The sequence below is a fragment of the Myxocyprinus asiaticus genome, chromosome 5, assembly GCF_019703515.2.
Source record: "Myxocyprinus asiaticus isolate MX2 ecotype Aquarium Trade chromosome 5, UBuf_Myxa_2, whole genome shotgun sequence".
Taxonomy (NCBI): domain Eukaryota; kingdom Metazoa; phylum Chordata; class Actinopteri; order Cypriniformes; family Catostomidae; genus Myxocyprinus; species Myxocyprinus asiaticus.
The window spans coordinates 326,657-445,098 of record NC_059348.1 but is presented as its reverse complement, the minus strand read 5'-3'; the positions used below and the strand labels follow the sequence as shown (position 1 = coordinate 445,098).

Genomic DNA, 118,442 nt, shown 5'->3' with positions numbered 1-118,442 from the left:
GGGGTGCAATGTCATCTGCTGGTGTTGGTCCATTGTGTTTTTTGAAAACCAAAGTCACTGCACCCGTTTACCAAGAAATTTTGGAGCACTTCATGCTTCCTTCTGCTGACCAGCTTTTTAAAGATGCCGATTTCATTTTCCAGCAGGATTTGGCACCTGCCCACACTGCCAAAAGCACCAAAAGTTGGTTAAATGACCATGGTGTTGGTGTGCTTGACTGGCCAGCAAACTCGCCAGACCTGAACCCCATAGAGAATCTATGGGGTATTGTCAAGAGGAAAATGAGAAACAAGAGACCAAAAAATGCAGATGAGCTAAAGGCCACTGTCAAAGAAACCTTGGCTTCCATATCACCTCAGCAGTGCCACAAACTGATCACCTCCATGCCACACCGAATTGAGGCAGTAATTAAAGCAAAAGGAGCCCCTACCAAGTATTGAGTACATATACAGTAAATGAACATACTTTCCAGAAGGTCAACAATTCACTAAAAATGTTTTTTTTTATTGGTCTTATGATGTATTCTAATTTTTTGAGATAGTGAATTGGTGGGTTTTTGTTAAATGTGAGCCAAAATCATCACAATTAAAAGAACCAAAGACTTAAACTACTTCAGTCTGTGTGCATTGAATTTATTTAATACACGAGTTTCACAATTTGGGTTGAATTACTGAAATAAATGAACTTTTCCAAGACATTCTAATTTATTGAGATGCACCTGTAGATTCATTCAAGCCAGACAACTTTTGCGCTGACAGTCATAATCTCCTCCCAACAGAAAGTTGGACATTTTGGATTGTTTGAAAAAATGCATGCTCTGGAATTTGAAATACTCCTCCTAGGGAATTCATGTTACATGTACCAAATGTGGGGGACATCATGCCAAAACATTGACGATGCTAAATTGCAAATGGATTTTTTATATATCAAATGGTGTTGCCATGGCAACACAATAAAGTAACGTAAAAACAGGAAGTTAGCCATTTTTGATTGAATGTGCATTTGTTTTTTAATTGCAGGCCCTGATTCACGTGACTGTCACCAAATGTAGGCAATATTATGCCAAGACATTGAGGATGCTAAATTGCGAACAGATTTTTAATATTTTGAATGGTAATAAATACATTTATGGTGAAAAATGGAAAATTGTTTGATTTAGATCCAAATGTATCTGTATGTTTGGTCTTGGGGGCTGATCACATGGATGTGGCTATTCTGGACACTGTCATAGCACCACCAACTGACAGCAGGAAGTATTTTTTACAGACATTGAAATAGCCCTCTTATGTTTACATGAATTGCTCCAAACAATTTTAGAATAATGTCAAGACACTGCTGATGTAAAATTGTCAAGGGATATTTGATATTTTAATTAGTGTTGCCATGGCAACACATTCATTTTTGTTATTCCTTTCTTCCTATATTTGGGTATAAACTTAAACGGTTGTAACTCATGAATGCTAGGGAGTACAGACCTAAGCCTAGTCTCTTTTTAAAGAAGACACTTGGCAATTTATTGTGCAAATGCAAGCAGTTTCTAAAGTGAACTAAAAAAGTTATAGAAGTTTAAGTTTATTGTGATGAAAATGTACTGCACAAACTTTTTTTTATTTTTTTATATATAAATAAAATATACTAAAAATATCAACTGAAATGTAAAAATATTAGAAAATCAAAGCCATATGTCTAAACCAGATCTGTTCCACATTTTAGGTCAATATATTAAAAAATGACCTTTTGGTGGCAATTTTTGTGCAGACGCAGTACCAGAAATGTCCAATAGAGGATAGCTAAGCTCCATTTGTGAATGATTCCCAAAAGAACACATCTGCACAATAAACTTTTTTCACAGACTGTGATGGCGCATTTCTGCCTTATTTATCAGTGTAAATCTCGAAAAAAAAATTATATTATACATTTTTTAAATATTGAGTGTAAATTTATAACATTATGCTTATTGTTATATTACCCTGGAATTAGTTTTAAAAAACAAATTACCACAGCTGAGAGGGGGTTTCGATGACAGCTGCTTAGAGAGTGACAGCTGCTTAGAGAGTGACAGTAAATTTGTCATCTTCTCCCTTACTTAATCGGTTAGCCAAAATTTTTGACAATATTTTTACATCTAGTTGGATCAGGGAGATTGGACGGTAACTTTTACACTCGCTTGGATCTTTGTCCTTTTTAAGAATCAGACTGATCCAGGCTTGTGTCATGGTTGGAGGAAGCTTTCCATTCTTTAATGATTCAGTATAAACTTCTAACAAAAGTGGAGCCAGTTCTGTAGCATAGGATCTAAAAAAATTCTGCAGCAAAACCATCTGGCCCCGGAGCCTTGCCAGTAGGTAGGGACTTAATTACCTCGTTAAGCTCCTCCAAGGTTATCTCAGAATCAAGAGAGTTTTTTTGCTCAGTCGTCAGTTTAGGAAGGTCTAACGGTTCCACAAAGTTTCTAATATCTTCATCAATAGATGAAGACGTGGAACTATAAAGATCAATATAGAATTCTTTAAAGGCATTATTAGTATCAATGGCTGAGGTAAAAATTTCACCACCAGCAGATTTCACTGAGGGAATGGTAGAAAAAAACTCTCTCTGCTTTATATATCTAGCCAAAAGCTTCCCTGCTTTGTCCCCTGTCTCAAAGTATGACTGTCTTGCCCTGAATAACCAAAACTCCACTTTCCGTGACAAAATAGTATTATATCTGTATTTCAATCGGGTCAATTCTCTGAGGCCATCAGCTGACATACGGCGCTTCAGCTCTGCCTCTGCACTTTTAATATTTCCTTCCAACTCCACAAGTTCTCGTGCTTTGGATTTTTTGATGAATGAGGCATACTGTATGATCCAGCCCCTAAGAACCACTTTAAGTGCCTCCCAAGCCACGCCCACAGAGGATACTGAGGACCAGTTGGTCTCCATATAAACGTTGATTTCAGTCTTTAACATTTGTTGGAAATCAGGATTTTGTAAAAGGGATACATTAAGGCACCAACTATATGATTTCTTTTTCTCTATATGTGGCATCACCTCTAAACTCACCAGGGCATGATCCGAGACTAAAACTTTTCCAATTGAGCAATCAACAACAGATGAAATTAGGGATTTGGATATAAAAAAAATCTATTCTAGAATAAATCTTATGGACTGATGAAAAAAATGTATAGTCCCTACTGGATAGGTTCAAAAGTCTCCAAATATCCGAAAGACCAAGATTTTTACACATCCTGTGAAGTGTCAGTGTTGCTCTAGGGGCCTTACACACTTTTGCTTCACTATGATCAAGGACTGAATCCATCAAAAGATTAAAGTCTCCTCCCAGTATTATATCATGAAGGGTGCCAGCGGCTTGCAACATCCCTTCAAGATCTATAAAAAAAACCTTGATCATCAGCGTTAGGTGCGTAAATATTAGCCAAAATCAGACTTTGCCCTTGAATTTCAGCTAAAACAATAATTACTCTTCCTAATTTATCTTTAGTCTGTTTGAGACATTTGAATTGTAGATGTTTATTAATCAATATAATGACTCCCCTGCTCTTACTTGAGCCAACACTAAAGAAAACATGTCCACCCCATATCTTCCTAAATTTTTCAGCTTCCTGCGGGGAAAGATGTGTTTCTTGAAGAAACACTATATCATATTTCTTACGTTTAATAAAAGTAATAACCTTCCTTCTTTTTATGGGGTGCCCCAACCCATTTACATTCCATGTGGAGAGAGATAGTACACTCATATTAACATTTGACATATTGATATAATAAAAAAAATAAATTGTGTGTGAAAAACAAAATTATGAAGACCACATTCCCCATTAATGCAACAATCAACCCCCGAACATCCCCCGGAACAAAACGAACAGAAAAAAGAAAAACGTGCGCATTAACCCCACGCACGACAGAGCCAACCGGCGACAGTCCCTCTAAACTCAAAAGGTCCATGAACGCCCTCGAGTCCCCACGACAACTTTGCCATCGGATTGCTCAATTTTGCCTCACAAATTTGTGAGGCAAAATTACATAACAGAAAATACTTTGTGAAATAAACCCAGTTAATAGGAAGAATGAACACAAAAAATTTGTAGATTCATTCACAGAACTGTCTCAAGAATGTGATCTTCCACAAAACAAATTCCAGCTGATATAAAACAGTTCAGAATCCTCGGACAGACAAACGAATTTTCAGTGAGCTGGCTGTTATAAGTTCAGCGGATGATCATTCCAATGTCCCGTAAAAAAAAAACTCAAAACAAACTACAGCCAGCATGAGAAATAAGCACGAAGAACGAACAGATGAATCAACAGCTGTTATTCAACGGAACAAGTTCCAGCCACTAGGCGGAACCAATACAAAAAGAAACAAAACCGGCATCCCGGTTCCCCAGATGATCGAGTCAATTCACTCAGAGGCTGCATAAAAGTATATACCATGACTTACACAATCCGTCAGCTTTATAAAAGACATCCTTTGTGTGAGCAGCATGTAGATATTTTGCGGTCATCCGTAGTGTCCACTCTCAAACTGGCCGGGAACTTCAATGCAAATGTAATCTTCCATCAGTGCAAAAGTTTCTTTAAGGAAAAGTGTTATTCACAAAACAAGCTCCAGCCGCACGGTGGAGCCAACGCAAAAAACCCAAAATTTCGCCCAGCTTCCTCAAGAGTTAGGTACAGCGAGTCAGGCCCACTCACATGAGAAACATCCAATGGTTTACTCAGTCACTGATTCTATAAAAGACATTGCCAGATTTGGACATGTGAATACTTTGCGACCGTTTTTCATTTCTATTATCAGTTTGGCAGGAAACATCAGAGCAAACGAGATGTTTTTCTGATGTAAGAGTTTCTTACATTCCTTGAACCGATCGCGTTTCTCTCGTCGAACTCGCAAAGTCCGGGAACAAGAAAACATTATGGTTCTTCCAAGAAAGCGTCCCTTTGCTCCTCACCTGGCGCAACACAAGATCTTTATTGGATGATCTCAGAAATCTGGCCAGAATCAATCTGGGCCTTTCTCAGCAAGAATCTTCGTCAACATCACCGACATGTTGGACAACTGATGCTGGATCTCCTCTCCCGCTGCGCCATCCAAATCGAGTCCCCGGTCTGTAGGCCTGTTGGGGGTTTCATCCTGAACACGTAAGTGTCTTTTAATATCTCCAAAGCCCGAGGATTTTGACTTCTTTGCCATGTTTTGCAACAAAGGACAAATGTGTAACTCGTCGCTTACACGTCTGCTCCCTGCATGGCGTCACCCCCTCGCCAGACTCAAATGTTAATTAAATACCTCTTGTAATGTAATAACATAATATTTTAATGTAAATAAATGCATAAAATTAACAGTTTTATTATTACCATCCACAATAATTTTATTGGTAATAAAATGTTTCTGACCTGTGTTGAATGAGAGCTCTGGATGTGAATCACAGATCAAGGTGTGGGTGTGCTCAAAATACTCGGAAGAGTCCACAGAATAGGTGAGACATCGATTTTGATAGCATAAAAATGAATTAGTATCAATATATGAACGGAATTGGACATTTTTGATTACACGATAACATAAAAATAGAGGATCACTCGGGGGTTTTTCCCATTTCCCCCCCTATTTCCAATGTTTTGGATAAAATGGTTGAGTCCATTTTCATCGGTGGACACAATGAAATGCATGCTGTTTTTTCTTCAATCATTGGACAGGATCATAAGCAGAGAACATGAAACATAAGTACTGTCGCTCACATGTCGCATGTTTTAAAAATGCACTCTTAACATTTTAAAAGATGTTTTTCAAAGTAATGTTCTAATTGCAAAATAGACTGCAAAAGATGAAAGCTGAGTTTTTAAGCTTTAATTTGATACCAAGTTTGAGAGTATTAATGAAGTGTTTGATATAAAACAAAACATTTGTTTTACAGCCACACTCAAACAGCCCACCTGTTGGCCACAAACAGTTAACAGGTTGTTGGGCCTCATGTGCTCAGATAGGAGACAAAGGCAGGCCTACACACAGTCATAAACCCTGACTGAGGCCTGTAGGAACACTAAAAGCCTGATAACACAAAAAAAGGCACCAAAATCAAACAAAGGGAGTCCAAACAGACTACAGATCCCATCAAGCCTTGCTCACTTTAAACATAGGTGTGAAATTCTGAAGGATCGAATGCTCAACTCCTATTGGATGAAACGCAGGACAGAACGCGTCCCTCAACCGTGATGTCATCGAGAGTGTAAAACCTCGGAGATTCCTCCTAAGCCTTGCTTCCAGCAACCGTGTCTAGTTGCAGCCCTGCTTCTCCCAGTAGTAGCTTCACTACCCAAGGAAGTAACATATGTACCTGAACTTTGGCCATACAATTTTCATCTCGCTGGACGAGCCGAGATTCTCCATGTTCCACCGAGCACACTAACGGATCCGAAGGAGACCGCTGAACAATCCGCGTCTCACCCTTTTGCCTGTAGAAGTGAAGAAAGAAGATTTCTCTTCCTTCTTCAACCGAGTCGACTTTGCTGATATCTCCGCAAACCTGGCGAGAATCAGCCACCGTACCGCCCACCGACAGAGCAAGGAAATGGCCTCCCATCATCACCCGAGCTTCATGGAACCGAGTCGGAGTCAAACAATGGACAAACATACATTCTAACCACGTCCTCACACAACTCAAATAAGAGGTTTACGTCTGGGCAGAGATAGATTATTATGGTGTGTTATTCTTGTGTATCAAAGTTGTTGCTTGTACAGTTTACAGACATCGCGGGTGAGATTGGCACACCGAGTTTATCCATTAAAGAATCAACGACTGCAGCGGACAGATTTTGAGCCATTCACCGCGTCTCTGAGTGTTAAAACTAACGGTCGCCATCTCTCCCACGATCACTAAACCGGCTTCGGTGCCATCACCGTTCTCTCTATCTTGTACTAAACACACAAACATACCCGCACACACATTTGGTGAACAGATAACTAGAGCCCAGCTTTGTCCCTAAGTTATCGTACCAGCGGAAACACATGTTAAACGGGCAGATGCCATTAACCAGTCTCTCCGCCCATATTCGCAGCCACATTCTCTGACCAGAAACCTTGTGTGACACATTCTCCACAAGAACCATACCTGCCATTTTGTGCACTCCTCTCCTTGCACACACACACACACCCAAATGGGCATGAAAGGGGGGCTCTGTAGCACCCCCATTTTCACTTATAGTCACCAAAATTGGTACATATGTAGTTCTCATCAAGCTGAACAACTTTCATACTCACAATCATTAGCTCCGCCCAACAAAAAGTTGGACATTTTGGATTTTCTGAAAATCGCAGGCTCTGAACTTTTAAATACTCCTCCTAGGGGGAGTTGTGTGGCACTATGCGAGGGAAGGAGTCGATGTTCTCTGAGTTGGTTACAAGAATAAGGGACATCCAGAAACGGATCAATTATCTGGAGTCATTGGTGAGGGAATTAGCTGCTAACCCACTAGCGACCAAGACAGATTTGGAACGCATTTTGGAAAAATTGGTAGATTTAGAGAATTGTAGCCGGCGAAACGTCTAAATTGATGGAATTCCTTAGGACGCAGTAGGCCGAGATATGATGAAATTCCTAGTCTGCTCGACATAACAGGCCATAAGCTGGAAAGTGAGCGAACTCACAGAGTTCCGGCTTGGAGATCCGTGGAGGGAGACAGGCCCCGATCAATTCTGGACAAATTTCTGAGATCCTCCAATAAAGATCTTGTGTTACGCGAGGCGAGAAGTAAAGGAAGGCTTTCTTGGAAGAACCACAACATTGTCTTTTCCCAGACTTTGCGAATTCGACAAGAGAGAAATGTGATCATTTCAAGGAATGCAAGAAACTCTTACATCAACGGAAGGTCGCTTTTGCACTGATGTTCCCGGCCAAATTGAGAACAGATGCTAAGGATGGCCGCAAATCATTCACATGCCCACAGCAAGCATTGTCCTTCATAAAGACAATGGACTGAGTAAGTCATTGTGTGATGCAGCCAAGTGGACCTGACTCACTGAACATTCACTTGATCGTCCGAGGAAACTGGGCGTCTTCATTGTTTCTTTTTGTGCTGGTTCCACCTAGTGGCTGGAGTTTGTTTTTTGGAGTAACACTCCTTTGGGACAGTTTGTGGATGAATCTGCATGTTCTTTGTTCTTACGCCTCCTACTGGTTGAAGTTTGTTTTATAGACTATTTTTTGCTGTGTAATTCTGTCTCATAAAATTTGTATAGAAGCACCGGACTTGAGCAATCCGAAGGCAAAGTTGTCACGGGGGCTCTCGTAGGTGTACATGGACTGTTTGAGTTTAGAGGGATGGACGCTGGTTGGCGCAGTTCGTTTGGATCGGGGGAAGTTCGGGGTTTGATTGTTGCACTAATGTTGGAATGTGGTCTTTATAATTTTATTTTTGACACACAATCTATTTTTTCTAATATGTCAAAATGTCAATGGGGCACCCCATCAAAAGACGGAAGGTTATTTATTTTCTTAAATGTAAGAAATATGTTATAGTGTTTCTTCAAGAAACACATCTTTCCCTGCAGGAAGCTGAAAATTTTGGGAAGATATGGGGTGGACATGATTTTTTTAGTGCTGGCTCAAGTCAGCAGGAGAGTCATTATTTTGAATAGTAAACAATTCCTAATTTATCATTAATCTGTTTGAGACATTTTAAGAGTCATTATTGTTTTAGCAGAAATTGATCAGGGCTTTTTTATAGATCTTGAAGGGATGTTGCAAGTCGTGGGCACCCCTCATGATATAATATTGGGAGGAGACTTTAATCTTTTGATGGACTCAGTCCTTGATCATAATGAAGCAAAAGTGTGAAAGCCCCCTAGAGCAACATTGGTGCTTCACAGGATGTGTAAAAATCTTGGTCTTACAGATATTTAGAGACTTTTGAACCCATCTGGTAGGGACTATAAATTTTTTTCATCAGTCCATAAGATTTATTCTAGGATAGTTTAGGAAGTCCATCATTCCATCTGTTGTTGATTGTTCAGTTGGAAACATCTTAGTCTTAGATCACGCCCTGGTGTGTTTAGAGGTGTTGCCACATATAGAGAAAAAGAAAAATAGTTGGTGCTTTTATGTATCCCTTTTGCAAAATCCTGAATTCCAACAAATGTTAAAGGCTGAAATCAATGTTTATATGGAGACTAACTGGTCCTCAGTATCCTCTGTGGCCGTGGCTTGGGAGGCACTTAAGGCAGTTCTTAGGATCATACAGTATGCCTCATTCATCAAAAAATCCAAAGCATGAGAACTCGTGGAGTTGGAAGGGAATATTAAAAATGCTGAGGCAGAGCTGAAGCGCCGAATGTCGTCTGATGGCCTTAGAGAATTGACCCGATTGAAATACAGATTGTAGAGCCGAGGAGGGCGGGGCCGGGCTGGAATGAGACACATCCGGTCCCCAATCAGCCTGATGGGGCGCGCGAGGGATAAAGGCAGCCGGGGACGACAGTTCGAGAGAGAGAGAATTACAGACAGCTGTACTGTGTGGTTTTGGTTGTGTGTTTAAGATGTTTATTAAATTATTATTTAAGTCGTCAAGCCGGTTCTCGCCGCCTCCTCTCCACTGAACCCCCTTACACAGATATAATACTATTTTGTTGCGGAAGGTGGAGTTTTGGCTGTTCAGGGCAAGACAGTCATAATTTGAGTCAGGGGATAAAGCAGTGAAGCTTTTGTCTAGATATATAAAGCAGAGAGAGCATTTTTCTACCATTCCCTCAGTGAAAAATGCTAGTGGTGAAATTTTTACCTCAGCCATTGATATTAATGATGCTTTTAAAGAATTCTATCTTGATCTTTATAGTTCCACATCTTCATCTACTGATTAAGGTATTAGAAACTTTGTGGAACCATTAGATCTCCCTAAACTGACAACTGAGCAAAATAATTATCTTGATTCTGAGACAACCTTGGAGGAGCTTGATGAGGTAATTAAGGCCTTACCTCCCAACAGGCAAGGCTCTGGGGCCAGATAGCTTTGCCGCAGAAATTTTTTAGATTTTATGCTACAGAACTGGGTCCAATTTTGTTAGAAGTTTATGCCAGATTCATTAAAGAATGGAAAGCTTCTGCCAGCCATGACACAAGCCCAGATCAGTCTGATTCTTAAAAAGGACAAAGATCCAAATGAGTGTAAGAGTTACCATCCAATTTCCCTGATCCAGCTAGACGTTAAAATGTTGTAAATGTACGGGTTCGGTAATACTTTTATTGAATGGATTAAATTACTTTTTAGACACCCGGCAGTGGTACAAACAAATGGATTAATTCCAGATTGTTTTACTCTGGATAGGGGCACCCGGTAGGGTTGCCCTCTTTCCTCATTATTGTTCTGTTTTGCCCTGGAACCATTAGCTGCCGTGATGAGGAGGATGATTTTCCAGGGGTGGTGGCGGAAGGTGTGCCGCATACGCTTTTGCTTTACGCAGATGATATTTTGTTATTCATCTCCGACCCCACTAGATCTATGTCTTGCCTCCACAGGATTATTGAATCCTTCTCTAAATTCTCAGGATACAGAGTCAACTGGTCTAAATCCAAAGCTTTGGCTCTGACAGCGTACTGCCAAGTAACGGCTTTTCAACCGGGCGCCTTCCAGTGGCCCAAACAGCGCATTATGTTTTTGGGCATTTAATTCCCAGCAAATGTGTGCGATTTAGAGTTAATTTTGACCCTTTAATAAAAAGGTTTGAGTGATTTGAGTAGGTGGGTCATTGATCTATGACTGGGAAGGTGAATGTTTTTAAATGAATTGTATTCCAAAATTCAACTACCTGCCTCAGTCTCTCCCTGTAGATGTTCCCCTCTCTTATTTCAAGCAATCTGATAGCATAGCGAAGTCCTTCATTTGGAATGGTAAATGTGCCAGATTTCAACAAGTTACATAGGCCGATTGACAAAGGTGGGCTAGGCCTACCCAAGATTTTGTTTTATTATTGTGCATTTGGTCTCAGACATTTGGCTCATTCCACCTAAGAGAGCCCCTCCCTGGTTTTGTATTGAACAGGAAGTCCTTGCCCCTATTTTGCCATTGCAAAGCCTATTAAACTAACCGGAGAAGTTAAGTCACACCCCGTTATCTTACATTTGCACACGGTTTGGACAAAAGTGTCCAATGTGTTTAATTCGGACATTTAAATGTAGCCTCAAGCATATGGCTGACACAAAATTACACATAAGTCCCCTTTCTGTTGGTCAGAGTGGATTGTGAGGGGGGTTACTACACTCAGTGACTTATATGAGAGTGGAGTATTGAAATCTTTTGAAAATTTGTTTCAACATTTTAAGACTCCCAGATCTCAGTTCTTTAGGTATTTACAGCTGCGCCACCTTTTTTGTACTATTTTTGGGAGTAGTATACACCCCCCTAAAGCGGCAGATACTCTGGAAGTGGTGATTACTGCTTTTGGAAAAGGTCATGAGGCATTAGTGTATTACTCTTATCTCAAGAGATTATGGGAGAAAGATTTCAATTTGGTACTGGAGGAGTGTGGGCTAGGATTCTAAAAAGCATCAAGTCTATATCTAGAGATGTAAGGGTCTGTCTGTGTCACGGAGAAACTCACAAAGGCAGAGATATGGACTCAACTGTGGGGTTTATTAAACAGGTGAATGAAGCAGCAATGTAAACAACAGGTGAGTAAATCCAGATACAGTAGTGATACAAACAGGAGGTGAGTAATATCCAGACAGGGAAATAACACAATGTAGAGATGAATGGTTAACTCACAACAGTCTTTTGATATTTGCAGGAAACTTCAACAACACAGGAGAGTCCAAACACTGGAGGATAAATGGAGGATGAACCAGGACAAAACTCAGACGAGGAGAACAATAGCAAGGTAAGTATTTAACAGGCAAGTTAGACAAAACTAGGAAGTCCATAGTCTCAGGGAAAACATAGATAAGAACAGACCAAGAAAACATGTAAGAGCGGGGTATAAATGCAGTCCTTGATTAGACACTGATGATGTGCAGGTGCGTGTGATCAAAACTCAGGGGAGAATAAGCGCTGTGTCGGCAGTGAAGGAGAGGGGGCGGAGTGTGGAGTGAGAGAGGGAGTCCGGTGGATCCGTGACAGTCTGATGCAATTTAAGATTTTGCATCGATTCTATTGGACCACCTCTATGTTTTAGGGGTTTAATATGAATAATTGATTCCGTATTTTATGTTGTGTTTGTATGTTTTATGATTGGAATCAATAAAAAATTGTTAATAACAAAAATACTCCTCCTTGGGGATTCATGTGACTGGTACCAAATTTGTGCAACATCAAATCAAATGCCTTTATTGTCACTCAACCATATACACAAGTGCAACAGTGGGTGAAAGTCTTGGGTGCGGTTCCAAGCAACATAGCAGTATGACAATTACCATAAACATCTGATTTACACATTTTACACATCTGTTACACAACACAATATACAATATACACCTAATAATATACAATATACAGTATACACAAAATAAGAAGACTGTATACAAAAAAATACAAAATAATAATATACAATATACAGTATACACAAAATAAGAAGATATACTGTATACTATATACTGTATACAATAAAAATACACTGTATCCCCCCCCCCCCCACCCCCACCCCATGTAATCAGTGGAAATGAATATGAAGTGTTGTGTTGACATTCTGCTTCGGTTGATAGCCTCAGACTGGACTCACCCTGGCAACTGACTAATAATGTGCAGTGCTGATATATGTATCATGAGCGATCAAGAGTTCAAAAGTCTGAATGCTTGGGGGAGGAAGCTGTCATGAAGTTGGCTGGTGCAGGTCCTGATGCTGCGATACCGCCTGCCTGATGGTAGCAGTGAGAGCAGCCCATGGCTCGGGTGACTGGAGTCTCTGATGATCCTCTGAGCTTTTTTCACACACCGCCTGGTATAGATGTCCTGGAGGGAGGGAAGCTCACCTCCGATGATGTGTCTGGCAGTTTGCACGACCCTTTGCAGGGCTTTGTGGTTGAGGGTTGTGCTGTTGCGTACCAGGCGGTGATGCAGCCAGTCAGGATGCTCTCTACAGTGCTGGTGTAGAACCGTGTGAGGATGTGGCGGTTCATTCCAAACTTCCTCAGCTGTCTCAGGAAGAAGAGGTGCTGGTGAGCCTTCTTCACAACGGCCTCAGTGTGGACAGACCATGTGAGTTCCTCAGTGATGTGGACACCGAGGGACTTGAAGCTGCTGATTCTCTCCACCGGTGCTCCATTGATGGTGATGGGGCTGTGTTCTCTGTCTTTTCTCCTGAAGTCCACAACAAGCTCCTTGGTCTTACTGACGTTGAGGGAGAAGTTGTGCTCCTGACACCAGTGTGTCAGAGTCTGCATCTCCTCTCTGTAGGCTGTTTCATTATTGTCAGTGATCAGACCTACCACTGTCGTATCATCAGCAAACATAATGATGGCACTGATACAGTCATGTGTGTACAGGGAATACAGGAGTGGGCTGAGAACACAGCCCTGCGGGACTCCACTGTTGAGGGTCAGTGATGAGGAGATGTTGCTGCACATTCTAACCACCTGGCGTCTGCTTGACAGGAAGTTCAGGATCCAGCTGCACAGCGAGCTGTTTAAGCCCAGAGCGCGGAGTTTCTCATCAAGCTTGGAGGGCACTATGGTGTTGAATGCTGAGCTGTAGTCTACAAACAGCATTCTCACATATGTGTTCCTTTTTTCTAGGTGGGAAAGAGCAGTGTGTAGTGTAGATGCAATGGCATCATCAGTGGAAAGGTTGTTGCAGTAAGCAAACTGCAGTGAGTCCAGTGAGGCAAGTAGCACAGAGCAGATGTAATCTCTGATTAGTCTCTCAAAGCATTTGCTGATGATGGGGGTCAGAGCAACAGGACGCCAGTCATTTAAGCAAGTGATTTTGGATTGCTTTGGTACAAGCACAATGGTGGATGTTTTAAAGCATGTGGGGACCACAGACAAGGAGAGGGAAAGGTTGAAAATGTCCGTAAAAACACCAGCCAGTTGGTTCACGCACACTCTGATGACGCGGTCCGGAATGCCGTCTGGACCCGCGGCTTTATGGATATTCACCCGTCGGAAGGATCGGGTTACATCTGCTACAGAGACGGAGAGTGAACTAACCTCTGTAGCTTCAGCCGCAGGAGCTTTCTCCACGAGGGCGGTGTTATTTCCCTCGAAACAAGCATAAAATGTATTTAGCTCCTCCGGGAGAGAGGCAGCGGTGTTCACAGCGGAGTTTTTATTCACTTTGACATTCGTGATGATATTAATTCCCTGCCACATGCTTCTAGAGTCGGTGGTGTTGAACTGTCCTTCAATCTTGTCCCTGTACTGGCGTTTGGCTGTTCTGATAGTTTTGCTGAAGGCATAACTGGCTTGTTTATGTTTGTTCTTTGTCGGCTTGTGGCGGGATATACACAGCTGTGATAATGACCGCTGTGAATTCCCTCAGTAGCCAGAATGGTTGACACAGAAGCATGAGAAATTCCAGATCAGGAGAGCAGAAAGACTTGATAGAATGTATGTTCCTCTGATCACATCAGGATTTGTTGATCATAAAACATACACCACCTCCTCTGCTTTTACCTGAGAGGTCTTTTGCTCTGTCCGCTCAGTGCACGGAGAAACCCACGGGTTCGATGGCTGAGTCTGGAATCTCCGCAGACATCCAAGTTTCTGTAAGGCAGATAATGCAGCAGTCCCTCGTCTCTCATTGGAAAGAGATCCACGCTCTCAGTTTGCAGAGCTTGTTGTCCAGAGACTGAAGATTTGCCAGTAGAATGCAGGGTAGCAGTGGTCGATTTGCACGACATCTTATTCTGACGAGAACGCCGGCTCATCTTCCCCTTTTCCGGCTACGTTTCCACGGCCGGGCTGCCCAGCCAAAGGGCTCTGCTGTCATGTTTGAAAACAGCAGGTCGGCATTGAGGTATTTAAAGTCATTTCGGTTAACATCACACCAAGACATTGTAAATGCTAATTTTCTGATTAACAGTTTTTATTGATTCATACAATTAACAAAGAAAAGCAAAACATATATTCAAAGAATCAACATTTAACCCCCACTACTACCCCTCCCAATCCCCAACCCCACCCTGACCCTCAACAAACATCCCTGTGGTCACACATGAGAATACACACACACAAAAAAAATATAATAATCTCACACATTTAAAACTATACTTCTCTCTCCACTGCCCCTCCCCAAGAGCCCTCCAAGAATGCCAAATAGCTGCCCCATTTCCCATCAAACAAATCCAAGTTACCCAGCCTTCCACATGACATTTCCTCGAAAGCCGCCACCCTCCCCATCTCCGTGCACCACTCTTGAAATGAGGGCGCTCCAGCCGACTTCCATCCCCTAAAAACAGTTTGTCTGCCGATCATAACACTGGTTAGGACCCAATTTTTTAAGTGTTTATCCCCTACATTGATGACAGCCCCATCGCCTAAAATACAGAGTCTGGGGCAAAATGAAATTTGAGTGCCCAATACGTCACACATTAAACTCTGAAACTTCAACCAAAATTCTTGGATCTTAACACACCACCAAAAAACATGGGTTGTGTCTCCATCTTCTGATTGGCATCAGGTGGGTATGTCTTAAAGACCAAGCCTATACAGTCTAGAGGGGTTCCAATAGAATCTATGTAAAATCTTGAATTGCATAAGGCAAACCCTTGCATCTCTAGATGCAGACTTGACGTTTTTTAGAATCCTAGCCCACACTCCCTCCTCCAATACCAAGTTTAAATCTTTCTCCCATAATCTCTTGATTGAAGTTAAAGCTCCGTCCTCCAGACTATGAATTAGCAGGAAGTAATACACTAATGCCTCATGACCTTTTCCAAAAGCAGTAATCACCACTCCCAGAGTATCTGCTGCTTTAGGGGGGCGTATGCTACTCCCAAAAATAGTACAGAGCAGGTGGCGCAGCTGTAAATACCTAAAGAACTGAGATCTGGGAATTCCAAAATGTTGAGCCAAATTTTCAAAGGGTCTCAACACTCCACTCTCATATATGTCACCAAGTGTATTAACCTCCCTCACAATCCATTCTGACCAGCAGCCACACCTCCTGCCACCACCCCTGGAAAATCATCCTCCTTTCTTATTGTGGCTGCTAATGTTTCCAGGGCAAGACAGAACAATAATGGGGAAAGAGGGCAACCCTGCCGGGTGCCCCTATCCAGAGTAAAATAATCTGAAATTAATCCATTCGTTTGTACCGCCGCTACCGGGTGTCGAAAAAGTAACTTAATTTAACCAATAAAAGTATTCCCAAACCCGTACATTTCCAAAATATTAAAAAGATTATCCCATTCTACCATATCAAATGCCTTTTCGGCATCAAGTGAGATGGCAGCGACCGGAGTCTGATCATTCGCCACTGACCACATGATATTGATGAAATGCATAATGTTATCAGAAGAGCTACGGCCCTGAATAAATCCCACCTGATCTATCTGTATAAGAGATGTCAAAACTTTACTTAATCGGTTAGCCAGAATGTTTGACAATATTTTAACATCTAGCTGGATCAGGGAAATTGGACAGTAACTCTTACCCTCTTGGATCTTTGTCCTTTTTAAGAATCAGACTGATCCAGGCTTGTGTCACGGTTGGGGGAAGCTTTCCATTCTTTAATTATTCTGTATAAACTTCTATCAAAAGTGGAGCCAATTCTGTAGCATAGGATCTAAAAAACACAGCGGCAAAGCCATCTGGCCCCGGAGCCTTGCCTGTAGGCAAGGCCTTAATTACTTCGGCAAACTCCTCCCAGGTTATCTCAGAATCAAGAGAATTGTTTTGCTCCGCCATCAGTTTAGGAAGTTCTAATGGTTCCACAAAGTTTATAATATCCTCATCAGTAGACGAAGACGTGGAACTATAGAGATCATAATAGAATTCTTTAAAAGCATTATTAATATAATGGTAAATATTTCACCACCAGCAGATTTCACTGAGGGAATGGTAGAAAAAGACTCTCTCTGTTTTATATAAAGAATAGTTTTCCTGCCTTGTCCCTGACTCAAAGTATGACTGTCGTGCCCTGAATAGCCAAAACTCCACCTTACGTGACAAAAATAGTATTATATCTGTATTTCAATTGGGTCAATTCTCTGAGGCCATCAGACAACATTCGGTGCTTCAGCTCTGCCTCGACAATTTTAATATTACCTTCCGGCTCCACGAGATCTCGTGCTTTGGATTTTTTGGTGAATGAGGCATACTGTATGATCTGGCCCCTAAGAACCACCATAAGTGCCTCCCAAGCCACACCCACAGAGGATACTGAGGATGAGTTGGTCTCCATATAAACATTGATTTCAGCCTTTAACATTTGTTGGAATTCAGGATTTTGCAAAACGGATACATTAAAACACCAACTATATGATTTCTTTTTCTCCATATGTGGCAACACCTCTAAACACACCAGGGCGTGATCTGAAACTAAAATGTTTCCAACTGAGCAATCAACAACAGATAAAATGAGGGACTTAGATATAAAAAATCTATTCTAGAGTAAATCTTATGGACTGATGAAAAAAATGTACAGATGGGTTCAAAAGTCTCCAAATATCTGTAAGACCAAGATTTTTACACATCCTTTCTTGAAGAAACACTATATCATATTTCAAATGCTTAAGAAGAGAAATAACCTTCCTTCTTTTTATGGGGTACCCCAACCCACTCACATTCCACGTGGAGAGAGACAATCCACTCATATAAACATTTGACATTCTGACATATGAGAAAAAATAGATTGTGTGTCAAAAACAAAATTATAAAGACCACATTCCAACATTAGTGCAACAATCAAACCCCGAACTTCCCCCAGAACCAAACAAACAGAAAAAAGAAAAACGTGCGCATTAACCCCGTGCACGACAGCGCCAACTGGTGTGCATCCCTGTAAACTCAAACAGTCCAGTATGCCTACGAGGACTCCCGGGAAAACTTTGCCGTCGGATTGTTCAAGTCCGGTGTTTCTATACAAATTTTGTGAGACAGAATTATACAACAAAAGATAATCTATAAAACAAACTCCAGCCAGTAGGCAGAATAAACACAAAGAGCGTGTAGATTCATTCACAAAACTGTCCCGAGGGTGTGTTACTCTGCAAAACAAACTCCAGCTGCTAGGCGGAACCAGCACAAAAAGAAAAAAAAAGGCACTCAGTTTCCTCGAACAGTCAAACTAATGTTCAGTGAGCCAGACCACTCGGCTGCTACGTGAATGCAACAAATGACCTAATCATCCAATGTCTTGCAAGAAATACTCCACAAAACAAACTCCAGCCGCTAGGTGGAACCAGCATAAAAAGAAACAAAAAAGGCGCTCAGTTACCTCGAACAGTCAAGTGAATGTTCAGTGAGTCGGTCTACTAGGCTGCAACGTGAGTACCACAAAATAACTTACCCACTCCATTGACTTTATGATGGACATTGCTTGCTGTGAGCCACGAATATCTGTGCAAAAGCGACCTTCCGTTGATGTTTCCCATGTTTCGACACATTTTTTATGAATTAAAAATCCCACGGCACACCTCTATCCCACTATCCCACTTAACCATCATCAATAGTTTTCCTTTTCAAGAACTTGTCCATGTTTTCTGTCCGTCTTAGTAGTGTTTACTCATAAAGTTTGAAATTCGGCTATGCATAAAAATGCAAGTCACATAGTCATGCTGTATAATGAGGTCACAGGTGGCAAGAGCACTAACTGGGTAATGAAAAAACAAGCATATTATATTTTTATTAAAATACACTGGGGGGGCGGGGGGGGTCACATGACGCCATGCGAGAAGCAGACATGTGAGCGGCTAGTTTTTTGATTATTTTCATGTTAGAACCGGTAAGATTCGATACACCCAGTTACATATTTGCTCTTTGAGGTAAACATGGCAAGGAAGTCAAAATCCTCAGACTCTGGAGACATTAAAAGACACTTACGTGTTCAAGCTGAGGCCTCTGATGGGACTGCGAGCTGGGGACTCGATTAGGACGGCACATCGGGAGATGAAATCAAGCGTCAACTGTCCAACATCTCGGTGATGCTGACGAAGGTTGTTTGCTGACTTGGAGGATCTCGCTGTAATACGTCGATCGATTACGGCGATAGAAAAAAAATTCTCTGAGTTGGTCACAAGAGTGACAGATGTTGAGAAACGAATCGATTGTCTGGAATCACTGGAAAGGGAATTATCCACTAATTCGCCCACGTCCAAAACAGACTTGGAATTTATTTTGGAAAAACTGGAAGATCTCGAAAATAGGAATCGAAGGAACAATATTTGAATTGTTGGAATTCCTGAACATGAAGAGGGCAGAGATATGGTGAAATTCCTAGACGAGCTCTTCCCGAGTCTGCTCGACATAACAGGCCATAAGCTGGAAATCGAGCAAGCTCACAGAGTCCCGGCCCACAGATCTGCTGAGGGAGACAGGCCCTGATCAATTCTGGCCAAATTTCTGAGATCATCCGATAAAGATCTTGTGTTGCGCCAGGCGAGGAGCAAAGGAAAGATTTCTTGGAAGAATCACAATATTTTCTTGTTCCCGGATTTTGCGAATTCGACAAGAGAGAAACACGATTGGTTCAAGGAATGTAAGAAACTCTTACATCAATGGAAGATCGCATTTGCACTGATGTTTCCGGCCAAACTGAGTATAGACACCAAGGATGGCAGCAAAGTATTATTATGCCCCAAAAAGTCACTGGCCTTCATACAAACTATGGGTGAGTAAACCATTGGGCGTTTCTTATGTGAGTGGACTGACTCGCTGTTCAGTATCTCGACTGTCTGAGGAAGCTGGGCGCCATTTTTTGTTTCTTTCTGCGTTGGCTCTGCCTAGCAGCTGGAGTTTGTTTTGTGGCATGACACTCCAAGAAACTTTTGCATTGACGGAAAATTACTTTTACACTGAAGTTCCCGTCCAGATTGAGAATGGACACTATGGTTGACCACAAAATATCTACATGCTCACATAAAGGACATCTTTTATAAAGTTGATGGACTAATTAAGTCATGATGTATTTTTTTTATGTGGCCTCTGATTGAATTTGACTCTGGATCATCCGAGGAACCGGGATGCCTGTTTTGTTTCTTTATGTGCTGGCTCTGTCTAGCGGCTGGAGTTTGTTTTGTGGAATAACACTCCTTCGGGTCAGCTGTGGATGAATCTGATCTTTCTTTGTGCATACGCCTCCTGTTGGCTGGAGCTTGTTTTGTGAAGTAATTTTAAGGGACATTAGAATGATTATGTCATCTGCTGCACTCATAACAGCCGGCTCACTGAACAATTGTCTGTCTGTCTGAGGAAACTGAACGGCTTTATATCAGCTGGAATTTGTTTTGTGGAGGAACACACCTTCAAGACAGTTCTGTGAATGAATCTACATGTTCTTTGTGTTTATTCTGCCTGTTGGCTGATGTCTGTTTTACAGAGTATTTTCTGTTATGTAATTTTGCCTCACAAAATTTGTATAGAAGCACCGGACTTGAGCAGTCCAATGGCAAAGTTGTCGCGGGGGTTCTCGCATGTGTACATGGACTCTTTGAGTTTAGTGGGATTGACGCCGGTTGGCACTGTCATACGCGGGGTTAATGCACACATTTTTCTTTTTTCTGTTTGTTTTGTTCGGGGGGAAGTTCGGGGTTTGATTGTTGCATTAATGGGGAATGTGGTTTTTTACCTCAGCCATTAATATTAATAATGCTTTTAAAGAGTTCTATCTTGATCTCTATAGTTCCACATCTTCGTCTACTGATGAAGATATTAGAAAATATGTGGAACCATTAGAACTCCCTAAATTGACAACTGAGCAAAAAAATTCTCTTGATTCTGAAATAACCTTGGAGGAGCTTGACGAGGTAATTAAGGCCTTGCCTTCAGGCAAAGCTTTGGGGCCAGATGGTTTTGCCGCTGATTTTTTTAGATCTTTTGCTGCAGAACTGGCTCCACTTTTGTTAGAAGTTTATATGGAATCATTACATAATGGAAAGCTTCCGTCAACCATGAAGCAAGCCCAGATCAGTCTGATTCTTAAAAAAGACAAAGATCCAAGTGAGTGTAAGAGTTACTGTCCAATTTCCTTGATCCAGCTAGATGTAAAAATATTGCCAAAAATTTTGGCTAATCGATTAAGTAAAGTTATGACAACTCTTATACATATAGATCAGGTGGGGTTTATTAGGGTCCGCTGCTCTTCTGACAACATTAGGCGTTTCATCAATATCATGTGGTCGGGGGGGCCTGGGTAGCTCAGTGGTAAAATACACTGGCTACCACCCCTGGAGTTCGCTAGCTCGCTAGTTCGAATCCCAAGGCGTGTTGAGTAACTCCAGCCAGGTCTCCTAAGCAACCAAATTGGCCCAGTTGCTAGGGAGGGTAGAGTCACATGGGGTAAACTCCTCGTGGTCACTATAATGTGGTTCGTTCTCAGTGGGGCGTGTGGTGAGTTGAGCGCGGTTGCCACAGTGGATGGCGTGAAGCCTCCACACGTGCTATGTCTCCGTGGCAACACGCTCAACAAGCCACGTGATAAGACACGCGGGTTGACGGTCTCAGACGCGGAGGCAACTGGGATTCGTCCTCCGCCACCCAGACTGAGGACTGACCTTGTGGTCGCCACCCAGTTTTGGCGACCACAAGGACTTAAAAGCACATTGGGAATTATGCATTCCAAATTTGGAGAAAAACATATCATGTGGTCAGTGGCAAATGATCAGACTCCGGTCGCTGCCATCTCACTTGAAGCCGAAAAGGTGTTTGATATGGTAGAATGGGATTATCTTTTTAAGATTTTGGAAATGGGTTCAGGAGTACATTTATTGGTTGGATTAAGTTACTTTATAGACACCCAGTATCTGCGGTACAATCAAATGGATTAATTTCAGATTATTTTACTCTGAATAGGGGCACTCAGCAGGGTTGTCCTCTTTCCCCATTATTGTTCTGTCTTGCCCTGGAACCATTAGCAGCTGTGATAAGAAATGAGGATGATTTTTCAGGGGTGGTGGCGGGAGGTGTGGCGCATAAGCTTTTGCTTTACACAGATGATATTTTATTATTCGTCTCTGACCCTATTAGATCGATGCCTTGCCTCCGCAGAATTATTAATTCCTTTTCTAAGTTTTCAGGATACAAAGTCAATTGGTCTAAATCCGAAGCTTTGGCTTTGACAGCGTACTGCCCAGTAATGGCTTTCCAGCCGGGCGCCTTCCAGTGGCCCTAACAGGGCATTAAGTATTTTGGCATTTTATTGCCAGCAAAATTGTGTGATTTAGTTAGTTAATTTTGACCCCTTAATAAAACGGTTTTCGAGCGATGTGGACAGGTGGGCTTCATTGCATTTATCTATGATTGGGAAAGTTAATGTTATTAAAATGAATTGTATTCCAAAATTCAATTACTTGCTCCAGTCTCTCCCTATAGATTTCCCCCTCTCTTATTTCAAGCAATTTGATAGCATAGCAAAGTTCTTCATTTGGAATAGTAAACGTCCCAAATTACATTTCAAGAAGTTACATAGGCCGATTGACAAAGGTGAGCTAGGCCTACCCAAGATTTTATTTTATTATTATGCTTTTGGTCTCAGACATTTGGCTCATTGGTCGCTTCCATCTGAGAGAGCCCCTCCCTGGTTCCGTAAAGAACAGGAAGTTCTTGCCCCTATTTCACCATTGCAGAGCCTTTCTATCAAATTAATTGGAGAAGTTAATTTACATCCTGTTATCTCGCATTTGTACTCGGTATGGACAAAAGTGTCCAGAGTGTTTAATTCAGACATTTATTTAAATGTTGCCTCAAGCATATGGCTGAACCCCAAATTATGCATCAACAAGTCCTCTTTTTGCTGGTCAGAATGGATTGGGAGGGGGGTTACTACACTCGGTGACCTATATGAGAGTGGAGTGTTGAGATCCTTTCAAAATTTGATTCAACATTTTGGGATTCTCAGATCTCAGTTCTATATGTATTTACAGTTGCGCCACCTGCTCTGTACTGTTTTTGGGAGTGGTTTACACCCCCCTAATGCGGCAGATACTCTGGGATCATGAGGCATCGGTGTATTACTCCCTGTTAATTCAGAGTCTGGGGGACGGAACTTCAGCTTCTCTTCAGAGATTATGAGAGAAAGATCTAAACTTGGTATTGGAGGAGTGAGTGTGGGCTAGGATTCTAAAAAACATCAAATCTGCATCTAGAGATGCAAGGGTTCACCTTATGCAGTTTAAGATTTTACATAGAGTCTATTGGACCCCCTCTAGATTGCATAGGCTTGGTCTTAAAGACACACCCACCTGCTGGCGATGTCAATCAGAAGATGGAGATACAACCCATGTCTTTTGGGAATGTGTTAAGATTAAAGAGTTCTGGTTGAGGATTCAGAGTTTTATGTGCAAGGTTTTGGCCTCTCAGATTTTATTCTGCCCCAGACTCTATATTTTAGGAGATGGGGCAGTCATTAATTTGGAGAATAAACACGTGAAAAACTGGGTCCTAACTAGTATTATGATTGCCAGACAGATTATTTTAAGGCGTTGGAAGTCGGCTGGAGCGCCCCCATTTCAGGAGTGGTGTTCAGAGGTGGCCAGAGTGGCAGCTCTTGAGGAGGGGATATCCAGAAGACTGGGGAGTCTAGACCTGTTTGGGGAGAAATGGGGCAAATATCTGTCTTTTTTGGAGGGCTCTCGGGGAGGGACAGTGGAGAGAGGTGTAGGGGATGTGTGTGATTATTTTATTATTTATTTTATTTTTATTTATTTATTTATTTATATACTTTTTTGTTTGTTTGTTGTGTGTCTATAATTATGTGACCATTGGGGTGTTGATGGGGGTCGGGTGAGCGATTGGGGTTAAATATTGATTCTGTGTATATATACATATATATATATATATATATATATATATATATATATATATATATATATATATATATATATATATATATGTTGGGCCACATGTATTCAGATAGAAGACAAAGGCAGGCCTAACAGTCATAAAAACATTCCTCAAGCCCCCTCCTTCTAAGTCGTAAATTTTACTGATAAAAATCGCACCAAAATCAAACAAAGGGAGTCCAAAACAGACTACAAATCCATGAAGCCTTGCTCACTAAAGGATCGAGCGCTCAACTCCTATTGGATGAGGCACACAACAGAACGTCCCTCAAACATGACATCATCAGGACTTCAAATAATTCTGAAATGCTTCCAAAGTTACTTCCAGCGACTTAGTTCACCCAATACGGACGTAGCTTTTTGCTGCTCGTGGCATAAGGAAGTAATGTCCGACTTGAAACTGTAGCCATACAATCTCCATCTCGCTGGACGAGCTGAGATTACTCTGTGTTCAACCAAACACTCTAACGGATCCGAAGGAGACCGCCGAGCAATTCGCATCTTCATCCGTTGGCCTACAGAAGTGAAGAGATTAAAGATTTCTCTTCCATCTTCAATCAAGTCGACATTTCTGAGTTCTCCGCCAGCCCGCCGAGAATCAACAGCCGTACCGCCCGCCGACAGCGCGAGGAAACGGCCTCTCGTCATCACACGAGCCTCAAGGAACCGGGTCAAAGTTAAAGGACGGAGGAAAACACATTCTACCTGTGTCCTCATGCGATTCAAGTAAGAGGTTTACGTCTGGGCAGAGATAGAATATTATAGCGTGTTATTCTTGTGTTTCAAGGTTTTTGCTTGTACAGTTTACGGACCGCCATGTCCGCTAATTATTAATACTCAGGGTATTAATTATCACGAATTTGTTTTGCTGTATTGTGGTCCAACCAAATTGGATTGTTGTGCATTTTCGCCATCGCGGGTGAGACAGCAACTGAGTTCATCCATTAAAAAGTCAAATAACACAGGACTTTTGCGAGCCCCGCTCGTAAAACCGCGTCTCTGAGTGATGAACACAGCTGCTTTATCTCCAGCTATCGCGAAATCAGCTTTCAGGCTGTCACTTAATAATCTCTCTCTCTCACTAACCACACTGACACACACACACACACACACTGTCACACACACACCTTATGTGTTATAGGATTATTTTGATTTCCATATCTAATCATATCACTGTTTAGTTTGTAGTTGTAAGTCGGAAGTTTATTGACTGCATTGTATTAATTATTAATTGATATTACTGCATAAATAAACTTTGTTTATATTACAAAGAGAAGTGTTTTGGTTTGTTTTGCATACACCTGTGTCATGCTGACGGGATGTCAGTGCTCAGATTCAAGCCTTCATTCATTGTTTTTTTCCCGAAAATCGATATTCTTCGGATGTCGATTTTCCTAAGAAAACATTCTAATATTGAGACTGTTTTAATATTCGGTTATTAGTCCCTGATTTCAGGGTGGTGCCCCGTCAGTGTTAATCCTTATTAATATTCTATTGATTTTTGATAATTGATGATTATCTTTGATTGAATTAGAATGATCAATAAGCTAGTGTTAATTTTAATTGTTTCATCGACGTTAACAATTAACGATTATCTTTGATAAGTGTTGATTTTAAAGGATTAAAAAAAAGCTAACATTGATTCTCATCAATGTTCTATAGATTTTAATAATTAATAATTATCTTTGATTATTGCTAATAACCAAACTTGCTCCTAAACGTAGCACACTACATTTACTGGAGTCCCATATGAGGTTTTAATGAGTTAGATTAAATTAATTAATTTAAATATTGATTAATAACTACAGAAATAACTATTAATTATTTCTGATAGTAACACTGATCTAAACAACCAGTAAAGCCCTACATATATGTTTTGCTGTTCCTTTTTAATAGATTAATTAAAAAAATGGTAATCGCAAAATTAAAATACTCTGACAGTGGGATTGAGCTTTCTTTCTCGGTTTCTTTTTATCAGGATCTTATCTGATCTTATCTGATTAAAATACAGTCATCTGAAGACAAGCAAAGCCTTTTTTCTACAATCAGAGGGCATTAGAAAAGATTTTACACAGAAGGAAATTTCCATTGTATCCATAGTTTTAACTGTGCAATAAGATCATAGTAAACAAAGTTAAAGTAAAACCATGATTAGCAGTAACCATAAAACAAATTATGGAATTATTGAAATGTTTCGTAAAACAAAAAAAATGTTATTGTAGAAATTAAATTGTATTCCCTCACTACACCGATATTTTGATTTAAGTTCATGGTAAATATTTTTTAATATCTGTAATGTGTGGACTGAAACCTTACCATTTCTTTCTGCTCATTGTGCAGAATTCTCCTTTATTCCTTTTCAATGCTGTTTAGAATGTTGGGGCCATTTAATATGATTTTAAACTAGTTTAATCATCGACACATTATGGGTTCTCATAGAGGTTTTAAACAAATAATCAATGCTGACCCAGCCCGTGCTTCTCGCAGCTCTGTTTATGATGATCTGCGTGGCTGAGCGCTCGAGACCGGTCCACGTGTAAATGCACGTCTGCACTGGTCTGTCCATTGAGCCGCGCTGACTGACCCGGGTTCCTTTCGCGTTTGGAACGTTTGCCATTTGATATTTCTCGTACGTAACTGTAAAAGATGAAGCGAGAAGCAGTTTTCCTTCTTAAGGTGAGGCTTTATTTTTTCATCTTCGCGACACCACTTTACAGTTTACCATTAAGCACTAAACTAAACACTAACACACACTGCTTTCACAAATCAACTTTCACTACTAAAAAATCCTTGCTCTGGCTCGGCTTTGTCGTATCCAGTCTCTCTCTCGACTAAGTGCTGTGTCGCTCTATTTATGCCGCTCTCCCCGTGCTCACTGAAATTAGAGACAGGTGTTAGACATAATTTAGCTCAGGTGTAAGCGCCCTTACCGCTTTCTCTCTCTCCGGAGAGACGCTTGACCACGCCCCCGCTGCCACAGTAACAAAAAATAATAATGCACAATCAGAGAGTCAGCCAACTTTGTAGTTGCACCAGTGCGATCTCTTGCAATATTTAATCGCACTGTTAGGAAAAATGGTCGCAAAATTAGTCGCAGTCTGGAGCCCCGATTTATTTTGTGGAATCTGATCATTTTCCAAGGCACACCTGACAATCTTTCATGGCACACTAGTGTGCCACGGCACAGTGGTTGGGAAACACTGATGTAAGAGTTTCTAGCATTCCTTGAATTGTTCATGTTTCTCTCTTGTCGAATTCGCAAAGTCTGGGAAAAAGAAAATGCTGTGGTTCTTCCAAAAAAGCCTTCCTTTACTAACACAAGATCTTTATCGGATGATCTCAGAAATTTGGCCAGAATTGATCAGGGCCTGTCTCCCTCAGCGGATTGCCGAGCCAGAACCCTGTGAGCTCGCTCGATTTCCAGCTTATGGCCTGTTATGTCAAGCAGATTCGGAAAGAACCCGTCCAGGAATTTCACCATATCCTGACCCTCTTCGGCCTCCAACAATACGGATGTTATTCCACCAGCTATGGTTCTCCATGTCCTCCAACTTCTCCCAGACACAATCCAAATCCACCTTGGTCGCTAGTGGATTAGCAGATAATTCCCTCTCCGATGACTCCAGATAATTAATCCATTTCTCAACATTCCCCACTCTTGTAACCACCTCAGAGAATTTTGTCTCCATGGCAGTGATAGATCGACGTATTACAGTAAGATCCTCCAAGTCAGCAACGACCTTCGACAGCATTGCCGACATGTTCAGCATCTCTCGCCGCAATTCCCTCATTTCTCTGACCAAATCGACTCCCTGGCTCAAGGCCTGCTCAGGGGTGTCAACTTGAGCACATAAATGTCTTTTAATGTCTCCAGAGCCCGAGGATTGTGAATTCTCAAAAAAGAACACACATACTGTCTTCCTAGAACAGTTATGGAACAGAGTGTATCAAATCTCAACGGTTTATGTCATTAATAGTGTTAAACCTAGCAAAGTGCGCAGAGCTCGCCGTTCACACGTCCAAACCTCGCATGGCGTCACGCAACTCCGCAAACTGATTTTTGATATTTTGAACAGTGTCGCCATGGCGAAGCAATACATTTATGGTGAAAAATGGGAAACAGGAAGTGCCTTATATCTTCTGTGTGTATTGTGTTATTTTGATGAGAATTTAGCTGTATGTTTGGTAATAGGGCTGATCACATTGATGTGGCTATTATGGGTCACAGTCATAGCACCACCAGCAGGCAGCAGGAAGTATGGCACTTTTAACAGACTTTGAAATAGCCCTCTTTTTTTTAGAATAATGTCAAGACACTGCTGATGTAAAACTGTAAAGGAATATTTGACATCTTAAACACTGTTGTCATGGCAACACATTAATTGTTATTATTCCTTTCTTCCTATATTTGGGTCATTTGAGGCACTTGGAATGCTTAAAATTTCATGAAATTTTGCACACACATCAGAGTCGTTAGCCATTAGGACTGGGCAAATGTTCACACATGGGCGGTTGTGGGGATGATCTCTGTAGCACCCCAATTTTCACCTAAAGTCACCAAATTTGGAACATACTGTATATAGTTCTCATCAAGCCAGACAACTTTCATAATTATAGTTATTAGCTCCACCCAACAGGAAGTCAGCTATTTTTATATTTTTTTGAATATTGCAATCTCTGAACTTTTAAACACTCCTAGTGGATTCATGAGACTGTCACCACATTTAGACAATATTATGCCAAGACATTGAAGATGCTAAATTGTGAACAGATTTTTGATAAATCAAATGGTGTTGCCATGGCAAGGCATTACATTAATGGTGAAAAATGGGAAACAGGAAGTGTCACATATCTTCTGTTTTAATGTGTGATTTAGATAAAAATTTAGCTTTTTTTCAAGATGGCGCCGGTGTATGTGGCATGCCTTTGGTCTGGGGCTCTGTTTGTCCTTGTTTTGTCTATGTTTCTCTTAACTTTCTTAACTGGACACATTTCTACATTACTGGTTTATGATCGTACACAGCTTTTAAACATCCAAACCACCTTGGGAGTTCCACATAACAATTATCAGAGAGGATCCTGCTTTTGCCCTCCACCTCTTTTTGCAAACATCCCCACCTACCTCTACCGTTCCTCTCATGATGTCCCTCGTAGAAGACATCGCAGAAAGCGCAAGGTATTGCCATTAAGCTGAAGATTTATTTGCCGTCCTGCAAAACAAACTCAGTGTGTCTGCCATCCGCTGCTACTGCCTGGAGTTACAACCGATTTGTCTCTGCGTTCCTTGAAGAGGCCCTATAGTTGGATTCGCCCTGTTGTGACAAACTCCCTCGGAGACTCACTTAGGGTGACTTCACCGCAAATTCTTGGTTGTGGTGTAGTTCCTCGGAATCTCCGTCAGCTACACTAGGAGCTGCAGCCGACCTATGACACAGTGACGACTAGGATGGCACTATTAAATATCTAGAGTACCTCTACTTTGGGGGGTTCCCCAAGGTTCTATTCTCGCTCCTAGTCTTTTCTCCCTATACATGCTCCCTATTGGTTCTATTTTTAGGAAACATGGAGTGTCTTTCCACTGTTATGCTGACGACACACATATTTATTTGCCTCTGAGGTGCTCCAAGACAAATACTTTAGACTCACTAATGACTTGTTTAAAAGAATTAAAAATGTGGATGGCCTCAAATTTTTTAAAAGTAAATGAGGATAAAACAGAGGTCATCTTATTTGGACAAGTTAGTGATAGTGTCGCTCATCAACTTAACCCAAATTCATTGTCTGTCTACACTAAAACATGCAAAAAAAACTTGGATTTTTATTTGATAATGAACTTAAAATGGATAGACAAATAAACGCAGGGCAAGTTTTTATCATCTACGCCTTTTAGCTAAAATAAAACCTTTTTTATCTGCCTGTGACTTTGAGAGAGTAATACATGCATTTATCTCATCTAGACTCGACTACAGCAAAACCTTGTACTACGGAATTAACTCCACGGCTTTAGCACGTTTGCAAATGGTTCAAAACGCAGCTGCCATACTCATTAAACGAGTCAGGAAACATGAACCTATTACCCCGGTATTAGTCTCACTGCATTGGTTGCCTATTCACTTTAGGATTAACTTCAAAATGTTAATATTAGTTTACAAATCTCTGAATAACCTTGCACCATCATACCTCACAAAATGTAAATGTCAAACGCATAATTTGTATCTGTAAGACTTTATGCAGTCCTTTTTATCAAGTCATTTTTTGTGTAATTTCATCAAAAATTTGAGGCTTTTTATTTGTTGATTATAGTATCGATTTAGTATCAATACCGAGGTACCAGGTCTGGTATCATACCAAAGCCAAAATTTTGGTATCAGAGGAACCCTATTGTGTTTATGCGATCTTCACATTCTTGAACACTTTCTCACATGTGTCTGACCTTTTCCATTGTTTGAATTTATTCAACATTTGATGCAGAGTTCGTAGACTGCTCTCGAGGTTAGGCATAAACTTTGAGTAGTATGTCAGCAATCCTAAAACAGCTCTCAGTTCGCTCACATTCTTTGGAGATGGTGCATTCGTAATAGCTTTGACCTTTGTTGGTGCCTTGTGTAGACCAGCACAGTCAAGAGCACTGTGTAAAACAGCACTGTCACGTGACCAAGGTATTCAATGGCAGGGTGAAAGAACTCATATTTATCTTTCCTGACAATAAGGCCATATTCTTTCAGTCTCTGAAGAGTAGCAATCAGATTTCTGAGATGATCCTCATCATCTTTTCCAGTGATCAGTAGATATTCGAGATAACACTGCACTCTATTCAGTCCACTCAGGATCTGATCCATGGCTCGTTGGAACAGGGCTGGGCCAATGTAATGCCAAACAGAAGTCTCTGATATCTGTAAAGACCCTTATGAGTGACAATGCACCTGTAAGTAAGCCTGACGTAAGTCTATTTAGCTAAATTCTGGCCACCTTCTAATCCTATGGATAGATCTATCAAAGGCAGGGATTATTGTTCCACAGTTAAAACTGGGTTGACAGCAACCTTGAAGTCACCACAGATTCTGACTTATCCGTCTTTCTTTATAACAGGGACAACTGGTGTGGCCCATTCACTAACACTCACTTGTTTCAGCACTCCTGTTTCTACCAGACAGTTAAGTTCAACTTTCACGTTTGGTTTAATGGCATATGAAATAGGGCAAGCTTTCAGGCATTTTGGTCTACAGTCTGGCTTAATGGCGAGCTTCATGGTAATGTCTTTCAAGCTGCCAAGTTCCTCCTTGAATACCTCGGCATGCTTTTTTTAGAATGTTTGGAAGACTGGTTGTCTCTTTCATTCATTTTCATCAGATTCATATACATAATTGGAACAATGTACAGATTTTGCAGTTTCGGAAATAAATTGGTACTTTAATTCACCAAAGTGGCATTCAACTGATCACAAAATACAGTCAGGACATTACTGATGTTAAAAAGAGCACCATCACTATTTGAAAAAAGTCATTTTTGATCAAATCTAGACAGCAGCCATCACTCCAACACCTTATCCTTGAGTAATCATGTTAAATTGATCATTTGGTACTAGAAAATCACTTGCCATCATATCAAACACAGTTGAAAGCTATTTGGTTCATTAAATGAAGCTTAACATTGTCTTTGTGTTTGTTTTTGAGTTGCCACAGTATGCAATAGACTGGCATGTCTTAAGGTCAATATTAGTTCAAAAATGGCAAAAAAGAAACAGCTTTCTCTAGAAACTCATCAGTCAATCATTGTTTTGAGGAATGAAGGCAATACAATGCTAGAAATTGCCAAAAAACTGAAGATTTCATACAAAGGTGTACACTACATTCTTCAAAGACAAAGGACAACTGGCTCTAACAAGGACAGAAAGAGATGTGGAAGGCCAGATGTACAACTAAACAAGAGGATAAGTACATCAGAGACTCTAGTTTGAGAAATAGACTCCTCACATGTCCTCAGCTGACAGCTTCATTGAATTCTACCCGCTCAACACCAGTTTCATGTACAACAGTAAAGAGAAGACTCAGGGGTGCAGGCCTTAGGGGAAGAATTGCAAAGAAAAAGACACTCTTGAAACAGAAAATCAAAAAGAAAAGGTTCGAGTGGGCAAAGAAACACAGACATTGGACAACAGATAATTGGAAAAGAGTGTTATGGATCTTAACCCCATTGAGCTTTTGTGGGATCAGCTAGACTGTAAGGTGCGTGAGAAGTGCATTTTCTGATGAGAACTCTTTGAAGTAGTTTAAGAAGTTCTGAATTTTTCAAATTGTAATAGTAATTTTTCACGTTATTAATGTCCTGACTATACATTGTGATTAGTTAAATGCCACGTTGGTGAATAAAAGTACCAATTTCTTTCCCTAAGAGCAAAATCTGTACATTATATGTATATATGAAGGTCAGTTAAACAACACACTTGAATCCCTTAGCTGTGGCCTTACTGCTATTATTTCTAAATTATAAATTTTTCTTGTCACCTTTTTTTTGTTGTGTTCATATCTGCTTTGCCAAAATTGCATGTAAATTCAATAATGCCAATAAAATTGAAAAGAACGGAAAGGCATGAATGAACAGTCTAAAATGGGCGGGGCTTATTTACCTGGACCAGAGATCTTTTATATTCTGCATACCAACTCTGCGACTCTACAATATGAGAGAGCGTAACGGTCAACTAGCGTTTTACGACAGTAAGTCACCGTTTGCGGATACCATACAAATGAATGGGGAGAGCCGTAAAGTGACATCTAGCTGTCGCAAAATCGTCCGTGACTTCTCTTATAAAAGAGCAATTTATCGAAGTAAACTCCTAACACAGTTCATTCCAAAAGGATTGTTTAGTGTAAAACACGTTGAAGATTATCGGACAGGCGGTCAGTTCATTAAGTGATGACCTGTTTCCTCTCAAAAGCAGTTTATTCAGCACACTGAAGCATCACCTCCATAGACGTTCATTGAAAAAGAACGACATCTTGTCTCCTCGGCAGCACCGGCCATAGAATGTCTGTTGAAGCGCCGCTTATGCTAGTTTAGGCTAAGCTTTTAGGTTCCCCTATTGGAAGAAGGGTTCTGTCCGGACGTTGTCTCGAGTGGTTATGTGCGATCAGTGTAGGTTAATAATTCTCATATTTTAACTCTTTACTGTCTATTAAAGTTTGTCAGTGTCATTATTCCGGCGTACATTGATATCCAGATCGCTGTCACGTGATATCTGTTATTTTTCTCAGCAAAGGTCAGGATGGACCAATCACAGTCGCTTACCGATTACTGAAAAAAGGATTTTAAAACAATCATAAAAAAGTAATATAATATTTGCTAGATTTCTATTTTTCTCTCAGATATTAATATTTTGAAATGATAGATTCAATCGATTATTCTTTCTAGAGTGCTACAGTAACAAAAAAAAAAAAAAAAAAAAAAAAAAGTCGAGCGACCTCGAGCGACGATGATGTCCTTCTGTAGAAAGTCTCCCACAAACGCCACTGAACAACACACTCTTGGCATCGCGATAGTTTATTGTTCCTAACAGTTTATATGTGCCAAACCTTTTCAGATTAAGACTAAGGAGTAATGTTTCTTTCGGCTGCCGGTGGATGATGAAGCTCGAGTTACTGCTGCTCTGCTCATTGTTTGGACTCTGTTACTGGTGCGTCACTCGGATTTCACATTGAAACATTATGATTAAAAGATACTTTTCTCTGTGGCGGATTATATATTGATCGCTTCAGATGGTCATGTGAGCATCTGTATCAGACAGTAGCAGTAGATGTGTTTGTTTACGCTTGAGTTATTGTCAACAAACAGCATGTTGATTTGAAAGCGTCACACTTAAACAAACAGGAAGTGAATAACAACATGTCTATGTGCGATTGTGTTATAACGTCTATATGCTGTACTATTACACAACGAAGACCATGATATTTATGAATATAGTATCAGTCAGTGCCATTGTATTTATTAAAATACCATACTATCGGCTTCTAATGTCACTGTGACCTGTGTCAGTTTCAGACTTTGAGTCCCACACAAATAAATATCTTATCTCTGAAGTGACTCACGAACTGTGTTTGTGTGCTGATATCTTCACAGAAATCCAGCATGAGTGATGTACTGGTCCACATACAGACTTGTTTCATTCTTTGTGTTGATGTCAGTGTTTTTCTCTGAGCAGGTTCCCTGTTCATCCTTGTTCAGAGCAGACATCTGGAGTGCACACACAGGAACATCAAGAGGATCCCATGAAGACAAGAGCAAATCTAGAGGTTTCAAATTCACATCTAAACTGTTTCATTGAGCCACAGCTCTGTATTTAGACATGTTTCGTTGGATCAGTGCGAACATCTCACATCTCTCTGCAGTTATTGCATTTCTCTTTGTTGTTGTTGAGCAGAACATCTCCCTCAGTGATGTGGCTTCTTCGTCCTCCTCTCAGAAGCAGGACGCTTCCTCACAGCTCGCTGACGTCCAGGTGTCTGAAACACATCAGTCTGATTCCTGCAGGTCAGTCAGATTCATATACACATGACATCAGCGGAAGTGTTGCTCTGTGATCTTCAAATCTCACCATCAATAAAAATATCTCCTTTGTACTTCAAAACAAGAGTAAGATCATTCCCAGTCTTTCAGAAATGGTGTGTTTCGAGAGAGTTACACATCAGTCTATGGAAAGCAGCGGTTAATTGTGGGTAAGCAAAGAATACAATAGAGTGCAACAGTGCCCCACCCACTTATTCAGTGTCTGGGTTCCGGAAGTTTATTCCCATTCATTTCTTCCATAGACTTTTCAAAAAATCCTCCATTAAAAAGTTGTAAAGCATGAACTATACCAACCAGCGCAGAGGTAAATCACAACATTACAGACGCGTGCTTCAGGGTTTCATAGTCTGTATTGTTGACTGAGTGCCGGCAAAATTGACCACTCACACCATTGATTTAATGAACGCCATAGCTTGTTGTGGGCATGTAAATGTCTTGCGACCACCCTTGGCGTCAATTCTCAGCTTAGCAGGAAAAAGCAGTGCTAAGCTTACCTTCTGTTGGTGCAGTAATTTTTTTACACTCTTTGAATCCATCCCTCTTCGCTTGTGTCGCACTAGCAAAGTCGGGAAAAACCATGATGTTGTGATCCTCCCAGCACAACTTGCCTTTGTTCCTCGCCGCTTGTAGAACAAAGTCTTTGTCACCCGCTGCGGGAAGCTGCCCGAAAACTCTGTGGGCATGCTCAATTTCAAGCTGGCGATCAATCAAATGTCGATCAAATTTGAAATGAACCCGTCCAAAAATGTCACCATATCTTGACCTTCCTTACCCTCTGAGATTCCAATGAAACAAACTTTATTACGCCTGCTCCGATTTTCCTTATCCTCTAGTTTTTCCCATACACGTTCCACATCAGCCTTGGTAGCAGGCGGGTTAGCCTGTAGCACTCTTTCGGCCGACTCCAGAAACTCGACCCGTTTTTCAACATCGTCCATTCTTGTGATCAGGGTGGTAAGTTTCGCCTCCGTAGATGTGATCGCTCTACGTATTTCTCTCCCTCCAAGTCGGTCGAGATTTCGTCAGTGCTGCATAAATGTTTGAGATCTCTTGACATACTTCACGAAGCTTGCTGCCACCATCAACTGGACCTCCGCCATCCTGATCCTGCGAGGTATCCAATGCGTGGGAACGCAAGTGCTTTTTAATGTCCCCACAGGCCAACGATTTCAAATTTTCCAACATCCTGCCCTCCCAGCACAGTTAGCAAACAAAACTATTACAGTTGTCACCGGTTAATATTGCTTAAAAGGATAATTGTAGCAAAGTTTAAGCGGAGCTGGCCTAAGTGACCAACCTTCGCATAGCGTCATGTGACTCCCTGCAAGAAGTCTTATATTCATGCAGAATATTGTGAAGTAGAGCTGGATGGAAACTACCACTGAAATGCCCAATGAACGATAGTATCCTGTAATGCAAGATTTTCAGATATGTAAAGTACAACAAATGCATAAATGAGTGTTTAATACTAAGGTTCGCTTGAGGTAAATACAAAAGAGGCCCGGTTGTGATCATGTTTTGAACAAAGGCTTGGTTTTGATGTTTCTGAACATTCAATGAGTTGGTGTACGTGTTGTGTGATATTTGTCTCAGTGATTGTGCACCCATCGACTCCTGCTCGGCTGAAACCATCATCACTGATGCAGCTGAATGTGACACTGCAGAAAACCTGCAGTATGACCCTCATCTCAACAGGTGAAGTCAAGTATCAGATACCTGTGAATGTCTTTCAAATGATACAATAGTGATGCTTTACTTGATCAAGTAGGATCGCCAGTCTTCAATAAAATAAGATGAAAAGTAAGATGGACAGACTGTGATGGCTGATACAGTACAGTTCTGTGTCTCATATATGAAGATAAAGTATTAATGGTCTTTGTCTTTCTGTCCTGAAAGTTTTCCTGCAGTCCAAGAGAACATCAGTGTGCGTGAGGCAGGGAAAAGCACGAAGATGACCCATAAAGAGCCGACTGGGAAAGGGACAAACGTCTCCCACAGCCTGAAAGAACAGGTGAGAACACTCCCAATGTTTCCTGTACAAGCAAAGACTAATAGCTGTATGATAAAACACAGATATACTGCATGTATCGTCATAACTGCATTGGATTTTGGGGGCGAGATTCCCACAGGAAATATTACAATATTCCTCAAACAATTAACACACTTCAAAAGCCTGACAAATGTGCCATATAAAAAGGAAAACTGCCATCAGACATGCCATATGCATCTTTACTGCTGAAATTATTAACCCACATACAGTACAACATAATGTTCGACTTACCTCTGAACTTCTCCATAAGTGTGCTGGGGCCTTTATTAGAGCAGAGTCGTGAAATATCATCATGTCTGTTCAACCCTGAGTTTGTCCTGAACCACCGATCCTGATAAAAATCTAAAGATGCCCAAATCTCCAGTTAATGGAAGCTGGTTGTTTTAATCCCCACTAACAGCACTTTTGGGGCATTTTCACTTTGAACAAAGCACCTTTTCAAAATGACTTATTAACATGAGCGCCAATATGAACAGTATATGTGGAATTGACACTTTCTCAGTGAATTTGAAGGTTGATCTGTTTTGGAATTCTTTTGGTTATTTGACATCTTAATGTTTACTTGTAAAAGGGCGCTAACATCACCCCAGAAAGTGATCCCTCTGTTTACTGCAAAGACCAGGAAGAAATTCCCACATTTGATGAATGGACGAAAATCATGATGGAAGTGGAGAATGAAAAGAGTGAGTGGTTGCATCCAGCTATGAACACAGGTCCTGTTCTTCATGAGACTCTCAATAACACCTGTTTGTGTGCATCAGGTCACACCCATGTTTCTAATGGTCTTCATGCTGCTGGGAAGAAGCTTCAGCAGACGTTCACCAACTACGCCTCAGTGGAGTGTGGAGCAAAAATACTGTCCTCCAACCCTGAGGCAAAGGTGCTTCAACAACCAAGTCAAGAACATTTATTACCATCATTATCCAGTTCTCATAGTTCACAGTACAGCTGAATGAAACCAAAGTCTCATTTTCTTCATCTGTTTTTTGAACAACTGTGTGAACTGTCACATTGCACACAGCAAAAATCACAATGAATCCCACATTTTCAAATACAATCTAAGTAAATCGGATATGTGTCCGATTTTTGCAGTGTGCCTTCAGTGTGAACAGTCTGTTTGGAATTAATGAGATTTTTAGTCTTACTCAACATTTGTCATTTGTGTGCTTGATTTAACCCTCATTTGGGTGCTTCTTGTGAAACCTGTCAATATATATATATATATATATATATATATATATATATATATATATATATATATATATATATATATATATACCGATCAGCCACAACACTAAAACCACCTGCCTAATAGGCCCCCCTCGTGCCGCCAAAACAGCGCCAACCTGCATTCTGAGATGCTATTCTTCTCACCACAATTGTACAGAGCAGTTATCTGAGTTACCGTAGACTTTGTCAGTTTGAACCAGCCTGTCCATTCTGTTGATCTCTCTCATCAACAAGAACTGCTGCTCACTGGATGTTTTTTGTTTTTGGCACCATTCTGAGTAAATTCTAGAGACTGTTGTGTGTGAAAATCCCGGGAGATCAGCAGTTACAGAAACACTCAAACCAGCCCATCTGGCACCAACAATCATCCATGCAATTATCTAATCAGCCAATCATGTGGCAGCAGTGCAGTGCATATAATCATGCATATACGGGTCAGGAGCTTCAGTTAATGTTCACATCAACCATAAGAATGAGGAAAAAATGTGATCTCAGTGATTTGGACCATGGCATGACTGTTGGTGCCAGATGGGCTGGTTTGAGTATTTATGTGACTGCTGATCTCCTGGGATTTTCACACACAACAGTCTTTAGAATTTACTCAGAATGGTTCCAAAAACAAAAAACATCCAGCGAGGGTTAGTTTTGTGGACGGAAATGCCTTTTTGAGAGAGGTCACCAGAGAATGGCCAGACTGGTTCGAACTGACAAAGTCTACGGTAACTCAGATAACCGCTCTGTACAATTGTGGTGAGAACAACATCTCAGAATGCTATTCTGAAATGTGGGTTGGTGCTGTTTTGGCGGTATGAGGGGGACCTACACAATATTAGGCAGGTGGTTTTAATGTTGTGGCTGATCGGAGTATATATGCACTGGTGGCCAAAAGTTTGAAAAAATTTAAAACTGATCACAATGTATATTCAGGACATTAATAACGTGACAAATAACTATTACAATTTGAAAAAAAACTCAGAACTTCTTAAACTACTTCAAAGAGTTCTCATCAGAAAATCCTCCATGTGCAGCAATGATAGCTTTGCAGATCCTTGTTATTCTAGCTGTCAGTTTGTCCAGATACTCAGATGATATTTCACCCCACACTTCCTGCAGCACTTGCCATAGATGTGTCTGTCTTGTCGGGCACTTCTCATGCACCTTACAGTCTAGCTGATCCCACAAAAGCTCAATGGGGTTAAGATCCATAACACTCTTTTCCAATTATCTGTTGTCCAATGTCTGTTTCTTTGCCCACTCTCACCTTTTATTTTTGTTTTTCTGTTTCAAAAGTGGCTTTTTCTTTGCAATTCTTCCCATAAGGCCTGCACCCCTGAGTCTTCTCTTTACTGTTGTACATGAAACTGGTGTTGAGCGGGTAGAATTCAATGAAGCTGTCAGCTGAGGACATGTGAGGCGTCTATTTCTCAAACTAGAGACTCTGATGTACTTATCCTCTTGTTTAGTTGTACATCTGGCCTTCCACATCTCTTTCTGTCCTTGTTAGAGCCAGTTGTCCTTTGTCTTTGAAGACTGTAGTGTACACCTTTGTATGAAATCTTCAGTTTTGTTTGGCAATTTCAAGCATTGAAGGCTATACATTCCTCAAAACAATGATTGACTGATGAGTTTCTAGAGAAAGCTGTTTCTTTTTTGCCATTTTTGACCTAATATTGACCTTAAGACATGCCAGTCTATTGCATACTGTGGCAACTCAAAAACAAACACAAAAACAATGTTAAGCTTCATTTAACGAACCAAATAGCTTTCAACTGTGTTTGATATAATTGCAAGTGATTTTCTAGTACCAAATGATCAATTTAACATGATTACTCAAGGATAAGATGTTGGAGTGATGGCTGCTGTCTAGATTTGATCAAAAATGACTTTTTTCAAATAGTGATGGTGCTCTTTTTAACATCAGTAATGTCCTGACTATACTTTGTGATCAGTTTTCCTTCCAAAAAGCAAAATCTGTACATTATTCCAAACTTTTGGCTGCCAGTGTATGTACAGTATATATATATATACACAGTACTGTGCAAAAGTTTTAGGCACTTGAGAAAAACTTTCAAAGTTAGGATTTCTTAAAAAAATAATGACAAATAGTTTTCATTTATCACTTAATGTCATACAAAGTCCAGTAAACAGAAAAAGAGCTAAATCAATATTTGATTGATAAATCAAATATAATAAATCACCTTTGCCTTCAAAACAGCACCAGTTCTCCTACTTACACTTGGACACAATTTTTCTTGGTTGTTGGCAGATAGGATGTTCCACGCTTCTTGGAGAATTCACCACACCTCTATTTATGCTGTCTCAATTGCTTCTGTCTCTTCATGTAATCCCAGACTGACCCAATGTTTAGTTTGGCTTTGTGAGGGCCATGCCATCTGTTGCAGGGCTCCCTGTTCTTCTATTTGCAAAAGGAATGTTTAGGAGTATGAAATGTATATTTCCTATTGACACATTAAGTAGCAGATATAAATAACCATCTTAAGACAAATGTTTTTGTGAAACATCTTATGTACCTAAAACTTTTGCAGTACTATATATTTAAAACAATGACTCCTAAAACAATGATAATGAGAATCATCATTGAAAACAGTGGGAATAGTAAAAGACCGGACGTGGTATCGTAATGAGAATTGGGGGGTAAAATGTGCTCAAGTGTCCTAAAAAAAAAAAAAAAAACATTTGGGCCGATTTTTGCTGTGTTAAAATGTTACTGAATTACTGATCCTACACTGAAATTTTGTTCTCTGTGATATTTTCAAGTGAAATAATCATATGAAGTATTGTGAGTTTCAACAATTCAGACATGAAAGAACACGTCCTGGTTACTAGCGTAACCTCTGTTCCATGATGGAGGGAACAAGACTTTGTGTCGATGTAGTGACACTAGGGGTCACTCTTGGGAGCCCGAGACACCTCTGGTCTTTGATAAAAGGCCAATGAAAATTGGCGAGTGGTATTTGCATACCACTCCCCTGGACATACGGGTATAAAAGGAGCTGGTATGCAACCACTCATTCAGGTTTTGTGCTGAGGAGCCGAGACAAGGTCCCGGCCATTTCAGCGGGTAGTTCAGCGTTGTGGCAGGAGGGATACAACCTCTCATTCCCTCCATCAGGGAACGGAGGTTACGCAAGTAACCAGGACGTTCCCTATCTGTCACTCACTCGACGTTGTGTCGATGTAGTGACACTAGGAGTCCCTATACAAAACGCCGCAACTGGCTGAACTGTGTTACGTGAACTGGCGGTGTGTGACGGCCAGATCACTGTGTGCCTCGTAGCCAGCGCACCAGGCCGACACGTAACTGTTAAGAGTGTCGAAAGGCCCTTTGGGGACAATTCGACTACCCAAAAGATAGAGACGGTCTAGCCCAGTCGTGGCCTCTTATCCCCTTTTTTTCCCCTCTCCCCCCAAAAAAGGGAATTAACTGACTGGGGCCACAAGGTCTAGTCGGGGGGGGGGGTGTCCCTCCCAAGGGGAAGACACCCCGCCGACCACACCCCGCCCGGGGGGGGGGGGGGGGGTATTTAAGTGGAAATACATCACATGGTCTTGCCGAGCTTTGTCGGAAGCATGCCATGTGGAGAAGTCCCATGGTAGGTCCTACCCTACAGAGGAGGAGTTACTACAAGCATGGTGACTGGGGCAGAGAGGCCTCTGCCCAAGGAAGACACAGTTTACCAACAGGGAAACGAATTAGTGGAAGCTATACGTCGCATGGGGTTACCTACGGGGAACCACCACATGCGGAGCACCTACCCTAGTACAGGGCTTAGTTAGCACATGTACTGAGCTGGCAGCGAGTTTCTCCGCAAACTCGTCTGCCACAGGGCTTGGAGGAAATCAACCAGGGAACACAGTTTGTGAACACTACTGGGAGTCAACGGCGCACGTCTTCAGCTCAGGGGAGGTGAAAGGCGCTATGCGCAAGGGATACACCAGGCCGGCTCTCCCGGACTTACCTGCTTGTGTGTGCCACTACAAGGGATGAAACCGGTTCCACCCTAACCCTAACCCTTGGGTGTTGCCCAGCCCGCTGCTCTGCAAATGTTTGTTAGAGAGGCGCCACTGGTCAAGGCCCAGGAGGCCGCTACACCCCTGGTAGATTTGGCCCGTAGCCCTCCTGGGGGCGGCACGTCCTGGGCATGATATGCCATTGTTATGGCGTCAATGAGCCAGTGGGCGATCCTCTGCTTGGAGACAGCACTTCCTTTCCGCTGTCCACCAAAGCAGACAAAGAGCTGCTCAGAGACTCTAAAGCTCTGCGTGCGATCCAAATAGATGCGTAAAGCATGCACCGGACACAGCAACGTCAGGGCTGAGTCTGCCTCCTCCTGGGGCAGCGCTTGCAGGTTCACCAGCTGGTCCCTAAAAGGGGTCGTGGGAACCTTGGGCACACAGCCGGGGTCTCAGGATCACGTGAGAGTAGCCCGGACCGAACTTCAGACATGTTTCGCTGACAGAGAATGCTTGCAGGTCTCCTACCCTCTTGATGGAAGTGAGTGCAGTGAGGAGGGCAGTCTTCAAAGAGAGTGTCTTAAGCTCAGCTGACTGCAAGGGCTCAAAGGGGGCTCTCTTTAGACCCTGAAGAACTACAGAGAGGTCCCATGAGGGATTGAGGCGCGGTCTGAAGGGATTCAACCTCCTGGTGCCTCTCAGGAACCTGATGATCAGGTCGTGCTTCCCTAAGGACTTACCATCCACTGTGTCGTGGTGTGCCGCTATAGCGGCTACATACACCTTCAAGGTGGAGGGGGACAGCTGCCCTTCCAACCTCTCCTGCAGGAAGGAAAGCACCAATCCGACTGCACATCTCTGGGGGTCTTCGCGTCGGGAAGAACACCACTTGGTGAACAGATGCCACTTAAAGGCATACAGGCGCCTCGTAGAGGGGGCCCTAGCCTGAATTATAGTGTCTACCACTGAGGTTGGTAGACCACTTAAGTCTTCCGTGTCCTGTCCAGGGGCGAGACATGGAGATCCCAGAGGTGCCAGATGGTGCCCCGTCCCTGAGAAAGAACATCCTTCCTCAGGGGAATTTGCCAGGGGGGGGCTGTCGAGAGAAGCGTGAGGTCCGAGAACCACGTCTGGGTGGGCCAGTAGGGTGCTACCAGGACGACCTGCTCCTCATCCTCCCTGACCTTGCAGAGGGTCTGTGCAAGTAGGCTTACTGGGGGAAATGCGTATTTGCGAAGTCCAGGGGGCCAGCTGTGTGCCAGCGCGTCTATACCGCGAGGTGCTTTGGTCAGGGCGTACCAAAGCGGGCAGTGGGAGGATTCTTTGGAGGTGAGCAGGTCTACCTGTGCCTGCCTGCCCGAATCGACTCCAGGTCAGCTGGACCACCTGAGGGTGGAGTCTCAACTCTCCCTGAGGGTAATCTGCCTTGACAGCACGTCCGCTGCAGTGTGGTCGCCCAGGACATGAGTGGCTCGCAGCGACTTGAGGTGCTGCTGACTCCAGAGGAGGAGACGGCAGGTGAGTTGTGACATACAACGGGAGCGCAGACCGCCTTGATGGTTGACATATCCGTTGCCGTGTTGTCTGTCCGAACTAACACGTGCTTGCCCTAGATCAACGGCCGGAACCTCCGCAGGGCGGCAGAGTTGGCAGCAACTTGAGGCAGTTGATGTGCCAATGCAGCCGCGGGCCCATCCATAAGCTGGCGGCTGCATGCCCGTTGCATACAGCGCCCCAGCCCATATTGGAGGCGTCTGTCGTAACCACGACGCACCTGGAGACCTGCTTCAGGGGAACGGCTGCCCGTAGAAACGTGAGGTCGGTTCAAGGGCTGAAAAGGTGTTGACAGATCGGCATGATGGCCACGCGATGTGTCCCGCGGTGCCATGCCCATCTCGGGACTCGAGTCTGAAGCCAGTGCTGAAGCGGTCTCATATGCATCAACCCGAGCGGAGTGGCCCAGGAGCCTCTGAAAGAGTTTCAGTGGAACTGCTGTTTTCTGTCTCCTGCGGTGGGCTCCACGGAGCGGGCTGCAGCGGAGCCGGTGCAGTCACCGCAGGGGGGCGCCCTTGGCAATGAGCAGGCGGGGTGCGGGATCTTGATGTGCCGGATAGCCTCCGTCTGCTGCTTCACCTCTGAGAACTGCTGGGCAAAGTCCTCGACGGTGTCGCCGGACTGGCCAACCTGGGAAATGGGGGCAGCAAGGAACCGTGCCTTGTCGGCCTCTCCCATCTCGACCAGGTTGAGCCAAAGGTCGCGCTCCTGGACCACCAAGGTGGACATCTGCCCGGGAAAGCATGTCGTCATCTCCGCGACAGCCTGTGACCGGGCGACCGCACCCGAAGGGAGGAGACCAGCTGAGGCTTCCGCGTCCGACTTGACGAGCCCGCTCTCCGATGCTGCGCTCGAGAGCTCATCACCTTTGCGGGCTCCGAATAAGAGGTCGAACTTGCCGTGAGACAAGCCGGCGGACTCATCCGGAAGCCCGATCGGGGCAGACAAGCGTGCTGGGGAATGGGAGGTCCAGGGGGATACCCGGCAGAGGTGGTCCTATTGGGGTCCCCAAATCACCCCCAGTGCTAGCCGCGCTGGCCTCATACCTGTGGGTAGAAGGGCCGAGGCGGGGAGCCTCTGGGGTGGCTTGCTTTCTTAAGAAAGCGAGCCGCGACTGCATCGTTGCCATGGACATGTTCTCGCCATGAGTATGTGACCCATCCACGAATGCTGTCTCCGTGTGAGCAGCGCCCAGACATGAAAGACAGTGATCGTGGCGTCAGAGGGCGAAAGATAACGAGCGCAACCAGGAATAACACACAAACGGAAAGGCATCTTTAAAAAGGCACGTCTTTAAAAAGACGTTCCGTGTGTGCTGCTCTCTTAGAGAAATATACTCTTTTAGAGAAATATACTCTCTTTTTTTCTGCCGAAGCACCCAGGGGCGTTCTCTGCAGTGCACCAGTGCAGAGGGAGGAGAAGCCACTGAAATGCGCCGTCAGATCCAGCAGAGGTGAATGAACAGATGTGGGAATTCAGCTCAGTGAGCATCGACCGTTCGGCTCCGAAGAGAAAATCTGAATGAGTGGTTGCATACCAGCTCCTTTTATACCCGTATGTCTGGGGGAGTGGTATGCAAATACCACTCGCCAATTTTTATTGGCCTTTTATCCAAGACCAGAGGTGTCTCGGGCTCCCAAGAGTGACCCCTAGTGTCACTACATCGACACAACTTCGAGTGAGTGACAGATAGGGAACTGTAGTTCAGTAAAACAAGTGGAGCATCTGGTAAAGGCACTTCTGTAAAGATTTCCTCTATATCTTCCTTCAGAGTACTTCAGCTATCCTCATGGAGAACATGGACATGTACATGCTGAATCCTTGCAATAACAAGATATGGTGAGTGTGTATTTAAATGGTTTCTTACAGATCTTTAAAGCAACTGTAGTTTAGTATCTAAATTAACTCAAATTTTTTTTGATAAAGGCCAATGAATAAATGGCTGTAATTTTGAAGTTAATATTGGTTAACTGTGATAATTACCTCTGTTATGATGTTTTGTTGTTATTATGTTGTTAGGGGTCCAAGCACTTAAGATTGCCCCCAAATCAATTGGTCATGTGGATTTCCATCTCCGCCAGAAAATGTTTCTACCTTTTTATTTTTTATTTTTTTTTTAATTTTTTTTTTAAACCTTCCTTTCTGAACTTGTTCTAGGCTGTTTGTCTGATATGCATGACATTTGATATGTATCATCTTGCGATGCTACTAGAAAAAAGTTATCAAATGAGATTTTATTCATTTTATTGTTCAGAAGATATGAGCCAATATGTTGTTGGGTGTGGCCCATAACGACAAATGTGTCTGTATCTTGTGAGTGCACTATCAGAACATAACATAACTTGGTACACATGAACAACAGAACATTCTGGGGGCACATACCAAATTTCTCCCAATTCCGATGCTAGCTGGAGCTATAATTTAAGAAAATCCTAATTGGGCAAATGTGATTAAAGCAGTTAAAATTTTACACCAAAACAACTTTGTCCACAGCATCCACAGGATCTAGTCTGTCAAATGTTGCTGCATGTGCTTAGATTTTGATAATTGCTGCTTGTGGCTTTATGTACTTGTTGTTTCTGCCTTTTTTTTTTTGTACAACTGTGTACAATCTTAATTGAGCTATCTGTTAAACAGCAGTTGGTTGCATCCTCTGCCTGTAAGTGTCTATAATGAGTGACATAGTGAAACTAAAACTTTCACAGACTTTCACCCTTTCAAGGAGCCTCAAATATCCACATATACTGTATGTACTCAAGGAACCTTTTGTCGTTCTGTTCTCCCAGGTTCATCATTGAGTTGTGTCAGCCCATTCAGGTCAAGCAGCTGGACATCGCCAACTTCGAGATCTTCTCCTCCAACACAAAAGACTTCCTGGTGTCCATCAGTGACAGGTTAGCAGGTTTGGACTCTTTCAAAGTAGAAAGGGCCTTGCTAAAGTCATTATTGCAAAAAAAAAAAAAAAAAAAAAAAAAAAGCCTGACAGGATGATTGTAAACCCGAAGTGGGTGGAGGACTCTTTTATCACCCTGAAGGGGTTTATTTTGTGATTATGACCAGCTGAGTGCATATTATCTCGCTTATTACATGGCTGCTTAAAGGAATATTCCGGGTTCAATACATGTTAAGCTCGATCAACAGCATTTGTGTCATAATGTTGATTACCACAAAAATTAATTGCGACTCATCCCTCCTTTTCTTTAAAAAAAGCAAAAATTTAGGTTACAGTGAGACATTTACAATGGAAGTTGTTAACTTTTAATGAACCTGGAATATTTCTTTAACAAATAAATGAATAAATAAATAGACATGAATAAATAGTTGAAATTATTTTATAAGCTTACTTGTAGAGATCACAGTGTTTTTGTTAATTCTCAGATATCCAACCAATAAATGGGTAAAGCTCGGCACATTTCACGCACGTGACGAGCGGACCGTGCAGAGTTTTCCATTGGATGAACATTTGTTTGCTAAATTCATCAAGGTAAGTAAGAATCAACAATGTTAACTGTACAGTCAGTTGAATCTTTGCACCTGAAGGACAACAGTAAGTCATATAGTCATCTGTCGTTCTTTGATTTCTTTCTCTTTTCTCTCTCTTCTGCATCAGATGTTCACCAAATACGTTAAGGTTTGCTTTCTTTTCTTGATGCTGAGTTCGGATGAATGGCTCGAGTGGTTGGCTGGGTTAGTACGTAGCAGTACGATAAAGGGTTGTGGATGAAACAATAAAATTAAACGAACCATTTAAATATGTATATTTAGGATAGCAAAATAAATAGGCTTATTAACTTCTAAAAGGAAATGAAGTTGCCTCTTGAGCAAGTGTTCTGACAGAAGATGTTTAATTGCAGGTAGTGAATACAATGTGCATGGTGGGTAACTATAAGACATCTCGGATTCCGAACGACACAAGAAATGCTGTTAGACACACAGACATGTGCTTGAAGAAACACTTGTATATTTTTAAGAACAGATGACTGAAAAGCAGTCTATGCGCATGTCTGATGTGCTGTTTGTTCGGAGGCGTGCAGTCTCGTGGAACACGTGTATGTAAAGGGTTCTTACTCTTTCTTTGTTTCAGTCTTCTGAAAAAGAAATTGCTAGAATAGGATGATCTATGAGAATGCTGCAAATGACCTCAGACCATCTCAGCTCAGGAGGTGCTCTGAATTCAGTTCGCTTTATTTCCACAGAGCAGTTCATTGTGAGCGCAACTCTGCAGGGTCACTTTATAAATAGCCTATACATCTGTGATTAAATCATAAAATAATACAAAAACACGTTCACCTTGAACCATGATTTATATTTCAGTGATTATTAGGGCCCGAGCACCGATGGTACGAGGACCCTATTGTTCTTCTATGCTTGTATTTTTCGCATTTCTGAGGGCCTAAACATACTCGAAAACTCGAAACTTTGCTCACGCATCAAAAGTGGTGAAAATGTACATCTGATATGGGTTTCAGAATTAGGTGTGGCAAAATGGCTCGATAGCACCACCTACAAACTTTCAATGATGTGCGCTTTATGCTACGTTTCACCTACACGTACGAAAATCGGTATGATGTGGATGGAGTGGTGGTGGTGTAGTGGACTAAAGCACTGAACTGGTAAGCAAAAGGTTATTGGTTCAGTCCCCACAGCATTGTGTCCTTGAGCAAGACACTTAACTCCAGGTTGCTCCAGGGGGATTGTCCCTGTAATAAGGGCACTGTAAGTCGCTTTGGATAAAAGCGTCTGCCAAATGCATGAATGAAAATGTACAATGTCCAATCTGCCCCAAACTTCACGTTTGATAATAGTCCTGGCCTGAATACATCTACGTGCCAATATTCAGTTATAGTCATAGCGCCACCTACTGGCAATAGCCAATTCCAGGTCTTGTACTTTAACAAAGTCCTCCTAGAGATTTAATCAGATCAACATTATATTTAGTCAGTCTTAATCTAAAGGTCTTGGTGATGTTAAATTGGGAAGCTTTTGAGTTTTCATTGGAGGGTGTGTCCGTGGCGGCCTGACAAAGTTCGATATGAAATGAATCACATTTTTGAGGCCTAAACATGCTCAAACTCATGAAACTTTGCACACATCTCAAAAATGGGGAAAATTTACATCTGATACTGGTTTTAGAATTAATTGTGGCAAAATGGCTCAATAGCGCCACTTACAAAATTTCAACAAAGCAGCCCTCACGCCACATTTCACCTACACATAAGAAAATCGGTAGGCATATGTAACATGTCAACACATACAAAAAAGTATCTTAGAACCATATCCTAAACCCAACAGGAAGTCAGCCATTGTGATTTTTCTTTTACATTTTTGCTCAGTTTTTGCCATTTCCAGGCATCGTACTTTAATGAACTCCTCCTAGAGATTAAATCAGATCAACATCATATTCTGTCAGTCTAATCTAAAGGCCTTGGTGATGCTAAATTGCAAAGCTTTTGACTTCTCCATGAAAATGTCCAATCTGCTCCAAACTTTACATGTTTTATAAGAGTCCTGGCCTGAATACACCTACGTGCCAATATTCAGTTATAGTCATAGCGCCACCTACTGGCAACAGGAAATGACATGTTTTACACTGTGATACACTCTTAACAACATTTAAGTGCTAAAAAAAAATAAAAAAAATTGGAGTGACATTCCCCTGGCACAGCAGACCCAACGTGCACCAGGGTGCGAGGGCCCGTTCATTGCTGCTTGCAGCTTTAATTATCATTGTAATTGTTATGTTTACATTTATAATTGTTTTTAGATCTTAATTTGTATTATTTATTTCCACCTGTCATCATAGATGGATACTTGTGTGATGGTAAATGGAAAGGTGGTTATAGATGTTTGTTTTTGTTTTGTTTTTGACCACTTCAGTATTTTAATTGCTTTTTTGTTTCGTTTGAAGTGCAATTTGAATTTAGAAATGTGTTTGGTTTAAGTTTTTCATTTTTTAAATAAATGAATTTAATTTTCAATGCAAAATCACTGAAGCAAGAATATTCATCGATCCCTCAGCCAGGGGGTTGATGATATAATTGAATATTGTGATATTTTTGTTTTTCAATAAAAATATTGTGAACATATTTCTTTTTTTTATGATTAGCATTTTTTTATTGATTCAACCATTAAATATCAATAGCAGAATACACATATACAGAATCAATATATAACCCCCACTACCCTTGCGTCTCTGGATGCAGATTTGACATTTTTTAGAATCCTAGCCCACTCTCCCTCCTCCAATACCAAATTTAGATCTTTCTCCCATAATCTCTTAAGAGAAGATGAAGTTCTGTCTCCCAGACTCGGAATTAGTAAGGAGTAATACACCGATGCCTCATGACCTTTTCCAAAAGCAGTAATCACCACTCACAAATTTGTGAGGCAAAATTACATAACAGAAAATACTTTGTAAAATAAACCCAGCCAATAGGAAGAATGAACACAAAGAACGTGTAGATTCATTCACAGAACTGTCTCAAAGGTGTGATCTTCCACAAAACAAATTCCAGCTGATATAAAACGTTCAGATTCCTCAGACAGACAAACGAATGTTCAGTGAGCCAGATGTTATGAGTTCAGCGGATGACGTGATCATTCCAATGTCCCGTAAAAATACTCAACAAAACAAACTACAGCCAGCAGGAGGAATAAGCACGAAGAACGAACAGATTAATCCACAGCTGTTCCAAAGGAGTGTTATTCAATAGAACAATCTCCAGCCGCTAGGCGGAGCCAACACAAAAAGAAACAAAACCGGCATCCCGGTTCCCCGGATGGTCGAGTCAATTCACTCGGAGGCCGCATAAAAGTATATACCATGACTTACTCAATCCGTCAACTTTATAAAAGTTCCTTTTGTCCTTTTGTGTGAGCATGTAGATATTTTGCAGTCATCCGTAGTGTCCACTCTCAAACTGGCCGGGAACTTCAATGCAAAAGTAATCTTCCGTCAATGCAAAAGTTTTTTTAAGGAAAGTGTGATTCACAAAACAAACTCCAGCTGCACGGCGGAGCCAACGCAAAAAACCCAAAATGTCGCCCAGCTTCCTCAAGAGTAAGTACAGCGAGTCGACCCACTCATATGAGAAACATCCAATGGTTCACTCACCCATTGATTCTATAAAGACATTGCCTGATTGGAACATGTAAATACTTTGCGACCGACCTTCGTTTCTATTCTCAGTTTGGCCGGAAACATCAGAGCAAACGAGATCTTTTGCCGATGTAAGAGTTTCTTATATTCCTTGAACCGATCGCATTTCTCTCTTGTCGAACTCGCAAAGTCCGGGAACAAGAAAATATTATGGTTCTTCCAAGAAAGCTTCCCTGTGCTCCTCGCCTGGCACAACACAAGATCTTTATCGGATGATCTCAGAAATTTGGCCAGAATCGGTTGGGGCCTTTCTCCCTCAGCAGATCTGTGAGCTGGGTCTCTGTGAGCTCGCTCGATTTCCAGCTTGTGGCCTGTTATCAAATCAAATCACTTTATTGTCACACAGCCATATACACAAGTGCAATGGTGTGTGAAATTCTTGGGTGCAGTTCCGATCAACATAGCAGTCGTGACAGTGATGAGACACATACCAATTTACAATAACATCAAATTAACACAACACAATTAAAACATCTGTTATACACATAATTACACTCAACAATATACAAATAATAACATACACTGTACAGTATACAATACGCACTATATAGATACACATTATTCAATAAAAAGAAAAAAGAAAAATATATAAAAAAGTATATATATATAGAATGTACAGTATTGTACTGTATTGACATTCAGGCTGTCGGTTGATAGTCAGTTGTTAAGAGAGAACATAATATAATAATAATATAATTTATGACAGTCCGGTGTGAGATAAAAGAGTAAGGGTAATAAAGTGCAGTGCTGATGTATTTTGATCGTGGGAGATCAAGAGTTCAAAAGTCTGATTGCTTGGGGGAAGAAGCTATCATGGAGTCGGCTGTTGTGGGTCCTGATGCTGCGATACCGCCTGCCTGATGGTAGCAGTGAGAACAGCCCATGGCTCGGGTGGCTGGAGTCTCTGATGATCCTCCGAGCTTTTTTCACACACCGCCTTGTATATATTTCCTGGAGGGAGGGAAGCTCACCTCCGATGATGTGTTTGGCAGTTTGCACCACCCTTTGCAGTGCTTTGCAGTTGTGGACGGTGCTATTGCCGTACCAGGCGGAGATACAGCCAGTCAGGATGCTCTCCACAGTGCAGGTGTAGAACCGTGTGAGGATGTGGCGGTTCATTCCAAACTTCCTCAGCCATCTCAGGAAGAAGAGGCGCTGATGAGCCTTCTTCACAACGACTTCAGTGTGGATGGACCATGTGAGTTCCTCAGTGATGTGGACACCCAGGAACTTGAAGCTGCTGACTCTCTCCACTTTTTTCCAGGTGGGAGAGAGCAGTGTGTATTGTAGATGCAATGGCATCATCAGTGGAGCGGTTGTTGTTTTAAGCAAACTGCAGCGGGTCAAGAGAGAGTGGCAATACAGAGCAGATGTAATCTCTGATTAGTCTCTCAAAACATTTGCTGATGATGGGGGTCAGAGCAACAGGACGCCAGTCATTTAAACAAGTTATTTTTGATTGTTTTGGAACAGGCACAATGGTGGATGTTTTAAAGCATGTGGGGACTACAGACAAAGAGAGGGAAAGGTTGAAAATGTCCGTAAAAACACCAGCCGTCTGGTTCGCGCACACTCTGATGACGCGGCCCGGAATGCCGTCTGGGCCCGCGGCTTTGCGGATATTCACCCGTCGGAAGGATCGTGTTACATCCGCTACAGAGTTGGAGAGTGAACTAACCTCTGTAGCTTCGGCCGCGAGGGCGGTGTTATTTCCCTCGAAACGAGCATAAAAAGTATTTAGCTCATCCGGTAGAGATGCAGCGGTGTTCATGGCGGAGTTTTTATTCCCTTTAAAGTCCGTGATGATGTTAATTCCCTGCCACATGCTTCTAGAGTTGGTGGTGTTAAACTGTCCTTCAATCTTACTCCTGTACTGGCGTTTTGCGGTTCTGATAGTTTTTCGGAGGGTTTATGCTCCTCCACATTCCCGGAATTAAAAGCGGAGGTCCGCACATTAAGTGCCGCGCGAACATCGCTATTGATCCAAGGTTTCTGATTCGGATAGATTCGTACAGTTCTGGTCGGAACGACGTCTTCTACGCACGTTCTGATGAAACACATTACGCTATCATCGTAAAGCTCGATGTCGTCATCAGAGGCGGACCGGAACATCTCCCAGTCCGTGTGATCAAAACAGTCTTGTAGCGTAGAATCTGATTGGTCCGACCAGCACTGGATCGTTCTGATGGTGGGTGCTTCCTGTTTCAATTTCTGCCTGTAAGCGGGCAGAAGCAGAATGGAAGTGTGGTCCGATTTGCCAAATGGTGGGCGGGGAAGGGATTTGTAGCCATCCCGGAACGGAGAGTAGCAATGGTCCAAAACCCGGTCCCCTCGTGTGTTGAAACTAATGTGCTGGTGGTATTTTGGTGCGACTGATTTTAAACTGGCTTTATTAAAGTCCCCGGTCACAATGAACACGGCCTCAGGGTGTGCGGTTTCCTGCTCACTTATACTCCCATACAGTTTCTTGAGTGCCCGGTCTGTGTCGGCTTGTGGGGGGATGTATACAGCAGTGATAATGACCGCTGTGAATTCCCTCGGTAGCCAGAATGGTTGACACAGAAGCATAAGAAATTCCAGATCAGGAGAGCAGAAAGACTTGATAGAATGTACATTCCTCTGATCACACCAGGATTTGTTGATCATAAAACATACACCACCACCTCTGCTTTTACCTGAGAGGTCTTTCGCTCTGTCCGCTCGGTGCACGGAGAACCCCGCGGGTTCAATGGCTGAGTCTGGAATCTCCACAGACATCCAAGTTTCTGTAAGGCAGATAATGCAGCAGTCCCTTGTATCTCGTTGGAAAGAGATCCGCGCTTTCAGCTCGCAGAGCTTGTTATCCAGAGACTGAACATTTGCCAGTAGAATAGTGGGTAGCGGGGGTCGATTTGCGCTGCGTCTTACTCTGATGAGAACGCCGGCTCTGTTTCCCCTTTTCCTCCTGCGTTTCCGCGGCCGTGCTGCCCAGACAAAGGGCTCCGCTTGCGTGTTTGTAAACAGCGGGTTGGCATTGAGAAATTTGAAGTCCGGTTTACGGTGTGAGATTGCTGAACCAATGTCCAAAAGTGTTTGTCTGTCGTAGACAATAAGGCAGACGACATCCAAGACAAAAAACATAAGAATTGTTAACAAAACAAACAAAACATTACTATGTTGTGTCGGAGCTCGCAACGCAGCAGCCATACTCGGCGCCATCTTGAGTCCAAAAAAGCAGTGTGTCGAGCAGATTCGGGAAAAACTCGTCTAGGAATTTCAGCATATCTCTGCCCTACTCATGCTCAGGAATTCCAGCAATTCGACGTTATTCCTGCGGCTTCTATTCTCAAGATCTTCAAGCTTTTCAAGGAGATGTTCCAAATCAACTTTGGTTGCGGATGGATTAGCGGTTAATTCCCTGTCCGAAGATTCCAGAAAATCGATTCGTCTCTCAACATCAGTCACTCTTATAACTAGCTCAGAGAATTTTATTTCCATTGCCGTAATCGATCGATCGTATTACAGCGAGATCCTCCAAGTCAGCAAGAACCTTCGTGAACATCACCGACATGTTGGACAACTGACGCTGGATCACCTCTCCTGCCGCGGCATCCAAATCGAGTCCCCGGTCTGTAGGCCTGTTGGGGCTTTCATCCTGAACACTTAAGTGTCTTTTAATGTCTCCAGAGCCCGAGGATTTTGACTTCTTTGCCATGTTTTGCATCAAAGAGCAAATGTGTAACTGGGTGTATTAAAATTCACCAGATTATAACATGAGAATAATTAAAAATTTAGCAAAGTGCGCAGAGCTCGTCGCTCACACGTCTGCCCCTTGCATGGCGTCACGTGACCCTCTGTGACATATATCTTACAAATCGCTCCAAAGTGTCCAACCGGTGGTAATACCGGTGCCAATTTGAATGTGAACACTGTATCTTGTTGATATCCAAAGCCATATACGTCCTATCAAAATGTACAGTGATTAGGCACAGATTCATCTGTCACTTGGTAAAATGGTTACTAATACAATGTTTGGCCCAGTGTTTGGCAGGTTAATCACACTTCTACTAATTATGCATTTACAAAATGATTAATTTTCCTATTAATCCTGTGTCATGTTGTTTTTTCATGTTGTTGGGTCTGTGAAGCTCATTGTAATATTCATTAATGCCATTGTTTGGTGGCATTAAGACCTTTTTTGTAAAGGGATGCACTAACGTATTGGTCACTGATATTTAGCGGATAATTACTAACCAAATTAAAACCATTGGCAAATCAGTCATACACATGAAACCGCTAATATGAAAATAACAATGGTTTATTTATTAATTACATCAATTTAAAGTTTAAAGATAAAGTTTATCATAATTTTCTCTGTGTGTAATATAAAGAAATGCCTACCAAAATAAATGAAATCCGAAAAGTAAACCATGTTGAATGCATAATGTAAATTTGTTATAATCTATTATAAATATGTAAAGTGTGAGTTAAAAATAAAATAGCAAAATAACCTTTTTTTTTCCCACATCAATCATGTTATCATATTTTTTTTTAAATATATACTGTATATTTTTATTTTAAATTTATCTTTCAATGTGGCTGTATTATCAATTTGGCCCGTCGTGTTCAATGAATGCAGTCCGAGTTTGGATCAAAAATAAAAGTAATTACAAAATAAGGTAAGTGTAATGTTGGGTGTCTAGGAGTGGAAGAGGAAGAGAGGAGATGCAGGAGTGGAATCTTTAAATCCTTTAATTACAATTGTAGGAGTTGAACAAACGCTGGAGTGGAACAAACAAAAAGGCTCAACAGTAGTAATCACTGGAATGGAACAAACTATAAATCTAAACATCAAAACTTAGAACAACGGAACACTTCATTAACTCAACGGAACACTTCAAGGACTGACAAAGGAGTGGGTAAAACTAGAGGATATTTATACAAAAGGAACTAATGAGTGAATGGAATACAGGTGAGGCAGATGGGAAATGAAGGGGGAAAACTTAACTTAATAAGAGTCCTTGAAGAAGAATGAGGGAGACAGACTGTGACAGTAAGTGGCAAAATATTGGTATTGGGCTAACAGTCTTCAAGTGGGTGCACAGGTACTTTTGTGTGATATTCAGATCTGTGTTTTTCGCCACTTGATGTCCAATGCATAATCTTTGTCCTGAAGCAAAACCAGCCACATGTCGAACTGATGTTCTGCTGTGAGAAACATTAAGATCACTTCCCTCAGAAGATTGTGACCCTGTGGAAATGGCTGTTGCCTTTAAACTGCACTGGAGTCATCATGCTATGATCAAGGGCATTATGGTGTCAGGGTTCGAACCCCAGCAGATCATTAACCACTAGGCCACACCACCACCAAACATGATCTGTTGCAGGTTCATTGTGTTTGTATGTACACATTAGTGAATTAAAATAAAGGGATACTCCAAAATCTTTTAATGAAACATGAAATGTGTTTAAAAATGGTCTTAGTCCAGGTCATTCCAAAGGATTCATGGACACTTTATGACTATTGAAGTTCGCAGGTGTTTGTTTCCTCCCTTTTAGAAGTTTCTCTAATTTGTTCTTAATTTCAGGCATTTGTCCTTTTTTTTCCGCAGGTGGAGCTGTTGTCTCATTTTGGCTCTGAACATTTCTGTCCTCTCAGTCTGATCAGGTATTATATAAAACTTACACCACTGTTTTTCCCCACACCTAGAAATAATTCAACAAATACTGTAACAAGTCTGTCCAGACTTGTGTCTGATTCATTGGCAGTCGTTGAAATGGCTGTAAGACTCATTCAGTAACCCTCTCTCTCTGTCTCGTTGTGTTTCACAAGGGTTTTTGGCACCAGTATGATGGAGGAGTATGAGATGAACTTGGAGCCAGTGGACAGACAGCAAGATGACCATGACTATGGTAAATTCATCTGTGTGTGCGCAGAGTAAAAACCTTCCTGCAATGTTGCAGACTTTTTATATGTGTCTGATGTTGATTTCACACATATCGGGGATGTTATTTCTCAGAATACTGTTGGGCGTCTGAATACAGTAGGATAAATATAACTTTTTATAACCGCAATAGTAATAAAAACAGTGTTTTTTTGTTTTTTTGTCTTTGTAAATGTTTAGATCAGCCTCCTGATTTTGTGCCATTAGATGAGAAATCCTCCAAAAATCTGATTGGGTCTGCCAAAGGTAAGTGCACATTATAACGTGTGTTCTTTAGATATGAATGAGTGTGGACATTTAGAGAGAAATGTCATTTGTCAAAAGTAATAGTTCTGTTTGTATTTTTAGAGACATAACATATTCAATTGTGCAGTTTTGTGCAAATCTGTCGTGATTATAAGTTATGTAGTGAACAGTGACAAAGACTGTATTTGTAAGCAATAATGTACGAGAGATCGTGCTATATTGTAAATATATTCATAGTTAAAGGGTTAATACTATATTTGGTCTCTGTTAAATTTTATATGGGTTTATACTGTAGATATTTATGAAGCATTAAACATGAATATCTTCAATATACTCTTGATTTCAGTCAAGGGGAACAAATGGGAAGGCCTTTTACTATCCCATAATACTTGCCTACACACATATCCAAAGTTACGCATTGCCTGTGTTGTACTCATAATTTAAAGGTAACCAAAATAACCACCACATTTCAGCACGTAGACCTTCATCAGGGTTCAAAAACATCAACATGATGAAACAAACCTGATGAAGCCCACATGCTGAAACACTTTGGTTATTTTGGTTACTTTTAAATTCTAATAAAGTTTTTACCACATGTTGCTGGATCCCTCTGCTTCATCCCCATTATTTTAATCCATGCACACTTTGTCGACTCGACGATAAATGTTGTGTTGCAGATGCTCTTCTTACTATGGTGAACAACATTGCTGCCAATGTGCTTGGTGGAAATCCAGATAATGTTGCAGGAGGTCAGTTATAAAATCACTTTCAGGAGAAAACACATTTGAAATTTATATGAATGTCATGCAAAGAGTGGTGACTATTTGTGCAGTATAAATGAAAATGTTTCTGTTTTTCAGGAAACTCCACTGTAGATTTAAAGATGACAGAAACGACTTTTCTTCCTCCAGCGATCCACACCACCTCATCCACTGTGTATGTAACTGTGCTCTTGTTGTGTTGCTGTTGGGAAAGTATGTCGTGCGTAATGCAATCAAAGCCCTCTCTAAGAAATGACCTGCACTGCTGCTGTGTCCAGGGTCCAAAGGGTACTTTTTGAGGAAATAGTTCTTATCTTTAAGTGCTAGTAAGTATTCCAATAGTGACTAGTATCTCTTTCAATTTTGCAAGTACTTATTCATAAGATACTATTACTTATTCAGAAAGACACTATTTGTGTCTATTCAGTAGTCACTAGTACCTATTGATTAGACACTAGTAGTTATCCCGGTAATAGTCACTATTCCAGTAGTGACACGTGGGTCAATAACGTGACACTCATTTTTCTGTGGATCTATGAAATTATTCAAAAATATATTACAAATGCAATTCACACAGAACAGTTACTTAAACGCACCTCTTCTTTGATGACAAGGTTTTCAGTTACTCAGTTGAGCTGAGGTTTTTTTTCTGGGGCTAAAGCTAAAAAATGTCATGTGGTGTAGCTAGGGCTGCCCCCAACCAAAGATTTCCTAGTCGACTAGTAGTCGTTAGTTTAAGCCATTAGTTGACTAGTTGTCGCACGTTTATAATATAAATTTAATTACGTAAATATATATTTTTGGCGGGGCATCAGAAAATGGTTTGAGTTCCAGGGCTGAGAAAGAACGTCATAAGTAACATTGCTAACACTGTTCTACATTACAGAGAAATACTAAACCATAATAATGAGCCTTTAAAATATACATTTTACAAGCGCACGCACGAAGCGAGCCGCAGCGACACCGGCAAAAGCGGTAATGATTCTGAATGTGTCGGAAAACCAGCAAGGAGACTGTCTGAACATTTTGTTATTTTAAAGAGGGAAATGCACATTAGGATTGTGCCGACAGACGATGATCTCTGGGATCAACGATGGTCAGAGTGATCACCAATAGCTGATGCCTTTGACCATGTCAAGATGATATTTGTCTTGTTTTCCCATTAATGAATTAAATTATTATTATCATTATTATTATTAGGCTATTATTATTATCAAATTAATATTACAAATTATTTGCCCGTAGACACACAGACATGCGCTTGAAGAAGCACACTTTATAATATTATTAAAAACAGATGACAGCCGTCTATGCACATATATGACATGCTGTTTGACTCTTCTCATCGACTAATGTTTGGTCGACTGTTAGGGGGCAGCCCTAGGTGTAGCCATCCAGAGACATAAACTCATTCTAATTAAAAGCTGAAATAAAATATAATGTTGGCATACTGCAAGTAGTGCATAATTCACTTTTATTATTATTTCTTATTTCAAATATAAATATATATATATATATATATATATATATATATATATATATATATATATATATATATAACATGATTAATTCTTGCTTTGATTCCTCTGTCCACGTTTCCTTTCATTGCTTATTTTTTAATTGTGCGTCCTCATTTCCTTTCCTTGCTTCCTTTTCTCACTTCCTAACTCCACCCTCTTAGGAAACGAGGAAAGGATGCAATAAAAGGAAATGAGGACAGAGGAATCGAAGCAAGACGGATTTGTAAAATGAAATGTCCTTGATCACTCGCGTGTGACTTCTGAGCAGCTGTGCAGCTGCAGTACCTCGACACGCTTGCCTTTATGTTATTGAAACTTTATTTATTAATATATTCATAATAAATTCAAGTAATTCAAGATGCACTGTTGGAGTATGTGAGAATTATGGTTTAGTTTAAGTGCAAAAGTGAAACATGAATTTAAACTGTTGTGTGAGATGTGAAGTGGGAGGAGAATTTATGCGTCAGGTGTTTCGACCAAAAAGTCTTCTGTGTAGGATGCTACTGTGTTTCCTCGATAAGCTTCCTCTGTCCTCGATCCTCGCCTCTTCGCGGTGCATTTAGAGAATTGGTACGTCCTTAATGATGGCAGACTTCGATCGGTTTCCTGGTCACAGGCTCGAAGATGGAGGAGCGAGGAAACGAGGATGCACAATTTAGGAAATGAGAAGCACTCACAGTACACACACACAAGATACATCTTGGGATGGTATTTTTATCACCTCAGATAACCTTATTTGTCAATGATCCAAGCATTTACTCTAGTTCAATTTTACTTGTCTAAAAAATGTACAAATATTTAATTTTTAATAAGTAGTAAGTGTTTAGACCAAATATATTCCCAGCTATTTAGAGCTTGTCAGGTGTTCATTTTGGACCCTGGCTGTACCATATCTTATGAACCACAACAATAGACTGTCCCTCATTTCTCCATCACTGTAGTTTGTCTTACCCTGCACCTTCTTCCATTCAGGTCATTGACAGCTGTGCTTGATCCACCTCAAATGAAGGAGATCTCAGAAACATCCACCAGTACTCAAGAGACCACAGTTGACCGGGTAGTACTAACACCAACTGCCTCACTGCTAGAAGATCTCACCTCAAAACTTCCTGTTGAGGATGTTCCTGTCCAAACTGCTCCTGAAATAGAGCAGATCGTCACTTTGCTGCCCGACGAGGATGAGAATGAATCAGATCAGTTCTCTAAAGGAAAACTGTTTGAATCAAAAACAGATGAGCAGAATTGCTCCTGCTCACACGGTTTCTCACTTCAAGAATATCTTCTGCAGCGCTGCTCCTCTCGGCCGATGATCCCGAAGAGGAAGAAAAAGCCAAACTCACGTTCGCAAACTCTCACAGCATTACCACATGAGAAATGCTCTATTTCAACCTTGATAATCCCATCTCAAACTCATCACATTCACGCCCCGATCACAGAAGAGCCAGTCCCTTCAGAAAATCCAGCAATCCTGCTTGTTCCAAAAACCCAATCAAGGCTTGAATCTTCAGATCTTGATCCTAGTCTGACTTCAGATCTGCTCAAATCTGTTTCTGCTGACTCTCTTTCCTTCAAAGCAACACACACCATTGAACTGGCATGTCCGTCTGTCACTGAGAGCTGTAATGCAAAGTTCCCTCAACAGAGCCTTGAGAATCCAATGGAAGCCAATGAGAATCCTCTTCACACCAACCTCTCTGAATTAACATCCAGCCCTGCTGCTACAAATAGAAGCAATCAGGTAGGTGGTGGCCAAATATCAGTCACAACGGAGCAATCCAACCTTGACAATGACCTTTCAACTCTTAGGATTTCTAAAGATATAGTAGATCAGTCACAACATGCTTCCTCGTCTACTCTTGTGGATCCACCAATGCCCAAACCATCCAAAAGCAAGATGGTCACAGGTGGACAGCTGACACCTGCTCAGTCTGTTCATCCTGTAGATGAGTCAGCAGGGTCAACTGAACCTAAAAGCAAGGAAATCTTGGATGAAATTGACCCTAACTTCGAACAACCGTCCCCTGAGGTCTATGCGGAAATGCAAAACTCCTCAGATGTACCTGTCCATGGCTCCAGTCAGAAGGAGTCTGTTTTTATGAGGCTCAACAATCGCATTAAGGTCCTGGAGATGAACATGTCTCTCAGTGGACGATATCTAGAGCAGCTGAGTCAAAGGTGAGAATACCATTGAGTGTGTTTACATAGCATTCATTTACCAGTTAAACCGGTTAAAATAAACAATTCCCCTTTATTTAGCGTTGGGAAGTCAAATTCATTTTGTGAGTCGGTTCTTTTGGACGGTTTATGTAAATGAACTAGTTCACATAAATTATTCACTGATTCATTTGAGACCCGTACAGCCTTAAATGGAGTTTGCCTTCTTTTTTGAACTGACATATTTAGTCTATTGCTGCTGTCTATAACTATATTTTGATTCAGTTATCTAAAATAGTGTTTCTATAAGAACTAATTGCAAAATTAAATATCACCTGATTGTTATTTATCTAAAAATATTTTCTATCTACTTTTTGTTAGAAACTTGCAGCATAGCTAACTCTTTTTTTTTTTTTTTTTTTAAAGAATAGCTTGACTGTAGTTTAACTACTTTAAGTTATGAGCTTGTAATCCAGGCAGCTATAGTTTCAGAGTAGCTTCCCTAACACTGGGTCTGAATAACATGTAAAGTCATGAAAAGGTTTTGAACGGTGTTCTTTTATCAGGGAAGGGTCATGAACTGTTTAAGCAAAAAACGATCTGCACGTACAGATTTTTTTCCCATTACTTCAGTTTCGCTCTGCATGTAAACTCCTTTGTACACAGGTGTTCTGGCACCCTATTGTGCTCATGTCTATTTACATTTTGACGTCAAAATGGGGAAAAAAACACTTCAATTTCAAATCTTATGTAAACATATTTTCCCTGCATTGTTGAGTTTTGAGAATGAGCTGCCTTTTGATGGTTACCCACATATTGTTGTGCATGTAGATCTTATTGCTGCCTTCGACACCATAGGTCACGATATTCTCTTGGATAGGCTTGAGAATTATGTTTGCATTTGTGGAAAGGCATTAGCTTGGTTTGGGTCCTATTTATCTGACCGCTACCACTTTGTTTGTGTAAATGAGGAATTAAACACAAGTATAGAATGCCACAGAGCTCAGTATTAGGTCCTCTGCTTTTCTCCTTATATATGGTTCCCCTGGGAAACATTATCAGTAACCGTGGAATTATTTTTTAATGTTATGCCGATGATACTGAGCTTCCTCAAGACCTGATGAAATTTCCCCATTTTCCAATTTGTGTATAAATGATACTCAATACTCAATTTTTTTCAAATCAGAGGTACTAATTATTGGACCAAAAAACCAGAAGGGGAACTGACCCCCACAGTGAGCATGGTTTCTCCCAAGGTTATTTTTCTCCATAAACTAACATCTTTTGGAGTTTAGTGCTCCTTGCCACAGTCACCTATGGCTTGCTCACTGGAGGCCTGAAGACAGTAATTTTTAAGGCATGATTTTCAATCATTTAAACCGCACAATGAGGACTTTAAGACATCACAGCATAATTTTCTGTAAAGCTGCTTTGAAACGATGTGTGTTGTGAAAGCGCTATACAAATAAAAATGACTTGACATGTAAACACACTTGTAATTGATTTGCTTCATGAAAAACCAGTATCTATGGGATGTCCTAGAACGGTATGTGAGAACTGCTTGGACTTAGCCCTTTTGTGAAATTATTACTTTGATTTGTTCAGTTTTACTTCTGTTTCACCTGTCCAGGTACAGGAAACAGGTGGAGGAGATGCAGAAGGCCTTTAACAAAACAATCATCAAACTTCAGAACACTTCAAGAATTGCTGAGGAACAGGTCAGAATCAATGAAGTACCTCATGTGCTGTTAACAACTGCTTTATGATCTTACATTTCTTAATCCAAATTCTTGAATTTTTAAACCTTGAGTACATGGTGCAGTCCTTTATTTTAAAGGTGTTGTACATTATCCCTGATTAAACTCTTTTGGGGTTCAAATGGGAAGCTTCACTTATGATATGATTTTTTGACTGAAACCTGCTAAAACATACGTGAAACATCTTTACACAAACAGTCTTTGAATCTAAATTTTTAAGTAGCATTTTAGGTCATGCTGTTGATATTTCATGGTATCAAGATTACTTATTCCCCATTTGGTAATGTTAATTTTACTCATCCTCGTGGGTTCATCACAAGTGCTTAGGTTTGTCAGTATATACTGAATTGGCTGCTAATTGGTGCCTTTTGGCCTGGCCTCTCATTTTGTCCTGTCACCCTTGTTTATGTCATGTATATAATATATATTTTAGGACCAGAGACAGACGGACTCTATTCACATGCTGCAGACACAGCTGGACAATATCACTCAACTCGTTCTCAATCTGTCCATCAGTGTTAGTCAGCTACAGACAGAGGTACTGTATACACCACCAATTCACCAGGAGTTAAGATGTGCATGCACCTTCAGCAAATATCACACAAGCAATTACAGAATGCTTCAGTGAGCCACAACATTAGTGTTACATTCATGCTTTTTATCGTTTTAGCATATTTTATTTTTACATGATACAAATATGGTAAATACTCATAATGGGCCTCATTCATGAAACTTTCGTAAATATACGAGTAAATTCTGAGTAATTTGCGTGTAAAATGGACCTTCCCAAAAACTTTCCGCCAGATTCACAAACACTTCATACTCCCCAGATTTGTTAATTAAAACGTGTATGTTAGTGAATTCCAATAAATAGAGGACGTGTGTACATTCATTCACAATTATCATAATCCACGCCCATAGAAACACCATATAAGGAAGGCTCCAGACATGTATGTGGAGCAGTAATGAAATCGTTTTTATGAATGAAGTGCATTTACATTGATTTAGCAAACACAACAGCTTCTCAATGAAAGTTACTGTCATCGAATGTTTTTGCTGTCATCAGAAGCTCTTTTGTGAATCAAACAGTTCAAGAAGTCAATTAAAATGGTTTGACATGAGTGTAAAAAATGTTTGGTTCACACCGGGAGGAGGACGTCCACCACTATTAACCTTCTCTGGTTCAGTTTGCAGCACATTGCCAGCATCATTCGTGAAACTTCTCAGTTAAATCATGATGGTAACAGTGATATACGTGCAAGAATTTTCAGAGAAATTAATAGAATGCAAGACGATCTTTGACTGAAATGCTGTAAGGTATTAGGAGATTTGCAAGTTATATGACGGTGGGCTTTTTTCCCTGCTATATTGTGTACACCAGCCCGCGATGTGTTTATTTGTGGGTTTAACAGCATTAGCATTGACCATACCTTATCAACTGATCGCGATTTACCATTGCCTATGCTAAATTATGAAACCTAAATTATAGAGCTCATATCAAATAAAAAAAAAAAAACAACAAAAAAAAAACATTTCCAACCAGTTGCATTAGAGTGCATTAATTTTTTAGAGAAAAATCAAGCACTTCTGCTAGAAAAATGATAAGCAGAGTTGGGGGGGAAAAAATACTTGGTAAAATAATAAATGCATGCAGCAAAGAAACGATTCTAAATAAGTATAGGCTAGGTTTATAAAGAAAAAGCTTTTTTTCTAATTTATATTCACTTTTAAGGTTAATTTCACTCATTGAATTATTAGTTTCATTACTTGTTTAATTTCACTTCTTTCAAAATGTGGTCATGACAGTTTGCCTGAAAGAACACAACACCTCCGGAAATCTTACACACGATTTACACATAGTTGGGAGCAGGTGTACATTTTGATCATACCAACTAACGTTTTAAAAAAAGAAAACATACACAAAATAATTCTGCTCATGTTTCATAAAAAAAAAAAAAAAAAAGAGGCCCACTGTACATATTCAATTAACTAAAAATGATCAATTGTATTATTTGGTGTTTCTTCAACTTCAGGCGTTTTTAGCTCTTAACTTCTAGAAAGTAAAGTCTTATTAAATCATTTTTCACACTCTCACTCATTTTTTTTAATTTGTGTACTAACAATGTCCATCAGTGTGTGTTCATGCATCACAGGAGATTTATGTCATTCAAGTCATGAAAATTCATTTCCAGCACATCTCAAATTCTGTATTGTGTTAATAGAATTCTGTGCTGGAAATGACACTGACGAAGATGACATTTTTAACATTTTCAAATAAAATGACCGTCTCCTTTGTCTTGCTAAGACTAATTTCATAGCTAACATTTCATGTATCCTAAATACACACAATAAAAGAATATTTTTACACTATTTGCGTAATTTGTCAAAATGAAAGCTTGACTGGAAATGACACCCAATAATTTTCTTTGTTTAGTCTCATATTTCATCTCAAAGATGCTCTTCACTGATACTTTTGTCCACTTGGTTAACAAGTACACCAACTTTTGAACAAAACTTCATTCGAGGCAAAATTGTTTGGTGTGGTGGAAATGACGTCACAACTGTGGGACAGTCGAGATTTCTGGAACATTGATAGAAATCATTTTCACACAATAAAAATTGAAATGGTTTCTGTTTATTTCACTCTTTTTTTAGATGATCATAAAACTTGTAATAATTTGTATTTTCATAGTTTAATATTGAAAGTCAGGGTCTGGCACAAGACTAAACAGTCAAATAAAGAAATAAAATAATATATAATGAAGTGAAGTCCTGTGAAAAGTCCGTTTAAATGAGACCTTGATTTAACAACTAAAAAAGTTGAAATGGCTGAAGTTGAAGAAACACTGTAGTATAATAATGAATGGGGAAGATATTAGTTCAAAAATGTTCATGTATTGGTAATTGTAACAAATGTGGATGTAAGTTTAGCATGTACAAGATAATGATGCCTCATCCAGTGTATTATTAGGGGAAATTAATTGCTCATTTAGCACAAAATTGAAAACCCTCTTGCCTCTGATTATGAAAGAATATTTAGAATACATCTGATATCATTTGTATTTATTTAGTATAATGTATTTATATTATGTTAATTGTTAGTAGTTTTTTTTTTGTGCTGTGCAGGTTTTGGACAGACAGAGCTACATTGTGTTGTGTCTGCTCCTCTGTGTCATTCTGGGGCTGCTGGTTAGTTTGAATCACCATCAGATGTCTGAAAGTCCTGCAGTTGAGTCTGAGACATCCTGCTATGCCCAGAGGTGATGATACACACCCTACCATACATCATATATACAGTATATTACAGCTCCTCACATACAGACCAAATTACTCTCTATAACAACTTGCACTTGAAGCATTGTTCAATATTTACATTGATCACTTTCAAAACCATGAGAAAATGTGAAACAGGAGCCTGACAAGAGGCCAAAACAACTCTCAAAGGTGACAATAATCCAACAGAACAACAACCAGAATCTGTAGTGACCCTGACAGAGCCAGAAAAGACATTCTTAAGCATCTTCAACGCTTTCTGTTTTGGCAGGCTTTTAACATGTTAAAGGCATTTTAACCTAATCATTGATCTGTGGATCATCTTTGATTTACACCGCACAAGGTTGCAGCATACGTATTGTTTATTGCCAAATAAATATTGATGAATTGTTGTTTTCAGAGAAGTCTCTTATTATGAGGATGTTGTTTTGAGACGCAGAGCCTCTGAGCCGCTTTCACAATCACCATTCCAGATTCCAACAGAAGAAGGTGAGATTATGGGTTTGCAGTGCACAGTTTTTATTATTATTATTTGGTATTTTTACCATTGTGATATACACAACACTCTTTGAGGGGGGAAATATAATAATTTGACACACATCAAATCTTAATCTCTAGCTGTTGCTCATAGAGATGTTACCTATCCAGCTGCGGCACATGCTGCTCCAAACTGCTAAGTGCTGCTCCAGTCGTACTGTTTCAGTAGACATTAACTGAACGCTTCAAAGTTCTTCCTGTCAGGAAGCAAACTGTGCGTATTCTTGCTGCCTGTAGAAAAGGTGACTGAAAATAAAAGTTTGTTGGGTCAGAGTTGAGGAGCTGATGTATATGAGAAATGTCTAACAGGGTTCCCACGTTTCCTGGAAATGCAGTTTTCCAGTCATGGAAAAGTCATGGAAAATGTGAAAAATACCTGCATTCACAAAAACATGGTAACGAATGGGACTCTGTATAGGAGTCAACTACACAAATTTGTATCCTTTTGTCACTGCTGGCGGCTGCGCATTGTGAAACAGCATCAACGGTTAAGGGCGCTTACACCCTCATGATTGATTACAGCATCGGCCAATCGTGTGCTTGGCAATCATGGGCTTCGTGGTCCAGCTGAGGCAGATCGCTTGATTAGTTGCTACAGCCAATCGCTTAGTGCGTGCACAGTGAGAAGCGGCACTTGTGAAACTTCTCATTCATAAACAAACTGAATGACCTGGTGCATTTACCAACCGACTGAATGGGAGGGGCATGTTGTTTGTTTACTTCAGCATCGGCATGTGAGTCTACCTTGTTCATCATGGAGAGAAAATGGCAGAAGAGCTATTAATGTGTAAAAGAGACTGATGTTTGTACACGTTAAGGGGCTTTCACATGACTTGTGTCAGTGCTGCCGAATACATGATGTCTATGAAATGAAGCGTTAGCGCAAACTCTGCTCCAACTTCACACCAAAGTGTTTTTCACACACGTTTTTGCCTAACACAAATGATGTCTTTGAAAGTACAAAGCTACAATAAATATTTTAATACTGTCCAAATTTATGAAGAGATATTGAGTAATTATTACCTTATTTTTATGAGGATCCAGAGACCCCAGTTATTGAACAACAGTTATTACATTTACAAAGAAAACGCTAAGACCTTAAAACGAGTCCTCTTTTCATTTTCTGCAATCAAAGCCATTATTTTCTCTTGCCCATTTTCTTGTGTGGCAAGCTCGTAAATTCGCTCCTCCATGACGCTTTCCTCAACGCTTGTCATGTGAAGGGCAAAGTGCCGCTTGACGCTGGTGTTGAATGGAGCGTTGACGCCTCGACTCATCTCATGTGAAATGCGCTTTACAATGACCAAAGGATATTATTGAAACTCATTATTATTGTTAGGCTATTATTGTTGTCTTTTCTGAAAAAAGTCATGCTCAGCAGTTTAAATACTGTAGGAAAATGATACAGTACATCTGCTTTGTTCTTATAATGCTTAAACATTCTACTGAAGTCAGTTGATTTGACATACATGTTTGAATAAAGAGAAGATAAGGACGTTTTTGATACTTATTATGAAACTATTGTTGTCTTCTTGGATGAAAAGTCATTCTCAGCAGTTCACAAACTGAATGGAAATTTTAGATCTTCTTTGTTCTTATAATGCTTAAACACTATAAAGTCTCTTGGCAGATTTCAGTCGTGAACATCTCAAAATGATTCAATGACTCACTCGAAGCATATAAGACACTCATCCCCAGAAGCAGTCACTAAACAAATCAATTAATTAAACTGAACAAATCTGTGAAACAGAAGCAAGCCACACCAACATACCTTTATTTTTGCAGCTAATTCTGCACAATTTTGCAGATAATTTTCTATACTTGAATCATTAAAATAAAAGTTGGTGCTTTTAGCTTATTCTTTAAAAAAAATAACCCTGGAAATCATGTTCATGGATCAGTGATTTTTCAACCTTCATGATATAACTCACATCCCTGTAAGTTATAAACTTTAGACAACGATGACAGTCGGACCACTTATTTTTTTATTATTTCACACTGGGTTGGTAGCATGGTGATTCGGCCTTAATACCTCAGGATGTAAATTCATTTTCAATAATTCAATGATCGGAGTCATCTTATACCGCAGTTACCTCATGTAGTATGCGGAAAACACGGAATCTGGTCGTAAAAATGGCATTAGCAATAAAATGCAGAATGTCATGGAATATGACATATTTGGACGAAAATGAATGTTTGAATGCACAATTAATCAAATTAAATTTGTGATATGTTCTAGTGTGATAATTAAACTAAAAAAGTCTCTGATTTAATTGAATAAACAAATAATCTGCAGGTGATGCATGCTTCAAAATGAATGTGTAGAAACGGACACTCATACACTGAAATCACCTCATCATGATTATCACGTGCACTCTTGTGTGTGTGAGATGACCGAGACAGAGTGCACTCTGAAGTGCGCAGCACATACAGACTATATATTTATTGAATTAAATCACAGCTTTACAGGGATTACAGCTTTACAGCAAAATGCTCATCTGGAGGTGAGAAACTGTCAAAAGCACACAGAAACATCAAAATAAAAGCTCGATTTAAATGGACACATGTGTTTTTGCTTCAATATTATACTTGTTGGGAGCATAAAATGTCCTGGAAATGTCCTGGAAAATTGCGCCTTGAAAAGAGTGGGAACCCTGCTCTAAAGAGACTATTTGTACATTGTCTACTGCACACCTCCATCTGTAGCGCAGGCCCTGGCCACAACCCTAACTTTAAACATATGTCACCCACACTAACGACAACATAAATACAATTGTATTTTATTACCCTTGTGTGGGGGATTTCAACTGAACATGTCTGTTAGCGTACGATACCAACTCATCAGGTTGATTGTAACACGGCATAACGTCACCATTTATTTGCTGCATTGTTGTTGTTGTTGTTGTTTTACAGTTGGGCTAACACATCAATTATGAATGTTCACAATGTATTTTAGTTTTGATTTTCAAGAAGATGGTACAATTAACCACTACCTATGAAGCAACGGTTTCCATTTATTGAAATATCATTGAGAAAACTATCTTAGCAACCACATAGCAATGCCCTTGCTGAGTTTTGCATGGGCAAACACCACTCACATTGTCTTCCGAAAATGTAAATATCTTTTTTTTTTGCTCTTCCTCTTCAGCAGGTGCAGAAGAAACCAACAGCCTTAAACAGGAACATTCCACCGTTTCTAGAAAGGTACAGCAAATAGCCACAATCTCTATATCAGCTTTTACTTTAGGCCGTTTTCTTCCAATTGAGCCATTTTCTACTTGTCTGTGAGCTTGCGGGGGTAACAGGGTTTCCGTGGGTCTTAAAAAGGTATTAAAAAGTCTTAATTCGCCCTTCCGTAAATTAAGGCCTTAAAAAGGTCTTAAATCGGAGCAACAAGTCTTAAATTCATAAGGTCATGGCATTAAATGTTGCATTAGGGATTGTTTTTTTCATTGTGTTTAAGTAGGGTGACCAGACATCCCGGTTTACCCGGGACAGTCCCGTTTTTAAGAGGTGTGTCCAGGTCTCCTGACATTTCTCTAAAAAATTTAAAATGTCCAGGTTTCAGCTGGTAGGCTCACTGATTTTTTTCTTCATAAATTAAATATAATAATTTTCCTTCTCACTATTGTCTCTGGTAGTTACTTGTGTATGAAACCATCAATTGCCTAAGTGTCAAAAGCTGTGTATCAATTTCATATAGTCACATTTGGGAAGAACTCAAATGTGCAGAAAATGCTGGGGGATTTTCCTTAAGAAAAGTGGGCAGCTTCACGGCTCAGGACAAAGTAGGGACTCATGAACAATTATTATCATTTGTGTAAATTCATTTACTATTTTGTCTTGTGGAATATACAGTCTGTTATGTCAGATAGCTTTTATCAGGGCAGTACTAAATAAAAACAAAATGCAATTTTTATGATCCCTCTTATTTAAAAAAAAAAAAAAAAAAAACCCAAAGATTATGTATTTACATTTAGAGAATAAATTGATGTGTTCCCTTCAATTTATTCTTTAAATTTAAATTTTCTTTAGTTGGTCTTAAAAAAGTCTTAAATTTAGCCTCATAAAACCTGCAGAAACCCTGGGGCGATATGGCCAAAGATATTATCACTATATATTTTTTTTCATACACTATATATTTCATACCATTAATGGGAAAGGAATTGGATTCCACAAGTTTGTTAAACCTCAAGAATGAATTAAACATAATTTGTTTGTTTACAATTAAACTCCACAGGGTAAGCTGCATTTTCATTTAAAGTTCAGGATCCCACATAAGATATGTGACCTCTTTTCGATTACATTTTTCCAATTTCATTGTCTTCAGCGGACGTTTGACTCCACTGAATGACTTTCTTGTGATGCTCCACACTCCAGCGCAGCAGGTGCCGGTAATGCACCATAAACTGGATTCCCATCCAGCAATTAACAGCTCAAGAAGAAGAAACACTTTATTGCCTGTGACAGCAATATGGATATGAATTTTTTTTTAGTGCAATAAATCCAAAAATGTGAATCCAGGAAACGTGAACATAGCAAAACAATAATACAAAACACAAACATGAACTATGATTTGACTATGACTAGATGTAACAGACTAAGAAACCATAAACCGGAACAAACCATAAACCTACATTACAACAACAATACTCGACCCAGGAATAGAGAACACGAGGGTTATAAATTCACATACTAGTTAAACAAGTTAACAAGACAACCAATGAAAATACAAAACTGATAACAAGACAATGAAACTTGAACCAATAACAAGACTAAACCATTAACAATATAACAAGACTATAAACCAATGAGAACAAGGCACATGAATGAGGGAAACATGACTAGACAAGGAAGTGAACAAATTTCAAAATAAAAGACCTGAAAACATGAAGAAACACATTTAAACATGACAGTTGCATTGTCAGTACTGTCTTGTTCGGTACACAACGATAACATTATATTAGCCGGATAGCTTACTGCTAGCCAGCGGTTACCTAGCCTCATTACTGGTTTCCACTAGGGGTGTAACGGTTCAAATTTCTCATGGTTCGGTTTGTATCACGGTTTTAGGGTCACGGTTTCGGTACAGTTTGGTATTTGTTATGTTCAGGGGAAAAAAAAATATTACTGCCAAATCCAAAGTAAACATATTCTTTTGGTAACAAACACTTCAAGAGATTTGCACTCACTACCTTTACTACAGTAACTTTAGTTTAAACAATTTGTAGTAAAATCATAGTAACCACAAAATGAACATGGTTACTGTCATGGTTAAAATACAATAGTAAAATCATGGTTACTATATGGAAACTACAGTATTACTGTTGTAAAACAATGGTTAATTCTATCAAAACCATGATTTCTGCCAAGAAAACCATGTGACAACAGTCCTTGTTATTTCAGTCATGGCTACTACAATATTACTATAGTAAAACCATAGTTTAAACAATGAATTTGTAGTAAAATCATAGTAACCACAAAATTAACATCTGTCATGGTTAAAATACAATAGTAAAATCATGGTTACTATATGGAAACTACAGTATTACTGTTGTAAAACAATGGTTAATTCTATCAAAACCATGATTTCTGCTAAGAAAACCATGTGACAACAGTCCATGTTATTTCAGTCATGGCTACTACAATATTACTATAGTAAAACCATAGTTTAAACAATGAATTTGTAGTAAAATCATAGTAACCACAAAATTAACATCTGTCATGGTTACAATACTATAGTAAAATCATGGTTACTATATGGAAACTACAGTATTACTGTTGTAAAACAATGGCTAATTGTATCAAAACTATGATTTCTGCTAAGAAATCAATGGTGACAGCAGTAATTGTTACTTCAGTCGTGGCTACTGCAATATTACTATAGTAAAATCATGGTTACTATATGGTTACTACAGTATTACTGTTGTAAAACAATGGCTAATTCTATCAAAATCATAATTTCTGCGTAGAAAACCATGTGACAACAGTCCTTGTTATTTCAGTCATGGCTACTACAATATTACTATAGTAAACCATGGTTAATATTCATCAGGGTCCTTAACTAAAACCTTAACCTTTCTCTAATTACTAACTCAACATTTAACTTAATGCCTGCATTATTACGCTACATGCTTCAACATAAAGTGCATTTCAGACTCAATGTATATTCAACGTTCAGAATCTGTACATCACTATAGAAGAAATAAACTTGCTGTTAAAATGAATACGAGAATGGATGTCATAACGCGACTAGAGTATTTTAATCATATGCGGAAATCCCACATCTTCATCAACGGAGTAAGGGCAACATAACTTTGGCTATGAACACCCCAAGAGTTTTAGTTCTTGTTTCATGTCTGTCCGAACTAGCACCGAGTGCCTGTTTAAAGATGGAAGGGAGTGTGTCTGTGTGCAGTTTCGGGCTCACCTGCGGCTCTGTGCGCACTGCGCGCTATATATTCCCAGGTGATGTCAGCGTAAATAAATAATCAAATATCGATGTATTAACCAGTATACGGCACTCGCGTCAAGCAGTGTCTGCAAACGGTTTCTGTTTTGTACAGGTTTTTTGACCATCGCTGTTGTAATTGCAAAAGTTCCCAGACAGGAGACTTAAATGACGCAGGGGCTTCTCTCTTGCAGCTTGTTTTCTCCGCTTGCCATTTTGCCAACTAACACGTGCAGAACTGTGATGTCATCAACCGAGTTAACATACTAACAGTTAATTGGACAGCTTCTCTCTGTAGAAAGTTGACCCACGTAAAAACACAGGTGGAGTGTGTCCATCTATAGAGTCATACAGGTGCATTAGCGGAGATTACAACGGCGCATTTCTATTTGGTGCTTTCTTTTCTCCTCCAAACTGATGATCTAGATGGGTTATTAAACTAGAGATGAACCGTGGAGCAAATGCTTACTGAACCGTGGCTGGCAAACCGTATGGTTCGTTTTTTTACCGAGAACCGTGACACCCCTAGTTTCCACTACGTGGCTGATTTCATGACTGTGATTCAGTTAGCTAGTTGTGTGTATAATTTTGCTAAACTGCTTGTGTTTTTAGCTACACGTACCTGATCCGATCATTTAGATTGTGACGGAATGATCCGCCCCTCCATCTTGGTATCGTCGCCCTGCCTCTGGGGGCCGTCCTTCAGCCAGGCTCACAACGGGAGTGGGCAGGAGAGAGGAGAGGTGCAATTTAATAAGCCTCGTTTGGCAGTGGATGATGAGGCACCACTGATGTGAATATAACCTCATCACCACTACCATAAAAATGTAGAGCATGCCTCTCCTCAGGGAGCTGGCTTCTATCTACTTGTGTGCACACTGGCGCCTTTGTAGGTCCAGGAATGGGGTGGGGAGGGTCCGACGCAAGTTAGATTAGTCGCCGGGGATTGGAGTACACGTCGAGACTGATGGGCAAGGATGCCAGGCCACCATTCCCCTCTCACACCGCGGCCCCAGGGAAGCCAATTTTATTATTTAAAATAAATGCCTGTCCGAGGTCTGACGGCACACCCACTGTGTCTGTCCCTTACTTACCCCGCCACTTAATTTTCGGCAAAATATCAAAAATTACTCAAAAGTTTATCATTGGTATTAAGAATTTATTTTAATTTTTTTATAAATATTTATGTAATTTTATCACTCAGGGCTAGTCTAAAAAATCCAGAACAAAATATGCAGTACAGCAGAAAATGCATGATAAACAAATCATCTGCAAAATATGTTCTGACTACTGATGATGAAATATTATACATTGCAAAGTTGTGGATCTCAGCCTTCAAGTGAAACCTAGATTAAACATCTAGTTCACTCAGAGGCCGAGAAATTTGATGAAACGCATGGGATCACAAAATAGACTAGATGTCTATAGATGCGCACATGGCAAGTGTTCAGCTGCGTTAGAGTGCCACCTGCATTTCACATCTTTGTGATGGATGGTGATAGAGGAATATTTCTATTTCCGAGAATTTACTGCCATCTAGTGGAATGAACTCACACTTTCTGTAGGGACATGGAGCAAACAGAGCCTGAATCACAGGCTTGTAAATAAAGGATAAAAAATATATACTGTATATATGTTTCTTTATCACAACATTGTAAACATATACAATTTTATTAATGAATTATTGGAATCTTTTAATGTGGTTGGTTCTTAAATGAGACCAATATTTTGCAATTAGTCCAGTTTTTGTGTGTAAGGTGCAGTGGGGAAAAAACTCAATTTCATTTTATTTTTTGCAGAAAAAACACAAACTGAAGTTGAACAAGAGTGCTGAGAATCTAATGTCCACTGCATTCACCGGTCCATCATTAGCTAATGGGATTCCTCAGTGCACTATTGGCCCTCAAGGTTTGGACTTGAAACTCTTGAGCATTGAGTCAGGAGCTCATCTGGTCCCTAGAGACTTGATGTCAGACAGCAGCTCTGAGGGTTCCTCACAGTCCGATGAGACTCTGTTCTGTGGTATTGCTACCTGTGCACGTATCTGTGAGGCTCTGCCTGCACCTAAACACTGGACAGAGAAGAAAGGCCACAAGCAGCGCTACACGCCTCCTGGAGCCACAGCAGCACATCTGCATCAGCCTTCACACTGCAGTGGCCCACCAGCTGGGTTTGGACCCACATTAAACCCACAAAAGAACTGTCTTTGAGCTTTATTGACACCTTCTGGAATTCCTGTAATTGTAGGAGCTGCTGTCACTTTTTGGAGGCACTACAGCTAGACACTGGAAGCGAATCATGACTGAACTGCACTGCCTTTAAGTTGAATGAATTTAGCATAAAACTGTTCTGTCTTCTCTGGTGAAGACTTTCAGGCTTATAGTGCTTTGGACTTGAATTGTTGGCTTTGAATTGTCAACATGCCCCTGACCTTTGAGACAATCACAAATAAACCATCGATAATCAAATTATTGCAGTTCTGTCATCTTATTTAAAGCACACACAGTTACTTTGTTGTCACAGTACATAAATATTAATAGTTAAGTCATTCAGTTTAATCCATTCAAATCAGTTCAGTTACACACAAGACATGTGCCAAACAGATTTGTCTGTAAGGTTTGGCTCATGCTTTAATTTCTGCATTGTCAGAGAATAAACCACTTTCTTTTTCCTGGTTGTGTGTTTGAGCAAGTGAGAGTGCAGGTCTGGAGTCAGCCAATAGAGGCGCTCAAACGCTCTTGTCATTTCAGATTTCCATTTTATTCAGTTGAAATCTGCAAGCATGACCTCATAAGACATATTTATTAGTTCATGGATATGTGAGTATTGTATTGGCTTTAAAATTCGGGTTAGAATGATTTCTAATTAACATATAAATGGAAAGAGATTCACAAATATAGAGTTGGTCCACAAATAAATGTTAAGAGTTTCACAGAAATGATGTCAATTCACAAATAAATCAAATGAGATTTGCAAATAAAAAGAAAAATATAACTCTCAAACACAAATCTGTCCAGCATTCATTTGTAAATTGCTGGTATTTGTGGATCGCAGCACACATTTGTTGATTCTGAAACATTTCTAGCTGCAAGATGTTCACACAGATGCACAAATAGGTGGACTATTTGGTGTCCACATCACTGATACCCAGGAACTGACTCTCTCCACTGGTGCTCCATTAATGGTGATGGGACTGTGTTCTCTGTCTTTTCTTCTGAAGTCCACCACAAGCTCCTTTGTCTTACTGACGTTGAGGGAGAGGTTGTGCTCCTGACACCAGTGTGTCAGAGTGTGCACCTCCTCTCTGTAGGCTGTTTCATCATTGTCGGTGATCAGACCTACCACCATCGTGTCATCAGCAAACTTAATGATGGTACTGGAGCTATGTGTTGCCACACAGTCATGTGTGTACAATGAATACAAGAGTGGGCTGAAAACACAGCCCTGTGGGGCTCTAGTGTTGAGGGTCAGTGATGAGGAGATGTTGCTGCCTATTCTAACCACCTGGCGTCTGCTTGACAGGAAGTCCAGGATCCAGCTGCACAGCGAGCTGTTTAAGCTCAGAGCCCGGAGTTTCACATAAAGATTGGAGGGCACTATGGTGTTGAATGCTGAGCTGTAGACTACAAACAACATTCTCACATAAGTGTTCCTTTTTTCCAGGTGGGAGAGAGCAGTGTGTATTGTAGATGCAATGGCATCATCAGTGGAGCGGTTGTTGCGGTAAGCAAACTGCAGCGGGTCAAGAGAGAGTGGCAATACAGAGCAGATGTAATCTCTGATTAGTCTCTAAACATTTGCTGATGATGGGGGTCAGAGCAACAGGACGCCAGTCATTTAAACAAGTTATTTTTGATTGTTTTGGAACAGGCACAATGGTGGATGTTTTGAAGCATGTGGGGACTACAGACAAAGAGAGGGAAAGGTTGAAAATGTCCGTAAAAACACCAGCCAGCTGGTTCGCGCACGCTCTGATGACGTGGCCAGGAATGCCGTCTGGGCCCGCGGCTTTGCGGATATTCACCCGTCGGAAGGATCGGGTTACATCCGCTACAGAGACGGGAGAGTGAACTAACCTCTGTAGCTTCAGCCGCGAGAGCTCTCTCCGCGAGGGCGGTGTTATTTCCCTCGAAACGAGCATAAGTATTTAGCTCATCCGGGAGAGAGGCAGCGGTGTTCATGGCGGAGTTTTTATTCCCTTTAAAGTCCGTAATGATGTTAATTCCCTGCCACATGCTTCTAGAGTTGGTGGTGTTAAACTGTCCTTCAATCTTGCACCTGTACTGGCGTTTTGCGGTTCTGATATTTTTTCGGAGGGCATAACTGGCTTGTTTATCCTCCTCCGTGTTCCCGGAATTAAAAGCGGAGGTCCGCACATTAAGTGCTGCGCGAACATCGCTATTAATCCAAGGTTTCTGATTCGGATAGATCCGTACTGTTCTGGTCGGAACCACGTCCTCTAAGCACGTTCTGATGAAGCACATTACGCTATCATCGTAAAGCTCGATGTCGTCATCAGAGGCGGACCGGAACATCTCCCAGTCCGTGTGATCAAAACAGTCTTGTAGCGTAGAATCTGATTGGTCCGACCAGCACTGGATCGTTCTGAGGGTGGGTGCTTCCTGTTTCAATTTCTGCCTGTAAGCGGGCAGAAGCAGAATGGAAGTGTGGTCCGATTTGCCAAATGGTGGGCGGGGGAGGGATTTGTAGCCATCCCGGAATGGAGAGTAGCAATGGTCCAAAACCCGGTCCCCTCGTGTGTTGAAACTAATGTGCTGGTGGTATTTTGGTGCGACTGATTTTAAACTGGCTTTATTAAAGTCCCCGGTCACAATGAACGCGGCCTCAGGGTGCGCGGTTTCCTGCTCACTTATACTCCCATACAGTTCCTTGAGTCCCTGGTCTGTGTCGGCTTGTGGGGGGATGTACACAGCAGTGATAATGACCGCTGTGAATTCCCTCAGTAGCCAGAATGGTCGACACAGAAGCATGAGAAATTCCAGATCAGGAGAGCAGAAAGACTTGATAGAATGTACGTTCCTCTGATCACACCAGGATTTGTTGATCATAAAAAATACACCACCTCCTCTAGTTTTACCTGAGAGGTTTTTGTGGAGGAACTCACATGGTCCATCCACACTGAAGTCGTTGTGAAGAAGGCTCATCAACGCCTCTTCTTCCTGAGACGGCTGAGGAAGTTTGGAATGAACCGCCACATCCTCACACGGTTCTACACCTGCACTGTAGAGAGCATCCTGACTGGCTGCATCTCCGCCTGGTACGGCAATAGCACCGCCCACAACCGCAAAGCACTGCAAAGGGTGGTGCGAACTGCCAGACACATCATCGGAGGTGAGCTTCCCTCCCTCCAGGACATATATACCAGGCGGTGTGTGAAAAAAGCTCGGAGGATCATCAGAGACTCCAGCCACCCGAGCCATGGGCTGCTCTCACTGCTACCATCAGGTAGGCGGTATCGCAGCATCAGGACCCGCACCAGCCGACTTCATGATAGCTTCTTCCCCCAAGCAATCAGAATTTTGAACTCTTGATCTCCCACGATCAAAATACATCAGCACTGCACTTTATTACTCTCATTCTTATATCTCACACCGGACTGTCATAAATTATATTATTATTATTATATTATGTTCTCTCTTAACAACTGACTATCAACCGACAGCCTGAATGTCAATACAGTACAATACTGTACATTCTATATATACTATATATACTTTTTTATATATTTTTATTTTTTATTTTTATTGAATAATGTGTATCTATATTGTGCGTATTGTATACTGTACAGTGTATGTTATTATTTGTATATTGTTGAGTGTAATTATGTGTATAACAGATGTTTAAATTGTGTTGTGTTAATTTGATGTTATTGTAAATTGGTATATGTCTCATCACTGTCACGACTGCTATGTTGATTGGAACTGCACCCAAGAATTTCACACACCATTGCACTTGTGTATATGGCTGTGTGACAATAAAGTGATTTGATTTGATTTGGACTCCACCCACCGTCTGCTCAAGCCAATCAGATAACGGCCATATTACTCTGCACAATCCAAGCACGTTCTAGCTTCAACCAATCACGTTTTGTTTTAGAATCGGGCGAAATCAAGTGCTGAGTTCGGAATATAGACAGACATGGCAGAAGTAGTAAGAGTAGTATGGATAGTGTGCCAATCTGAACTCAGCCAAGCTCTCTGTTAAATATGGTCTCTTCACAAGTTAAGAACTTCAAAAGAAGCAGACACAATAAATCACATTTCTTTTTTTTACTTTTGATCCCCTTTTCTCCCAATTTGGAATGCCCAATTCCCACTACTTACTAGGTCCTCATGGTGGCACGGTTACCTCAATCCGGGTGGTGGGGGACAAGTCTCAGTTGCTTCCGCTTCTGAGACTGTCAGTCCACGCATCTTATGACGTGGCTCGTTGTCCATGACACCGCGGAGACTCAGCATGTGGAGGCTCATGCTACTCTCCACGATCCACGCACAACTTACCACATGCCCCATTGAGAGCGAGAACCACTAATCATGACCACGACGAGGTTGCCCCATGTGACTCTACCCTCCCTAGCAACCGGGCCAATTTGGCTGCATAGGAGACCTCACTGGAGTCACTCAGCATGCCCTGGATTCAAACTCGCGACTCCAGGGGTGGTAAAATATATCACATTTCTAAACATGAGTAGTGTCATCAGGGACTAAAAACTGATCAAGGAATCACAAACAAAAACAGGAACAAACTTTTTTGCAGAGCGTAACTGAAAACAGGAATGAAATCCCTTTCAATTGTTCCGTGGTGAAAACATTATTTTTAATTTCTGGTTCTGGTAAAAAAAAAACAAATTATTATAAAATGAAAGACCAAAGAGTTTATCACAGTAAATTTTCAGAATTACACCACTTCCTGTTGCCCGAAAAAAATGAGACTTCTCTCTTTTTAGTAGAACATGAGCATGCGCTTATCCGATTCTGAAGCACATCGCTTGATTAAAAACCAATGATAAAAACAAATAAATAAAATGAATTGAATAAAAATGCTGTCATTTAATCACTCCCATGTTGTTTAAAACCTGCATGATGTAGTGTTGATTATGAGGATACATTGAAACAGGAGAGTAAATGACAGTTTGACATTTAGATGATATAGTATATTGTTTTATTAAGGCATTCAATAAGATTTTTAGAGAACATGTTTGTTTTGAAATAATTACTCAAGCAGGTCTGCTGGCTAAATAGATATTTATGAATGTCATATATTTTTTCTCTTGTGTTTGTCCAAAGAAAGAGTTTCATGCTTTAAATTTTTGGGGATATAGTTTGATGAAAAACTCACATTTAAAATATACATTAGGAAGATTATTGATAAGTGTAAAAAAGTACTGAATTTAATGACATGTATAGTGGGAAAAGATTGGAGGGCTGAGAGGTCAGCTCTGGAAAGTATTTACATTGGACTAATACAATCAGTTTTGGATTATGGGTGTATAGTGTTTCAATCTGCAGCCAATAGTATGCTGAAAGAGTTAGACAAAAGTATATGTACAGGGGCTTTTAGATCAACATCAACCACAGCATTACAGAATAAAATGGGAGAAATGCCTTTAGAACTCAGAAGAATACAACTTTCATTAAATTATTGGGTCAATATATGTCACAATCAAGAACACCCATAAGGACTCTTATTTTGACATGATTATTGTCTTCTGTTGTTAGTTAGCCCCATACTACATTTCCCATGTTGCACTGCCCTCATCACAGCCATCTGTTCCCCATCTTCCTCACCTGTTCCCTATTCCCTCATTATTCAGCTGTTTGTATGTATACCCTCTAGTTTCACTCACTTATTGTCAGTTCTCATGTTTCCTGGTATGTTCCTGTGATCGTTGTTCTTTATTTATGAATGTTACTATTTGGTTCTTTGCATTACTCCACGTCGTTTGTATCATCTTCATCATCTCCATTAAAAAGCCTGCGTTTAGATCCATCGTCTCTCATCTCTGCTAAACGTTACTGATGAAGAGTTTCATTAAAAAACAAATGAAAAACAATGGGAGGAGGATAGAACAGGAAGATGGCTTTATAACATTCAAAGGAATGTAAAGATAAGCAGAGTATAGGAGAAACAGAAGAGGAGAAAATATAATTAGGTTCGGACATAAAGCACTTAATAGGACATTGTATAGAATAGGGAAACATGATTCAGGGAAATGTGAATTTTGTAATCAGGAAGAAACAGTAGAGCATGTAATGATGATCTGTCCAAGGTATAGTAATGAAAGAAAGATATTGATTTCTAACCTTAAGAAAATTAAGATGATTTTTGAGTTGACAGGCATTCTGGAAAGAAATTCATGGGATGAATGTTTTACATTTTTAATGCAATATCTGAAAGCGACAGAGTTAAATAAAAGAATATTGGTCAGTCAGGAGATACAGTGCATTTGTACTAAAGCCCCGTTCACACTGCCAGTGACATTGCGCTAGACAGCGACAACATTCCATTCATTTTCAATGAAAGCACAGCGACTTCTGGCACAACGAGCTGTCGCGATCTTTGGCGACAGAGATCGCCGTGGGAAGCAACAAGACAAGTTGAGAAAATGTCAACTTTATGCAAATGACTACCAATGAGAGTGAAGACAGAGGAGATTACATCATCCGTCTCAAGGCAGTGTGAGTGTGAGATACTGGAGTCAACTCAAGTGCAGGCAAGACGGTGAAGTACCGTGAGCGATTTCACTGTTCTGTATCATTTGTCTGTAACCACATACATAGATATGGCCTAATAAAATGATGCGTGGAAAACCGTGTCGGCATTCTGAGTGAGTTTGAATTTTTAGATGCAAAAGAACTGAGTCCTTGTCAAATTTGAACATTATCTTAGTTTATCAGCAGTATCATCTGTAAACAGCATTTCAAATGCTACTATGGCCAGTTGTGCAGTCCACCAATAACATTAGAGGAGCTGCAGCAGTAGCAGAAGTTTAGCGACATGCCGCCTGCAGTGTGAACGGGCTTAAAGGAATAGTTCACCCAAAAATGAAAATTTGCTGATAATTTACTCACCCTAAGGCCATCCAAGATCTTTCTTCATCGAAACAGAATTTAAGATATTTAGGATTTCATTTCAGGCCTCCTCCTTTAAACAATGCAAGTGAACAGTCCAAAATGCATATTTAGGGTGCATCAAAATAATCCACACGACTCCAGTCGACAAATAAAGTTCTTCTGAACTCAAACGATTGATTATTTTTAGAAACAAAACAATACTTGTATACTTTTTAACTACAAATGTTCACTTCCGTACATCTCTGTGATGCGCGCTCATGAGAGGGATGACGTGAGATCATTGGTAAGGTCACGCGTGGAGGAGGAGGCAGGAAGCGCATCATTGTTTACAAGAGGAGTGCTGTACAAAGGTTTAATTGTCTTGTAGCTGTAGATTTGTATTTGTATAAGTGTATTGTTCAAAATGGTCGTTTGGCGTGTGAATCCTGGATGCTTCAACCTTCAGAAACCCCAAAGAAAATATATTAACTTTTTATTGATTGCCGATACATGATCATGAGCGACTGAAGCTCTGGCTTATCGTGCTGAACCTGGATATCAGTACACCCCTACATTCTCTCAAATATTGGAGGTGTGCAGTGAACATTTTGCCCCTGAGGATTTCAGACCATCGAAAGTGACAAAGCGTTGATATCTGAATTCATCGGCTATGCCCGTGCAGTTTTTCCAGTGAACTCAGGTATGTGTGAAGACTTGGTCATTGTCACACCTCCCTCGGGCTCTGCACCTGCCTGCATAAATATTTCACCTTCACGCAAATTCACTGTCTCACTGTGTACATCCTGTGAATTTCAGTAAACGCTCTTGCACTTGGTTTCACTAACTACAGCTTGTGTGGCTTGAATTCCTGACAGTCATATAGTTTATATATTTCTGCTAAAGAAAAAGCACAAGTAGACAACGCAACGGCATTGCTCTGAAATAAAGGATGGTTATTTACTGCAGTAATGTTTTTTATTATTATTATTATTATTTGGAAATTATTATTATTATTTTTTTTACATTGTTTTGAAATTGTTTTGGACTGTTTTGGTTTGTGAACGGCACTTGGTCTGTAATTAGTGCAAGTTTCTCTTGTAAACAATGATGCGCTTCCTGCCTCCACATGACGCATGACCTTACCAACGACCTTACGTCATCCCTCTCATGAGTGCGCGTCACAGAGATGCACGGAAGCTAACATTTGTAGTTAAAAAGTATATAAGTATTGTTTTGTTTCTAAAAATAATCAATCGTTTGCGTTCAGAAGAACATTATTTGTCGACTGGAGTCGTGTGGATTATTTTGATGCACATTAAATATGCATTTTGGACTGTCAAAAAATGGAGTACATTCACTTGCATTGTTTAAAGGAGGAGGCCTGAAATGAAATCCTAAAAATCTTAAATTCTGTTTTGATGAAGAAAGAAACTCAGATACATCTTGGATGGCCTGAGGGTGAGTAAATTATCAGCAAATTTTCCTTTTTGGGTGAACTATTCCTTTAAGAGTAACGTAATTTAATCCAGACCCAACCAGCAGGTGGCGGTAATGCGCCTTTCGTTGTATGCAACTGCCATACAAAATGAAGAAGAAGACGCCCTCCAGCATTCATGATGGCTTGACTGGTCGTGCTCATGCCGCACAAAACACACTTTCAGGATTTATAGATCGATAATGTATATCAGTAGAGATTAGACATTATCTGTTTGATTACATTAGATTAAGGCGGGAGTGTGGGGTTAAGTGAAACTAGTAATAATAGCGTTATAAACGTGCATATCTCGTGATTAATCTTAGTATTACACATTCAAAGAGACAAGTTGTATGTTTTGTTACAGCTTAATCGGTTGAACGCGGCGTTTATGTGGATGTTTACTGTAACACTTTACAAAAACTGGATTGAACGCGTGTCTTTATTCCGTTCAGACGGCGACGCGTCCAGGAACAACGGGCTGTTGTATGTGACTCATGACAGTTTAAAGTGCTGATCGGTTCCGATCCAAAGAGATGAGCCCTCAGAAGAAGATGAAGAAAAGAAAGCAGCTGAACGCGCTCATCGGACTGACTGACAGCAGCAGGAAGAAAAGCAAACAGACGTGTGGACACCGATTACTGCGAACCGAGCCGTCCGAATCCGAGTCCAGTTCAGAGGAGCCGGACTTCAGCCGACACCGAGCCGGACTCTGCGGACTGTGAGTGTCACTGCTCATTTTCACATCATAATAATACAGTTGAACAGTGGGGTTGTAACTATAGGAGTTACATATTGCATATATTGCAGGTTGTGCTGTAGATGTGAGTTGTTGTTGTTGTTGTTGTTGTTGTTGTGAGGAGTTCAGTGCACTGTTACCCGCTGTGTGTGTTCATCATCCTGGCGGCGTGTGTCGTGTGCTGCGCCGGACTCATATGGATGCAGATCGCCCTCAAAGAGGACCTGGACTCCATGAAAGACAAGATCCGCATCAGTGAGTATACAACAATAACGACTGTCATATAGAGATTACTTCTCACCATCAGTTTCTAATAGATTCAGTCAAGTCCTGACCTTATGTCGGGTTGCGTGTGCCGTTTCGCAGTGATAATATGCTGTGCAGAAACAGTGAAGACTCAGATTTCATTATTCTTTTTACTGGAGAAAGAGAAACAGAAATGATGATGAGAGACACAATATTAAATGCCAAGGACCAGTTTTTACCGAGTAATCCGTTATTTTGTAGAAAGGGGCCAAAATGACCATTTTCACCAAGGATTTTGAAGCAGAACTACAGGTAAAAATGACATCAGAAAAGCGGCAGTATCATGATTTGATTTGTACACAGATATGTAGATCTGTTACTAAAATCAGTTGACTTCAGCACCTCTTGTTGCATTATTTGCCAATGACGTGAGTTCAAAAATGGGGAAAACACTTTTTGTGTGTTTTGTGTTTAGAACTCCAGAAGTATTAAAGGTATCTTAATATCCATATACATTCTGGTTCAAAACACACTAAACTTTTTCTGTCTTCTTTTAAGGGCCCTATATGGGGTCAAATCTCAAAGATGTGAGGAGTAAAGTGGTGGCTCAGTGGTTAAGGCTCTGGGTTACTGAACAGAAGATCAGGGGTTCAAGCCCCAGTACCACCAAGATGCCATTCTTGTGCCCTTGAGCAAGGCCCTTGACCCTCTCTGCTCCAGGAGCACCATATCATGTCTGACCCCCAGAAAATCATTTCACTGTATATGTGCAGAATGTATAATGTGTGACAAAAACATGGTATGAAACTAGTTTTTCTCATCCAGGTCTGAAGTACAAATTCTGTTGAAACTAGAAATACACTGTTATTATTATTATTATTTTTATTCTGTTAGTACTAAAAAAAAGCTCAATAAACATGACACGTGACTCTTCAGCTAGTACAATAATTATATCTGCAAAGCTCTGGAAAACATCACAGAATAATGGATTACTCCGTAAATATTCGTCCATTACATTTCATATTCTGCCTTTCATCTCAGAAAACATATTAACTTACGTTTCAGTCGGGGAAGTTTCTGAAATGTGGTAGATTTGATATTTTCTTTCTGTTTTTGGCATCATGATTTCTCACCTTGTTCACAGTTGTCATGTGGTTGTGTGATTTTCATTGATGTTGAACAGTGGAAACCAGTCAAAAACTGTCGTCGCACGAGATTGTGAAACTCAGTGAGGATCTGAAGGACAAACAGAGAAAACTGGATGACATTGAAAGTGGCGACAAAGGCCTGGCTAAATTATGGTCCAATCTAACGGAAATCAACCAAAAGGTGAGTTTACCACATCTGTCTTGAATCCCAGTGCCACATTAGATCATTATATTCAGAAACAAAGTTTCTTTTGATCCATATCTAAACGATAAAATCAGAAAATGAATCGTAGAAAATGCACGATTGTTAATGTCAGTATTAACAATGAAGAGTTTCCTCTTTTGCAATGAACTGTAGTGTTATGACTCTTGATTCTACTAAATCAAACACTTCTGTAGCTCTCAAAATCATTTTTAACTTAAAGGTGTTGCGTGAAATTCTTTAGATGTTGCAGTACTTCCTCCTAATATCCTAGCTCAACCGTGAGCATTCGTAGACTGATTCCCTTGAAAAGCATCCCAGCAAGCCTGACACGAAAAGCCGTTTTTCAACACAATTGTGGATCTAGTGCCTGAACTAAAATCAGTTCCTTGTGGAAATTTACCCTTTCTGATTCAGTTACACCAGGGTCATGAAAGCAGGAACTTTAAAATAATCTTTGACATAAGCATGTGACACTGTTGATGTGACAACAGCCGAGCCGACTCACTTCAAAACATTTTGCGAGGTAGGGGACTTGGCTAGTGACTTAGTAGCACCTCTAGCTCTGGCCGGTGAGTCAAACAGATGGTGTCAGGCCCTGTATGTTAGTAAAGTCTTGTTTCTCTCTTCACGCAGCTCAGTGCGCTCGACTCCGCTGTCAATCACTTGAAAGCGAACATAAAATCAGCATCCGATCTCATCGCACTTCCAAGAGCAGTCGAGGAGCTCCAGAAGGTTTGCTTTGATCCGCTGTCTCGCATATATGAATGAATCGTTCTGGTCTCGTGGTGTCCAGTGATGTGTGTGTGTGTGTGTGCCTCTGTAGAGTGTGGCCACTATCGGCAGCACCGTCACCAGCGTCCAGCACGACATCTCTATGATAAAGTCTGTCGTGGAAGAGAGAAGGAAAGGAGATCAACTAAAAGAAAGCACGGTTTGTTTCATATTTGTTTACCGTCTTCACTGTCCTAATGTGTGAAACATTTAAACAGTCTTTGATTTTAAACTTGCCTGCTGTTCTTCTACAGAGAATTAAGTAGAAGATTCGCTCTGTCTCTTGATTCTGAGAAAACAGAAGTGCTGTATGATGGATTTAGGCCACATCTGTACACATCCACTGAAGCTTGTTTTGAATTTTTCTTTTTGTTTCTTATGTGGGACCAAAGAATGGAGGGAAAGCCACAAACAGCACACCTGAAAACAACAACACGTGTTTTACGCTGAAGCAGGTAATACCTGAGAGCTGCCACACAATTCAGGAAGATCACACTCACAATGAGCCTCATTCAGGAAACACCAGCACAAACAATATTTGTATATTTATAACTGCTCCTCCTGACCACGTGTAAATCGTGCATAAGACATCAGAACGTTTTGTGTTCTTTGACTACATTTTGATAGAAGTGAAATTAAACTAATAATTAAATGAGTGAAATTAAGCTTCGCAAATAACATAAATGAATTAAAAAGAGGTTTGTTGTTTTCTTTTTAAACCATATACTTAACTGAAAGTGTGTCTTTGATGCTTGTGTTTATTTCTTCAAAGTATATTTTATTTCCAGCTGTGCTTCATACATTTAATATAGTGTTTTTTCCAGCAGAAGTGCTTGACATGGGGCAAAAAGTCTTGTGGGAAGACTTAGTTTGCCCTCTACCGTGACCTATTGGGCAGTTCATTTGATATGAGCTCTATAGTTTCGGTTTCATTATTCAGTGTAGGCATCAATAAATGGCGATCAGTTGATAACATGTGGTCAATGCTAATGCTGTTAAGCCTATAAATAAACACATCGCGGGCGGGTGAGTACACAATACAATGGGAAAAAGCCAGAAGAAGCCCGCACACTGTCGTAGCTCCCAAATCTGTATTAGTTTACAGCATTTTGGTCAAAGAATAGAACCAGAGAATGTTAATGGTGGTGGACAACCTACTGCCGACGTTAACTGAACATTTTTACACTAAAGCTTCATTTTAAACCCTTTTAAGTGACCTTGGGATGACCGTTAGTCCCTCACTTTCTTTGAGACGCTATTGCGTTTGCTACATCAACATTTCACGATGTGAATATGTAACTGGTCCAGCTCGACCTGCTCCGAGCGGGATTCGACTGCCGTCAGCAAGGAGCGTGCTAACGAGGATGCTAAAGGCTACAGCCTCTAGCATCAGTCACTAGTGCACCTCTTGAGGCCAAGGTAGTGAGGTTTACACATCTATCATGTACCAGCTGGCTCATGTTACAAATGCTCTTCATGCATAAAAATTATTTCATTACTGCTCCGCATAGATGTTAAAAGCATTTACTAGCAAGTCTTGAGCCTTCCTTGTATGACGTTTTCATGGGCGTGGATTATGATAATTATGAATTTACTAACATACACATATTTAACAACCAAATCTGGGGTGTACACAGCGTTTGTGAATCCAGAGGAACGTTTTCGGGAAGCTCCGCTTTACGCGTAAATTAATCCAAATTTAGTTTTATGTTTATGAAAGTTTCATGCATGAGGCCCAATGAGTGCAACAGTCTGGTTCTGGAAGTAAAAATCCCATCGTGTTTAACGGCACAATTTTTTGCTGAAGAACTACACAACCCATGATCCTGAAGAAAACGATCCACCAATCAGAGAACTGCGCTGAACAAAGTGCGCCAAAAGAGCTCTGCAGCAACCGACCGCTTAAGTGACGCAATCGAGCCGATCAGCAGTCTCAAACTACTTACACATTTGTATATATTTGAATGTTTAGCAATAAACTTAAATAATCAACAACTTAAATCAGTAGTTTTGTTTCCATTGTTTTTCATTCGATTAATAAGTATAATCATAATGGAAATAAGTAAAACATATGGATTGGATAGTCATTGTTGGAAAAGTCTGAACTTGTCAGATACAACAAGTACATTACGTTGACATCTTCGTTCTGTGAGGATTATTTCAACATCTATGCACCGTGTTACTTGTGGTCGAGCGATATGGGTTTATGGGTCCGAATACAATGAAGAAGGAAATTACAACAGTGCATACAACCACAGATGTGGAAGAAAAAGCTGGATTTGCTCAAGTTTTGTGAGGTTCATGAATTACATCTGTTTAAACCAGGTGTTCACATATTTTATTATTGATATTTGCCTTTTTATCATTAGACAAGACGGTTACAGGGAACAGAGAGAGCTAATGAAACATCATGAGCTCATACCCAGGACAGTCAGTGTTCGTATGGTCATGGAAATCCTGGAAAAGTCATGGAATTTAGAAATGTTGTTTTCCAGGCCTGGAAATGCCACAGAAAAACAAGTTAACACTGAAGTTTTGGTAAAGTCATGGAATTTTTTACCAAAATATTTCCAGCAATACACGTGTAAGTTTGTCGCGATCGCTGAGCAACGCAGATGAGCGCTACTCCGAGCGCGCACAGAGCAGCAGCATGCAAAATGAGTCGCCGAGTAGTTCTTCATTAATGCTTGAGGAGTTCGCTCACGATTGCTCAAGGTCATATGGATAGTGTATAAGTAAAGGAATGAGTAATTATTGTAAGTATATATTAAGGCTTTGAATGTTTGTATGTAACAACTCACCATGTTAATTAAGCTTATGGTGATGTTTGCTTGTGAGTCTGAGCAGTGTCAGTTGTCCACTTCTTGATGTGCAGTTATTAAAAGTCTCAAAACATGAGAGAAGTCGTGCGCTGATTGTCATTGATGTCCCTTGATCTTTCCCCCGGTCACTTCTGTCAAGTACTGGAGCAACAGCCGACACGAAAGGTGTCTGTTTCAGGTCTATTTATCTCAATTTGTTTTCCATTCTAATGTGTAATTATTAACATTGGCAATTGAATGTGAAACTGATGCAAATATATATACAGGATATATATAGCCTGGAGATTTCAAAACAGTCTCAGCTGTTTGGATGCAAGGCGCTAAAATATGGGACAAACTGCATCCTGTATTGATTCAATATTAAATGCAATTCTGTTCCCTTTAGTACTAAGCGATACTGCTTTATACGTGACGGTTTCTATTTTGCACGTGTCTGATTCAGTGTTTGTTGAGTGCTTCTCACAGAAATTCTTTCTCCGTGTCAGTGGTCTGAAAACAGTTTGCAAGAAAGTTGTCTTATTTGTGAGCATGTAATCTCAGACCATCTCAGGAGGTGCTCGGAGTTGAATTAACGTTAAATCCAGCGATTAACATTTTATAATGCATGCATAGCATGCCACTATTTGTTTGAATAGGAAAAAAGTGGCTTGAAAAAATTGAAGTGGGCATTAAAATGCTGACAGTGACACATCCGTAAGATGTGGTGAAAGGACAGGGCAAAAACAATGTGTTTACAGCAAAAAATAAAAAATAAATAAAACTTTCTTGAATTATTAAAGGTGCTGTAAGTGATTTTTATTTTTTTTCATAGAAAAGTATGCAAAAAATGTCCCTACTCCCTTGAAGATATTAATGAAATGAGTGTCCTGAGATATCTCACGGAAAGACTTTCTAAACAGCAAACATAATGTGTCTGCGGATCGCGGACATTGGCGCTTTTCACCTGTCAATCATTTTGCTCGTTCTCATAGTGTTGTATTTGAAGCGGATCGAGGCTGTGATTCATAGTGTTTGTCAGTTGAAGACGCTGTTGTGCCACTGTTGAATTTGACAGCCACAGGAACAAACAATGCCGCTCTTTTGCTCGGTTTTTGGTCTCAAAATGATCTTTGGAGGGCGGGGTTTTGGAATGAGGGGGCGTGGCTAATTCAACGGCTCAGTCACTTCAGAACACTAAAATCGCTTACAGCACCTTCAAAGCAAATGATGCGTGTCGTTGTGGTATTGTATAAGGTGTGTTTTGACTTCTATGCACAATGCTGTATTTCATTTTTCACAAATGAGTAGAATCTAGGGCTGTCAATCAATTTACATTTTTAATCTAATTAATTACATGATGTGGTGAGTAATTCATTGAATTAATCGCAATTGATCGCATATAAATATTTGCTGAGAAAGCCCCTCAAATAACAATAATTCAATGATAACAATATATAATGATCAAATAATTATAAATAGTTATATTTAAATACTTATAAAAATAATATATATTATAAAAATAATCATTCAGATAATAAAATGCATTACATTATTGTGGCAGACAGGTAAAGCATTGATGAGACAAAGTGGCTTTAAAAGGCAATATATTTATTTCCGTATTATTGATGATAATCCTGTCATTTGCATACAGATCACAGCAATCCTTTGCAATTGAATTAGTCAATCTGTCAGAGATATATTCATTATAAGGGCTTGTCTAAGGATGCGTAAATGTAAACGTGCGTCAGACTGAGGCTTTTAGAGCACTTTGGTTGCATCGCGCCTTAAACACTGCGTTTTAGGTCGCTTTATCAAGTTTAATGTGGTTTGTAACTTAAAAAAAAACACATCTCAAGATCCCTACATTTGGAATTGTACTCCTTCCAGCTTTGTTTGAACGCAAGAACGCATTCTCATCTTGTGCTGTCACAAGTGTCAAGCAGGCCTGTGGTTTGTACAGTTGCGCTTTGCCCACACAGCTGGAGTTTCGATTACTGCCCCCTGCTGAAAACAGGTGGTACTTCAAGCTTGAATTGCTCCGATGGTGGAAATATTCCTTATTATGGTCCGGGAACATGATTAATTGTGTAATTTGTTTAACACTTTATTTTCATATTTAATTTATCACATCAAATTAACACATTTAATCAACAGCCATAGTAAATTAGAAAAATACTGCAAAATAGTTTGGAAATTCATTGAAAAGTCATGGAAATTTACTAGTCAAAATGTGTACGAGCCCTGACAGTTGAAATGAGACGTTGTATGCCGGTCGATTATTGTAGTAACAATGGCACGTAACAACAGAACGAACTGTGATTGGTCGTTTACCTGCAAGCTGGTGTTTCTAGGTGCCCGCGCGGCTTGACATGCCGGTAATTAAGAAGTTTCCAAAATTATCGGCCTCTGTGATGTAATGGTCGACCACTACTTCCATTGTTTTTGGGCTTGTTTTAATCAGGATCATCTGCTGTCAGTAACGATATGCCGTTGCCCATGTTCTGTTTGTGTTTCATGAAGTAATGAGCAAAAACACGGCAATGACTGCCCCTAAGTGACATATGTTTTATGTTGCGTTTTCACTTCGTGAAACATAAACAGAATATGGGCATGGTATATCGTACGATCCTGATGAAGACAAGCCCCAAAAACATAGATGTTGAAATAATCCTCAACATAGTGACAGAGTGACGTGACCACTGATGAGATGAATCAGTGCTGGTGTCCTCCAGGATCCGGACTGACAACCGCTGAACTGTTGTATTTGTCCCATGCTGATGTGACAGGAAATCCAGTATATTCAGGAGGGCTTGAATGAATTGAACAGCACTCAAGTTCTTCATCAGTCCTGGTCTGGTGAGCAGATTCAGAGCATTCACTTCATGCTGTCCAACCTCAGCAGATGGGTATCTACTCTGGAACAGAGCTCTGCTGCTGCTGCTCCTCATCAAGTATATTTCACAACTCCATCGTTCAGAAGTTTAATAAGAATGATGGCGTCATTTCTCAGCTGACTGTCTTCTGTTCATCTCATGCAGGAACTGCAGACTACCGGAGAGCCTGTTAATACAGGTTGGTAACTAGAAGCTGGGTAATTAATTGCTTTCTTGTGTTTTGTCGATAACATATGTGCCTGAGATCTTATAAGCTGTTGATAAATGTTTCATGTAATCTTCAGGTTCTTCAGTGTCACGCCGGCCCAGATTTCTGTCTCAGAAACGTTATAAACGAGGGCAGTCGTCCACTCAGAAGACGGTGATGTTTCCTGGGGTCAACTCTATCGAAGGTGCTCTTTTACTTGATAACGCTTTTCGTCATACTCGATGAGTATTTAGACACTTGTGTCACAAATGAAAATGTCCAATATGAAATGTGACTGATCACTTCACATGTCCATTAGACGGTGCTTCATTTCTAAGTGGCCGGTTCTTTGACAGAAGTCCCCAGCCTTTTTGCTGCAGTTAAACGTGAATGTGATGTTTAGTGTTTGTGTCAGGGCTGTCGACCTCATCATCAAGTGGGCAGAATGGAAAAAATTCTTTGGGCATGTGGGCCAAGCTACAATATTGTGTCAACGAAAAGCTGCTCTCTACAAATCCATAAAAACAGTTCTACGGAACAGTGTAACATTTGTTCACAAAATAAGACATCAGTGCTTGTAGCTTTTTTTAAATTTTTTGGGTCATGAGAAAGAAATCTCCACCTAGCATGAAATTGTGACATAATGGTGCGTTCAAGTCATGTCAGAATGATCGTATTTACGAGTTTAATTCAAAATGCTCTCTGTCATTTTGTTCATTAAATCAGCTGACCAGATCACGAGGTTTTCGTAATAAAAAAGCTTCAACACAGGCGGATAATTATTTGTAGCACAAACTGTAAAAGGGGTCGCACCGATTTTAAAACTGAACAGACTGTAGAGACGCTGCTGTTAGTCTTTGAGCAGATCATCGTGCATATATTTCGTTTTCCACCACAAGGACACATAACCGACATCCTCCCGCGGGCAACTGAACAATAAATAATGAATAAACCTGACATATGAATGGTGGATGCCGATATGTAGACCACAGGGATGCAGCTCAGATGTGCTGACCTCTTTCAGTAGAGAAATATTCTCTTGTATGCTTTGCATTGTGATGGTTTTGCTCATGGTTTTTGTCTCAGATCTAGAGAAGGTCCTCCATCGAGCTCTGCAGCGTGGCGTGACGTATGAGGAGTTGCGTGAAGTGTTTGGATCAGATACTCCAGACTTCAGTCTTCTGCAGCTCTATGACAGAGATGAAGACCACATGTACACACTGGAAGAGCTTCAGGCTGCACTGAGGTCAGGCCAGAGCAGCGATTGAAGAGAGCGCACTGGATCACATCAGTGTTGATCTGATGGCACTATAAACTTGAATGTTCACCGTTTACACACTGTCATTCACCTCAGAGTCCATTGAAGCTCTTCTAGGAAGTGAGTGTTTTTGTTTGTGTTCCATTGAATTGGATGGAGAAGCTTGAAATGTACCGTTTTGTTTTTTTGCAACACACCAACAACTTGTTGCATTTAGATTTATTACTCAAAATGAAGCTTATTTTTAGAACCATTAAGATCATTTTTGTGACAATGTAAGCACATTTTCCTAGCCAATATTTATTACTGTGATGTGAAAAAAATTCTGTTATTTAAATCAGATTTATTATGCATCATGGTAGATTGTACAAAGAAATCCTTGTTGTGTGCAGTGTAATAGAGTAAAAAAATATCGTTTACCAATACAAATGTTGTTTTAGAATCTCAATTGAGAATGAAAAGAAACTCAAAGTAAAATGTCTTGACATTTATGAGGGAAAGTGTGCTTAACTGTCATGAAATTAGCATCACAATGTAAATGTTCCTAAAATAGGCCTCATTTTCTTAATGCAAAAAATAATTTCATATTTTGTTCCTTATGCCTTGATATTGACTTCAGGGTGTAATGTGACCTGGACATGTTTTTGTAGCATTCTCCCATATACATATATATATATATATATATTTATGTGACAGGAATCATTTTTAAGTTTGTGAGAAATGAGGGCAAATGAAGATTATTTACTCATTATCAGATCTAGCAATAATATAATCCAAAAATTGCTTTTAGTGGATATAAGCATCTGATATTTATATGATAACATAATGCAATGCGCTTGGCTACTTGTCAATTAGCAGATATTTTGATTTTAATCCAAAGTACATTTGAGTGGTAATTGCTCATGCAAAGGTTTAAAAAAAGATCAATATCTTGAATGTTCATGTGTGTATATATATTTATCTGTAATTTATCTGCGTTTCTCCTACACTTGGCTCTGTAAGGTGTGAAGATCACACACAGTAAAGCTGTTGTAGATTGAAAGTGTTTTTGTACAGCCGTTTTAAGCTCATGTCTTGCACACTTTGCTGTCACAATAAAGGTGTAAATATTGTAGAATTTGACATTTCTAATGATTAATTTCAATCTGTTGGAAGATGCTTGATAACATGAAACTAAGTGTTGCATTGCATGTTCCCTTTAATTTAACATGAATAAAAGCTCATTTTATTTAAAGCTGTTTACCATCTCAACTTTTCTTTTTCAGTCTTTATGCCGTATTTTCTTGTGATCTGAATTGTTAGAGGAAGGAAAACAAAATGATGCCTGAACAACAGGGAAAGCAAGCACATTAAAAGAATATTCCGGGTTCAACACAAGTTAATCTCAATCGACAGCATTTGTAGCATAATGTTGATTACCACAAAAATGAGTTTTGACTCATCCCTCCTGTTCTCTAAAAAAAAAGCACAAATCTGTGTTCCAGTGAGACACTTACAATGGAAGTCAATGGGGTCAATTTTTAAGAGGGTTTTAAGACAGAAATGTGAAGCTTATAATTTTATAAAAACACTTCCATTAATTCTTCTGTTAAAACTTGTGTATTATATTAAAAAAATCTATATAAATTCTGGTATTGATTTTTGAATTTTGTCATGAATGAGAGATGTTCTTACTACTATAATCCTTTTACAGTTACAGTGCTGTGAAATAATGTTTCAGAAAACTTTTCTAAACTCAAGCCATTTCAAGTACAGCTATTCAAAACCACCTTGAAATAATGTGTCTAAATGAATTCTACAGTAGTTCGGTAATATCACGTGTACTGTAGTATTATTCTAGAGAACAGCACTGATTATTGAAGAAAACCCCCCAAAAAATCAAGAATCGTGTCTCTGAAGAACAGAAGTGGCTGTCCAAAGACGTCCCAATCAGTGGACGTTTTTCAACCACTTTACACGATTTGCGTACAACACTGAGATTACTGAAAAACTGAATAATCACATAAAAGTTCACAAATCATTGTAAATGCACAAAATACAACAACATTTGATATGAACTATATTTAATAAACAATATTTTGAGAGTAACTGTTAGGGGTCAAAAGTGATAGGACACAAAGTCAAAGTGACAATCACATGCAACGGTGTCTTTAATGTTAAGCGAGAGCCCCTTTGGCCCTCCAGTCCTGCGTCAGCACGTGCATCAGCTCTTCCTCATCCTCCTCATCGCTGCCGGACTGCTGCGTCTCATCTCTCCGCCATTTCTCTTTTGTTATCGTACTCTTCACAACCTCCTGTTTGGCTCGTAACACCTCCACTCGCCGGAAACACTCGATCTGCTCGTCGATTTCATCGATCTGTCGCTCCAGACGGCCTTCCTCATCGTCTTCTGCGACAATGGCATCAGACGCACTGTTCACCTGCCGCATCTCCTTCTGAAACTCCTCCCACTCTTTGTCCAGCTGATCTTTCGGTGTGTCTACATTACGGACTTTGGCGTCTCGTACGGGATCATCAAAGAAGCCCTCAGGTAGAGCTTCGGCCGTGTTGTCCTTCTTCTCCGCCGCCACAGTCTCTCCATCATCGCCGGCTTTGGACACTGAACCTGAGTGAGACACGCCGTGGACGCTGCTGTCGAAGAAGTCTGCGGGAAGCGCGCCGGTGGCGGCAGCAGGGACGGAGTCTTCAGCTGGAGTTTTACTGCTTGTGTCCATGTCTTCGTCGTCGTCATCATCGTAGTGTCCAGCCAAGAGCCCCAGACCTGCAGAGCGATGTGAAGATGCAGCTTTTCCCTCCTGGAGTTTAGCTGTGACACCTGCGTAGTGGACACGACATGTTATTTACTGTGATATTTATATTTACACTATATATTAAAAGCAGCTCATGTGAATGTGTTTAATTTCTTCATAATGATCTTCAGCGGAGAAGTAAACGACCGTCTCATGTGCAAACGTCATTTGTGTGAACTAATCAAACTCTCCGTTGATAAGCAGCATCTTTAATATCACTTATCTATAATGAAGCCTAATGGGATTTGGTGGGTTTTATCAAACTAAAATCAAAACTGGAAACTTGAGTGTGCGATACATGTCACTGATCTATTGACTTCTTCAAAAATGCATTACAAATGCAATTCACACAAAACAGTAACTTGAATACACCTGTACTATGATTAACATCATTTTCATTTCTGAGTTCAATGTCAGTTTGATATTTTATCAAGGACTAAAAGTCAAAATGTTCATGTGATGAAACCATTCAGACACTTTAAAAAAGTCTCATTACAAGCTGAAATTCTTGAGAAACGTTGACATGAGTGGCCTTAAATAATCTTTTATTATTTCTTTAAAACATAAGCAGTTAAAAAATAAGGCTGGGCATAGAAATGCATCAATTCTTCGACTACAAACTCTTCAGACATGTTTATTAAGTTCTGTTCTCTGTTTTGTGTGCAGCTGTGTTGTGTTCTGTTGTCTCTATCGCTGTGGAGGACCTGTTTTTAGATAAACAAAATGAGTTTTCACTTGAACGCCCCAATGTCACGAGGGCGCTGTGTGAACTGTTGCTCTCGTGTCCTATCATGAACGCACACAGGAGATCAACGGTCAGTGAACATTTTCACTAAATGATACATTAGATTTCAGTTTGTTTCTCATCAAATCTTATGGTATGCTTTCATAACAATCATGAGTCTCATGAATAATTTATTAGACTTCTGAATTATACTTTTGTGTTCTTTTGAAGCTTGAAGAGGTGGTCACCATAAACAAACAACATTTATTCACAATTTCTCCCTTTGTGTTCAGAAAAGGAAAGAAAGTCATATGGTGTTATAACAACACAGGGGTAAGTAAACAATGACTGAATTTACATTTTTCAGTGAGCTATCCCTCCAAAACAAAATGTTTAAAAATCAATGTTTTTTAGTTTTTAACTCAGTGGCTTCCCATAAACACGGCCAAGGAGGGTCAAATGATATAATATATAAATATATCTCATAAAACGGCTTTCACCCCTCCTGAATGTTTAGTCTCATATATTTCCATTGTGTGGGCAATATTTGCATGAAAGTGAATGTTCTTCTTCAGTGTCTCACCTGCGGCGTCCTGCAGCTTTACTCTCTTCACCGATGATGATGATGATGATGATGAAGTGTCCGCAGGAGCTTCTCTCTTCAGCATTGATGATGATGATGATGATGATTTGGTCTTGAGTTCGTTCACTTTATCTCGGTGTTGTTTGCCCAGCACATGTGTTTGCCACAGCAGCTCAGACTTCACCTGCACGTTACACAGCACGCAGCTCAGGTGACCCACACTGTTGTACTTGGCGTACGGAGATTCAACGCGTTTCTGCCGCTCGCTCGACAGTTTCTTCTCTCTCATTAATCGCCGTAACTCATCCTGATTCACCACCTTCTTCCCCTTCTTCACCGAAGCCATCTTGACGCGAGAGAATGACGTCATGAGTGTTGAACACAGAGATGACATGAAGCGATGGTGAGTTAGGTTGATATTATTAACTATTTGAGTTGTTATGACAGCCAACAACCGCACAAGTTGAGGCAGAAATTCATTTAACTTCAATGGTGGTTGTTCTCGATGTGAATCGCTCGTTTTGGTAGTTTTTATGATGTGCAGGGCGCCCTCTGCTGGCTCAGTTCAAACACGGGACTGTTGTGATGCGTCTCAGTATGAAACTGCAACAAATGCCCTCACGAAAATAAACCATGATTTCACCATGACTGTTCGATATGACCACAATCTTATATCACGATAACGATCATGATATAGTCAAAGGTTTCTGGAAAATCAATACAAATGGGTTTATTTATTAAATAACCATGTAATGCCTATTTTTGGAATCCCAGTCAGTCAGTTAAAGCTAGGGTGTGCAATCTTTTCCAGAAACATTTTTTTTGTTATACTGGTTGAAAGTCTCTTCACATCCTGATAGCACTCAATAATTTAAGTGGTCTAAATGTAAAAAATAAATAAATAAATATATATATATATATATATATATATATATATATATATATATATATATATATATATATATATATATATATATATATATATATATGTATGTTCTGTGAAAGGGACAGGACTAAAAAAATAATCGACCAATCATTGCATTCGGTCTGAATGTAATGATAGGATGTCCTTCCTGTCTGTCAATCTATATTTGCATACCGCCGCGCAACTTGTTCGCGCAGACAATCACACGTCATCAGCGCGGGTTCTTTGATGCTGTGCAGAGCGAGCGCGAGAATGGAAGGCGAGCCGCAGCTACCGTATGTTCCTCCTGAACAACCAGTAAAAGGAAACAAGAAAAGAAAGACCGTGTTAGAAACTTCTACAACGAAAAAACGTCTGGATCAACAGCGTTCTAAAAGCAGAATTAACATTGGCGTTGCTTTTCCACGCTGGAGGCAACTGCGGGACTCAAAGGGTCTGAAAAATGACGCCATGGTTGCTGTTCTTCTTTTGGACGGGTAATTACATGGTTTGATTTGTTTTTGATATATTTTGTTAATGTAATGAAGTATTTAGCTCATGTAGTTTGTGTACCTTTACGAATTATCTCAACGCTAACAGCAGCTACGGTGTAAAATGAAACGTTTTTATGTTTTCAAAGTTACGAAAACACTGCAACATCCACACCTTTGGTGCATGGATTCATAAGGCCACCACCACCAACTGCTTCGACTATTTCATCAGTCTCTCCCAAAACAGTGAGTACAATGTCATGTTCAAACATCCTTCTGGGTATTGTGTATGGCATCTTTAGGAAGAAAGATACTTGTCTTTTTGCATTTCTTGATAATTTGACATTGTTGTCATTGTAGTTATGCAGAAATACTTTCACATATCAGGTTATAAAGACAATGTCATGCACTTTGTGCTCACTGCTGCTTTTTTCTTATCATCTGCGTAAAGTTAGAAATGTCAAAACTATAATGTGTGTTCAACAAGCTGAAAGAAACCTATTGTTTTTTTTACATGAGCCACGACAATGTAAAAACTTTTTTGCTGTCATTGTAAATGTTCACTTTCACATGCCACAAGATGAAAATCAGAGATGAATGAATGTAATTTTTTTTTCAATGGTTTTGTCAGAGAGAATGAATTCAATATACTTTATACATTCAAATGACTTCCTCTTTATTTGGAACAAGACAATGTCAAAGAAATAAATGAAAATCAACCTTACTAAAATTCTAAATATAAAAGTATGCCACATTTCAGTTTAAAATATTGTTGACCATTATTATTATAATAGGATATTCTTAAAGCAAAAGTAAACACTTCTTGAAGGAAATAAATATCAAATAAATATCACTTCTTGCTAAATAAATAAATGACAGAATGAATGAGGAGTTCATCTTTTGGCTTTCATAATATTCTTCTGCGTGCTTCATTTTGAGGTGGTGAAACAGATCGCTTGTAATACGAGTGATTATTGTCGTGTGAACCACAGATGTCGCACCTGTTTTTAATACAAGCTCTTCATTTTCTTGACCTGTTTGGGAGTCGTCCCGTTCTGTGGAGATTTCTTTCTCCATCCGGGGTTTTCCTGGGTCAATAATGACGAGTGATCCTGATCTCTTCGGTCTCTGCAGCACAAATATCGGACAGCCTGCTGGACTCGCACGCACTTCGGAGCTCCTGAGACAGTGTGCGCCACAGTCATTTGAAACGTTCACATGTCAGATAAGAAGAATATTTAGCCCTTTTAAAGCACCAAACGCACGGTGAAGGTCATTGAATTTGCTTTGGTGGCCGCAGAAAAATGTTCAATGCCAGAAAAACCCTACCCATGTTTCTTCAGTTCTCTCAGTCTCACGTGAAGGCCCACAGATAGAGAAGCCCACGCTGTGCACATGGATATTTACATATAGCGATATAATAGATATAGCAAAACCTCTATCGATTGACACTTTATATCATCGCCACAATATATATCGTCATATCACCCAGCCCTAGACTGTAGTAAACATTTTTCTACTTCTTCATTTGTGGCACATGTTCTTCTTCAGAATGAACCATGGTGACTGTGTTACTATAGTAAAACTATGATTTTCTCACTATAGCTTCAGTTTAATGTATTATTTATATGGTTACCACAAATATCATGGTTAAAATATGCTTAATGCAGTCAAACCATGATCAATCTTTGTAAGGGATGGATAAAGCTATTACAAGGGACCTAAAATCATTGAAAACATTGATAGCACTCATTGTGTTTATTATGAAGGGGGTATGGTTATTTCTTTATTAATTTTGAGCCATTTCATTCTTCTGCTTTAATAAAACAAAGTTGAAACAATGTCAGTGCGAAGTCTGAGATAGTTTTGACTATTGTTTTTGTTTTTTGTTGTGTCGGCCGATATTGGCCTTTCACCGATATAACGATATCGGTGTTATGAACTTTTTTCAGAGCATATAATGCAGAAAACAATGCTTTAGAATTGGTGTCATTACATAGTTTGTCCAGCAGAGCGCGCTCCGACTCCATTGTTTACAGAGCTGACTCTGAGCTGACGGTGGCTCTGCAGACAGGGCGGAGTTAAACGGTTTCTTCTCGTTAATTTGCTAACTAGTTTGTTAAATACATACTGGAAAGTTAATAATGACCCCATCATTTTATACAACTAATATAACATTAACCCTGTCCCTGACAACCATGTCACTCCTGTTTATCACATCTGTTTATGTTAGCCAGCTATAGTTTGTCAGTGCAGTCAGTAATGTAACAGATTGAAAGGTAAACATCAGAGCATCTTTTTGCAGCTCAGCAGACAACGGTGCGGTGGTGGATTGTGTCTGAGTGTTGATTTTCCGCTACATTGTTACCTAGTTGGTGAGAAACAATGCTGGACAGTAAATAAAATCCATCTTTTACTCTCTATAGCAACGAGCTTACAGCTAACTAGCTAACCACGTAGCTACTTTCATACCTTGTCAGCGTGTAAACATGTATTCACCAAACTGTTTTGTTAAGGATTCACAGTTTGGTACCCCCTTCAACCGAACAATTCCAGTCATTGCATTTATAAAATGTAATATTTAAAAGTCTGGTTTTCCAGACATTAAAATAAGATACGTAATAAAAGTAGATTTAATAAATAGTATATTGCCCTGTGTAAATAATAATATATAGGATCTGTATCTAAAATAAATGAGGGGTGATAAATACTAATACAACAGGCTGGAAAAATAGACATTCATTTTAATATCTTAATATATATATATATAATTGAATGTGTTGAAACTTGACACCGGGCAATGCATCTTAAAAACAGCACCGTTAGATCGGTTTCATGCTGAAGAGCCACTTAAAAGTAAGTTGTTTTTTTTTCTCTCTCGTAAATGTAAACAAGTGTAAATGCCAACACCATGATGTATGTCAAAAGGACTGATGCTTGTCAACCAAAACATGAGCTCATTGATGTCTTTAAATGAGTCTGCTTTTTTATTCCATCAGTTACTCCTGGTCAGAGGCTGCCTTATATATTTAGTTTATACTTAGGGTTACGTTCTACCTACACTACTGTTCAAAAGTTTAGGGTCACTTACACATTCTTTAATTTTATATATATATATATATATATATATATATATATAATTATTAAATTATTAATTCATTATTATTATTAATTTATATATATAATGTTTTTTTTTTTGTTTTTTTTTTCACATTTTAGAATAATAATAAAGTAATTAAAACTATGGAATAACATAAATGGAACTATGGGAATTATGTTGCGACTAAACAAAATCCAAAATAAATCAAAACTGTGTTATATTTTAGCATCTTCAAAGTAGTCACCCTTTGCCTAGAATTTGCAGACATGTACTCTTGACATTTTCTCAACCAACTTCTTGAGGTATCACCCTGGGATGATTTTTAAACAGTATTGAAGGAGTTCCCATCTATGTTGGGCACTTATTGGCTGCTTTTCTTAATTATTTGGTCCAAGTCATCCATTTAATTTTTTTTTTAAATAACTTTAGTTATATAATTAAATTAATATGTTGGTACAATTATATTTTTGTCTACAAAACTCATTTCAAACATTTAAGCATATGCCTTCAGATCAAAAGATTTTTAAAATCTTGAGAAACATTTCAGTCAAGTGACCCCAAACTTTTGAATGGTAGTGTAAATTTGATGGGGAAACAGTCAAATATTTAGTAGAGTGTAAATTGTGACTTAGTGCCCATTTACACCACAACTAGGCTAAGTTGTAACATACGTATAGCTGGTGCAACTGGCCCCTGATGTTTATTTAGCTATTTATTTTATTTTTATTTATTCTTTATTTTACTGGTCAGCAATTGACTGATACTAAACAGTACTGATGTTTATTTCGCTATTTTATTTTTTATTTATTCTTTATTTTAATGGTCAGCATTTGACTGATACTAAACAGTGCTGATGTTTATTTAGCTATTTTATTTTTATTCTTTATTTTAATGATCAGCAATTGACATTATACTAAACAGTACTGATGTTTTTTAAGCTATTTATTATATTTTAATTTATTCTTTATTTTCTCAGTGTTCATTTCTAGAATTTGTTGACAATGTATAATAATGTTAAATATACTTTGATAAAAATATTTGTTTAAGAAAGCAGCCTTCTGAGTACCTTTGCATAGTCATATCGGTGCATAATCGACATAGAAAAGGTCTGTTTTCATTCCAGCTATAAAATTAGCTATATCGGCCACCATATCGGTAATCTGTGAATTTTCCCCCTCTAAAATCGGTATCAGTCTCAAAAATCCCATAAAGTCACAAGCACTTTCATTATAAATAAACTCCCTTCCCGACTGGGTTTGTGAAGGGGTTAATTCATACTATATGACTATAGTTCATATATTCTTTCTGAGCGCTCCCTTCCTGGCCCAACATGAGGGTCACTCACTTGCAGCATACTCATGTCGGTTGCTGTCCCGCCGTCATGTTTCCTCTCTGGAAGGTTATGTCATGTAGTGCGGCGTGATGGGATTCTGTTCCCCATATGTGTTAGCACGCAATGTCAAGTGTACTGAGTCGTAAGGGAATGTCTCGATTACGTACGTAACCTCTGTTCCCTGAGACAAAGGGAACGAGACATTGCTGGCCGCACTACAAGACTGATTTCTTCTGAGGTGTGAGGGATGCGCTCCTTGTCCCTCAGTCAGAAAATTATGAGGTATGGTGTTTGTGCACCTGCTTTCATAGCGGACAGCTGCGCCCTTAAAAGGACGGGGCTCAAACACCATAGCCAATATTAGAATTTTGGCGTTATTGTAGAGAGTTTTCAACTAGGATATGTGGAAGGACATGCCCCATATGCATTAGCACGCAATGTCTCGTTCCCTTTGTCTCAGGGAACCGAGAAGTTATCCAGTAATATTTCTATGTAATAATTTGTATAATTGACTATTGTCTTAATAATATAAGATTAATCTGAAAATAAACAAAACACATCCAAAACAGTTTAATGTAGCCTGCACAGAGTTGGATAACCATCTAATGTCCATCTAACCATCTAAAAGTTTATTAATAAGGCATTTGCATAACGACTGTTACTTATTGTATTGCCATAGAAACGCATAATTCCGAGTTCCCAGGGCCTGAACGGCTCCGAATAGAATTTCCAAGTTTCCAACTGGTAATTTCCACATGGTGTGAATGCAGCTTTAACCCATGTTGCAAACAAAAGACAATCCTCCCCTTACAATAAACTTTATTCAAGTTCAGGCGCCTGTCTAGTGTGTTTACACTTTTACAGGATTGCCTGAAAAACGGTTTTAATGATCTTAAGAGTTTCTTCCAAGTATTTGTTATTTCTTCATTTTTGACTCCAGTAGAAGACATTCTGATGTCAGGTCATATGGGATCATAGGTGGAGGGTGAATGAACTGCATAAGGCGCTTCTATTGGGCTGTGGTCCGATCTCTAATTCATAGAAATCACGAAATACTGTATGAAATCAGCTGCTCACCCATTTCTGAGATCAGTATGCAGTAGCAATTTTGCTTAGTTTATTTCTTAAGCTGTATACCCTATTTAGCCTACTTTTAAATTGTAAAATAAGTGGATAGATTAGCATGTTCAAAGACAAGATGACGCCTTACCTCGGGCAAGAAGATAAACTTTCCTGCTGTCATATGATTTTTATGAAATGCGTTAAATACATCTGACATTATAAAAAAATAAAATAATAATGTGTGTGTGTGTGTGTGTGTGTGTATATATATATATATATATATCACACACACAATGACACACACACACTGGCGGCCAAAAGTTTGGAATAATGTACAGATTTTCAGTTTCAGAAGGAAATTGGTACTTTAATTCAACAAAGTTGCATTCAACTGGTCACAAAGTATAGTCAAGACATTACTGATGTTGAAAACAGCACCATCACTATTTGAAAAAAGTCATTTTTGATCAAATCTAGACAGCAGCCATCACTCCAACACCTTATCCTTGAGTAATCATGATAAATTGATCATTTGGTACTAGAAAATCACTTGCAATTATATCAAACACAGTTGAAAGCTATTTGGTTCATTAAATGAAGCTTAACATTGTCTTTGTGTTTGTTTTTGAGTTGCCACAGTATGCAATAGACTGGCATGTCTTAAGGTCAATATTAGGTCAAAAATGGCAAAAAAGAAACAGCTTTCTCTAGAAACACGTCAGTCAATCATTGTTTTGAGGAATGAAGGACATACAATGCTTGAAATTGCCAAAAAACTGAAGATTTCATACAAAGGTGTACACTACATTCTTCAAAGACAAAGGACAACTGACTCTAACAAGGCCAGAAAGAGATGTGGAAGACCAGATGTACAACTAAACAAGAGGATAAGTACATCAGAGTCTCTAGTTTGAGAAATAGACACCTCACATGTCCTCAGCTGACAGCTTCATTGAATTCTACCCGCTCAACACCAGTTTCATGTACAACAGTAAAGAGAAGACTCAGGGGTGCAGGCCTTATATTGGAAAAGTGTTATGGATCTTAACCCCATTGAGCTTTTGTGGGATCAGCTAGACTGTAAGGTGCGTGAGAAGTGCCCGACAAGACAGACACATCTATGGCAAGTGCTGCAGGAAGTGTGGGGTGAAATGTCACCTGAGTATCTGGACAAACTGACAGCTAGAATGCCAAGGATCTGCAAAGCTGTCATTGCTGCATGTGGAGGATTTTTTGATGAGAAGTCTTTGAAGTAGTTTTCAAATTGTAATAGTAATTTTTCACGTTATTAATGTCCTGACTATACATTGTGATCAGTTGAATGCCACTTTGGTGAATAAAAGTATCAATTTCTTTCCCTAAGAGCAAAATCTGTACATTATTCCAAACTTTTGGCCGCCAGTGTATATTCTATGAAATACCATACAGGCCTACGAATAAACATATTTAGACAACCATATTTTTAAATGGATGTTATAACGGCAATCACACGATTTTAAGGTTCCCCACCTCCAAAATCTCAATTTAACCCCTGTATTCAAGACAAAATATTTTATTAAATGCAATCTCCTACCAACTGTAAATGTTCGTACTCCATACAAAACCTTCTAGATGAATAAATGATTTGTTGTTTACACAGATGCCAGTAGCCTACTCGTATTACTAATTATTTTAGCAACTCAACATTAGAAATCTGCACAATTTATTTTATTGGCATAACGGCAAATAAAATATGTAGCAATCTTTGCTAATGCAGCAAAAATAATAAATAAAAAAACAGAACAGTTTGGACCTGCACATGCCATTAAAAGTGGTCTGGCACCTGTAGGCTTATGTCATGCATGTGTGTCTTATACTTGTAATAAAACAATTGTGAAATGATTACAGTTCACCTATCAGCCCAAATTGTGTTGTGAGACAGCGTGCCAGACAGACAAAGCTTTCAGAAAAGATGCTGCTTGTCAAACAGATGTTGAATCTCCCATCAAGAAAGAGACCGTTAAAGAAGAATACAAGCCAGTAGCGCTGATGGACACATTCAATATCGTCACAATAAAAGTGGAAGAGCAGTGAGAGCAAGCGCAGAGGAGAAGCCCTACATGTGGTATGATTTGTGGTCATTTTATGGACTGTGAAACCATCAGTAGTTTGTGATTTTTGCCGTTTTTAATTTTATTTTCATTGTGTGCTTCAGGCTAGCGGAGCTTCTGTTTGACTGCGTGTTGGATGAGTCCCAGCGGTTTCAGGAGCACACAGTTTAAAAGACTTGAGAAGTGGGAGACTGTGGCACTGCACATGCTTCAAACCCATGAACACCATCAAATGAAAAAATGACAGCAACAACAAAAAAACCCTCTCTTTTTATGCATGTCTGCACTCAAAGTTTTAATTGAATAATAGGGCTGTTATTTGTGTTTGACCAGAAATATTGCAGCTGATGTTTTGCTCTGTTGATTAGAAACTTGTAAACACATTGCTATGGTAGTTTTTTTGTAAAATGACTAGGCCTATCATGAATTGGTTCATGGACCTATTGCGTACTAGCATCTTTGATGTATGTTATGATGTCGTATGTCATGTACAGTATGTGGACATTCCATCACACCGCTTCTAATTAAGGGTTTTGGCTTTGCCAGTAATTTCTGTGAAGATGAATCTTAATGCTCCAGCATGCAGGGATATTTTAGAGTTGTGTGCATTCAATTGTATCGCATCAGTTTAGTGAGGGCCATTTCCTGTTCCAGTATGACATGTGCACGATTGCTACGTTCACACCGCAGCGGAATGTGGCCCAAATGTGATTTGTTTTTGTTTTTTTTCACTCCAATCTGTGATTGGATGACCATGTGAACAGCCAGAATCTGACATTTTCAAATCTGATCTGGGCCACTTTCATATGTGGAAATAAATCAGATACTTATTTGATTTTTCCATTGTGCCCTCAGTGTGAACAGCCAGGTCAGATTTAATGTGATTTTACATCAAACTCAACATTCGTCATTTGTGCACTTGATTTCCAGCATGTATGTGCGTGTTATGGTTTCTCCATCACTTGCTGACATATTATTAGATAAGCATTAAATGTCCTATCAGGAAAAAAAAAAGCGTACATTTTAAAATGCATTTTAATAAATTATTCATATAATAATATTGTGCCAGAGTTTGATACGCATGCTCAGAGTGTAATACACTTGCGGGTCAGTTAATGAGCGTCGGCTGTTCAAACCGGTATCTGATATGAGCGACATTTAAAATGTCGTGAACAACCTAACAAAAAATCAGATTTGGGTCACATTCAGCTGCGGTGTGAACATAGCCACACAAAGCTCAGACCCGAATCACAATTAGGGATTGGGGTGTTTTCAGAGCTGGATTCATTTATGGTTATGAGCTTTCCATCCCTATGCATTAATGATCAGTAGTCCCACTGCTTTTAATATAAGCATCAAACAGTGCTCTGATATTCACTTTCGTGAATTTCCCCAACATTCACCCCTAAGCATCCTGATCTGTCGTTTGCAGAGTTGTTGAATACAATTCTCAACCTTTCACACCTTTGTCTCAAGGCAGATAGACTGCGAGTATACCAACTGTCTGATGCATATGGGCCATGTCCAAATATGCATACTTCACTACTATAATGCCATTGGTGTAGTGTGTTTGAAAATAAAAGTGAAGGTGAGAAATACCCAGATGACCATCTACTTCTGGTGATATTCTGAAATGTGCATACACTGGTCTCTGTATTATCCCATAATGCCTCGGGAGCTGAGGAGACTATGTTCAAAACGCTGAATTAAAAAAAATGATGGCTCTTTTCAATTGTAAGTGCTATATACTGTAAACCAAGAGAGTTGTTCCTTGTGCTTGAATCAGAATCAGAATGAGCTTTATTGCCAAGTATGCTTACACATACAAGGAATTTGTCTTGGTGATAGGAACTTCCAGTGTACAACAATACAAAAACAGCAGCAAGACGTAGATAAAAATAAAAAATAATTATGCACATATTTATATGGTGCTTGTTTAACAACCGGAGTAGATCGTTTTCATGGTTGGCGTTATGTCATATATTTGGGTGACAGGTCATCACACAAATTCCGAGATTAAGTATATTCGGGAATACATTCATGCTACTCAACTGAATACCTGAAGAACGTACAGTTTTACCAGCCGAGAAGTGCGTTTTTCATCAAATACTGCACATACTCTGACAGTACACAATTTCAGACGTGGTCACTGTGTGTCCTGTCGTATGTGAGATTTTTACTCTAATGAAATTGACCTGTTTGGATGCAGTGGGTCCAGTGTTGTAGCAAATGTCATCATCACTTTAGCTGAGCCATTATACGCCACATTTACCTTTACGATGTCCGAAATCGACACCTATCCATCTATAGTGCACTATTTTGAGTGTCTGCCATTTTGTTACAGTGTCTGAATTCATCCCCTACATCTTGTTCTCTACTTTTGTTCACTCATTCTTACCCACAATGCAATCTGATTTTGAGTGCACATTCGACATAGGCTGTGTCTTGTTTGGAAGGCTGCATGCTAGGTAGGACACGTCCTTTGAAGGCTTCAGTATACCGAGTGTCCTCCTTTAAACAAGTATCATAACAGACGGCCTTCGTAGGACAAACGGAAACGGAACGTAACATGGTTGCTATGACAGCACGCCACTCTTTAACAAGCGCGAGCGCTTTGAGTGAGAAGAGAACCCTCTGGAAGGGAGTGTATGTGGTACATTTTAGGAGTGTTATAATGATGTAAAGAGAAAAGAAAACAGATTTTACAGGTGTACTTTTAGTCTAAAACTTTATTTTAATTATATATTAATATCATTATACATATATACTCTGCACCCATCTACTGAAGTACTTCAACTTGGGAAGTAACATTCCTTGTGTTTGAACATCATATTTACAGGCAAATTGGCATCATGTTTTTTTTAGACGTTTCCGTTGAAGCAAAGAGTTGTGGGTTGTGAGTGACCACAAATGATACACCTCATGCATCCTCCGAATTCACGTGAAAGAAGGTGGCATACAACTCATGTCCTACTCGCTTTTCTGAAACGAGAAAGCCTCAGTGACAAATGCAACCTCCACAGGACGCATCCTTCCAAACGAGACAGCCATTCACTCGACGACGGTTAATTGCCCACAATCCACCGCGGGGAAAACGTACGAGCTGGGAGTTTACTGCTTCCTTCACTCCTGCAATGTTTATTTCATGCTGAATGTATTAAATTACTTTTTGACAAATTATTACTTGATTAAAATAACATATAGAGAGGCAAAACATACAGATACATTTTAAAATATACTCTATTTATTTTATACACAATTTTGTCATTAAGTTGAATAATTCTTTATTTACTAAATAATTGACTGAGGTGATATTATTTTAACTTTGGAGACTGAACACAGTGGAAATGATGATTCTGTGGATGATTTAAATATTCGGTTTTAACATGTAGGTTATGATAATGTGGTCGGATGAGAAACGCTACCCAGCTTGTATTGGAGTTTAAAGTATAACAAAGAAATACAATAATGTACATTTGATAAAATGTTTACTCTTTATATTAATATATATATTAAAAATGACAAAAAGCATTTATTGTATTCATAAATTATTTAATAAAATAAGTATTTTAAAAGTTATATGTGATGTTTCTGCGACAGCCCCAGAGCTCCGACGCTTTGTGTATATGTCAGTGTCCGAATTCACTCACTCATTTTGTTCACTCACTGCTGAGATATAGTGCATTCACTGCCATTCACTATATAGGAATGAGTTAATGATTTCGGATACAGCAGAGGTCTACTGATTTGTTGCACTCAGTATTTTTCTTATGTCATCTTGTACTTACACTGACAACTAGTGGCAAGGATGCAGCATTATTCAAATGCAATCATTTTCAGTTACTGATGCCATTATAGAAATTCACTTCACCATCAGCCATAATTAAATACATTTATGCATTAAAGTGTCCAATAACAGGGCGGTTACTGAGAATAAGCGAGTAGTATTTGGCTAGTCATGCATGTAACACTGATTTGATAGGTGTGGGTGAGAAACAGATCAATATTTAAGTAATTTTTCACAATCAATCTTTACTTACACTTTCACATTCAGCCGCCAACTGATTGGTGCTGGTCAAAGGTGGAGATTAATAGTTAAAAAAAATATTGTCTTAAATATTGATCTGTTTCTCACCCACACCTGAAGACATGGATTAAACCACGGGAGTCATATAGGTTACTTTTACGCTGCCTTTATGTGCTTTTTGGAGCTTCAGAGTTCTGGTCACCATTCACTCACATTGTATGGACCTTCAGAGCTGAAATATTCTTCTAAAAATCTTCATTTGTGTGAATTTTAATTTTTGGGTCAGCTATCCCCAAACTAGATAATCTTTTATTAACAAATAAGAAAAGTATTCATTTTAGCTTACCTGTACAAAGTGGCAGTTTATTACAAAATCATGCAGGATAAGAGTCATGAACCAAACCAACTATCTCCAATGTGAATCACATTACAAACTTTAAAGCAAAGGCGTATTTAAAAACAAACGACAAAACAAGTCATTTTTATTTGTATAGCACTTTTCACAACACACATCGTTTCAAAGCAGCTTTACGGAAAATCATGTATTAACAGAAAATGAAACTGTAATATCTATAAAGTCTTAGTCATCATTGTGTAGTTTGATTAAATATGATTGTAAACTGTGTATAAAAATAAATAAATAAAAACTCCATAAGATGTTGATTAATGGAGAAAAATAACCTTGAGAGAAACCAGACTCACTGTGGGGGCCAGTTCCCCTCTGACTAACATCATGAATATAATGCCAATATTACTTATGTATAGTGCAAGTCATGGGGTTTAAAATTATTAAACTAAGTAAGTGTTAAGGGTCAGTGTTTAAAACAAAGATTTTGTATGAACTGTAAGATTAATGACTAATGTCTTTGAAGTCCATCATGGATTAACTTCAGAAGTTCACATTGATGCAATTGTCCTTTGTTAGTTGGCTGATGAAGGGTTTTGTTGGCAATTAATTGATAGTCTATGTATTCCATTTCAAGAGTGTAGTCCATCATTAGACCGAGGTGATGCAGGCAGAGATCAGTTAGGTGCATCTCAGTTCAACCTGGCCGGTAATTTTGGTGAGGTCTATCCTAAGTCCAAGGTTCAGGCAATGGCATATGACGTATCCCATGTCTTATGGTTGGAGTTGGCACCAGTTCATCCTCTGTAGTCCATCATAATAGACTGAAGTGATGTTTGGCTGGCACCGGTTGCTATTAGTCATCATCACACAGCGACATGTAGCAGTGGAGTCCAACACGAAGCAGGAATGGAGCTGGATCCAGCCGGTTCTGGTGACCTCAGGATAGGAGTCACGAGGATGAGACAGGGAAACAAATAAAATAATATTAGCATAGATGCCATTCAATTTATTGCAGAGTTATAGATCATGATCACTGTTTCTGGTTCCGGCAGACCTAACTGAAGCAGCCTAATTGTGAGTTGATGGATAAATTAGGTGTATGCCTGGCTAAGTAGATGAGTCTTTAGTCTAGACTTAAACTGATTGAGTGTTTCTGCATCTTGAACAGTGTTAGGGAGACTATTCCATAGTTTAGGAGCCAAATATGAAAAGGATCTACCTCCTTTTGTGGATTTTGATATTCTAGAAACTATTAACAGGCCAGAATTTTGCGATAGTCATGAATGTGATGGAATATAGCGTGGTAGAAGGTTACTTAAGTACTGTGGAGCTAGAACATTCAAAGCTTTGTACGTAGTTAACAGAATTGTAAAATTAATACGAAATTTATCAGGTAGCCAATGTAATGACGATAAAATGGGGCTAATATGATCATATTTCTTGGTTCTCGTCAGCACTCTGGCTGCTGAATTTTGAACCAATTGAAGTTTATTTATTGATCTTGCTGGACATCCTCCCAGTAAAGCATTACAATAATCTAGTCTTGAGGTCATGAACGCATGAATTAGTTTTTCAGCATCAGCCACAGAGAGCATGTGTTGTAACTTAGCAATATTTCTGAGGTGGAAGAATGCTGTTCTACAAACATTGGAAATTTGAAAATATGGAAATATGTTCTTCACTGTAGAAGACGACGTAACAGTACATCCATCGAGAGTCTAATTATATTTTAACAGATTATTTTTTAGAGGTTTTTGGTCCAATAATTAGTGCCTCTGTTTTGTCAGAATTGAGTAGAAGGAAATTTCAGGCCATCCAGTCTTTGATTTCATTGATACACTCTGCTAATTTGGAGAATTGTGAAATTTCGCCAGGTTTAGAAGAAATATAAAGTTGGGTATCATTGGCATAACAGTGGAAACTTATTCCACGATTCCTGATAATATCTCCCAGGGGAAGCATATATAAGGAGAAAAGCAGAGGCCCTAAAACTGATCCCTGTGGCACTCCATACTTTTGTTTGGTTTGACAATTCCTCCTTTACATAGACAAAGTGGTAGCAGTCTGCTAAATAGGACCTAAACCATGCTAATGCAAGTCCACTAATGCCAACATAATTATCCAGCCTATTCAAGAGGATGTCGTGATCAGTCGTGTCGAAGGCAGCACTAAGATATAAAAGCACTAGAAGTGAAATGCAGCCGCAATCAGATGATAAGAGCAAGTAATTTGTAACTCTGATAAGTACAGTCTCTGTACTGTGATGAGGCCTAAATCCTGACTGAAATTGTTAATATATACTATTTCTCTGTAGAAATGAACATATTTGGGAGGATCCTACCTTTTCTAGTATTTTCGACATAAACGGGAGATTTGAAATCGGTCTGTAATTAGCCAGTTCTCTAGGATCAAGCTGTGGCTTCTTAATAAGTGGTTTGATAACTGCCATTTTAAAGTTTCTTGGGACATGTCCTAAGGATAGCGAGGAGTTAATAATATTAAGAAGAGGTTCTGAGATTACAGGGAATACCTCTTTTAAGAGCTTGGTTGGTATTGGAGCTAACAAACATGTTGTGGCTTTTGATGTTTCGATAAGTTTTGTTAGCTCTTCATGACCTATGACAGCGAAGGATTGAAGTTGCACATGAGGAAAATTATGAGACACTGTTTTCTGAGGTACTGTGACAGATGATTGCATAATTCCAATATTATTTCTGATTATTTCAATTTTATCAGTAAAGGTATTCATGAAGTAATTACTATTGTGCTGTGACGGAATATCTGGTTCAGTTGATGCTTTATTCCTAACCAATTTAGCCACAGTACTGAATAAACACCTAGGATTGATGTGATTATTTTCTATAAGTTTGCTAAAATATGCTGACCTGGCAGCTTTTAGTGCCTATCTGGAGCTACAGACACTAACATTCCATGCACCGCAAAATACCTCTAATTTTGTATTCTTCCACTTGTGCTCCATTTTCTGAGCTACTCTCTTGAGAGCATGAGTGTGATCATTGTACCATGGTGCAGGGCTTTTTTCTTTAATTTTTTTTAACCGAAGGGTGGCAACACTATAAAGAGTGCTAGAGAAGACTGTATTTATATTTTCTGTTATTACATCAAGTTCTTCTTTTACTGAGTGTATGAGATAGATCTGGAAGATTATTAGTGAAACTATATTTAGCTCTGTGGTATAATTTCTATAGTATTTTGTCTGACTGCAAGAGATTTGAGAATATCAATAAATGCTAATCCCAATGTGTCTTTTTCATTATTTATGTGAATGTTGAAGTCACCAACAATTAAAGCTCTATCTACAGTAACTACTAGATCTGATAGAAAATTTACAAATTCACCAAGGAAACCAGATTAAGGCCCGGGTGATCTATATACTGTTGCAAGGGCAAAAGATGAAAGAGATTTTTTATTTATATCTGACAGTGTCACATTAAGCATAATTAGTTCAAAAGACTTAAACTTATATCCTGTCTTCTGAGTAACACCAAAAATGTCACTGTAAATTGTAGCAACACCTCCTCCTTGACCCTTCAGATGAGGCTCATGTTTATAACAATAACCCTGGGGGAGTAGATTCATTTAAACTAATATATTCATCCGGTTTAAGACATGTTTCAGTTAAACAGAGCACATCCAAACTATGATCTGTAATAATTTCATTTACAATTACTGATTTGGTTGAAATATCTAATTGTCTAAAATCTAATGTTTATTAGCCCTACATTTATATGATGTTTATCTTCAATTTATCTTCAACATTCGGATTAACCAGTTTGTTTGCTTCCTGACCTGTGCACCATTTAGCCAAATACTATCACTATTAAGACTATAAGCCAAATGACTAGAGAGGAGAGCGGCACCTTCCCTGGAGGGATGGAGTCCGTCTCTCTTTAGCGGGTCAGGTCTACCCCAAAAACTCTTCCAATTGTCTATAAATCCTATGCTATTCTCCGGACACCACTCAGACATCCAGCCATTCAGTGACACCAATCTACTATATACCATGTCACCACAATGAGCAGGGAGGGGGCCAGAGCATATTACAGTGTCTGACATCGTTTTGCAAGAACACACACCTCTTTAACATTATCTTTATTGATCTCCGTCTGGCGAAGCTGGACATCATTAGTGCCGACATGAATAATAATTTTAGAAAATCTACATTTAGCATTAGCCAGCACTTGTAAATTTGATCTGATGTCATACGCCCAAGCCCCTGAAATGCATTTAACAATAGTGGCTGAAGTCTCTATTTCCACATTCCTTACAATAGAATCACCTATTACTAAGGCTCTTTCAACATGATTCTCAGTGGGTGTATCACTGAGTGGGGATAATCGATTGGAAACCCTAACAGGAACGGGAGAGTGGTGTCGCTTTGCTGAGTATGCCGCCGAGACGTCACCCAAACGCCCTGCTCCGGTGCTGACGGAAGAAGCTATAGTAAACATGTGGCATGCAATGCAGGAAGAAATAACATGAGTGGATGCCATGACTTACTGCAATTGTTTGTTGTTATGGTTGTTCTTGAGCAGCGAGGATTTGAGATTGTTGTGGTTCGATGTGGTTCCTGATCAGCAGATGTTTGAGATTGATGCAATAATCTGTGTAAAACATAGAGGAGAAAACGAATGCACGCAGTCAAGATGCGAGATGTAGACAAGTGGGGAAAAAAAGAGAGAAATGGGTGCATGTGGTAAAATACACAGTTGAAACAGTATAAAAGAGGAAAAAAATGAAGCACGCTGTAAAATGACAAAGGATAAAACGATGAACGTATAAGAATAAGCAATGCTAAGCAGGCTAGCAAGCTACAAAACAGACTCATGCAGTGTGCCGGTAGCAAATTCATTCCCAGTCTTTTGCAACAGTAAAAGACTGGGAATGAACTACAATGCCATGAAACATTGTGAACTAAAAATGACAAATACTTCAATATAAGGTTGATTATAATAAGTATAGAAACAATATATAATTTTATAGCAAAATATTCAGATATTTGCAAATATATTAGTAGTTTGAGAGTGTAGTGTGTGACTTGATCGCTGCAGCGCTCTTTTGGCGCACTTTGTAGGCCACTATTCTCTGATTGTTGGATCTTTCTCTTCAGGATCATGGGTAGTGTAGTTCTCATTAGGAATTCCACTATTAAACATGGATCTTAAACAATGAAGTTGAAATAATGTGGATTGATGGCTTAAACAGAAGCATATACTTTTTATTAACAACCTCAGAACTCACAAAAGGTCTGTCTGTAAAGATTTATACGTTTTCGGAAAAATCAATCAGTCTATGGAGAAAATGAATATGATTTTGACCCTGAACCAGACTGTTGCCCTCTATAATGGCCATCTGGCTGTGCATTATCTGGTTTATTACAAGATTACTTGCCAAATAAATTAAGAAACAGTCATGAAGTATTGAAATGATATTATTAGCATTCTTGTAGAGATTGCAGAGTGATGCATCAGGAGATCAGGATCACATTATAAACCTATGAAATATCAGTTAGTGCTGGGATGTGCGGTCATTATTCAGAAATATCAGACCGCTGAACGGAGCGATTTACCGATCAGAATCGAGTATTGAAAAGAGCCAAATGTAGTATTGCAGGATCAATTGTTAAATCCCAGAGTTTCACTTTTGTTTCATAATTCTTTTTTGCAATTACATTTTTTTATTAAATCATACAATAACCAAAAAATGCAAAACCAACATTTAAACCCCACAACCCCCCCCCCCCCCCAAAAAAAAAAACAACAACAACCCTGTGGTCAAACATAGGTAAATATATATATATATATAAAAACAAACAGACACACATATATTTACATACACAGACACACACACACACACACACATATATATATATATATCCAAATACCTGCCCCATTTCCGGATAAACAAAACCAAGTCACCCTGTCTTCCTGATGACACCTCTCATAAGCCACCACCCTCCCCATCTCCGTGCACCACTCCGGATATGGGGGCACACCTGCAGACGTCCAACCCCTCAAAATAACCTGCCTGACGATCATCACACAGGTCAGAACCCAATTTTCTATATGACTATCCCACACATCAGTGACCGCCCCATCGCCCAGAACACAAAGTCTGGGGCAAAACGAAACCCGAGTGCCTACCACATCAGACACAAAATTCTGAACCTTCAACCAAAATTTCTGGATCTCAACACACCACCAAAAAACATGGGCCATGTCTCCATCCTCCGATTGGCATCGCCAGCAGGTGGGTGTGTCTTTAAGACCAAGCCTATAAAATCTAGAGGGGGTCCAATAGAATCTATGCAATATTTGGATTGCATAAGACGCACCTTTGCATCTCTAGATGCAGACTTAACGTTTTTAAGAATCCTAGCCCACACTCCCTCCTCCAATACCAAGTTGAAGTCTTTCTCCCATAATCTCTTGATAGAAGTTAATGCTCCGTCCCCCAAACTCTGAATTAACAGGGAGTAATACACTGATGCCTCATGACCTTTTCCAAAAGCAGTAATCACCTCTTCCAGAGCATCTGCTGCTTTACGGGGGTGTGTGCTACTCCCAAAAACAGTACAAAGCAGGTGGCGCAGTTGTAAATACCTATAAAACTGAGATCTGGGGATCCCAAAATGTCTCATCACTCTCAACACTCCACTCTCATATAGATCACCGAGTGTAGTAACCCCCCTCCCAGTCCACTCTGACCAGCAGAAAGGGGACTTACCGATACATAATTTTGGGTTCTGCCATATGCTCGAGGCAACATTTAAATAAATATCTGAATTAAACACTCTGGACACTTCTGTCCATACCTAATGTACATGCGAAATAACGGGGTGTGACTTAACTTCTCTGATTAGTTTGATAGAGAGGCTTTGCAATGGAGAAATAGGGGCAAGAACTTCCTTTTCAATACAAAATCAGGGAGGGGCTCTTTCAGGTGGAAGTGACCAATGAGCCAAATATCTAAGACCAAATGCATAATAATAAACAAAATCTTGGGTAAGCCTAACCCACCATTGTCAATCGGCCTATGTAACTTATTGAAATTTAACCTGGGACGCTTACCATTCCAAATAAAGGACTTCGCTATGCTATC

General features: G+C 39.8%; 3 protein-coding genes and 1 long non-coding RNA gene across 6 annotated transcripts; 3 read left to right on the top strand and 1 right to left on the bottom strand.

Moving 5' to 3' along the window:
- Positions 1–33,015: 33,015 nt before the first annotated feature.
- LOC127440715 (SUN domain-containing ossification factor-like) lies at positions 33,016–75,539 on the top strand. The gene is made up of 24 exons (XM_051697469.1): positions 33,016–33,052; positions 33,498–33,590; positions 34,116–34,206; positions 34,335–34,444; positions 36,074–36,175; positions 36,377–36,491; positions 37,102–37,213; positions 37,292–37,410; positions 45,061–45,128; positions 46,076–46,183; positions 46,668–46,773; positions 46,900–46,920; positions 56,040–56,095; positions 56,261–56,340; positions 56,553–56,618; positions 57,296–57,367; positions 57,479–57,554; positions 59,872–61,074; positions 62,684–62,771; positions 63,244–63,348; positions 65,937–66,070; positions 66,484–66,572; positions 69,769–69,824; positions 74,871–75,539. Exons 2-24 carry the CDS (start codon positions 33,538–33,540, stop codon positions 75,279–75,281), a joined length of 3,441 nt encoding a protein of 1,146 aa, XP_051553429.1. The 5' UTR covers positions 33,016–33,052; positions 33,498–33,537; the 3' UTR covers positions 75,282–75,539.
- Positions 75,540–83,738: 8,199 nt separating this feature from the next.
- Positions 83,739–95,102, top strand: LOC127440814 (EF-hand calcium-binding domain-containing protein 14-like). 3 transcript variants are annotated; one of them, XM_051697743.1, is made up of 10 exons: positions 83,739–84,340; positions 84,483–84,613; positions 85,788–85,933; positions 86,591–86,689; positions 86,781–86,888; positions 87,121–87,183; positions 92,316–92,480; positions 92,568–92,601; positions 92,708–92,815; positions 93,697–95,102. In XM_051697743.1, exons 1-10 carry the CDS (start codon positions 84,156–84,158, stop codon positions 93,876–93,878), a joined length of 1,221 nt encoding a protein of 406 aa, XP_051553703.1. In that variant the 5' UTR covers positions 83,739–84,155; the 3' UTR covers positions 93,879–95,102. The 3 variants fall into 3 exon arrangements, with proteins under 3 accessions (XP_051553703.1, XP_051553702.1, XP_051553704.1); XM_051697742.1 differs by having other exon boundaries at positions 84,480–84,613; XM_051697744.1 differs by having other exon boundaries at positions 84,203–84,340; positions 84,430–84,613.
- Positions 95,103–95,914: 812 nt separating this feature from the next.
- Positions 95,915–98,467, bottom strand: znf830 (zinc finger protein 830). The gene is made up of 2 exons (XM_051697817.1): positions 97,965–98,467; positions 95,915–96,683 (listed from the first exon to the last, which is right to left on the bottom strand). Exons 1-2 carry the CDS (start codon positions 98,356–98,358, stop codon positions 96,025–96,027), a joined length of 1,053 nt encoding a protein of 350 aa, XP_051553777.1. The 5' UTR covers positions 98,359–98,467; the 3' UTR covers positions 95,915–96,024.
- A 637-nt stretch (positions 98,468–99,104) lies between these two features.
- On the top strand, positions 99,105–115,831 carry LOC127440917 (uncharacterized). The gene is made up of 4 exons (XR_007897227.1): positions 99,105–99,365; positions 99,509–99,605; positions 106,742–106,958; positions 107,049–115,831. It is a non-coding gene; the product is annotated as an uncharacterized LOC127440917 (long non-coding RNA).
- Positions 115,832–118,442: the final 2,611 nt, after the last annotated feature.

What these genes read in the sequence shown, in the direction of transcription:
- znf830 (XM_051697817.1), bottom strand. Translation starts at nt 98,358, where the DNA reads ATGTCATCTCTGTGTTCAACACTCATGACGTCATTCTCTCGCGTCAAG. An exon ending in AAAGCTGCAGGACGCCGCAG is followed by an intron (nt 96,684 to 97,964) that starts GTGAGACACTGA and finishes TCCACTACGCAG; the next exon opens with GTGTCACAGCTAAACTCCAG.
- LOC127440715 (XM_051697469.1), top strand. Translation starts at nt 33,538, where the DNA reads ATGATGAAGCTCGAGTTACTGCTGCTCTGCTCATTGTTTGGACTCTGT. An exon ending in TGTTTGCTAAATTCATCAAG is followed by an intron (nt 46,774 to 46,899) that starts GTAAGTAAGAAT and finishes CTTCTGCATCAG; the next exon opens with ATGTTCACCAAATACGTTAA. An exon ending in TGTCCTCTCAGTCTGATCAG is followed by an intron (nt 56,096 to 56,260) that starts GTATTATATAAA and finishes GTGTTTCACAAG; the next exon opens with GGTTTTTGGCACCAGTATGA.
- LOC127440814 (XM_051697742.1), top strand. Translation starts at nt 84,156, where the DNA reads ATGAGCCCTCAGAAGAAGATGAAGAAAAGAAAGCAGCTGAACGCGCTC. An exon ending in GAAAGACAAGATCCGCATCA is followed by an intron (nt 84,614 to 85,787) that starts GTGAGTATACAA and finishes GATGTTGAACAG; the next exon opens with TGGAAACCAGTCAAAAACTG. An exon ending in CGGAGAGCCTGTTAATACAG is followed by an intron (nt 92,602 to 92,707) that starts GTTGGTAACTAG and finishes TGTAATCTTCAG; the next exon opens with GTTCTTCAGTGTCACGCCGG.